Source organism: Fringilla coelebs (assembly GCF_963513975.1).
Source record: "Fringilla coelebs genome assembly, chromosome: Z".
NCBI classification, from domain to species: Eukaryota; Metazoa; Chordata; class Aves; order Passeriformes; family Fringillidae; genus Fringilla; species Fringilla coelebs.
In genome coordinates, this window is record NC_140031.1 from 21,223,400 (window position 1) to 21,367,578 (window position 144,179).

General features: G+C 37.0%; 4 protein-coding genes across 13 annotated transcripts; 2 read left to right on the top strand and 2 right to left on the bottom strand.

Moving 5' to 3' along the window:
• Positions 1–2,309: 2,309 nt before the first annotated feature.
• On the bottom strand, positions 2,310–24,989 carry TRIM23 (tripartite motif containing 23). Of its 3 annotated transcripts, none has more exons than XM_084225484.1 (11): positions 24,779–24,988; positions 23,953–24,115; positions 16,260–16,381; positions 15,196–15,417; positions 14,357–14,539; positions 13,609–13,824; positions 12,391–12,525; positions 7,485–7,614; positions 7,259–7,369; positions 5,720–5,844; positions 2,310–5,375 (listed from the first exon to the last, which is right to left on the bottom strand). In XM_084225484.1, exons 1-11 carry the CDS (start codon positions 24,866–24,868, stop codon positions 5,196–5,198), a joined length of 1,677 nt encoding a protein of 558 aa, XP_084081610.1. In that variant the 5' UTR covers positions 24,869–24,988; the 3' UTR covers positions 2,310–5,195. The 3 variants fall into 3 exon arrangements, with proteins under 3 accessions (XP_084081610.1, XP_084081609.1, XP_084081611.1); XM_084225483.1 differs by having other exon boundaries at positions 15,139–15,417; positions 24,779–24,986; XM_084225485.1 differs by lacking the exon at positions 15,196–15,417 and having other exon boundaries at positions 24,779–24,989.
• Positions 24,990–25,104: 115 nt separating this feature from the next.
• Positions 25,105–49,541, top strand: TRAPPC13 (trafficking protein particle complex subunit 13). Of its 4 annotated transcripts, none has more exons than XM_084225926.1 (13): positions 25,105–25,227; positions 31,548–31,616; positions 32,435–32,534; positions 33,200–33,284; positions 34,622–34,749; positions 34,876–34,948; positions 38,230–38,274; positions 40,662–40,679; positions 42,806–42,939; positions 44,094–44,292; positions 47,195–47,295; positions 47,941–48,091; positions 48,187–49,541. In XM_084225926.1, exons 1-13 carry the CDS (start codon positions 25,182–25,184, stop codon positions 48,289–48,291), a joined length of 1,254 nt encoding a protein of 417 aa, XP_084082052.1. In that variant the 5' UTR covers positions 25,105–25,181; the 3' UTR covers positions 48,292–49,541. The 4 variants fall into 4 exon arrangements, with proteins under 4 accessions (XP_084082052.1, XP_084082053.1, XP_084082054.1 ...); XM_084225927.1 differs by having other exon boundaries at positions 47,944–48,091; XM_084225928.1 differs by lacking the exon at positions 40,662–40,679.
• Positions 49,542–49,693: 152 nt separating this feature from the next.
• On the bottom strand, positions 49,694–73,738 carry SGTB (small glutamine rich tetratricopeptide repeat co-chaperone beta). 2 transcript variants are annotated; one of them, XM_084225930.1, is made up of 11 exons: positions 73,605–73,738; positions 71,939–72,061; positions 66,796–66,899; positions 66,301–66,370; positions 62,554–62,653; positions 60,115–60,219; positions 56,952–57,074; positions 56,787–56,832; positions 54,782–54,819; positions 54,446–54,529; positions 49,694–53,018 (listed from the first exon to the last, which is right to left on the bottom strand). In XM_084225930.1, exons 2-11 carry the CDS (start codon positions 72,036–72,038, stop codon positions 52,907–52,909), a joined length of 882 nt encoding a protein of 293 aa, XP_084082056.1. In that variant the 5' UTR covers positions 72,039–72,061; positions 73,605–73,738; the 3' UTR covers positions 49,694–52,906. The 2 variants fall into 2 exon arrangements, with proteins under 2 accessions (XP_084082056.1, XP_084082057.1); XM_084225931.1 differs by having other exon boundaries at positions 56,787–56,849; positions 56,936–57,074.
• A 57-nt stretch (positions 73,739–73,795) lies between these two features.
• Positions 73,796–111,271, top strand: NLN (neurolysin). 4 transcript variants are annotated; one of them, XR_014616955.1, is made up of 15 exons: positions 73,796–73,925; positions 85,700–85,956; positions 88,226–88,374; positions 91,476–91,583; positions 93,815–93,917; positions 94,619–94,779; positions 96,034–96,169; positions 96,833–97,199; positions 98,566–98,767; positions 102,465–102,651; positions 103,680–103,808; positions 104,296–104,432; positions 108,568–108,679; positions 110,629–110,702; positions 111,053–111,271. XR_014616955.1 is itself a non-coding variant. In XM_084225925.1 (14 exons), exons 1-14 carry the CDS (start codon positions 73,894–73,896, stop codon positions 110,649–110,651), a joined length of 2,103 nt encoding a protein of 700 aa, XP_084082051.1. In that variant the 5' UTR covers positions 73,796–73,893; the 3' UTR covers positions 110,652–111,271. The 4 variants fall into 4 exon arrangements, 3 of the variants coding, with proteins under 3 accessions (XP_084082051.1, XP_084082049.1, XP_084082050.1); XM_084225925.1 differs by having other exon boundaries at positions 110,629–111,271; XM_084225923.1 differs by lacking the exon at positions 110,629–110,702.
• Positions 111,272–144,179: the final 32,908 nt, after the last annotated feature.

Sequence of the window (144,179 nt, forward strand, 5' to 3'; positions counted from 1 at the left end):
CCTAATGTCCAGTGGTAATTTGAGACCACTTGTTTCCTCTTGTCCTGTCATTAGTTAGCTGGGAGAAGAGGCCAACACCCACCTGGCTACATCTTCCTTTTAAGCAGTTGTAGAGCTTGATAAGGTCTCCCCGAGCCTCCTTTTCTTCTCAGCTGCTCTTCACAGGACATGTCCTCCAGCCCCTTCAGGAGCACCTCAGTGTCCCTTCTGAATTGAGAGGCCCAAAACTTGGCACAGGATTTGAGGTGTGGCCTCACCAGAGCCAAGTGCAGGGGGACAATCCCTGCCCTGGCCCTGCTGGCCACACCATTGCTGATCCAGGCCAGGATGCCATTGCCCTTCTTGCCCACCTGGGCACAGCCTGGCTCATGTTCAGCTGCTGTCACCAGCACCCCCAGGTCCTTTCCAGCCACTCTGCCCCAGCCTGTGGAGCTGCCTGGGGCTGTTGCGATTCAAGGGCAGGACCCAGCACTGGGCCTTGTTGAACCTCACCCCAGTGGCCTCAGCCATGATCCAGCCTGCCCAGATCCCTCTGCAGAGCCTTCCTGCCCCCAGCAGATCAGCACTCCCACCCAGCTTGGTGTCATACAGGCAGCAATCACCCAGTGGTATTACACAGTGCTGGTTCCAGTACTGAGCTCTGGGTACCACCACCTGTGACCGGCCACCAGCTGGAGGTGACTCCATTCACCACCACTCCGGGGCCCAGCCCTCCAGGCAGTTTCCAACTGTGCACCTGTCCCAGCCACGAGCAGCCGCTTCTCCAGGGGAATGCGGTGCGAGACGGGGTCTAAGGCTTTAGTAGAGTCCAAGCAGGCAACATCCACAGGCTTCTTTCATCCACTGAGTGTGTCACACTGCCATAGAAAGGGATCAGGTTTGTCAAGCAGGATCTGCATTTCACAAATCTGTGCTGGCTGGGCCCCAAAACCCTGACTGTTTTACACATGATAGCACTCAGGATGAGCTCCTCCATGATCTTCTCTGGCATTAAGGTTAGGCTGACCTGTAGTTCCCTAGATCCATCTTCTGAACCCTCGTGCAGATAGGTATTACAGTTGCCAATTTGTAGTCACCTCCCCCATCAGCCAGGACTGTTGGTAAATGATTTGAAGTGTCTTCTTGGTGCCTTAAAATTATTTAAAGCTCTTCCAACCAGTTTCATCAGTAATCTTGGCGGATTCCATCTGGTCCCATTAAACTGGCAGCTAAGTGGTCTAGCAACTAGCAATTTCTTCCTGAATTACGAGCACTTTGTTTTGCTCCTCATCTCTGCCTTCCACTTCAGGGGATTCGATACTCTGAGGATAACTGGTCTTACTGTTAAAAACTGAGACAAAGAAAGCATTAAGCTTTTTCTTTATCTTTTGTCACTGTTTCCCTCTGCATGCAATAAAGGATGGAGATTCTCACTGGCCACTTTTTTGCTGATGTATTTGCAAAAACCTTTTTTGTGGTCTTTTTCACCAGTATTCAAGTTCTAGCTGGGCTTTGGCCCTTCTGATTTTCTCCTTGCATAACCTCATAGCACCCTTGTAGTCCTGATGAGTTGCCTATCCTTTATTCCAGAGGTTATAAAATTTCTCTCTGCATGTTCCAATCAGAGCTCTCTGTTGATCCAGGCTGACCTCCTTTCCCACTGACTCATCTTTCAGCACCTGGGTAGACCCCGCTCCTGCACCTCTAGCTAGGATTTCCTTCTGCCTTCCTGGACCTTCCATTGCCCTTAAGGACAATCTGCTACAGGACTCTCTCAACTAGTTTCCTAAACAGGCCCTAGTATGCCTTCTGAAATTCCAAGGTGGCAGAGCTGCTGACCCCTATCCTTACTTCTCCAAGAATCGAAACCACCTTTTGTGATCACTCTGCCCACGACAGCCTCCAAACATCACATCACTCATGCATTTTTCTCTGTTCACCAACAGTAGGCTCACACTAAAAGCTCAGACAACTTCTCAAGCTGCTGTGAATGTGGTTCAACAGGGCCTTGTTACCATGCTGCTTAGTTAAATGTACTCTATAAACAGTAACATCGATCATGGATGTTTATGTTCACCTAACACCACTGCACTCATAAAAGACTTGGGAGTTTTACAGTTCTGGTAACTTAACTTATGAATCAAGATATGATGCATGATAACCAAATATATTTCCTCAAAATTTGCTGCTACCATCAGGAAGTTTATCTTTAGTGAGATACAGGATCAGTAAGAAAAATTCCACAGGAAGTTAAATGTAGCAAACCTCTATTCCCAGCGGACCTTAAAAAACAAAACAAAAAGGCAAGTTTATTAAAATTAGTTCTCAAGGTTTTACATATTTTATTGAAAAGAAATTATTTTCTGAGCAATGCAAATTGCAGCAGCTCACAAATTTCTTCTACTAAAAGAACTCTTTCTTTAAAGAAATCTTTACCTAAGATCCACATCTACTCAACACTCTCAGAACCAGACCCTCAGAGTCCACAGTAATTCTGAAGATAGAATACAGAAACAGTGATAAAACATGACTGTTCAGTTAGCACAGACATAGTATTTTTAGATGAGGTTCTTTAAAGAAAGCTACAACACAGCCACTGGATGTTGCATTTACTCAATTTCAAAATTACATCAAGATCCTTTGAAAAGTTAATTCAGTTAATTTCTAAACAGTTAGCAATGCTTTAGTGAGTTCTAGTTCAAGAAATACTCCAATTACATATTCCATAAGTCAGTACGCTAAAAACTAAAGTTCAGTAAAACTGATGAAACAAGCTTAAATTTATAACTAAAGCCATTTATATGTTGTATTAATGTATAATACGAATAAACCTCTTAGTGTACTCTACACTGAAGAGTTCACATACAAATGCAACACTTTCACATTTACTTCAAGTCATCTTAAATAAATTCAATTTAAAAACACTTTCATGGTAGCATTCCATGTGTCACAAGCAATCACTTGTACTTGAAAATATGCATGAGTGAGAATTTTTCCTCTCCACTCAAATTTAATGTTACATAAAATACCAACTAGTCATCTTTAACATTTTGAATTAGAACAATACTGAGCAGCATGTGTAACTAAAGCCTAAGCTGAATGAAACTAAAATGAAACTAAGTCAGGATTCTTTTAAAGAATGCATGTCTTCTGTTAAAAATATTACAGGAAAAGATATCTACCATACTTCGCAGAACTTGTTCATATTTTAAAAAGAGCTTTGAAGGGACAGTCAGCCCTAACTAGGTCAGGGGTTGCTCTGCAGCACAGGCTAAGCAGATGCTCAAATCACAGCCACCAACTGTGTACTGTGCAAGAAGTCACAGGCTGGGAAGGAAGAGCAATTTTATGTATGTGCAAAAACCCCACTTTTCACTCCATTATAAACTATTTCCAAATTTATCAGTTTGTCTAAAGAAAGACTACATACTCTGTCTCAGTACCTATACATGTGTAGGCATTGAAGAACACTTCACAAACATTAAACTACTTTAAAATTTAGTGTTCCTTCAGATATAATTCAGATCATTAGACTCGCTGAATCTGAAGCTGCATTTAACATAATTTACCTGAAATTTAAGTAAGAAGAATACTACAAGCGTCGTAATAAAGAAGTAGTTACATTAACTCCTTCCTCTAGAAGAAAAGTGCAAATGTATTAAATTATTCATTTATACATTCTTGGCTTTACCTAAGGTATGTAGCAGGAAAACAACATAAAATTCCTAGTCATACAATGAAAGCAAAGCCACAGATAATGGATACACTTTCTTTACTAGGTAAGGTTCAGAGCTCTCACAGGTAAACACTTTTCAGCGTGGCAAAAATATCTGTCTGTGAAGCAACACTGTTCACTTGCACTATCTAGTTCTCCTGATTCACCTCTACTCCAGTAAGAAAAATTATGATACAGAGTTTTGATCTACTGCTCAGAGTTGTTGTAGCTTCTTTTACCAACAAGGGAGCCCATGGCATAGCTTCTTTAGCTGGCAGTGGCCATGGACTTAGAGAAAAGGGAAGAAGATCCTGGTGTGCATACCAGACAGATAAAATTGTTCACAAAGTTGCATGTCCAGCAGAAAAAAAGGTATCACTAGGTCACTGCAACCTTCTCTAAATTTAAACAGCACTACACCCATAGTCTTCAAAAATAGAGGCATTGGTGACAATTTCATGTAGAAGATACAGTAAAAAGTGAAAATCTAATTATGGAAGGTTTATATCACATTTTACCATCTACCCTTTTAAAGACTTATAATTAGTGTTCACTGGTTTTACATTGTGTTATTGGATATTTTAACGCCGTTACCTTATTCTGGAATTATGACTTCTACATAAAAGCACATAGCTGGACTGACATTACACCACACTACTTCTTTAAGAAGTTGATTTTCTAAAATTTAATTTGACTTCTTCAGGAATAAACTTAATCTCTAAAGGCAGATTACATCCCCCAAGTATACACAAAACACTTTCACCTCAGTATCACCATAGTATGTCCATAAATATTTCAGTGTGAAAAACCCAACTAACCCCTGCCCCCAAGATATCAAACAAGTGGCTAAGTAATGCCGAAGCCCCTTTGTCTGTAATACTTTTCTCCAATTCTGAATTTTCTTTGTGCAGTTATGCTGCCTTCCCGTAACAAACAGGAGGTTAAGGAATAATAAGGGAAGCATTTTCTTTACATGGTGTAGCTGCATGTAAGTTTCAATGCCATCTTTATATTTATGGATTCTTTTGATATTAAAGAGTAGCACCATTTTAACTAATAGAGCTGGCTATTCTAATAAACTTGAGATGGATGTTGGAACAGCTTCATGGGAAAGTATTTCTAAACTACTCAGAATTTTTATAATACCAATTAACTACTGTAACTGCATTATACCTATTACACGAAATCCAATGCATATTTTATCAGGGAAAAAAATTTAAATTTTAACAATATCTCGAAAAGAAATTTCAAGGCATCCTTGCAAGACTCTTCCATTCCCACAAAATGTAGATGTATCAACTTTCAAAATCACTATAATGACACATGTTTACTGAACCAATTATCCAGTCTAGGATGAAGGTTTATATTTTTTTGTAACCACCAACTTAAATCAAGTCCCCTCTTCAGAGAGCAGACCTGGTGCCAACACCCTAAAGCGTGCAAAGAAAACAAAACCAAACCAAACCACAAACTACAACATTAAATTGCAGCTGATGTAAAGTTAAGCCACATCCAGGACACCAGCAGCCACTAGCTGCCTTGAAAGCCAGTCTAATCCTTCATAAAGTCCTGTACCACTTCGGGCATCACAACCCTGAATATACCAGCTACGGCCACAGCAGAGTTTGTGGAGACTCAACAGTTCTGTGATTTCTTCCACTGGAAGAGCACCTGCTACATCCTGCAAGAGAATCAGATACAAAGACCCAATTATTCTCCTGTATTATATTTGATGCCATTTCATCGGCTTAGACTGAAGCTACAGATCACATAACAGGTCTTCAAACACAAAAGACAAATCAAACAGTTAAGCATTTACTACTTGCTACCATAAAAAACTCCCTGGTTGATCAATCTACTAAGCACACTTAGGAGCAACATTTACTTGACCAGCATCACATATAAGGAAAATATCTGCATTTTATGCTTTCCACATTAGCACTCCCTACCCACAGCAGAGGGTTCAGAAGGTTGGAATTTGATAGACAAGCTGAGGAAAAGAGAGTAAAACCAAATCACAAATACCTGTTTATTAGCAAAGATCAAGAGCAAGGCATCCCGCAATTCCTTCTCTGTTAATAATTTTGCAAGTTCACTGTATGCTTCACTGACCCTGTCTCTGTGACTGCTATCAACAACAAACACCACCGCTATGAAAGAAGAAGAGAAATGTTTTACACACATTCACATATAAACTGCAAAATTAACTCTCACCTTACACCATTCCTTTTTCTAGAAGCTTTCTATGTGAAGTTTCTCAGTACACAACTTCAATTTTAAATCCAGGACAACTGAGAAATCCCTTAAATATTTCTGTATTTTAAACAGAAGTCTAGAATTCATCCTAAAACAGTGAAAAAATCTATATTTTTCTTTTCCTAGTCTAGTATAAAGGCTATGATATTTTAACTACTTAGGTCTAAAACCAGATTTACTATGCATGGATTAAGTATCTCAATTTAAACCATTTCTTGATCCATTTATACTCCATTAACTCCCATATGCTGTCTCCGTTTCCCTTAATGGGCTGTAATATTCACAGGTTCAGCCAAATCAGCACAGCTTGCTTCAACTATAGACTACACAATCCAAAAAAGATGGCCAAGGACCCAACATAGCAGCATTAGATTTTACTATCCACTAGAGAGTAACTAAAATGCCAAAAAGACTGGAGAGTCAAGGGGGCAGAGCTAGAGGACAGAATTTTAAATCAATAGGTCTGTGATGAAAAAAAACCCAACACCAAAACTAAAAATAGTCTACTGAAGATATGTACCAGGGTAACTGCTTTGCTTTCTCTCCAACATGCAGTTCCAAGGCAGGCATGATTCCATGCTACTTCACACAGTATGTTTTAAGAGGACAGCAGAAATCCCAAAAAACAACTTTTAAAAGTTTGAAAATATGAGCAATTTAAAATGTTAAAGTTTGCATTTAAGGCTGAAATAAGGCACAAAGCAGAGCACATGAGCTGGTGTCTGTTATTCCTAAGTATTTTAGATAATTGTGAATGAATCAATCAAGAGGAACTTCTTTCTGAACTGGGAAAAACCTACGGAGGATTTACAAAACAACAACACAAATTTTTAAGTCATCAATGCTTTCAGACTCAATAATCTAGTCTATAATCAGATACTATACTGCAATAGCAAGTCAGAAGTTACAGAACTTGGTAGAATTTTTTAAGCTGCTATCTAAAGGCTCCTAAAAGCTGAGCATTTTCAAGTGCTATTTATATGTCATACCTGGCAAGTACTGCTTCTCACTATGTAGACTTTGGGACGCTGTACCTTGTCTGTTGTCAGCTAGAACCAATTTAACAGAGGTTCTAATTTTGTATGGCTCCATGAACTGTCTGATGGATTTACGGAGCATGTACCTTTATCATGCAGTAGACGTTCTGACCAACTGGATTAAAATTTATTAGCTCATGAATCTAACAGCTGTACTTTGCATTAGATGAACAACTTTCTACTGTCATAAATTATTTCTATTAATAATCTGTCTGGCTTTGAAACACAAGCTAGAAGACAAAATACAGTTTAAGAGCGGTATCAGTATTACCTTGCGTATTGAGATAATAATGTTTCCATAAAGGCCTCAATTTGTGCTTTCCTCCTACATCCCAAATAGTAAACTTTAAATTCTTGTATTCTACTGTTTCAACGTTAAAACCTGGAAAAAAAAATTAAGTTTTACAGTCCTGCTCTGTATGAACATAAAATAAACAAAATTAGCAGATAAATCAAACATTCAGAAAAGTCATTACATTTAAATTGTAGCTACTAACCTATTGTTGGAATTGGCTGCATGAATTCATCTTGCTTTAACTTAAACAAAATAGTTGTTTTGCCAGCTCCATCTAATCCTAAAGTAACAACCCGAATTTCCATTTTTGGTCCAATATGTACCCTGTTGTCCTGGAAGAAACAGAATATCATGTATTAATAACAACAGCAAATTTTTGAAATTCAATCTAGAAAGCCCTTATGTTTAAAACATGCATTTTGTACCCATTTGTAAAATGACTAAATGGATGGTCTCCAAAAGCACAAGGCCCAATCATCAATCACTTCCCGCAGTAACAGAAACAAAAGTATCTAATAATGTCTGTAGTGAACCTGTAACTTTTACCTGACCTGAGTTACTACGTGTCTTTTAGAAAGCCAGTTTTTGTGACAGTATGTCTGTATTTGATAAAATTTCAAATTCTTTCATCATTCTTGGCTGAGACGATGTGAGGAATTTTTTAGAGTTCAATTGTGGCAATTAATTAGAGTTCTCTGACCAGAAAACTCTTTTTTTCCCCCACTTTATTAATGCCTCCACCTAGAGAACCTTGCTGGAGGTTCCACAGCTTTACCTCTTCACGCTAAACCTCTTCCAATCCCTTGCAACAGCAACATTACTAGCACTAAGCAGTAATCTAAAATAGCAGAGAAAAGCAAACAAAATCCTCCAAGTCTGGCTTGGAATCAAGAAATGAGAATCAACTTCCCTATTTGTAGTTTACACCAAGCTGTTGTTGAGTATTGAAGGAGACTACCCTGGCAATGTGATCAAATGGCAAAGCATAAATTCTAAAATAAACACATAGGCTGAGATTAGTATGTATTTCTGAAACACATTTTAAAGCACTTAGAACTGCTATACTGATGAAACACCAGGGTTTCAATCTCCAGAACTATGTGGCAGTATATTTGTTTTCTTGCAAAATCCAGACAGCACTGTGCCTACTCTACATAGCCTCTTATTTCTTCTTACAGAAGAAATACTACTGAGTGCAAAAATGCTACAACATCTCTTGGTAAAAGACCAACAGGTTGCCAGTGTTACAGGACATTTAAACATCTATATCCCATGATGTGAGATATCTAACTATTTATCTTTCCATATACACACACAGAATCCATTATGTATCTGGATATATTGTCATCATGACAAGCAACTGGATTCTCCTTTCTGTCATCAGAGAAGTAGCGTTAGTTTCAGAATAATTAATACAATTCAATGACCTTATGCTATCACAAATCTGGAAGAGAATAAAAACACCTTGAGAAACTGCTTCCTAAAAAAAAAAATTAAAATATAATTATGCAACTACCACAATGCAAAAGTCAGCAACATCATGATTATAAGTGCAAAAGCCAGATCAAAGGTTCATCTCATTATATAAATAAGAAAATAAGAAATAAGGAAAGTACATAGTGATGATACTGTCCTAAATAACTTCCCTGTGCTTAAGAGCCTGCAGGTCATGAATTTCCTAAGCCAACTGTGAAGTTTCTTCAACCACCAGATCTTGATGCATTATTCATCTGCAAAATTGTCTGCTTGCTGCTTGAAACCTAAATGGGCCCGGATGGTCCTTATCATAGAACTCTACAGACTACCTATTCAGCATGAAATAAATTACTTTATTTGAATCTGTGAAATGAACTTGTATAAGCTCAACAGGTTCAGTACTAGTATTATACAAGGCAGATGCTCCACAACCAAAAGACTATTTGAGATTTGGAAAATAAAACATTGAGACTTAACTGTTTTTAACAGATTTTGTCTAAGTTCTAGATATTTGGAGTCAGAGCTGAAATTCAGTGACAACACTGCAACACAACATGATTATGAGAATGGGTTCTCATTCTGGAAAAGAAGAACTTGTGGGCAGATTTTTGACAAGGTGCAGAGAAAGAAAAAAACAAAAAGAAATATGCAGAACGCTCTGAAGAGTCTAAAAAATGCCATGTCTTCAGCACTCTTTTCACACTCAAACTTCAGTTCTGATTTTATCCAAAATTTCTGGCAATGAACCTCCCCAATTCTTCTCTGCACCTGAAAGGAAGAAGGAAAAGCAGCATCTCTGGATAGAGCTGCTCAGTTTTCAGGTTTCTTGCAGGAGGCAGTACCCTGGCTATGGGCAAAGCTTGCTGACAGTGAGCCAGTGTGACAATCCTCTCACAGCTCCACCAGATGTACTAGTCATCTAGACAGCTCCTACGGCTGGAGGGCAGAGGCAGTACAACTGAAATCATCAGGGAAATGAAGGAGATGAGTGATGCTGTCAACTTTAGCCATCCTGTTTGCCTTCTTTAAGGTTTAGAATGAAAACAGGCTGTTCTCAGCATGTTTGTATTCTCTCAGAAGGAATCAAAATGTGATGGATACCAAATTTTGATGCATACCATCATATCAAAATGTGATGGATACCAAGCAAAGTTCCTATTCAGAAAACTGCATGTAGCATCTGAAATATGAGTAATAATGGACTATTCACGACCACAGCTAGAAACTGACATGAAAAAAGTCTCTCCTTGTCAGTTGTATAATCACATTTAACTAAAATGTTGCTTAAAAAAATGAAAAATAAAATCCTTTTGTGTCTGTATTTCTGGCACGTGCACAACTTCAGGGCATACTTAAAAACAGGTAACCATAGACTTCTGTTTAAGTAAAACTTGTTTTCTTAAATCTCAGTGCAGAAAGTGCAGAAAGTGCAGAAGAAAAACCCACAACTATGATCTCTTCACTTTTTTATCCTTGACCTCTTTCAAGAAATTTGGTGAGACAAAAGCCCTCTGTACAGTTTACTTAACGGTACCTTAAAGTGCCTTCCCTCTGAGAGAACACTACCTTCTCAGATAGTCTTGATGTTGGTAAGGGTTAGTTGCCCATAGTTAGTTTAACATCATAATGAGAATTTATCTGTCAGTCTCAAGCACTGCTTCCTTAATAGTTTTCTCTCTGCGCAGCATGCACATACACATATTCACGATGACATTTCTTGTATACATGAATACATTTCTTGTATATGCCACTGCACTCATTTAACAGAAAACTATCTTTAAGTAAGGATTATGCTCCTGGGCAAGGAGAATTCTCCAAATCCTCCCTTCAGAGTTTTGTATGTGGCATTTTCCTAGCTGGTTTATAAAGAGGAAATGGCACTATGCCTGTTTTCTCGCGTCATCAGTGAAACAAACAAAAAAAAATAGGTAAAATTTACTCACTTTCAAGAATGAAAAGGACTTCTCCCTCCCCTCCTTAAACCTCCACAACTTTCATTTGGTATTAAATGTTCCTCTGATCTGGTACTGTCTGAAACACTTTTTTAAGCTGTATAACGGATGCAGCCTTCAGTGTATGCCAGCTCATGAGGGAGACCTTTCCAGTAATATAATAACAGTTTACAGTTTTTTATCTGAAGATTTTTTTCTGCCTGATATCTGTTGCCAGGTCCAGATATGTACAACAAGCCCCACTGCAAGTCACAATAGTGGCCATCAGCATAACAGTAATCTAAACACACGTTGTCAAGAAAGAGAACATTAAGCTTTATCAGATGTGAGGAAACAAAAAGTAAGAGGCTGAAGGAATTACTTTCACCATATTTTTTCATGGCTGCTGCTGTTTTTGTGAAAAATTACACTTGCTTTAGCACCTTTGAAATTCAGAAATTAACCTTCAGAAGTCTTCATAAAAATACTAATTGTTACAAGACAAAGCCAAGTCTTCTGGGTCCCCCAAGCCTATTTTAGGCCTCCTGTAATACCTTAGCTAGCTCCTATCATTCTCTTGCCAAATGCTCAGAAATTCACACCCAAAATTTTCCAAGCCTGATAAACAGCTCTGAAAGCGAAAGTCATTCAAAATGCCCTCTGACTCACAATTCTTCATCTGTGAAATATGATTACTGCTTCATTCATGGAAAAATGAGGGTTTGCAAAAGAGGTTTCCTTGGCCCTACCAGTTCTGGTCTCTGCTGAATAGGAAAGAGACAGGCAGAAGTGAAAATGCTGCATTAACATGGAAATTCAAATATACTGAGGTTACAAAACCAATTATTTTGAAGAAATTTAATTTCTCAAGTCAGCAAGAACTGACATTGAATCTCTATGGAAGCATTCATTTCCTTAGAGTAAATGCTTTAACACCTACAGTTAAATTCTCATTTTTGTCTCATCCACAATAGATCCTCTTCCTTTTTTACCCATTGAGAACCAAAAAAACCCCATACATCAAAGTACTTCTTGTTCCTTGAGTTTCAAACTTATTTACTTTCCTAGAGGAAAGCATCACAAATAATAAATACCATATAAATACACCAAATAGAAGTACCATTATCAAATTTTTAATAATTTCATGCCCTTCAATGAAAGTGGTACTGAAATTATATTGAAGCAATAAAACCTGAACCTACTTAGAAGATTAATCATGTATAAGCTAAGCTATGAATGAATACCAAGCAACTGTAAAACAAATGACGATTAAATAAACTGAAAGAAATACATTTTTTAAAATATTATAAACTGCAAGTTATAATAGTGGTATTCCAGTTAAAATAGGTGAGTAATCTCCAGGAAATAATCAGATAGGTTTCCAAAGAAAGGTGTTTCTAGTACTCACAAATGCCATCCAACTTATTTAAAAGAAAACAGCTAATGTTTGAACAAAGTTACTGATGCAGTCAAAAGAACATTTCCCACCCTTATTACAGCAGCACAATGGTTTGTTGCTCAAATACCAGATTGCAAGCATCATGTGATAAGACAATGTGGCTCTAACTGATACTGAATTGCCTCAACTTGTGGCAACAAATTCAGCATAACATAATGTACGTCTATTATTCCTGCTTTATTTTACATTAGATTTGAGACTTCATAAAGTGGATAACTGTACTTCCATGAGATTAAGAATACCTTTGTAAAAGTGACAGGTATGCTAGCATCCAGCTGTACATGATCTGCAAGTTCTGTAAACTGCTGCTGCTGCTTCTGTAATGTCTCTAGTAATCTTGTAATCTCCTGTTTGGCCAACACTACTCTGCAGTCATCCTAAACAGACAAAGAAAGCAAAAAAAAAAGCATGCCTTTCCTTTAGTAATTTACTTAAAAATACCCCAAAGACAATATAAATATGATTGCTAGAAAAAAGGCATTTTAAATAGAAATATACTACTTCAAGAAATTAACATTTACAAAATAGATTTATTTAAAATTGCAACACAAATACGAACATCTTAGCAGTTTTCCTTAACACTACTAGATATTAAGTAGTTCTGCATGTTTATTAAAAAACAACAAACTTTATGAGCTACCTAGTAGCAATATAAATTATAAGAAACAATAATAACAATGTAACATATAAAGAACATTTATCATTTTCATATATCATTTAAGATGGATCATTTTAGATGGAACAGAGCAACTATTTTGCAGCATATAGGAACACACTTAATAGGAAAATTTTAGTATTCCCCCATTTATGATTCAGAATATTTGCACAGTTAAACTTGACTACACAACCAAACAAAATCTCTAAACAAATCTGGAAAAAAGAAGTACATTCATGAAGTACCTTCTCACACTCAGTTTACTATTTGCTACACATACTATTTACTTTTTCCTATCATTAAACTCAATGAATAAGAGACCAATGAGAAATTCACACACAGCCACTTTCTTCATACATTTAAGATGTTGAATTACCAATCTTACAAGTGCTACTGAAACCAATTTAATCATAAAACATATCTTCCTACCAGCCATCTATGACAACTAGCTTCAAACATTTATACAGTAATTGTAACTGTAAAATCTTTCCAATACATACTGTAGGGTTTTGCTTCAGTCTTCTCTTGCCTTCCCACTAGCCTCACAAATATCAGAAAGTACTCCAGAAAAATCATGCCACAGGGTTTTCAGTAACTGGAGGACTCTGTGCTTTTGTACTGATTGTCGTTGCCTAACACTCCCTTGTAATGAATACTTAAATCTCATTTTAGACCAGGACTGATTTAACCTTATATTCTGCATTTAAATAATGCAGAATACCATCTCATCTCCTTTTTTATAGTCTAAAATTAAATTGTACGTCCATGTATTTTGCCATATGCTACAGCTCACTTGCCAACCTACCTGTTGCAAAGTCTTTTCACAGTGAAGGCAAGCTGTTGAAACCTGTGACAGGAGAATGGTCATATCTTCTTGCTGTTGCCTAAGCCAAATCAACTTCTCTCTCACATGAGCATCAACAACACTAAGAGCCATTTCTTCCTGACGACAAAGGGTTTCATGAAGATCAGAAAAATAGGCTCTGACACATGAGCGAGCATTCTCTGCAGTTCCTGGTACCTAGAGTGTTGCAGCAAGGAGATCCAAGAATTTAAGGACACCAGTTGATTTCAGGAGCAAATTTTAAATTTTATTCCAGTTTCTAATTTGTTTTCACATCTGCTTGGCTACATCACAGTTCATGTCCCAGTTAGGGCTGATAAGACTTCCTGAATAATTTCAAAACACTTCTAGAAGTTATTCCTATAATCACATAGCTCATTTGCATGTATAGACACCTCACTAAAAATGACCAGGGAAAAAAGCCTCAATAGTATTATACCACCTGAGAACATACAGAGTCTGTACACCAGGAGTCAAACAACTTTTGCCATTGCCTCCATATTTTCATATAGCCTAAAAACATTCTAACACACAAGTTACTATCTATCTACTGACCTAAGCCTCAATACTGACTTGCTAGATAGAAGACCTTAAAGTCTTGTCCTATAAAACCTACGCATAATTTTCAAATGAAGTCCTTATCCCAGGTATTACAGAAAAACCAATAATCTGTGCATGTGAGGGAAATAAAAAAATTTTAAAAGCATACATGTTCAGTATGGGCCATTCCAACTCCATCTTCAACTATTTGTTCTCCTCCTTCTATATGCTGAACAATTCCGACTAATTTTCTGGAATAATCAGAGATTTCTTCTGTGAAAGTTCTTATACAGTGAGCCATGTCTAAAATGGATGCACGAATCTGGTTTGCTTCTGGCTCCAAGACAGAATGCTATTAATTAAAAGCAACATATTAAACATCCATCATAATGATCTTCCTTAATAATCTTTTCTATTTTACTACATATTTAATATACATGTGCAAGTATATGGGCATATATTTACACATATATATAGTAAAGTCAAGTAAGAACTTAAAACCATTTTGCAATTAAAAAAACAGCCAGGACTTACAGATTATGCTGAAACTAGCTCAGACATATAGCAATTACACAAGTAAACAAAAACTTGCCTGTTTGTCATAATTTATTATAAAAAAAGAAGGGTAATTAGATTGCACCAGTGATGTGATATGTATGTAATGTCTGCATTATGAAAACAGCTTTTAAAATGGTGGCCCAACTTCAGAAAAGCAGCAGATAAAGATACTGTCCTTCTTCATATACATATATTCACATTGGTAACTCATTGAGTTCTCAGAATTCTTTTTCTGTATTTTACCATGGCAACTGTCTGACACAAAGGGAAAATTAAAGAATGGGATGAACAGATCAAGAGTCTATCCTCCTTTCTTGACAACCTTTTGTACTTTATTTGGATAAATATACAAGCCACCCCATAGCATGACGAGAAGTTAACTAGTAGCAGTACCTTATGACCTTGATGCTTCCCATATTCTTTGCAGACACAACACATGAGAGGACTTGCCTGACAGCCCTCTTCTAAACAAACAAACTCAATGGCATGCACTTGGTGTTGGGAGCACATCGTCTTCTCATGAGGCTTATCAGCAAGAGGTACACGCCTGTGCTTCGCCAGAGTCTTAGTAGAATGAGTAAGCTGGGAGCAGTCTGCACACAAGTGAGTGGCACAAACAGTGCAATAAACAGATGCAACATGGGCTTCATCTTCATCACAACGAATGATACTCTAACAACGAAAACCAGGCAAAACTTAAGTGGTTAACATTTAATCCCAATAATGGAGGAAAAATCAGAAGACTTGTCAACAATAAAGGCTTTCTTTAAAAGTTATACACTAATAAATACTCAAACTACTTTGAAACTTGATTGTAAGTTTTCAATAAACTTTTTGAAAACACAAGTTTTAGGTGTTCAGTGATTTTATAAATCCAAGCTTCAGTGCAAGTTGTAAAGGTTTGGAGGACAAAATAAATCTGGGTCTTGGAACTTCCTCCAAAGCAGTTATTATAGAGCAGAGAATTAGTTACAGAAAAAACAAAACACCAACAGTCAAATAAGCACTTAGGAAAGTTATCTACATCTAGAATGGTACTGCAAGATATGTTACACACTATTTGTTAATACTGAAATGATAAAAGCAGCTACTTTTGGCAATGAAGTACTGCATGATATAATAAAATGACCATAAAAGGCAACTACTGACAACAGCTGGAGTCTTTAGGAAGAATTCCTATGGAGTTACAGAAAACTGCTTATATGACTAAAATGAAAATATCAAAATGAGTAACCTTTTCTAAAAATCCTAAAGGCATAAAAAGGAGGTGAAATAGTGTGCATGTTCATTTATACCAGTTTATTTTCTGCTTTAGTCAAGTACAAATCAGCATTTAATTATGAACAATTAATTGAAGCCTTAATACTAGATACTGAAGAAAAGAACAGTATTATTGGTGAAATTACATTTGGCACAGAACTGATTTTCAATCTTTTTCCTATTAAGAGATAAGTTCTAGCAAATTAAAATTTTTTTTCTTTTTTTCTTTTTTTTTTTGGTTTAAAACTCAGTACCTCTCCAGACAGACCAATGCCTTCTTCAGCTGACCCATACTGCCCAGAAGGTCCATTCTGCAACCGTTCCAAGAGTTCCAATAAAGCAAAGTTCTTTTTCAATCCCCAGACACCAGAATCTCCTATTTTTGATAAAGAGTTAAACAAAGGGGAAGAGAGGAAGAAAAATCTCAAGCACATCTTATTTTGAGAAATTCCACAAACCACAGTTGAGATTCGGACAAATATTAAGAGCACATCAACTACATTAATAATAACAAAGTGAGATACAGCTAGCAGTTTTTCTGCAAGCTCACTCCATCTTCTTCCTTCCTTTGATCATTGAGCTATTTAATATTTATGCAGATCTTCCCTATCAAAAGATGCCAAGATTATTAAAACTTTAGAGAAACTTAGCAAAAATACTTGTAAAATAATCTGCAATACCTAACAACTAAAGAATACAAGGAACACACAAACACTGTGTATTATAAAAATAATTATTTTCAGAGGTATAGTGAACATTTATACCCTACTAATGGAAGCCATGAAGAATTCCTACTGAGAAACCTTATTCCCTTTATCACAAGATGCAACACCAATTGCAGATCTCATGCCAGCAAAATCTAAGTAAGAGTTAAAACAATATTCAGAAACAAAACCCAAGGTACTACACTATTTGATAAAATGGGGGATCACTCATAATCGCTAGAGCAAAGCAGAAATCCATGTCTACTCCTGCATGATCCTTATTTTGCAGAAGTTAACATAAAGCCATGAGATAAGAAGCAAAATCAGAACTGTATCCCAGTAACTGCTGCTAAATGGTAACCATATAGGCCACATAGCATATGAGAATCCTAGCAGCTGCTTCTTCAAGGAATTGCCATCCCTTGACTTTTAATGTGTAGCTGTCATAAATTTAATTACATTTTCTCTGTTGCAAGGAAAGGTGGCTCATGAGATCAAGCATCATCTTTGAGCATTGGATCATTACTTTTTAACCATAACAAAACCACAAAATGGTTAACATTGGGAGGGTCCTCTTCATCAATTTGCCTAGGTCATCTAGAGCTGGTTGCCCAGGACCACAATCAGGCATCTCCAGATCTCCAAGGAGGGAGATGCTATCACCTCTCTGAGCAAAGTGTGGCAGAGCCTGGTTACTCTTACAGTCAAAATTGTTTCCTTATATGCAGACAAAACTTCTGCATTTCAGTTTGTGCACATCAGCTATCACATGAACTCAAGGAAACAATATTCTCATGGGTTTTCCCAGAGAGCCCAGACTACTTGAATTGTCCAGTTGCCCCATGTTGTTTCCTAACTCCTAAAGTATGCTGCCCTGTGGCAGTATCGTAGGAGTATGTGCCCTTCATCCTTCTGGAATTCAGTGTCACATCACTGATTTTTTACAGACATGAAGTTTTACTTCTTCAATATGGACATTTATTAAACACTCCATAGATTGCAATTTATCACTGGAATGAAAGTGCAGTTCTAAATGACCAGACAGACAACAACTACACAGTTATGAGAAATAATACCCAGTTGGTAACCACACTGCTTTATGTAGCTTCCACTTTAACTTCATGAAACTTCTTTCCCTAGTCCATGTTCCTCACAGTTTACACTATAGACTAATACTTTATTTCAAATTTGGTCACTGAGAATTTATGTGCCTCACAGATTAAAGACAATAAATGGATTATACTGTTTTCCTATAGCTATAAATGGGAGCATTTTAAACTATTTTATGCTCCAACACTCTCAATGGGTATAAACAACACTGATTTAGTGCACTCCAGAAAATAAGCTGTAAACAAACAAACAATATATTTTGACTTTTATTTATCACAGATCTTGAAGGAGTTTACAGAAGGTATGTTCTGTCCCTCCAAAATTACACTAAGCACCAGCAAAGTCATCTGCTTTGACATATTCTGACCTCAGAGTTTAGTAATTTTTTAGGTTGAGAACTCCTAGCAAGATCACTGTTTTTTCCATAACACAGAACGAGTCAGCTCATATTACCAGCTGAAGAAATACAGAGCACAAGATACACTTTTATAATTTAATTTACATCAAAACAGTTTCTAAACAGTCTGGATTTGCTAAATAGGTATCTAGACAGAATAACTCAGAAAACAAAGCACTGGAAAGTGGCCACGTGGCTCCTTTCTAGAGTGTTTAGCACTTTCCCACAGCAAACTAACCGTGCACAACCTTCAGCTTCTACAGCATACAAAATAGTTATAATAATGACACAGCAATATAATGACTGCTGATACTAACACGCACCTTCCATTTTCAGATTTGCCACTAATCCAGATAGCCATTAATAGCCCAGTATAAATGGATGTACATGTACCAAAAGGATAAACCTACTTAAGTAAGAGATTATAGTTCCTGGTCTTTAAGCAAACATTGTCTTAGCCTTTAGGCAAACACAGGGTAAGGCTGCAAGAGGAACAAACTATTCCAATATTACAGAGCTTCTTACAAAAGTCTTTTCTTTCACAGGTTTTAGTGTTTATTACAAAACACTGAGGAACTGAGAAGTACTCTTCTCAGTTTACAACACTGTATGTGATTTTAATCATGTTAGTTCTGTTCCATGTCCAGCAGTGAAGAGAAAGTCAAAACAAAACTAATTTACTGAATTGTAACCAAGAAGATGAGAAAAGATAAGTGAGTAGCAATTACGTAGTTATTTTTTGTCCATAACTCTAAGATGTCATGAGAAATAAAGATACATCGCTCTTACATTCTTTCTATTATGTGTCATGAGACTTGATAATACAAGTACAAGTAATTGCATAACACCTTGGTCACAGCTAAAAAACAAGTGAAGCTTACATGCTAATTTTTAATTTACTGAAACAGAATTTATAACCAGCAAACATCCTATAAAACATAGAATCACAGTATAATCTTGAGTTGGAAGAGACCCACTAAGATCACTGAGTCCAACTCCCGGCCCTGCACAGGCCATTCCCAATCACCACACTGTTTGCCCGAGAGCATCCTCCAAACACTTCCTGAACCCTGGCAGACTTGGTGCTGTGACCACTTTCCTGGGGAGCCTATTCCAGTGCCCAGCCACCCTCTGGGTGAAGAACCTTTTTTTAATATCCAACCTAACCCCCCTGACACAACTTGAGGCCATTCCCTCAGTCCTGTCTCTGCTCACCACACAGCAGAGATCAGTGCCCATGCCTCCTCTTCCCCTCAGAGGAAGTTGTGACTGCAGTGAGGTCTCCCCTCAGTCTCCTCCAGGCTGAACAGACCAAGTGACCTCAGCCGCTCCTCACACGGCTTCCCCTCAAGGCCCTTCACGCCCTCCATGCCCTCACTGGACACTCTCCAGTTCTGTCCTTCTGACCCTGTGGCACCCAGAGCTGCCCCCAGCGCTCGAGGTGAGGCCGCCCCAGTGCAGAGCAGAGCAGGACAATCCCCTCCCTTGCCCGGCTGCTGATGCTGTCCCTGATGCCCGCAGGACATGGGGGGCCCTCCTGGCTGCCAGGGCCCTGCTGGCTCATGTTCAGCTTGCCATGAGCAGAGCCCCAGAGCCCTTTCCATGGCCCTGCTCTGCAGCCTCTCATTCCCCAGTCTGTCTGCACAGCCAGGGCTGCCCCACGCCAGGGGCCGAACCCGGCACCTTCCCTTACTCCTGAACTTCACACGGCCGGTGAGTGCCCAGCCCTCCCTGCAGGGCCTCCTGGCCAGAACCAACAGCTCCTCCCGGTTTTGTATCGTCTGTGAGCTTCGTATCCCTCCCAGTCCTGCACCCAATCATTTCTGAAGATGTTGAAGAGCTCAGAGCTAAAGGTGGAACCCCCCTAGTGACAGGTCACCACTCTGATGTCACCCCATTCACTGCCTGCCCCATTCCCCTTGTGCCTGACCCATGAACCAGCTGCTCTCCCATCACATGATGTGGTTGTTTATCCAGCTGTGTGCCAGACATTTTGTCCAGCAGGACACTGTGAGATACACTACCAAAACTTTGCTGAAATACAAAAAGACCTCATCAACTGGCTTCCCCTGATCAGCTAGGCGCATTGCATGCTTATGACAAAGTATTCTCATTAAATTAAAAGTCATGCCTCATTTCACTGGTATCTCTCATAAAGTTTACATATTTGCACAAATGGGACTTTGCTCCTTTTTACTTTAAATCTACCTATAAAATTTTTAGGTACCTGACCTACACATTTTCAACACAACTGACCAAGGGTTTATTTTATATTTGAAATCATTAAACAATGAGTTCTGTAAATACATCGATTTACTCTCTTAGACTTCACATCAAATTGTGCTTTGATCACAAATGTGAGAGTCTAGTGATCTCATCCTTGTGCCTACAAACAATGTTTGTGCCCATTAGAAAAATCATTACACATTCTGACTGTCATCTCAAAAGAAGAATAAGATATGAATAGCAGGAAACGTGTGAGCCAGGAATGAGAAAGTGACAAACCGAAGATATTAAGACTGACTCCAGCTAACAATACGAACGTCAATTTCAGAAGCATGAAGCTTGACTGCGAAAGTATTATAAGTAACGAAAAGGATAAAGGAACAACTTTTGCCTAAATGTTTAAATGCATTTTCTTGCACAGCATTTTTAAGCTTCAGCTTGGCACTCAAACTAGCAAAGGGACGTGTAAATGTAAGCAACGCCAATCAGCTGGATTCCACGAAGGATGCCATCACCTGCATATCTCTGTGAAAAAGTTTTAAGGATAGAAAATAATTTCAGCTCTGCAGTAATGGTAGATAGAGGGAAACTCCAAAGCTGTAACATCAGTGCATTTTTCCTAAAAATACCCTAGTCCACATATTAATTTAAAAAAACCCCAGAACCCAGCAGAAACAAACAAACAAACAAAAAAATCCCCCAACAAACAAAAATAACCCCCCACCAGCCAAAAATAACCAATGAGAGACAGGAAGAGAGAAAACAATTTGCAAGAAAGTATTTGCTTTTTCTCCCAAATCAACATACTTTGGAAAATCTTTGAGAGAAGCCTCTTTTTCCACGGACACCATTTTTTGGATTTTCCCTCATATAAACTGTCTGAATCAACACTCTCCAGAATATATGATTTCAAAAGTTTGAAAATCAAAAAAACTTTTCCATTGCACCTTTTTGGTTAAAAAAAATGTTAAACCAATTGAAGACAACAGCTCACACACCTTCAGCATGCAGATACTAATTTAAATTTTTTCATTAGAAGATTAAGTCACAGGCAACTTCATTAAAGAATTATTTAAAAACCCAACAAAAATCAATGTTTTGTCTATTCTGCAATGCAGAATGGTTTGGGCAAGATTTAGTCCTATTTGTTCATAACAAAATGTTTTCTCTTCTAACAGGATTCTGTGAACTATTAGAAAATTTTGCTAAGCATGTAAACAATGTTTCAGTTTTCAGTTGGAGAACACAGAATTCCAAAAATCCTGATTTGCAAAGTATTTCTAACCCCACCTTCACATACAGTTATATATAGAAAGAAGAGACAGCCCTGTATATTTAAACCAAGTCCACTACAAAAAAAACCAGCTACATCTACTCATACACAGATCCCCCGGTATTTATTTCAAAAAGCTCCCAAGATTACTTAGGAAAACTTGGATGAATATAGTCTTAAGTGCTTTAGTAATAAGAGCAATGGAAAAAAAGTACCATAGGTTACTGTAGACCAACTAGAAGTCTCCATAAAATCCATAGTTACTGATTAAGAAACTGTGTTCAGCACAGGCAGCTTTACGTCCTAATTTTACAGCTTTTCTTTCAACAGCATTTTCTCTTGGCAGTGGTCCTATAATCAAGATTTAGACACGAAACAGCTCTCTGAGAGGAGAGAACATTATTTCATTAAATTAATTAAATTGTAGAACTGCTATAGGGTGAACATAGAGCTTGCTTTCTCATATCCTCAAACGGAAGGAAATATGAAAAGTTGTCCTGGGCCCTCAGTTGTCTCTCCCGGCTCCTAAGCTCTTGAACAAAACAGAACTACAAGTGCAGAAGATTAAACAAATCCTGGCAACTACTAGGTGATTAGAGAAAGGTAGCAAATGTATAGATATCTCAAAGAGGGGCCATGAGCTGCCCTCCACAAAACTTCCTAGTTTTATATCCTAGAACCAGTACTATGTCTCAAGGGTGTTGGATATGGAAAGACTAAAGTGCTATGACCACCCTCTCACTCAGATCACTAAGTAAAACTTTTATTCACAGAAGTATTTTTATTTTCAAGCTCTTCGGCTAAGATTTTCTACCCATTACTTTTGTGAGCAACTGTTGAGCACAGAGCATCCTTCTTCCTTCTTGCGTTAGACAGCAGGACGCAACTCTATTTACCAACTCCTCAATATATAAAGATCCTGAAGCTTTTCATCCTTCTTCCTAACTGTAGGGGACTTGGAGATTTAATAACATTTCATGCCATTTCATTAAAAAACTCATCAGAAAGATTAAAAAAAATCTACAAATGCTTTTATAAAGCTTTATTTTCATCAAATATGAAACACAATGAAAAAATATGAACCTTTCAGATGCCTGGGAAAAATTGCATAATAAAAACTAAGAAGCAGTAAGTTCCCCATCACAAGAGAAAAAGCAGTCGTCTTGGACAAAAATGTTTCATAACAACAGGACCAAATGCTGTGGTCTAAAATTCTCCCTCTAAAAGCATACTTTAAGAAAACTTGTGCAGCTGTACAGTCATAGATAAGAAGCCAAAAAAAACATTACTCTTAACCACTCTACTAGACTAGCAATCATTAGTTATTCTCACCCTTCACCATCTCCCTTGCCCAAAAAACAAACCCCTCTTTCATACAAGACTGATATTTCTTTTCCTGATTTCTATCTTCACAAAAACATCCTGCAGAGTTCCTTAATATCCCTAGCAGATTCTTGTACTTCAAAGTCAAGTGAATTCGATACTTAAACATTTCTTTCATGGTTTATGAGATTAGAGATGTCCTTTTCTAAAGATTCTCCTTTAAACAGGCTCCTCTTTCCTCCAGTGCTATTTAAAACTGATGGAGCCAGTTCTATCAACAAGTTCTTTTGTTACATCTTCCCCTGATAACTTGTCTTCTCTATAACTCCAAGTGGACTAGGTAATTCTTATTCTGAAGAAATTATATGCATGTGTCATCTTTTGCCTAAAATAAACTTTCATTGTAAGAAAAGAATCTTTATCTTATCCTTTCAAATACCATGTGCAGACATTCTTAGAGCAGGGGAATTCCTGTTGCTAGCCTGCCACTACCAATAGTGCATGTACAGAAGTCACTAACATTGTAAAAACCAGGTTTGTTATCACTTATCCTTCCTTCTGTATCACTTCATCATGAATTCAGGCAAATGTTTGTCAAAAATTTACCTATTCAATTACATGGATTTAGTATTTAGGACAATCAGAAACTAATACTTCAGGAACCCTTACACAGAACAATTAATCAGAGTAGTCTCTTTGTAAATATAGGTGTACAAGAAGGTATGTCCAAGTATAAAGCATGCAAGCCCAGGTTCAATAACTAAAGGCAAAATATTTTCTTTCTTTTCCTTACTGCACATGCATTACTTGGAAATAACGTCACTAAGTGGAGCACTAAGAATCTATGTCAAGCATTATCTTCTAGATATCCTTGACTGTAAGGTTTCAAGAATGTCAAACTTCTCTTTTCTTACCGAGTTCAGTAACTTGTCGATCAAAAGGACAACGAACTGCTCTGCCATGAAGGGGAAGCCGGGTAAGACAGTCATGGCAGACAGTATGGCCACACAAAAGCAGCCGGGGAACTTTGTCCCCTTGCAGAGAAAATACATCTTCACAGACCCCACACTCAAGAACCTGTAAGTTAAAAAAGACCATTTATGGTTTTAAGCTAATTAAAACCGAAAACTCCACGCAGGAAGCTATACCACTATTTTACAGACGTTCATGCAATCACAGTACATAAGCTAAGTCTGTAATTTTTCTTCATATGCACACATAACGACCATACGATCGATTTTTAAAAAGGAAATAAATAATTAGACACAAACAGAACATTTTAACTCCTCAGCATCCTACCTGACCACCACTAGTTCCTACCCGCTTCATTTAATACACTGCCACAAGACAAGCCTACTGATCAAGAGGCACAACCAGAAGAAATACCCTCGCAGGAAAAGGAAGCGGCCAGCAAGACCGTGCCAGAGCAGAGTGTTGGCCGTGGAGCTTCCCGTCGCAGCTGATGCTCATAAAGAGGTCAGTCATACCAAGTGAGCCAACTAGCAAGCTATTAACGCAGCACCGAGCTACTGCGAGCAAACAGCTGCTGGCCAGAACATCTCAAGCTATAAACAAAAAGCAAAACTAATGGCCATACAGAAAAAAGAAAAAAAACACCAAAACCAATCCATAAGCTCGGCATCTCAGGGGGCACATCCTGTAACACAGGCCTCCCGCGCCGTGTCCTGGGCGGGCACAGCGCGCCCCGCCACAAGGAGCTCGGCCGAGCCGCCGCCTCACCTTCACCGCCGCGCCCGCCGGGCCCCGACCGCCACCGCCAAGCCCGCGGCCACTCTCCGGCCCGGCCTTGTTTACAGCCAGGGCCGCCATCTCGGGAAGGGCGGAGCGGAGCGGCCCCGCAGGAAGGAGCGGAGAGCTGCCGCCGCCTCAGGCACCACCCCGGCGGGCGCAGGCGCCGCCCTGCAGAACTCCAAACTGCAGAAATACAAAACTACGACTCCCAGCGTGCCCCACAGGAGGACCGGCCGGCGGAGGAGGCGGCAGTGCTGCTCACGGGTCACCCGGGGAACCCTGGGGGCTGTAGTCCCTCCCGCCGCGCTGCAGCCTGGGACAGCCGTGCCTGCTGCCGCCGCAGTCTGCGTGTCTCCTCCCGCTCCGCCGGCCATCCCGCGGGGTGAAGGCCATGGACGTCAACCAGCCCAAGCAGGAGCATTTGCTGGCTCTGAAAGGTACCAACAGCGCGGCTCCACCGGTTCCCGCCCCGATTCGGTGGTGAAACAGCGTGTCTGATCTGCAGCCGAGGGTGGCTCTCCCCCCGGTTTAGAAGGAGGTGGAGCAGGGAGCGGCCCGGCGCTCGGGGCCCGCGGCGCTCGGTGCCCGAGGGCATAAGGGAGCGGTGAGGGCTGTTCCGCCGCGCCGTGCTCACCACAGGGTGTGCACGTAGCGTGAGGGGCTCAGCGCGGCTGTGTCAGTGCTTTGCAGAAGGCTTCAAAGAAAATGCTCAACTATAATTTCCTTTGGAGTTCTCCTGCTGCCTCTTGTTTGTTTGTTTTTCAGGCGAGAGGACATAGTCTTAAACTGCGTCAGGGGAGGTTTAGATGGTGCGTTAGGAGGTATTCCTTCGCAGGAAAGGTGATTAGACACTGGCGTGGGCTGCCCAGGGAGGTAGTGGAGTCACCGTCCCGGAAGGTATTTAAGGAAAGACTGGACGTGGCACTTGATGCCAGGGTCTATTTAACAAGGCGTTGTTCGGTTTTACGTTGGATTCCATGATCTCAGTCGTCTTTTCCAACGCAGTTGATTCCCCTTAGGATCGCTTTTGCCCTTTTCACCTCATGCTCAATGTGCAATTACGAGGCTTACCTCCTTAATTCGGGGATCACAGAGTGAAAATTCAGTTGTGTGGGTCACTTGCATGCCTCCAAAATTAATGTAAAAATCAAGAGAGCCCTGTGAAGAATTTGATCATTACTGGATCATAAGTGCTGCTAGTTATGTACATGTATTGAAGAGCTGGTTAGAATCTCACCTCTGCAAACATTCTAGATCAGGGAGGCTGCCCAGGTGGATAAGGTAGTGCAGGTATGAGTAATTTCAGAGACCATCTTCTCGTTTTAAAATTCTCCTGGACAAAGTTTCCAATGATGTCTCCATATGCTGATAAAATCTGTTAACCATAGTTCAAAGCTCAGCAAGCTCTTTTCAAATGCATATGCACATGTGCAATAAGGGCAAAAAACATACGAACATGAAATATCAGCAGCTCTCAAATGCATTTTGGTAATAGTTAATTCAAAGTAAAAAGCTTTATGGTGGATCATTTTGCTTTTATAAGAAATCAGTGTCATCCTTCGTTTTGTATTGAATTTAATTCAGTTTGTAGTTTTTGTAGAAGTGGGGAAGGTGTGGGGATTTGTTGCATTGTGACTACTGTATTAAACAAAATCTTGACAGTGGCAATCCTACATTTTTTTTTTTAATATCATGTATGTTACTGCTCTCCATTAGGGAGTGTGAAATGATTGCAATTTTTTTGTGTGTGCAGGGGGAAAGGGGGAGAAGGTAGGAAATAGGAGAACAACACTGTGCATGTTTTACTTATGTTTCATAATAGTGTAGTTCTCCCTTCACCATGCTTCTAAATTTAATATAATCTTTGTATGGAAGTATAAAGCCTTTGAAAACTTAATAAGTTGCTTATTAAGCAAAAGTCTAATAAATTAATAAATAATCAGCTCCTTAAGGATTAAAGCATAGTTGCATGTAATGCTTGGAAGCTTTGAGGCTAAAAATGTGTAGTTCTGATACAAAATGGAAGCAGGCAGGTTTAATTTGCCTAGAGCACTTCCCTTTCAACTTTTCACTTTAAAAATTACTGTAACAGTTGGTACTATTTTGGGACATATGTGTTTTCTAGTTACTTTATGTGCCACTGCTAAAAGTGATGATATATTGGACAAAAAGTCTGCTAAATTTGAGAAAATAGGCAGAAGTAATTGTGTGTCTTTTAATATGCATCATCACAATATAACCAGAATAGTGACGGATGGCAAGTGTGAGATGGTGACAGTAAAAGAGTTCTCTTGGAAAAGGACTGTTTTGTGTAAGCAGTCTGCATGTGGATAATGTTCAGTGTACTGAAGTTGCACTGGTAATGATGGAATACAGCCATTAATGTTCAGCCTAAATAAAATAGAATGTTCTGATATATATCTCACATATTTTTACTACCTATTTCTTTCTTGAATAATATCCTAGCAAAGTTTGTCTTAATATGGTAGTATCTCATTGTTTTATAATACTTCCGCTTTAGGTCCTGTTTTCCACTGATCTATGCATCATGGGGCAAGGAAATTCTTGTAAATAAGATGTTTCAGTCTAGATACAAGAATCATTGTCAAGAGACTGTTTTCCTAAGAATCACTGGATTCCTACTGTTCAAGCATGGAAGTGGTCTTGCACTATCGACCACATCAGAGAGATCTAATAAAACTGCAGAAATTTGCAGAAGCAGCAGTGAAGGATTTTCCCATTCGCCAATTACCAAGATTTGCACCCTGGTTTCCAAATGATATACACAGACTTCCACTCAAACCAAAAAAGCAGGCACCTGTTATTTCTTGTGAGGAAGTGGAAGAATTGGAACAACTTTCTCCACCTTCAGAATATGTTACAGGATCTCCTGATTATGACTGCACAAAAAGTCTCCTTGAGTTTCACTCTAGCATGAAACATGGCCCGACTTTAATCCAAGCACAGGCTGCTCACAGATCAATTAACTTGGACTGTCAAGGAGAACCACCGCCTAATGGAAAACAAAAATTGAAAAGATCTTGGAGTGTCTCTCTCCCTAGAGCTAAACTCAGAGAAAAGATTCATCCTTTATCTCAAGAACTGCAGAATAGTTTGGAAAGACTAAAGCTGCATGCATTTTGTAGAGCCAAGTGGACAATTGAACAGTCTCTTTGTAAAAACCAGAATTTGGAGGACATATGGATAAAATTAAATAGACTCATTAAACAGAATGAATTGCCATCTTGCAATGCTACTATCCAAAGATCTGTGGGACAGATATGGATTTTCTGTGATATATTATACTGTGAATATGTTAGAAGTATTCTCAGGGAAAAGCTAAGCCTTACAGATAAAATGAATTTGCTTGTACATAAATATGGAATTATATTTAGTTTATAACTTCAAATATAGGTTAATAATAACTTTACTGTCAGAAATACTAAAGGTTGTAAGGACTTTAGAATATATAGACCTTAGAACAACAGCGAAATTAACAGTAAGAAAACTACTTATGTTACTTTGCTATGGTTTTCTAACTATAATGATATATTTCTTTAACTTTGTTTTGCCTCAAGACTTATGGTTCTGTTAAGATTAGTAAGTTTCTGTTTGGCTTAGTACTGTGTTTTATAGCTTTTCTCTACCTTGGTGGTCTAAAGGAAAAAATTAAAGTAAAAATTCCAGACTATTGTGTCAAGCTATGTCAGATAATAAAATTAATACTTTCAATTAAGCAAAGTATGTCCTCTCTGCTTCATTGGAATTAGGAGAAGGAAAGGTATTTTTAAGTGTGTTGTAATAATTGCTATAATAGCTGTAACTGACATTAAGATTTTCAAGATCTGATTATCTCTTGAAAGTAGTCTGTGAGTTTTTTTTAATGATGGCATATCACTGCCATGAAATAAAAACTTACTTTATGTGGGATATATGCGCTGTCTTAGTAATGGTAGCTGTATTTTCACAGAAGTATTAATGATAACTTCAGTGGAAGCTGTGGACTGAAAAATAATGAACAACTTGGTGATTGCTGTTTTATGCCTTTGATAATTTCTTTTCCTGATGTTTCTGTTCTTTTGTCTCTAATTATATTTGGGGACAAGAAAACACTAGCTTCCAGGTAAAAGTGAGGAAATTAAGAAATGAGACATCTATCTGAAACCTCTTGTCTTTGAGAATTTGAATACCTTTTATGGTCATAAAAGGCAGAGTTCAGGATGACTTTTGGTCTCCTAAAAGAATGAAGTGTTCCAAGGTCGTGCTGTCCCTGCTGAGTTGAAACTTTGGAGGGTCAGTAGAGAAGTTAAACTGGATCAATATGACTGCAAGGTTATGCATTTGCACTCCTGCTAATTCTTGATAGTTTTGATGTAGCTGGAGGTCAAGGTCTGTAGCATCTGGAAAAGAGGGAAAACCGTATTTGTAGATTATTAGATTGTCATTATTGCCACTCACACCAAAGTGTACCTAAACATAACAGAGATCCCTCTGTAAAAAAACAAGTGAATTCCCCTCAGACTTAACATTCTAATAACATCCTTGTGTTGAATAATTATATTTTATTATATGCATTACAATTTTTCTAGATAAAAATTTCTCCATTTGAGTCATTGACATGTATTTTTAAACTTTGAATTTTAAGACATTTGTAGGTGTCTTATATTTATGTTTAAGGTTTTGGTGACATTTAATATGACCACTTAGCAAAATTGATGCAAAATGCTGTCTAGACTGCATTATAACTGCAGTATAAGTGAGGGTTGTTATTAGTTTTAAAGCCTATATAGATGATTTTTTCACTGACATTACATTTCTGAGCTCAACATTAATAGTAACAAAATTTTTTTGTGCGTCAGCATTTTTGAAGATAAAATGAAATAAAATGCAGTGTGATTTGAGTTCTATTTTATGTATTTTGTATCTAGGATCTTAGAAGATATGATACATTTTCTAACAATAATTTAGTACTTCTAATAAATGTGATAATATACCTATCATCATTTGTTTTGACTTCATTCTGTAATGTATTTATTTATTATGTATACATTTATTTATAAAATTTATTTTCTTTAGAAACAGCAAATACTAGTTATATAGGCATAGTGTGAATTTGAATAAAATTGGATAATGCCAATAATACAGTCCCACTAGATTAATTTGATATACTGACAAAAGAGCTAAACAAACATTTTACTAAACAGATGGAGAGATTGTTGTCACTGTAGCTGCCAGCTTTGTGCTGCTTTGGGTTGGCTTGTATGGAAATAATAGTAGATGCACTGCTAGCTGTGAGCACTTCAGCTGGTAACTGAGGTCTTACAAGAGTGAACACCACGTTTGATTGCTCTGCAGAATTACTACAGTCTTGGTTAGCACTGGTAATCCAGGATTTCATTTTCTCTTTGAGGAATTCTTAATTCATAAGTATGTATAATTCAGTATCTTTTCTTTTTCATTTTCAATGTTGAATGTGGTTCACTGTTTATTTTATATATCTTGGGATTCATTTAATATACCTCATGGTTCTTACTCTTCGAAGTTCACCATAACCAAGAGAATATATTCTCTGGTTTTTTTCATATGGAAGGTGGGAATTGTTTTTGTCAGTGTTAATTTGTATAGGTCTGCTCTGTGGTAGCTTAGGTTTTTGTGAACCAATACATCCCACTGTACCCAAGTGTCTATCAAAGTGATTGAATACACCACTGGGAACAGCAAATGCTGTCTGGACACAATAGCTGTTCAAAAAATAAACTCACCATACCTGTGTCAGTGCAAAAGTATTGATTAACTTGTTGCAATCAAGAGAAATCCTTTTGGTTTATTTTTTAGTTTTAGTTGGTGTTATGTTTGTTAAGTTTCAAAGAAAAAAGCCCTAACGGTTTTTACATATTCAGATGAACACCTAAGATTACAAATGCTCAATTTTGTTTCATATGAATGCCTTCCTATATAATAAGCTATATATAAGTTTAGGGCCTTCGGTTAATTTGAAGAGGGAGACATTCTTTTAAGTAATAACACCTTAAATCCATTATTTAAGTGAAAATAATGTAATTTTGAGTGTGAGTTAAAATAGCCTTTGAAAATACCACTTTCTTGAAGTAGTGGTTTTTTAATAGGAAAATCTTAATGATTTTGATTTTGTCAGTATCAATAAAATAGCTTTGTTGTGTTTCCATGAAGTTTTTGTGCTGGTTTTACTGGTTTGAGTTTAAAGTTTGAGACTTAGAGAAAAAGCATTGGTATAAATAATGTAGGTTTTTAGTATTGTAACTCTACCTTGTGTAAGTGTTATAGGTTAAGATGTTAATGCAATTTCTAATAGACTGGTGTTTGACTGAAAGGGTCCGTACGAGTCGTCATGTCTCATTCTAGGGCAACAAGGATCACAGGCACTTAAGCTGGAAAAGTCTGCAAACAAATGAAACGGATACACTTCTAGAGACCACAAAGCACTTAATGCTGTAGCAGGTGTAAGACCTTTAGCATATCAAATTGAAAGCAGTAGATGAGTAGGTTAGTTCACCAGGATAGAAAGGAAGAGAAAGCAATGGCATTCTTGGATCTTAGAATAGCAGGGAGGTTTTTTTCATATTGCGAAAAGCCATGTGATCCTTTTTCAGGCTGAGACTTACTTGGTGGTTGTGATTTGTCAGGTGGTTTTGGTTTTTCTTGTGGAAGTTGAAAAACAAAATTAAAAATAGTTGTTTGATTGTGTTTGATTGACCAATTTTTTTTTTTTTTTTTGCAGTGATGAGACTAACCAAACCTACCTTGTTCACTAATATTCCAGTGACTTGTGAAGAAAGAGATTTGCCAGGTAAGTCTTTTCTGCTGATTGATTATTATGTATGTTTTACCAAGTTTAAGCAGTGTGAACATCTAACACTTAGAGGAGCCATGACCTCGCATAGACTCTTACCTGAAACAGCAGTATACTTAAGATTTGGTAATAGCTAAAGGAAAGTACCAAGATGCACTCTATATCTCTTGACCTGTATCTCTGAAAGATTAGTGATGATACCCAAACAAACTCATGAACTCAAAGTTTGAGCAATTGATATACACAGTGAGATGAATTTCTGTGAGGGAATGTGTAAGTGGAGAAAGATTGGCATTACTATATTTTTTTTTAATTTGGAGAAAAGGCCCTGGTAGTTAGAACCAACACATGAAAGTTTTGTGGCAAAACAATCTTGCAAGAATCACTGGTTTTGACTTGCATTATGCTTGGTGTGCCATCATGAATTGGAAATCCCTGGGTTGTCTCCCAGAAATAGTTGAAGTCTTGAAGTCAAGTATAAGAGAGTCAAAGGAAAGATTCAAGAAGGAAGATTGTGTGGAAATACAAAGCAAGCAGGGGAAGGAAGTGAGGTTGATTACTTCTGTTATGTAATGTGGTTTAGATAGATAGAATTTCTCTCAAAATTCAGTGTTAATTTGAGCGATGCCTTTCGGATTGTGCACTTCAGTATGTATATACTGAGTAAATTATTGGACACAAGTGGCTTGAAGTTAAGTTATAACTTATAAACTTATAAACTACATCTGAGTAAGTGATTACATGGCTAACTTAAATGTAGACGAAACTTTGGACCTAGCAAATATTTAATTAATAGGAACTTGATATTTTTACAGGTAATCTATTCAACCAGCTCATGAAAGATGATCCTTCTACTGTAAAGGGGGCTGAAACTTTGATGTTAGGAGAGATGCTGACTTTGCCTCAAAATTTTGGGTAAGAATAAATGATTGTAACTGTAATATGCAATTTAGGATTCATTTGGTTTAGGATTCGTACTTCTCTTTCTGTTTGAATACCATTGTTTTGGAACGAGATGTGCAGTCATTTAAAAATAATATGTGGCTTGATTTATAAATATATATGTGTGTGCTGCCTGATGTTTTATGTCTGTAGCCTGACTGAACCTAATAAGCACTGAAAGTTGAAAGAGATTTTCAGCTGTGGGTGAATTTCTAAGGTAATGCACTACTATAAATCACGTGTTATACTAACAGAGTTTACTGCTGTGATTTTTGTAGGTAGTGAAAGCCATCTTCTTATTCCTGTCAGACTTTTAGCTAGAAACAATTCTGATTTGTTTGTTCTCTTTTAAAACTGTTTGTCTGAGAAGATGATTTCGGAAGTATGGGTGCGCAAATGCCAGTTTTCTTCTATGGTTTGATCTGGCAAATGTGTATGTGTGTGAACTTAAAAATGTTTCAGTGAAATGTTCTGGTTTTTAATAACTGTTACTAAAAATATTTTCTTTATTTTATTTTATTTTATTTTATTTTATTTTATTTTATTTTATTTTATTTTATTTTATTTTATTTTATTTTATTTTATTTTATTTTATTTTATTTTATTTTATTTTATTTTATTTTATTCCTGAAATACAGAAATATATTTCTGGGAGAGACATTTTCCAGTTATATTAGTGTGCACAATGATAGCAATCAAGTTGTCAAGGACATACTGGTGAAGGTATGTGAAGAAAACCTACTTATAAAAGACTTCTAAAAAATAAAACACAATTATTATATTTTCTGAGAATATATTGTATGTTTAACGCTAATACAGAGTCTTTAGGAAATATATGTCCCCTTTTCCAATCCAGAATATGTACCTGGAAATTGGAAGGAGTAAGAATAGAATTATTATAATAGAATGGAATTATAATTCTATAATAATTGCATAAAATAGCAATTATTATAGAAATCTTCAAAGATTAAAATGAAAAACTAGGATTGTGTAAAAAACTGGATTTATTGCAGCGTTATATATTATCATAGTGTATTGTTATATATTTATATATATTACCATAGTGTTTAGGTTGGAAAAGACCTCTGAGGTCACCAAATGGAACTGTAAACCCAGCCTTGCCAAGTCCATTGTTAAACTGTGTCCATAAGTTCCACATCTGCACAGTCCCCTGCAGGGATGGTGGCTCAATCACTTCCCTGGGCAGCCTGTTCAATGCTTGACAACCCTTTTCATGAAGAAATTGTTCCTGCTATCCAATCTAAACCTCTCCTGGTGCAACTTGAGGCCATTTCCTCTTCCTCCAATTGTTTGTTATTTCTTGGAAGAGATCAGCTCACACCTGGCTACAGTCTTCTTTCACGTAGTTGCAGAGAGCAGTAAAGTTCCTCTCTTGAGCCTTTTTCTCCAGGCTAAACACCCCTACCTCCACTGACCTTCTTTAGACATGCACCCTTCTATTTAAAACTTCTCTGAACAATTGGTGTAGCAAAACTTCCACAGCTAAAAAATGGGGTTACATTCACTTATGTTCATTTTCAATGAGATCTTCAGTTCCCTGTGAAGCATACACTGATCTGTATATTGTATTAATTATTTTCTAGACAATTGGGGTTTTGTGTTTACTGAACAAATAAAACAGAGTAAAAATTTCAGAAGTCATTGTGGAATTCAATGTAAAAAATAAATAGAGATTTTGTAAGCTGTGTGGTAAAGGACTGGACTATTTATATGTTTTACAACTTGTCTTTAGCTTTGTAAGTGTCTCATCACCTTAATATATATCACAGAAGGTGTCTGAGTCAAGAATAACACAGAATATTCTGAGCTGGAAGGGACCCACAAGGATGAGTAACTCCACCTCTTAAGTCAGTAGCCCGCACAAGGATCAAGCCCACAGCCTTGGTGTTGCTCTGACCAACTGAGCTCTTAGAATATGTGAAAGCGTGTAGGATAGAAAATGCTCAGTGAAACCTAGTACTTTATAACATAAGTTACTTTTCTTTAACACAGGTTAAACGACTGTAGTTCTAACTGATGCCGTGTTTTTCCATCCCCAGGCTGATCTTCAGACAAGTTCTCAGCGTTTGAACCTTTCAGCTTCTAGCGCTGCAGTGGCAGAACTTAAACCTGACTGTTGCATTGATGATGTGATCCATCATGAAGTAAAGGAGATAGGAACACACATGTAAAATTTTAACTTTTTCTATTATTAAATGAGTTTAAATGAAACTGAAGTACATGCATGCTATTCTGCTTTTGATATAGCACAAGATTTAAAGTAACACAGCTTTTTTTAATTTGTTTTTTTCAGCTTAGTTTGTGCAGTAAGTTATACTACGCAGACTGGAGAGAAGATGTACTTCAGAAAGTTCTTCAAATTTCAGGTATTTTGTGAAGTATTTTACTCTACTTTTAGTAAGTGTGTGAGTCTGGAAAACGTATTTTAAAACATTTGATACTTCATAAGCACTTTTATGTACCAAAAATCCATTCCCTTTTAAAAGTGAACCATTCAGTATCACTGCTTCAAACTTCACACAAACTGATGTTTTCCAATTACCACACAGTTAAACATCTCAGAACTAATAAATATTACATCTAATAATTTTTACTAATTTATTGAGAAAAATATGTACTCTTAAAAAGTCCCTTTTTATAGCAGACAGTTGTATGACTATTTTTAAATAGAACAAGTGTTGGTCATTCTGGCTTTGATACATCCAACTAAGCTTGTATTGTAAAATTCTGATTTTTCTTTTGGTGTGTGTAACCTTATTAAACTGGAATTAAATAGTTTGGTTTTTAGAGGAATTAAAGTAAAGAAATCTATTGTGTTATATCTAATACTGAGAGAAGTAATTGACAGAATTTAAACCTTTTCATCCATCACACAAATTTCAAGACTTGCGGTAAGAGTGACTGAGGAAAGCAAGAAACTAATCTGTGGGCTGGTTCTGGCAAGAAAGAGTCTGTTTAATGTGTATTTCATGGATGTTTAATTTTTTAGAGAAATATGTTGAGACTTGGATATTGCTGGACTGATCTTCATGGAATAGAGGATGCTTGACATGCTTTACTGAATACATTTTTAGCTACTCTGACAGAGTGTCCGGTAATACAGGAGCATTATATAGTTTTGTCCTAAAGTTGTTTCAGGGGAGGTTTGGGTTTGATACTAGGGAAGGTTCTTCACCCAGAGGGTTGTTGGACACCAGAACAGTCTCCCTAGGGAAGTGGTCACAGTGAAAAGCCTGACAAAGTTTTCATGAAGCATTTGGACAGTGCTGTCAGGCACATATTGCCAGAGGTTGGACTTGATGTCTTTGTAGTTATCTTCCTACTCAGGATATTCTATGGTACTATGGGGTGATTGCATTTTGCTATTTTCTAGTATTCTATCTAGATACTTCAGAAAAAAATAATTTCAGTCTTTAGAAGGGGAAATTGCCATTCTTTAGAAAGAACACTTGAGTGCTGTTAGTAGTCCTGGGCCTTGAAATGCCAGGTATAATCAAAGGTGTTTTCTGACAATCCTAGGGAAAATGGTTCCATATCAATTTTTGTGTTTCTCTCGCTCTGAAACTAGCATCTCTGTAGAGTTTCTTCATCTTTATTGAAGTTAATTTTCGTCTTTGTGTGCTTTGTTGTGCTTTCCTTATGACACTGCTTCCCCTTCCATTTCTCCATGATTTTCCTCTGTTCAATGTTCTGTTTCTCTGTCCCCTCTAGGCTTTCTATGATTGCATAACACATGCATGTGCAAGCTTCAGATCTCATCTTTTCTTGTTCCCTAATGTTCTTCTTGTCAGAGCTTTGTACAAGATTTGTCTCCTTTAGATTTTGTATGCAAACTTATTTGTGCAGATTTTTGGGGGTTCTGCATGCATATATAATTGCCATGGTTTTTAACTGAGCCCAGCACAGGCAACTGAATTGTCAAAACATTGGAAGCCAGCTGTCAAATATGAAGCCCTTCATTCAAAGAATGAAGCATAAGTATACATACACTTCCTTGTAGTTCTATAAATACCCTCTGATTCATTATAAGAAAGGCATTGCACTGAGAATTTTGGCTGTTAGTTTTTAAATTTGACATAGAGCACCAGTAGCATATCTGAGAATGAACAAAAAGGAGTGGTACAGAAAACTGAACTATGTCTTTACAGTGAAAATTCATGGCTGCTAGTGATTGAGATGTCACTAGCTATTTTATAATTAAAAAATACTCTTTTACAGATTCTCAGATTTTTCAGTTACATTTTCTAGCATCTTTTAAGTTGAACTGGTGTTAGTTGGTTTGAATCAGCTTCTTTTTTGAACCAATATATGTAGTTTTATACTGATTGATAGTGCTGTTCTGTTCCAAAGCTTTCTCTAAGTAATTAACAGCATTATGCTTTCATAGAGAAGGAATGATTCCTTCTAGGATTGGGTGGTTTTGAACCTCACAATAATTTTTTGTATTTTACTGGAATCCCAATTGAAATTTACTGCAATAAATGGAAAGACTCTTTATCAGAAGAGAGAGAAAAAATTCAGCAAGTTGGAAAATTTATAAGCTCACTGAAGAAAAATACGTGACAGAAAAAATCTTCTTTCAACAAACAAAGACCTAAATTAAAATTTTTTATCCTTTTTTTTTTTACTAGGGAAAGATAGCAATGAATACTTGAAAGATTTGAACTTCATGCATTTTAAAATGATGGAATATCTGTGAAGACAACTTTTTGATCTTGAATTCTTCAGTGCTAAAAAATTTGTTGACAACTTGGAACATAAGAGGTCTCTCAGAATGCAGTGATATGCAAACAAAAAAAGTTTCCCTTTGTAATGGGAAACAAGTGTCTTCAGAAACAGAATTTAAATTTGGTTTCTTATAAGTATGATAGAAGATAATTTCTTTCAGTTACATCGCTTTCTATATGCTTCATATTTGAATGTGTGAACTGCAGTAGCTTTATGCACAAAATTCAAGCATTAAGAACCAGCACTTTATAATCATATTTTATATCATTGAGTTTTCTTCTTTTGCCAATTGAATCTCAGAGATGAATATGATTTATTATTTTATATATTATGATTTTCTTTAATTTCTTGAAACAGTTGCATTTTCAAGAAGGAAGTGAAGGCTATGAAAGCTAAATAAATGGATCGTTCTCTGCTTTGTTTATGTTTAGAGAAGCCCTCAGTAACTTTTGTTTTCTGACATTTACAAGTCTGAAGGAGTTCTTGCTCACAGTTGAAAGCAAATGCAGGACCCAGGATGGATATAGTGTTATTTTAAACGCACAGATCTACTTAGAGCACTGGATTTGGGCAGTTTTGAAAGAGGCCAGTGCTTGGGTGGAGAATTACTTGTTTTCAGTATGAGGAGACTCCTTTGTAGGAAAGCAGTAAAGTGTGTATAAGTAATAAGCAGCTAGGATATACTCTTGAGTTGATTCTGTCATATATTCTGTCATGCACGTGCTATGTGTAAGATAAAAAAGAAAAATAACACTAATAAAATAAAAGAATAATAAATAAATAAAAAGAATAAATAAATAAATAAAAAATGAAAAGAAAAATAACACTTTTTAGTAAGAGTCCCTGGTACTTCAAAAGAGTCTGCCAAAGTTGTCTGAAAAACCAATTGTCAATCTGTCTTTTTTTCCATTTCATTCAGGTTCTTAAACCACTAGATGTGAAAACCAAATTCTACAATGCAGAGGTGAGAACTGTGTGTATTCAGATTTGTTTAGGCATGCTGGGTTTGTTACTTAGATTAAATTCAAATAGCTTTGTAAGTACACCTTTCTGAGAAAATTGATTAGTTTTAATGGAAAAACGGTGGTAGATAGATATTGTATAGCTTAAAAATCTATAGGCTTTTGATGAAGGGCAAAAGAGATGTCAGGACCTTAATGTAATTGACTAACAATTTTGCATATATTTCAGTTTCTCATGGACTGAAATACTTTCAGTTATTGCTTGTATGTTTAGGCTAATAGAGTACTTATTGTAAGGGAGATTAATTGTTCGTAAAGGAGATGACAATTTATCAGAGTGGGGAAAATTTAAATTTAAACTACTTAAATTTAGATTTTCCCTATGTAACTATGACCCTTCAGTTCAGTAATTTAAGTTTTAGGCTTGTGACAGTTGCACACAATGCTTCTAAACTACATGACCTTATATATGTCTTGCATATTTATTTGGACATATGTACATGTCTGCCTTTGTCTCTTTATGGGAAGAACTTGGTACGTGTCTTTAACCCATAGGCTTCAAACCATACATTGACCAGGTGTGAGGCACCTGAGCAGGATTGGAGCATAGACACATAGCACTGGCTGAGCCCTTTATAGAATTGCTATTATCTGTAAGTGAGAATGTCTGGAAATTTCTTCTGCTGTGATTTAAGAACAAAAACAGTTCTAAGAAATGAAGTAATTTCTCTGGGAGCAAAACAGATCTCTTATTTTGTATGTGGATTATATTATTGTTTCAGCTGTAAAGTATGTGATAGGGAAAAGAGGGACAGATATCTTATAAATGGTGCTGTCTTGCTGTCTCTTCATACTTCATGTGTAAAGTTTGTGATGAAGCACCTCTCTAAAGTAATTCTGGGCAAAATTTTTACATAGATTTTTTTTTTTTTAATTTTCATAGTTGTTATACTGACTGGTCTTGATAAGGGTCTTACTTAACTCTCAATTAGCTACCAATTCTTGATGGTAAAAATCTATGAGAAGCTTTGGTGTTTGAACTGGTACATGTGGGTTTGGGTTTTGGAGGGTTTTTTTTGCTTTTTCTTTTCCACTCTACAGTTTTTAGGAGGTGCTTTGATATCTTTTGTTCTTCTTGTTCGTGAATTTATGCAACTCCCATTACCATCTTACCTATTCAATTTATTGAAAAAAAGTTTTAAAAATTATTTTGGATTATATTAAATAAGCAATTTCCATTTGTCTAGCAAACTGGTATAGCAGCACGGCTGTCTAATTTCAGAAAGTATATAAAGTGTTGCTATATCTTGTGACCATAGAATTCAATTAACTTCTAAAAACCTAGAAATAAGTCTATGGTTAGCTATTGTGTGTGATACTACATTGCTGTGAATGCACCAAGAAATTCATCCTGACTATTATCCTTGAGAGCAGGGGAGAAAAAAATGGTACGTGTCAGTTATTAGTTAACTAAAGATCTCTAAAGGTTGACTAACCAGTTAAACTGTTAGCATTAAGATTATGGATGTGATGCTATTCATAATGTCTGTTACTAAAATTAATTTCTATTAATAGTCTAATGATAATCCATAATTTAATTTCTTCTAAGACAAGGAATGATGCTGAACCTTAATCTTCTTGCTTATTGCTTATATTGCAGTAGCACCCAAATGGAGTTGATCACTGAAATTTATGCTTAGAACACATGCCCTGTTGCCCTAACCTGCTGCAATCCTGGGATTGAATTACTCTCTCTGACTTTAATGTGCCTTGAAAAAAGGCTCTGTAAAAGGTTCTGTTCCTGCAAGCATGCACAGGGAGGTAGACAACAAAGTTTGCAATTGAAGTTGGGTTTTTGGATTCATGAATATTCTAAAAGGAGTTTTTCTTTATATTATGCCGAATTTATTTATAACTTGCAACATAGTAGCTTTGCTAGGACACATTACCCCATTATTTTTGAGACATTATATCTGAGGATACTAAAATTATCTATAAGGTGACAAGGACTGTTTTTCCATTTCATGTACAACCCATTGCATGGATTGAAATTCGGGACAAACTTTAAACTTACTCAAAAACTAACTTTTTTTTGAGTCAGTTTATTCTACCATATCTTGTCTGTGACTTGTGTGCCTTAAGCTCTACTTTGGATTGATTCTGAAGCAAAGCTAGTAAATCATGTAACCATACTAGCTATAAGTTATTAGAAATGTAGTTGTCATCTTTGTTTGCATCCATTTTTATTTGTTTCTGTCTTACTAATGCTATCTTGTTTAAATGGTGCAAAAAAATGCAGAAATGCATTTTGTTTGGAAGTTAGCCTCCTTTTTCTTTAACATTTAACCCTAATTTCTCTAATGTGTTCTTTTTTTTATTTTCCCATTAGAGTGACCTCAGTTCTGTGGTAATTTTTATTTATTTTTTTATAAATATGTATGCTTTTTTGATTGCTTAACTGTCTCTGTGCTTGTTATTGACATTCTTTACAAACATAATGGAAAAGCAATGTTTGTTCTGCATATCATAAAGGGATGTGTTCTCATCTTTAGATGTGCAGCTAATCACTTAAATGGTTAGCTCTTTCTTTAATACCCATTGTTGAAACTAGAACTTGATATCTACAGATTCTTGTGGGGATTCTCCAATAAAATACCTCAACAAAATTTTATTATTTCTATTATTTGAAAAGAGAATATATTTACTTCTAAAATTTTTCTGGTTTTGACCCATGGAAATGTAGGTTTCACTACAGCACTGCTTGTGTAAGCTGTGATGGAATTTTTCACATCTGGTTGGTGGAGACAGTGGGTTTGAGGAGAGAGCAGCAGTTGGATGTTCTTCCTTCCTTTGGCTAGCTGGAACTGCACTTCACAATTTTAACTGCATGTAACAGTTGATTGAGTTACTTCTGCAGTCTGATTTCACTTGACATGCCTTGTACTAAAATAAACTGCATATTTTGAAAAGTATTAAAAAAAAATATGAAATACTAAACCAAATTAGGAATAACACTAAACTAACTTGCTTTTTCATTATGCTGCTTGTTTTTTCTTTTCCCTTTCAAATTAGCTTTTCTAAACTTCTGCCTATGGTTGCTGTTTCAAAAACTACTAAAATTTGGGTAAACGGGAACTTTGAGCAATGGATTTATGGGATATAAGTGATATCAATTCAAGTGGCAGTCAGGCAGTAGTAGTAATGATTACTGAGAGCCATGTTTTAGTTTGGTTTATTTCCAGTTCCTACAAGCATGAAGTGTCTCTGTAACCTGTTGAGGTTGCAGAGTTTTCATTACTATATAGATGCTGCTTTGTATTTAATGTGTTTATAAAGCAATATAAAAAGTTACACAACCATTCTGTATTTCTCCTTCTAACACAATTTTTTGAGGCAAAACATATTTTGGCAATTTTGTCCCACTTTTATTTTGTAATTTACAAGCAGGACTCCATTTATATAAAGAATAATTTATTTACACTAATCAAAAAGAAACTCTAAGTTTTGTTCCACCTTTCCCACAAAGTACTTTCTTAAAATTTATCATAACAAAATACTCAAATGGCTTCAATCTTAATCTGTTGAATAAACTATTTCAGTTGGAAGAGACCTACAAGAATCACTTAATCCAATGGCCTGAATCAGTGACTGTTGTAAATGCAAATTTGGTATCCCTCTTTTTTTAACTGGCACTTCTTTAATTGTGGTTTTCACTTTTCTGGGGACTCATATCTCTAATAGATTGAGTCTTCCATAATTATTCTATCCTGGGATTTTTAGACATGGAAAGTGACTTCACTGGTCTGCAATTCCACAAAAGAAGTGAGGCAAAAACTTCTCTAGTCCCATGGTTTTTCATCATCTGAAGTTTAACAGTCTATAGCTTTCATTTTTGTACTAGAATTTGTCCTTCGATACCACCTTGAGGCATTAGCTTCAGATGTTCTGAAGGTAGAGCACCAGTTAAATTGTTGGATGCATACAAATATTGGTAACCTTTGGCATGATGCAGCTGAGTGAGAGACCGGGCTGGAATTTGCATTTTAGCTAGAATGCTAGTATTTAATAATAAAAGCTCAGAGCATGTACCTGAACTATTTTACTTCAGTTAAAGAAAAACACACACATTTACTTGATTTTCTTTATACAGCTTGATGGTACTAGTGATCTGGCTTGGCATGTTCTTGTGCACTGCAATTCCTTACTATTTATTCCATTTTTTTAATAATTTGGACAAAAGCTTGAGTTGCTATTAAGTTGATGAAAGTCTTGGGAAGTGGTGATTTAATGCATTACAAATAAGCAATAGCTAGGACACAGCAAAATTATCCCACATCCATTGTTTGGCAAGATATCTGTTGACTAACACTTTTGCTCCTATTGTTACTGGGATTAAGGTTTTTTCTTGCATTAATTGATTTGATTTGCAGGCATGAACTAAACATGTGTGACTTTTTTTAACAATAGGACTGCCTACTCTTTTTAATAACACTAATCATATTTTCATGAACTTGAACTTTTGATTTTTTTCAGACAGATGAAGTGTTTCTGGAAGCTCAAATTCAGAATATCACTACCTCTCCAATGTTTATGGAGAAGGTTTCTTTAGAGCCATCTATGATGTACAATGTTGCAGAACTGAACACAGTTGACACAGCAGGGGAAAGGTATGTTTTCATTCAAGACATTTGACTTTGAAAGGCTTTGTATTAATATTTCAGGAGATACAAGTGTCAATTAGTCATTTGTCTATAATAGGAGGATTGTATGTCTTTGCTTGCGTAAAAAAGATCAAAGTCCTGTTCTGTGTTCAACTGGAAAATTTGTTACAGTTTTCTTTGCATAGAAACTATTCTTAAAAATCTGAAATTCTACCTAATAGAGAAATATCCAGCCTAATCCTAAAATAATTTGTAACAATGATGACATGATAACATGAAAACATACTATTATTTCAGTATCTCCTATATAAAATTTAACCCTGATCTGGTTCTGACCTGACCTTTGTGTACATACTTAGCCTTACAGGACTCATCTGACTAATCCTTTCTTCCTATCAGTAAACTGCTTACTGTTTTCAGTTGTTCTAATAATGATAAATCAAGACAGCACTCAAGGTGGATCAGTGGTACACCCTCATGGAGTCATAGAGTATAAAAATTTTCCATACTGAAATAAAATAAATTTAATTTACTTAAAACGTAATACCGTAATAACTGAATACAGTGGATACAAGATCTTGTGAATTTAACTTTGGCTGTTTGTGCTTTGCTGTTGCTTGGGTTTTTGGAGGTGATGGTTGAGTGCTTCAGCAGTAGGGGCTGAAGTGAAAATTCTGTCTTCTCCTTGCCTGTTGAAGGATTCACCTGCAGCATAACAAAACTTTGTTTTCCAAGTTCCAAGCATCCACTGTAATGGTTTTTCTCCTGAGCAGGAATCTTAGTTTCATGACATTGAGATTTAACCCATGACATTGAGATTTACTGTGAGAGAAAGCAAATAGCAGAACAAAAATTACCAGTATTTTTGTTTAAATGTTAAGATGCCAGATAATTAATTATAATGTAGCAGAGAGAATTTCTATGTTATTTCTCTCTTGCTGAGAAGAACAGGTTATTTTATTTCTCCATGGTCCTTGGTGCCACATAAATTCTACAGATCTTCTCTGTTGTGAAAACAAAAAATATTCTAAGTGTTTTACCATTCTCAAACTATGCATACACATACAGTAAGACTTGTGGGAGATAGGGGAAAAAAACTTGGGTTCTTAATCATCAAAATAGCTGTTTAAATTAAGACCTAGTGTTTTTTTTCCTTTCAGTGAGTCTACTTTTGGCGCAAGGACTTATTTACAACCTATGGATACACGTCAGTACTTATACTGTCTAAAACCAAAGCAAGAATTTGCAGAGAAAGCTGGAGTAATAAAAGGTGTAACAGTTATTGGCAAATTAGACATTGTATGGAAAACTAATCTAGGTGAACGAGGAAGGCTGCAAACTAGCCAGCTTCAAAGAATGGTAAGTTTAACTTAGGTATTAATTTAACTTGGCATTCATTTTTAAGGAAACTCAGTGAACAATTTTAATAATGACTTGGAAAAGTGCAAGCTGCTTACTTTCTGAGCCTCATGTTTTATTCATACTTTTCTATATGTATTAGAGAGTTATTTCATATATTTCTTCAGTGAAGTGTGGATAAGTTAATGGAGTGAGCACATTAATTGTCAGAATCCAGTAATCAGTGTTGCAAAATACATTTGTTAGAGTAAAATGAACTGCTTGGATACCATTTGGCAACAAACTGACAAAAGAACCTCTTTAAATGTGCCAGGTCTTGATATGGAAGTTGCTCCCAAGTTCATACAGGCATTTTAGCTTGGAGTAACATTTTTTTATGCATAATGTTATTTATCTTTCATGTCCACAGTTTTTATTGAGTCTGTCCTATTCTAGTTTATTTATAAATTGTTCTTGAATTTTGAGTTGTAATTACTATCTTGCTTAAGTCAGCTCCACAGCCATCTAATGCCTAAACCTAGTTTGCATCTTCTCTCTTAAGGATGGTGAGAGAGATACAGAAGGGTAGTTAAAAAAAACTTTTGACAGTTGAATCTCAGTCTAAGTTTACAGAGCTTATAACTGGGTCTCTGCCTCTGTCTTTGCCCCAGTCCCCAGCTGCTAGTACATTGAGCAATTCTGTAGGCAAGTTACACTGACTTGGAACTACGCAAGCAAACTTGCCAATTTTCCAATCCTGGAAATTCACAAGAAAGTCACTGAAAAGTCACTAAGTCACTGAAATGAGTCTTGATTTTTAATTGAGGTCTTGAGTGTGTGCATAAACCCATGAAATTAGAAACTGCCCTTTTCCTAAACTTAGTTCCTCCTGTTACTTTGAAACTTGTTGCTTATTTTTAACAATAAACAGTTTCATTTTCAACTGACCTTTTCTCTCATTTCTTTTCCCTCCCTAAATCAATATTGTTTCACTCTGCATCTCTTTTATTTGAGCCCTTGAGCATTGCATGTGAAGCATGCACTTGAACACTCCAGTTTTGGTCATGCATTGTGTTGTGCCTTGTGATTAACAGAAAAACACTAACTATTTTGTGTACTTTGAGCAACATCTGTCTTTAGAAAAGCAGCAGGTGGGTTTTTTTTCCCTTCTGCATTGCAGTGTAACTCCCTCTTTTCTCCCCTCATTTTTTAAGTGCTATCAGATTATTTAATTTCTAGACCTCACCCTTAATAATTTTCCTCTTAATCCATTTGCCAGTACTATAACCATTGTTTCCCACCCAAGCTGAGAACTTTACCCCTACTATTACCTAAGTGTCACAGTTTGGAATGGGAAGAAATTTAGGGAAGTGACCTAATTACAGGTCAGATCAGAAATGCACCTTTGAAACAAGTATCCACACACCATAATTTGTAGGTTTGGTTGTTTTTGGGAGTTTTTTTTTGTTTGTTTGTTTAATGTGGCTTGATCTTGAAATTCACAGCTACAGTCTCTTTGGGAGACAATGAACCAGGCAGGTGTCCACAATATGCCAAAAGGTGCTTCACATGCTGTGGTACAGGACCACACTAGAACCAGTCTGAAGTTAAAGAACATCATTCTTGAGTAGCACAAGCAGGAAATTGTCTAGTTGATTCCATAATATGAGCAATTACCTTAGTTCTGGATAAAACCTATGTTACTCCTCTCATTGTTACTTCAAGGCCTCTAACTATCAGTTCTTGGAGGTATCTCAGTTTTGAGTTCAACAGATATGGTGTGGTATAGGTCTCATCTACTCTGATCCTGTTTTGATTTGGTCAGTTGATGCTAAATTTATTCTCTAAAATACTGCTCTTATTGTAGGTTTGTGTTTGTTGGTTTTTTTCTTAATGTATCTCTGGTAAAAGAAGAGCCTAATGTTAATGGAAAACTACATGTTGTATAATGCATATAATTGTTCCAGTCAATTACTCCATGTCACCTGATACAGCTGAATGTATCTGCATTTTTCCAGTGCCGAATAATTACCTCTCTTTTATGCAAAGTTCCAAATGCATATTGCTTGGCTAATCTAAGTCCCCATTGGTTTGACATGCCTTTGCTTACTCTAATGTCCAGTTTAATATGCTTTCTAAAATGTCATTTGTCATTAGTCTGTAGCAAACTTCATGTGACTAAAACCTGTTCCCAGCCTGTCAATCACTGACTTTCTGGACTGCTTTGGAAATATCTTTCTATCACACTGTAAATATAACTTTCACTACATCCTTTTATTAGCAGAATTGAAACATGTACAATAACTAAGCCTTGGAAGGCAGGACAAATTTTCCCCCTATTTTTCCCTCATGATCTGTCATTTGTGAGGATTGAAAATCTAAACATGCTTTGTGATCTGCAGGTGGCTATTTTGAATCATCCCTGGCTGGTACTAAGTTATTTACTATAGGTTTATTAGTAGACCATATGAGATGTGTTTGACTCATGGATAATTGACAGTTGTTCATATTGCGTGACTTCCTAACTGATTACAATTAACTATTTTGGCAGAGACAGAGAGGACCAAAATGGCACTTTCTCTTGTTTCTTAGGATGTAGAATAGTGGTGGGTTTGTGCAGGGAAGTTTTACTGGTGGCTGATATTCTCAGGAACTGTATATGGCTATTCAAACTTTAAGGATTTAAACTCTCCTGAAAATGTAATAATAAAGATCATCCTTATCTGATGAATTGTTAAACCTGTGAAGAAGGTGTTTTATCAGTTGGAGAGCTGCTGTGATTTCCATACTAATCAAAAGTACAGTCAGTCTTCTTTCTTCAGATTTCTCTTATTCCACACTTCTTCCAGGAAATTAAAACTTCAGTAAAAACTTCAGTTTCCCTATCCAACATCTGAGAATATACATTCTTCTTCCTTCCCAGGCTCCTGGTTACGGTGATGTAAGGCTTTCTTTGGAGACAATACCAGATACTGTAAATTTGGAAGAACCTTTTGACATTACATGTAAAATAACAAATTGCAGGTAACAATGTCACGTGATTCTCTTACTTTTCCTGAGCGGGTGAGTTGTGGCTCATTTTATGTTTCCATACTTTCTCCTGAAGCTACTTAAACCTGGTCTATAATTTGTGGCAACACAAAAATACTTGAAACACATATACTAAAAAAAACTTCAAGGAAAGAGCTACAACTAAAAAACTTGTATCACGATCTGTTAATAAGTTACTAAACTAGGAGGTAGCCAGAATTCTGCAGAGAAATTCCATGCATCTGTTTGCAATATTATTTATGATTGTACCTCATACTTAAATCACAAGTCATTTTAGGGTTGCAAGAAAAACATTTAAATGAAGTAATTCTAAATAGAAGTTTAGCCCAGAGACTAAAGCATCTATCTGGTCTGCAGCTACTTCTCATGAAAAACTTGTAGTCCATCCAAGTATTATGTTATCCAGTATTGCTAAACCCATGACAGGATGCTTGTGTCAAAGAGAGCTGTCTGCAGCTGAATAACTGTGCATTACAATAAATACTGCTTGCCACCTTATAATTATTTATGAATCTTGATTAGTAGGAACCTGAATAATAATCAAGCTTTTAGATGTCTGCAGTCTTTGAATGCTTAAAAAAGCGCATAGATTTATTCTTGTTTTTTGATTTCCTCTAGCAGTGAAAGAACTATGGATCTGGTTTTAGAAATGTGCAATACTAATTCCATCCACTGGTGTGGAGTTTCAGGAAGGCAACTTGGAAAGCTGCACCCAAGTTCATCCCTCCATCTTGCACTTACATTGTTGTCTTCAGTGCAGGGATTGCAGGTAAGTTATTAGCACAGTTTTGTTGTAAAATAGCTGTTTTATAATATTAAAAGTTCTTTCTAATAACAACTCTTATAATATTTTCCCCTTTCTAGAGTGTCTCTGGCCTAAGACTTACAGACACATTTTTGAAGAGAACATATGAGTATGATGATATTGCACAAGTCTGTGTAGTTTCTTCAGAAATCAAGCAAAGCTGAGGAAAAAAAATTTGTAGTTTTACTGGAGTTTTTTTTGACCAACTTCTTGATGTTTTTACAGTCAACTGTTCTAAAATGTGTACAGAAAAAATCAAATCCCTACATAGCTGCAAATGTGATAATGATTATTTAAATTCTCTGAGCATTTCTTGAATGTTGTCAAATCTTCTAAAACATGCATATGCATTTTATCAACTAAAAATAAAACCTTTGAAAAAAAGTGTAGTTTTAGCAAATCGTATTGCATTTACATCATCTCAGGACAGGGGGATGAGACTGATAAAAAAGGCTAGCATTTTGTGCTTATTTTTCTTATTTTAATTTTTTTAAAAGTATTTAAACCCTTTTAAAATCATGGTTCTAACAAGACTACTTCAGTTCAAAAAGAACTGACCTTTTAGAGACAAGTTCCTGGAATCCAAATTCAAAAAAATATAATAAGGGGTACCTGGCATGGCAGTGTGTTTGCATGGTACATATATAGACAGCCATAGGAAATAAAACCTGATAAAGGCATGAGATGAGAGAGTGCACTGGTACTGCTAGAGGCACTTGGAGTTAGGAATTGGAGTATAAGCTCCAATTTATACTTTGTTATAAGTATAACAAAGACTGTGTTGGTTGCGGCTCACTTTTTGAAGAGGAAGCAATACAGCAAATCTGTCCCAATTATCTGCTGTCACGAGCAGAGTTGTGCATCCCTGCAATACAGGACATGCTGTTAATAGGCATGTTATTTTCCAATTAGTAGGGAACTGAAAACTAAAATAGTAGAACTCAGGTAGTTTTTTTATTCTTAAAATAAGGTGGTGACAATTATTCTTTCCATCCCAGAGGCAATTAAATAGATTTTTAAGGGGAAAAAAATGGAAAAAAACACCCTGCATTGCTGCCTTAGATCAAGTTCTCTAAAGCAAATACAGGAAAAAGTTTTGGGCCTTGTCAAGCACTACAGTGTGCTTTTCCCTAGCTTTGTTTTGACAAAAACTGGAAATGTTTTTGGCTGAAATACATGGTTACCCAGAGGTAGCCATTTAGTAGATAAAATGGCAACTGTCTTTCCTAGTTTAACACTAGGTGAACTAGTTTTAAAGACTCTAATCAGCAGCTTGTATTTCTCAGCTACCATGTTGGCACTTAGCAACTTTATACTTAGTTTTGACACTATTTTACTTAAGGCTTCCCATGTATAAAATCTTAAGAGTAGTATTCAGTGTTAAAATATTGGATATATTGAGGACCAGCTTTGTATATTGAAGGACTAAGTCCATACAGGAAAGGATAAATTAGAAATGTATCCTGCCTCTGTGATAAAATCCAACCAACATGAACAGGTATATGAAGAATGCAATTTACCTGTTACTTGAGATACATAAAGAATTAAACCAGAAAACCACAACTATACAGACAAAAATAGTATATAACTTTATTTATAATATATCTTTGAGTTAAACTACACAAATTGAAGGAGATGTAACCACATGGCAGTAAGAGGTAGGAGAGATACAGAAATAGTAGACAAGTTGCATTATGCCAGTATGACTTTCTGTTGCCATAAAACAATCTACTCACAGTTACAGAGCTAGTTCTATCTCAGTATGCATGAGTGATTTTACTTTGCACTTGTTACAAAATCAAGAGTGCAACTGAAACAATTTCTAAGCTGAATATTTTATTAAGTGTCTTTATGATCATAGTTAGAAGAATATACTCCCATGCAAGCAGTTTACAGGAGTTCACAATTGATTGCAAAATACTTTCTTCTCTAACAAATTATTGTACTTACACACTGATGGAACAGTAATGATACAAAACCAATTAGGTAAATGCAGATTTGCTCAGTTGAATGATAAACTGCAATTGATCTTAAATTAAAGCAATATTTACAGGGACTGTGGTTTACCACTTTATCTAGCAGGATGAAAAATTTTAGCGCAAGATACAGTGCAGTTACTACACGGGAAAAGATGCTTTCCACACCCTGTGATTAAGACATGTTGCATGACTGAAACAATCTAGGCAATTCAAAGAAAAGCAGACTTTAGCATAAATGATCTCTCTGTTCATGGTTTCAGTGGAAAGGCATGTAATGACAGCCCCTGTTACTGGTTTCACTGTTTTTTGTTTAGGCTATAAAGCCCTTTCTGTTAATACATAAGAAACAGAGAATGTTTACTAGTAAAGTATTGTGCCAGTCAGTTGTAGCACATTCCTGAAGGCTTAGCTAATGCTGTTAACATTTTAATATGTACTCTGTATTATCTGAAGTAAAACCTAAACACAACAATATTGTAGCATGTCAAGTGAAAGTTACAACTCCATGAAGATGACTTCAAGCGTAGTTTTCAGGTAACTAACCAATGCTTCATTCCATTTAACCTTGGGGATTGTTCGTTCTCCCATAAATCCAGTAAGCTGTGGAGCTTGTACTTAACAGTACAAGTACACAACTTCTTCTGCCCTCTTTGGATCTTAACATAATTTGTACTTCTTAAGGAACTCTCATGAACTTCCTGACACTTAGTCTCAAAGCAGAAAAAAACCGCATGAGGATTGCTCTTGCAAAGTGAGAATAATTTGAATTTCTACAGAGATATTGGCAGAGCTGCCCACTCCAGCATGGAGTTTTTGGTGCCCCCTATCAAAATTAGTGAAACACACTTTGGGCAGTTGAAGATATGAAAGAAAATTAAAAGGAACTGGGAAGTTTAACATACTAGGTACAACGTTTCTCTCCTGACACAACACACTGTTCCAAGTAATACCTGTACACTTTTTGTAGCCCACCGAGAGCCTCCATAAAGCTTCCTTCTAAACAGTATGCCTGTCCTACTCAGTGTAATTGAACTTAAGTAAGTTTCCTTGAATTAATAATATTCTGGATCTGAGCTACCTCTGACAAAAGATCCCTTTAGGGATTCTCTTTCTTGTCATCAGATGTTGAGTCAGAAGCTGTTACTTGAAAATGTATTTAATGCATTTTAATGCTGTACATAGGCAAGTTATTCAATAAAGTATGAAATCTCTTAAAATTTTTTATGTATTAAGTTTTACCTCTTTATTCAATAGATGATAATATGGATTTCCTAGATTTGTGTTTTCTCCAATTCCTTTCATTTCTCCTTGGACCAGCATTTTTCTCTTTGGTTTAGTAGGGTAAGATTCATATACTGTAGATGTACAATGATAATTTGCTAGAATCAAGTTTATTACTTAGCCCCAAATTTTGCATTTGCTTCTGCTCGAGGAGCTCTTTTATGAGCACAAGATCAATTGGATAGAAAGTCTAAGGTTGAGGACTTTCTGTGTATTTCTCCATCTGGGAGTCTATTGTTACTCCTCCAGACTAATTGGCCATGAGAGATCACTTCAAGGCAGGCTCCTCAAATTAGTTTAGATACAGGAAGAGGAAAGTGTGTTGAGAAGGTCCCTGGGCTAAGAACAAGTGTACTTTGTATCACAAAGCAGTGTGAACAGTAAACAGAGTTAAAAAATGTTAACATACTAGACATACAGAAGAGCAGCAGTCTTGCAAGAGTAATATTAACTGAGCAAGAAACAAATACTATAGAGTCAAAAAATCTTTAACTTGACTATATAACCATCATTTTAGATAGATATGTGTAATTAAAAAAAATCCCCAATTGTTTAAGCCAGTGATTTATCACACAAGAATAGAAAAAGAATCCTTCTAAGGCAGTTCTTTTTTAAAATTTTCAGTACTAGTTATTTATACAGTCACAGGCTCAGTTTTAGCTTATTACAGGTAAGAATTTTAAGTTTATATTAAATACTGCATACATATGGAATGTAATACAGCTTGCCATGCCTAGGAACATAGTGCCATAATTGTGACCTCCAGGGCTATCATCATGATGTGAGGGTATACATGGCAGTAGAAAATGCTACAACTTTCTTTTCCCAAGCCAAGTTCCATTTTGATTTCTGTGCATTATCCTCCACAGAATTATTGTCTTCTCTTTCTCTACAGTGTGTGCTACTCCTTCATATGCAGTCATCTCCCTCTCTTCTGCCCAATGAAAAGTTGAAAAGTATTTCCTGTTACTCATGAAAGCCCCTCGACAGAATTAAGGAAACAGACTTCTCAAGCATGAGTTTTAAGTACTCTCTATACCAACACTACTTAATGCTCATTATAAAAGGGCACATCAGATGGGCCTATTCTTTCAAATTTCAGTATTTCAATACTGTTTAAAGGAGTACAGCTATCATGATTCTCACCATATGAGTAACACGTCTTTTACATTATCATTTTAGAAGTAGCTATTAGGCAAGATCAGCACACTACAAAACTCCTTCCCACTCAGTAGCCCCAGAGGTCAATCTGATGCACATACTGAAATGACTTGGACTTGGGGGTTTTGACAAATCACCTATTCAGTGTATTGATTTTCAGAGGAGTAACTATACATAAACGCTATGTTCCAAGTTATGTGCAAGAGATCTGTTTACCAGATTTATTCTTATTTGCAAACACACACAAAGAATTTTCTGTCTTCTATTCAAGCAGAAGAGTTACAATGGTGCTTTTGCTACTAACTATGGTATGCATTTTGGGGTTATACATCATTCCAATTCATATGACTTGCTGAAGTCAGGAATGTTCTTCAGTGCTGCCACTCAAATATCGGCTCCGGATATGATTTCTCAGTTGCTCTATGAGCTCAGGATTCTGCTGCTGTATCTGCTGTGCAAACTGCTGCCCCCTGTGTTGAACAGTTTTAAGTGAGCTCAGCAAGTGAAAGCAGCATTTGCAAGAAAACAGGATATCGCAATACAGCTGAAAGATGCATTACATTAAAATTAAGATTAAAGATAGCTTGATTTACAGTTTTAAGGTATTTGTAGTATTATAAATTTATCTGGTTGAAGTGTCTCTAAATAGGATATTGTCATAAATTTATTTTTATTCTTTAGTACTATTACTTCTACTTGATAACATGGAGGAGAAAAGTATCACCTTACAACATATATTACCTTTTATGGTAAAATAACACATCTGCTCCAGTGATTTATTCCCTTCTTTTTGACAGGATCTAACTGTTTAAAGTAACTACTCTTAGAGTTGGTGTGCAACCTTATGTTAACAGTTCCAGAAATACAGTAAGCAGCTGCTGACTTGTACTTGTGAACAAGATGTCATTAATTGAAAGCAAGCATACTATCAAATTTTTGTATCTTGCATGACTGAAGTAATAACAGATCTATCTATAACAGTTGTAGCTTGAGAACTAAATTCTTAAATAGCAGAGACTAACTCCATATATAAGAGAAATGTAACACTTGTTTACTAATCAAAAAAGAAAAGTAAAAAATATGATTTCATGAAAAGCCTAGCTTGTCCTCTCGGTTACTTCTGCATTTTGTGCAAGTAGCAAACTATCAAGACTCCTTCAAACTACAATGCAGGTTGAGGAAAAGCCACATTTTTATAGATGTCTGCATAGTACACAATTTTTATGAAAATAGCCCTAAATTTTTGCAGTGAGACATTTCTGCTGTGATGTAAACCGTAAATTACTTTTGCCCTGAAGAGATGAAACTTAAAAATAGTGTGGAATTGGCTAGAATGCTGAAATAAAATTGTATGCCCTATTAGAGATCTTGGGATATAAGCAAATAGCATGTTTTTTTTCAGACCCTTCCAGATGGATATCATCATTATAGTATAAGAACCTTGAGTGCTGGGTTTTGTAAAGGTATTCTTCATTATCCTGAGTTCCCTAAAACATTCCTCATCTAAATGGAGGGATGCCAGAACAGAAATTGGTTTGACTTGTGCTAAGTAAATCTGTAGCTTTCTTAACTAGTATCTGAGATATTAGGTAGTTATCCACACAATTTGAAAGCACATGTAGGACTACTTTAAATATTTAAAAGAATTTAGTAAGTGGCATTAGAAGATAACATATGAGAACCAGAAAGTGAAGCTGAGCTTACAGCAGTTCAGTCATTCCAATTGATGGCAATGTATGGAGCAAACAAATGCAGTCCTGGAAGATAAGTCTTCTTAACAACAAACATTGGGAACAGACCACAGTGTAATTCCCTTGACACTGCACCGTTTTAAATGGATGTTGCACAGTTACCCTTCTACAAACGTGACAGTTAAAACCATGCAGTTCTTACTTACGCGTGGATCAGGCTGGACAAATCCGAAAGGCCACCAACCCCAGCAGCAGGGCCACCAATGGCATTTGACATCATCCCTGACATCCTGCAACAGTTAGCAGTGTTTGTGTTAGGGGTGTGCAAGGATCTTTACTGTAAGCAATAAGCCCCACTTCTTTTTTGAATTGCTAAGAGGAACTAAGTTGCAAGGAGAAGCAGCTACACTTTCACAGTAAGCAAAATAAAATTACATTTTCAGTAATATATCTACATTTGAAAAATATAGCTGTAAGTACTATACATTTTTTATTAATGTCTTAAGACATTTGTTTTAATGATACCCCATTTTAATACTTACAGTTGTTGAATTTGAGGATTTTGCATTAAACTTGCTGCCTAGAATAGACAACATACAGCTGAAATTATAAAACATTTACTACTTGGCTATCACTGAGAAAATCATGCAGAAGAAACCCACATGCTCTGTTCTGTTGTATTACAAAATTAAGTTTACATGCAGAGCAAAAAGAATCACTACAGCAACATATTTCATGTAAATGAAGCTGATACAATTTGTTATGTGCTAAAGAAGAAATAGTGGATATAGATTCAGACATGAAAAATATGACAAGCCATTTAACATAAAAAATTCAGCACAGAAAACTAAACAAACAAATGAAACATTGAAGAATTGCAAGGACAAATGTTTTCTGGACTTTTTGGACAAAAGTCTGTATTTTGTTGCTTCTCAGCCTGGATAAATTAATTTTGTAACTATTATTAGTACCAGGCATTAACAGTTAAGGTTATGGCCACAAAATATTTCAGACCAAATTGGAGTGTGGACTTACTTTGTAGTATGGTTTTGTGGTAACATATATCTTCTCTGGTAACTGTATATCTTCTTATTTTGTAGTAAGCATGAGGCTATTTAAAATTTCTCATTCATTAGATACCTCTAAAATTATATTGCTTTTACCATAGTGTAAGGGTGTCTGTGGACTGATACTATAGAAAAAAACCATGATTTTTCAATGTTAGTAATGTAATTCCTACAGAAATCAGTGTCTGTATGAATGCACCACCAGTAGACAAAACACAGTATGTGCTTCTTAATTGTCTTATTAAAGATATTACAAAAATCAGATATATCCAATATTAATTTTATTGATCAATATATCAACATATATGCATAACTCAAAAGTAAATAAACTTTTTTCTCTAGTTAATAGCTAGATATAAAATGTATAAAATGTCACATGCAGGTCAATTCTGTGCTCAATATAGGGTTAGTTTCTTCCATCAGTAATAAGCCTTATCTAGTTTAGGGGCCAAAAACTGAGGCTACAACCAATTTTCTCAAGGACAGACAGTGAGGCAATTTTTTCACCTTCACAAAAAAACCAAGTAACCACACCTTGGGAAAACAACTCATTTATTCTTAAGTAAATGCTCTGTGTCCTATCTAGTTCACCAGGCATCTTCTGGAAACAATGTAAAAGATCCTTTCACCAAAGCCAGCTCCATACATCATTGATTCTAAACAGACAGAGGTTGTTCTAAGTACATCATGTGGCTAGTGAAGTAGTACACAGATGCAGTGCTATTTAATCATGAATGCCATCTGAGAACTTGCTCCCTCTTTCTTTACCTACTGTCTCTTTTATTCGGACCGTGTTACCAAACCAGATATATGGATCTCTTTTGAATGCAGTGCATTTCCACACAAAAGCACTAGCTGAAATGTGCTGTTCCATTGAAGCTACCAGAGGGCTTGTAAAGTTTTAACTGCTTTCTTAAAGCAAGTAAGTTTGGGGGTTGTTTTTTGTGGGGTTTTTTCAGTTTATTTTTCTCCAAATTGCATTCTACAAAGTTAATTAATTCTGTCTAGCTTCTAAGAAAGCTATGTGGGGGAAAAAAGACAATACTGAGGGAGAAGTACACAATTTGTTATTGTACTGAACATAAGAAGAATGCAGTGTATATACTATTTATAGTTCTCCTAAAGGAGAGTTACTTTAGTCCTTGTATCATTGTTAACTGTTCTGTGGAGAATTGAAGAAATTTTCATCATACTGTTGACAAGAGCTTTCTGTCATAGCATACATAAAAACAGCATAGCTAAACTATGTGTGTCTTTTTCTATAATTAATAAAATCAGCTGGAAATAAGACAGGCTTTATTGGAGATACTTGCTTCACTTCTTGTTTCGAGAGCAAAATGATGTAGAAAAGTTTAAATTCAGTGTAATAAAACCATTGCTATAAAAATACTCATTGAAATTGCTTGTATTATTGAACAACAGTTGTTCTTAGAAGTTCAGTTTTTAAAATGGGATAATGCAAACCTTGAGATATACTCACCATACTAATGAAGGCAGGATTGTTTATCAAGCTTGCCATGTCAAAACTCAGTCCAGTTCCAGTCTACAAACAAATTGCAATTGAAGCTAAGTTTCCTACAAAATCCCAGTTTAAACTATCATAAGTAAATAAATACAGAGCAAACTTACAGGACTGGACACGTCTCTCAGTTTCTGTTCTGCTATTTTCAAATTTGACTTGTAAGAGTCATTCTCTGGATCAAGATCCAGTGCTTTTTGATAACTGGTAACTGCTTCTTCATATTTATTCACTGAGGTCAGAGCCAACCTTATAAGAAATAGAGAAATCCTAGTTAGAACATAAATTATCATCAAAAGCTAATGATATATTTTCTGTTATAAGTAAAGTAGTATGTCACAACTGATTTTTAGCGTGACCATTTAATTAAAACAGGTACTACTGCTTAGTGTAAGCACTTGGCTTTGTAGAGAAGGGGATCCCTCAAGAACACATCTTGCATTATCTGTTTCATGTATATGCAAGTTTCATTCAAAACTCCTTGGTATCATCAAGTGACTTAGTCAATTTAAGACCACAAGCTAGATCTGGCATCTGTGCCTTTTTGCATAAACTCTAAGTGTTTTTTCCAGTTCTTCTGACCTAAGAGATTATTTAGAAACTTACATGGGTAGGTAGGGCAAAGATACTCTTAATATGACTTAGGCAATGTTAAGAAACTAATACATTGTTTATTTTTATATATACAAATACATTGTTTATTTTTATATTTATAAAAACCATAATTTTAATAAAACAATTACTGTATTGAATATTTGAATAGAGAAGATATTTTATTATTATATTGTTGTCATTATACATTTATATAAAATAATTTTTATTATTAACATTTTCATTATTTTAAAATATTGTACCTACAAGTTTCAGCATTTTTGTCTCAGGGTCAATGTGAAGGTTCTCCTTTTGGATCTTGTACTTCAACATCTTGACAAATGGGTTATACAGCATAGTAGTAGTATCTGTAAAATGCTCTAAGAAACCCTTGTATCAAGGAAGCCTACTTAATGTTTTGAAAAAGACTCTGCTCCAGCAGCTCATGAGAGTACAAAACAGACCTACTACTTTTAAGCAGTATTTCATTTCAAATTTGGTTAGCTACTATGTTTAAAATATCATCTTTCTTTGAACTATTCCAGAAGTCCATCTGGCTGCAGTTTCAATTCTATCTGCCACTGAATTTTCAATTTATACTGACCAAAAAACTAATCTGATCTTTTCCACATTTTGTGGAAGATTTGTGTAACCCACATTCAGATATTTAGTACTTCAGTTCACCTTCTGATGCTGAGCTACACAGCCTGGGCTGATATGCCTGCGCTTATGCCCACTAACAGACCTTGGTCTTTCATCTCATGCAAAGAAGTTCAGCGTTTTAGATACATCCATGATTGTAACTGCTCTCAGTAAGAGTATAAAACTCCAGTAACTTCCCATATAGCAAATGGAGGAATCCACACAATATTAGTGTTTTCTCTCTTAACTCATTTACCCCCATAAAACAGTCTCTCTTTGGGCCCACTAACTTGCCAAAATAGTTTCTGCCCAGACAAGAAATGCAATCCATTATTTCTGTGGTGCAATAGTGATTTTTACAGAAAAAGTACTTTACAGAGAAAGTTTCTTGGAGCACAGTACAAGCCAGAACAGCAGACAATTTCTTTCCTCACACCTCCTACCCAGACAAGTGGTCTTTCAGGATCATGCTGAATACCACCTTTAACTGACATTCCCACTTTAAAATGTCTCCCACTTTAAAATGTCTCCCATCTCTGAATATCTGTGGCACTTCTGCATCTTTCTGTGATATACAAAGAATTTCTGTCAGATTCTGAGAAAAACTGATATGTCTCCATAATGCTGTCAGAGAACATATCTTTTTCAAAAGGACTTTTTGTTGAAAAGGTGTTTTCTAAACTGGGGGCATGGGGGTGGGATTTTCATTTATTACTAAACAAGTATGGTTTTCTCATTCAGCCTATGCCAAATTTTTACTCATTTGCTGGGTTAAGCAATGGCTTGTAGCTCAAAATATGTCCTCTATTAAAACAACCAGACAATAAAATAAAGAGAAGCCTGATTGTTCGAGAATGATACACACTGAAAGTGGGACCAAAGAAACATTAGTCTTACACCCAAAACTCTAAAATAATTTCCAGTTAAATCAGCCTGTAGCATCTCTCCGTATCAGTGAAATCAAGGGAGCTTCTATTGTGCTATATGAAGAAACAATCTAAGGAGAGTTAAATGAACCAGAACCAATTCAACAACCAATTCAATCTAAAATTTTGAAATAAACTAATCATTTCAAAAGCTCCTTAGTCTAGGTTGGTATTAGTAAAATGAACTGTATAATGGAAAGTTTTTTAAGTGATAGAGTTCCACCACATTTTATCTTAAAATAAATGTTCCCTGCATGGTTTTGTGCCAAGCCGACAAGAATTATCACGGACAATTTCAGGGCATGGTTCAGAATTTAATGAAGACCAATGCAGTTTAGCAATAGGCTGGTTGAATGTGGCCACTCCACACTGCAAAGTAAATTTTAATAACATGGACAAAAGCCATTTTGGGCCAACTGACTCAACAAACAATCCCAAGCATTTTTTAATTTACTGGTATAAATATAACCTCAAAAGACATATGCAGCATTAAGTCCACTACTACAATGTGCTTGATTATTGAAAATGCAAAGCTAGACATCTTGGAAGAACGGCTCTTCACTCAGACCAACAGCCTGTTAGAGCATTCCTGACATTGTTTTCAGTTAACACTTAAAACCACCCTCAAGAGGCTATACACGTAATCTCTCAGACATTGCTGAGAAAACCTGCCAAAGAGACATAGCTTATTCTTGCTAAAATATCTGCTTCCAAAGAGCTATTGAAAAGAAAACCTGAGGCTTTATTCCTGCTAGTGTAAAGCCCCAATGCTGTTCTCTAACAGCATCATTAACAGATTCAGTGTACCAACAGCAGAGTTTTGATTTCTTTTAACTAGTTAGGAGGTAGGAAAAAACCATAATTACTTCCTAAACTAAATCCAGCAAGTTGATAAATCAAAAGACAAAAACAGCAAACTAATAAAATCTGATGAAAATGTTGGTATCAACCGCATAGAAAAAGAGCTGACAGTCTGATAGGGTCACCGTCAGAGAATTGTTGTACTTACACAACAACAATGTTCTGTAAGTGAATTACAGTGAATTCTCTAAGTGGCTCCACATATTTCAGAAATCTATGGTAATGTACACGTGGGTCTTCAGTGTTTACTCAGATTTCTATTAGCTTACCCCATTCTTCCGTATGCTTTGCTGTACTTTGGATCTATTGCTATGGCACTCTCACAGTCCTTTATTGCTTCCCTGAAGTTGTTGAGCTTACTTTGAGCAGCAGCCCTAAGAGAAAGATGGTAAGGAAATGAAGCTTTGACAAAAAAAACCCCAAAAAACCAACCACCCAAAAAACGCACAAAAAACCAAAACAAAACAACCAAACCCCAAGCCTAGATATTCACACATTTCTGACTTATTTAATCTTACTGACTTTTAATTCTCTATTTTGGCTATGCTTACCTTTCTTTAATGAAGTAGGACAAGCAAATGTTATGAGTTAAGTGTGTGCCTAAGTGCATTGCTGGACTATGGTTTTGGAGAACATGCACTTCCCTCTGAGGACACAAAGGACAAATAATTCCAAGGAACTGTCTAAGATCTAGCATCTGAATAAATCATAAAACCTATTACAAGAAGTGAAACTGTCAAGTAGTAGTTTATATAAAATCACTGTTAGGGAGAAATACATACATTTATGTAAATGGTGTTTTCCAGAAGTATCATTATACAACCATTCAAAGGAATGCTGTGATTTTTTTCCCTGCTCAGGATTTTAGAATTCATCTCAAGCTTGTAGGTAAACCACAATAACATTTCTCAATAACCTTTGCATTACTAAATTACAGTTACATCTCTATATTGGAGAAATACTGAATGTTGCAGATATTAATACAATAAGATTAAAGACTTGACCAAATTAAAAAGGACACATTAAATGAAATTAGTGTGACACAATTAAAATGAAACACACTAATAATCAACACTTCACCAGTTTGAAAGGTTACAAGCCACTCTAATTTATTTTTCCTTGGTTAAAAAAATATAGTAGAAATTAAAATATTTTCATTGCATTAAAAATATCTCTTTCTTATTAAGAATCCTTTGTCCTGTGATTAGCTCCAAATTGCATGGGTTTTTCTGACTTTGATTAAAAGGTCTTCTGAATGGACTACTTATCTGTTTTGGGCTGTTAAGCAGTTGTCCAACTCCACAGATGCTAGTGAAGATTTATAAATAGAAGCTAGGAGCTATGCTTGTTCTCACATATGTTTGAACAGAAAACATTTTTCCATGTTCACAAGAAATTTACATGGCCAGTTAAAATTTTGAGGGCATATCAGCCCACTTTTTTTTTCACTGCTGTGGATAAAAAGCAATCCTACTGAATGCAGCATATCCCCATGACTTCCTAATAAGCTTAAGATAATAACAAGGTATATACTTATTGAAGTACTCTATCATCCACAAAACTCTATAAACAACTCCTGTTTTCTTTTAAATAATTACATACAATACTGTAGTGACTGACATTGAGATTTGTTTAGGTTCTTCCAAAGATGGTATGTGATGATGCAACACAAAAATTATTTCTGCTCTTGCTAATTAAAATTTGGACATTTAAGCCCGTACTGAGGAAACTTCCAGTGATTTTAGGAAGCTTTTAATCTGGTCTGATATTTCTATTTTATACATAAAGTGACTCATGTGATCAGCTTTCACAAGGAATAAAGATGATTTTCACTTCTGAACTGCCATCCTAAATATGTAAAATGTTAGCAAACTGCATAATTTCCTTTCTCTGTAAACTTGCCTTTAAACACTGAATTTTTCATTTGTATTTTTCACAAACTAAACTCTGGAGCAAAGGATGCAGAGCTTCAAAAACAGCATAATCCAGTGGGTACAGTGTCACAAGGCCAGATTGACAGCACTTAAGTTAAAATCTCCTATATCCTTAAATTAGTAATGGAGACACTCTAGAGGTGGGCTCATTCCAGCAGGGCCTAAAGCTGGGACTGCCTTTGCTCTTTGGCTGCTCTTCCAAGCAGTGTTCCACAAGAGCAGAGAGCTGTGACTAGGTTAACATGCCCTTCCAAGCTTACCTGCTGCCAAATCACTGTCTTCTTCATTCAAGACGGTAAAGAACAGATTAGATAAGAAAACTTTAACAGCAGCATTGTTATTTTTCAACAGGTCACACATGAAAATACTGACTATTTACAAAATGCTTGAAATCTCCAAAATGGTATTCCAGCATTGATGAATTTTTTTGCCAGAGGCAGCTAGTACTTGAGGAGATAGAGCAGCTGAGTCACTAGAACACCAGAGAAAAAGGCTTTTACTACTCTTGAGCAGGCTAGAAATCACGGCCTACGTTATGATTTAATATAGACAACTTGACACACACAATACCTTATCTGAAGAGTTGTAAGTAATTATAAAGCCCATTTTAACTGATAAAGATAGGCTGAATGAGCTCACTTTCATTCTAATTTTACAAATCTAACAATAGGTTTCTAAATAGGGGTTTCTAGCCTTTGACCTCCTTCACAATTTATTTTTAAAATCATGTTAACAAAGTCCAGGAATGAAAGATGTGTATCATTTTGGGTTTACCTGTTGCAGTAATAGACTGCATTGTTTGGATCCAGTTCTATAGCCCTAGTGTAACAATCCACTGCAGCACCATAATTTTCTTCCTTCATATGATTATTACCTGAAATGAATTATAAAAAGCTCTTAAGTAATTAGATGAGACAGTATGTAGTTAGATGAGACAGTTCTGTATGAAAGAAACAGAGCAGCTACCTTTTAGCATCTACAGAAGTGAGTTAGGACTGCACTTTTTTGAGATACATTCTTTTAAACAGAAAAGTCATGGAAAAATACAAATAAAAATATCTGCTATGTCTGTGAAGTTTATTATGTGCATTGCACTACAACACAGAAACCTTCCTTTTTTTATTTTGGGATTTCAGACTTTCCAGCTAGTTTCTGCTGTTGAGGAAAGATAACTTTACTGAGAAGTGTAATTGTAACTGCAGTTCCACTCCAGTAAACTATCTTCGCAAGCCAAATATGCTATGTTAATTTTTTAATCTCATTTTCTTATATGTCCCAACAACTTGCTAGTAACTAAGTAACATCAAAAAATCAAACAAAATTAAAACTAAGCACGTAAGCCCCATTTTTGTGACGCCAAATAATTAAGTCATTAAGATAATGAAAAGTATGTATAGCTTAAGCAATCTAAAAGGATTCAGAAGTAAAATTTCTCACCAAGGAAGCCTATAACTTCTACTTTGTAGCAAAGTTTCACATTTCCTATATTTTAAGTCCAGTGGAAGAAAAACCCTGAAAAGTTTATGTAACTTCTTTATGGACAGAAAATTCTGGACTAAGGTCTTTCAAAGCAAAAGACACCTTACACCTTCTTTTGTCCCCAACACAAGGCAATCCTGGTAGTTTCTTTCCTGATGACACAGTAGTAAAAAACCCTAGTTCAGTGCCCAAACTTGTCTGTGGTTCTGCTACAATCAATTTTTGGCTAGCTAGATCCTGCGGAAGCCTTGATTTCCTAGAAATGTCAAGAAATGGTCAGGAAAAATAGAGACTTCACTGACTTCTTGTGTTTCAGCCAAATATTTAAACCTTCTCCTAAAATAAACAAGTCAAGGGATAGGTCAATAAGTTACTACTGATGTAGGTAACTGCGTAAGCAAAGGCTAGAGAAGTTCAGTCAGTGCAACAGTTTATCTCTGAAAGAAAGAAATACTGTGGAGCAAGTCCTCAGTGCTTGCACTAACTGAAGCAACTGTACTTGCATTGTTATTCATGAACACAAAGAGTTTAGTGAACAAAACCAGATTTAAGTAACAAAGTATCCTCAAAGTAGTAGAAAATCACATCCTCAAATATTGCTATACTAGACTGTAATTACAGTAAGCAGTCCCTTCCAGTGAGAACTCAAACAAACTGTACTTGCATACCTTCAAAATACAAGCAGAATGTAACAGTATCTTGTTTCTAGAGGCCCACTGTTTATGCAGCTTTCCTTTGTTCTAAGGTAAAGATCTGTACACTAAATGATGTTGTCAGACAAAAAAGCCTTGCAAGTCAGCTGCACTCAGCAAGATTGTAGCAGTTAGGGTTCCTTTAAAACAAAAATGCCATCAATGTCTATCAACATTAGAATGTCTGATACTGGTCTGAATATGACCCAGCATACAAGGCTAAATTGGAGATAGTATCAGTGCATACCCTTCTTGTTATCTCTCTCTCCAGCTGCAACCTTGATACAGGAAAACAGAAAAGTAGCCAGATCTACTAATTCTGCTGAGATAAGGACAAGCAACTGCATTATTCTATTTTAATGTCATACAAAATCCTTAGGACAAAAAAAATAACAAATGGTTATACTTCTGAACATGTGTCCTCTATACTGTAAATACTACCTATTGTTATAATTATACTGTGGTAATAAAACACAGATCTTCCTACAATCAGGCCACCATTACACTATACAAACCTGCACCTAATTGTGCTCTTACACATCTGACACTAAACTGAAGTGTCAAATGATATACAAGGTTAGACATCTAAATTCAAGTAATGAGTAGTCTGAAGTGTATATTACTTCCTGGTTACCAAGAAAGAAAATTCAGCTCTCTGATTTTATTTTGTCATTCATTAGTGAAAATCTACAAAGATTTGGGCTGGTTTGAAACCAGAGGAGCAGGCTGGTGGTCACAAATGTGAGGGAAGTTGTTCCATTGGTGAGGGCATACAGATAGAAATGAGAAAATCACAGTTATAGCATTATAATATTACAGAAGATACACATCAAGTAGACTTCCCCAAGTTATCTAATTTATTCCCTACCCCAGGCTAGAAAATACTCATAACTGAAAAGCATGATAGCAGTGATAGATAATATGTGTGTGAACATGTGTAGGATCAAAACAACAGAGAAAGCAGGACACTAAGTTTTAATTTTATTATGGGGAATTACCAGAGGCATTTCAAGCAGTTCAAAACTGCTTACTAATGCCCCTCATAGATGACACTCTAACTGGCCCTTTGTTACCAAGTTTAGATCCTTCCAGTTTTTTTCAGCAGAGCTCTGGAATTACTTTGGTAAAACCACACAAAGACTAACACATAGCACACAGTAATTTAATTTCCTCAGTCTATTTCACAGATCCTTGTAGACTGAACAATAGCAAGACTGAAATCACAGATTTAAAAGAGCTGTAACACCCACACCTGCAAAGTGCTGACTATTCCTACAGTTCAATAACCATACTGAGACCAAGAGGTAGTCTTCACTTTCCATGAGTTGGTAGTAACAGCAAAACAAAAAACTAGCATGCACAGCAGGTAGGTTACAACTTAGTAACTCATTTTCACTTGGACTTAACCATGTTTGAGCTCTCATTCTCAGAATTAAAAAGCTAATGAGCAACTCCAACAATTAGGAAAACTTATTTCAGAGCCAGTAGTACACTGCATTTATGATTACAGATGGCCAGTTTTAAGGTAAGAGATACATGAAATTAATTTTGAAAAACAGTAAGGCTTCTTCCACATTATTACAGAAATTTTGAGAGGATTATATCTGCCTTGCAATTAGAAGTTTACTTGTTTTTCCTATAAAATTCAGCTACCTGAAAATCTAACAGGTTATAAACAATGTGATTCATAAAGCATCAATCCATAACAATTCATAACAGTTATCAGTGCTACATGCTTTTTATAATTTCCCTCCCCTTCTTTTTGAGGGGAAATATGGATTCCTTCTTAGGCCACATTAGTGACTTCTATGGTACAGCTGCTTTTCCTCACAGAACAGCAGTAACAGCTGCCAGAGGGAAAATAAACAACTGACTTGTCTGCAATTTTTATAAAGCACACAAATAATTTCACATATGTGAAATATTAACCCTAGTAAGTTCACAAGAATTTTTCCATTGCCTTCTGTTGGGTCAGTTTTTTACCAATGTTTGACATCACATACCCATTTCAATAAGAGTAGAAACTTGTATAACAACTCCATGCACAAACAGCCAAACAATAGCTGTTCATTCTTTAAAGCTTCTGCTACCTAGGAATATTTCCAACTTTATGTTATCCCTTAGACTTAAAGCAACCTCCAGAACCAGGAAGAGAATAAACATTATTTCCTTTGTTCCCGGATGGATCAAATCACCTATCCCCCTTAGGACATAGCAGTCACTAGAGAATATACAAGCTGAAGTTTTTTTGTGGGGTTGGTGGTGCCCAGCTGCTATACTGTCACTACCCACAATAATGCAAAAATATAATAAGAGCATAAGGCAATTTATTTCTGTTTTTATTACAAACCTTCATCCTTCAGTTGGTCAGCCTTTACAACGCCTTCTGGCAAAGAACGCGAGAGAGGCAGCATGTCATTCTGTATGGGAAAAAACCCAAGATTTTTTCCTTTAATATTTAAGCCCTGATTTTATCAAAAACTTTCAGAAAGAAGTGAGAAACATCAGCAAACTACAAATGACCTTAGGCACATCAGGCATTTATCTCTGGGAATTGCAAAATGCTTTAATGACGAATTGAAAACTTCAAATGAAAATGAGGCATCCACTCTTTAGTAATTTTCTATATGGAATTTTCCTTGTCTAGCTGAAATTAATTCCTCCCACTGCCCCCAAAGATTCACATTATCCTAGCTTTTATGGAAATGTAGGTTTTTTCATATTTTCCTTAAGTTTTCATATCCTTTTGACCTATACAGAACTTTAATATTGTTGTATTCATATACAATATGAAACCTTAGCACATACTAGAAGAGTAACTCCAGAATCTAAATTAAATTCTTACCTTTTGAATAGAATTTGTGAACATTTCTATCAAATGCTGTGAGGATGCAAGATGAGTATCTTCTAGGGTAATCTTAAACACAGTCTCCAAACACTGAATTGCAACTTACAGGGAAAAAAAATTAATAACATAGGTCACCAGTTTCTCAATATAAGTATAATTTCACTAATTTATTTATAAAGCTGTGACTCACTTCCTTATTCAACTAGTAAAAGCAGCTCCTTGGAACATAAAAAAAATAAAGAGAGGCAACCTGATCCCCACAGAACGAGCTTGCTGAAAAAGATCTAAGATATACACAATCAACATATAGTTTGGCCATTATATTTAAACCAATTTAAAATTTAATTTTAATTATTTCAGTCTTTTAAAGTTTTTTTTTAATGTAAAAATATAATGATTTAAGAAGAGCACCACAATTCATAACACAACTAGAAATGTCCATGTGTCACACACCCCACCTCGAAGTACACAACTGGCATTTACTTGTGTGCCATAACAGCTGGAAGAAAATGGCTCATCTGTACTGTACAGAATAAATGGAAGATACTTATTAGTCTTACCTTTTTTTTGAAAAAAAGTATATTTCTTTGAAGATACTTTATTAATCAAATGTTGCATTAATCACAAAACTTTGTCCTATAAAAAAATATATCTGCAATATCCTTTCATGTGTTCTGTGTGTAAGGATTAGTCTCAATAATTGTAAATACACTCACAGAAAGCCTAAAAACGTAGAGCCATATCCCTAGGTGAAGTTTTAAATATGCTCATAGTTTTATACAAAAGAAAATCAGTGGCAATTACTATATATAATTCTGTCTATATACATACATACATATATATAGATATGTACACACACAGAGTTAAACTATTTCAAATGATATAATTATTTTCCCAATAATCTTAAGAATCTAGTATGATGTTTTTATTAACATGTATCATCTAAATGTTTTAGACTAAAAACTGAGAAGGAACAAAGAAGGGTCTTTGTAAAGCCTAGCTTGAACAGAAAAATGGGTGCTTTAACACATATTATGGACAACCAGGAGTATCTGAATTCAATTAAGTATCACTAAAAGCAGATTCTTAGTATTTAAACTTACCCTCAATCCAAGGTAACATACGAAATATATTTTGAATTATTTTTTGCATTACAATGAAACTGAACTCGGATCCAAAATTAGAAAAGTAAAATTACTGAACATTAACTATAAGGCCAGTTTTTATCTTCTACATAATAGCTGGCAGGAAGGGGTCGGAGGGGAGGGGTAAGAGATTTGTAAAACAGGTAGTAAAACCTAGAAGATGTAATTTTTTTAGAAAATTGTACAATAGAAATTTCTTACAAACAGTATGGCATGACACAAAGTTAAAGTTGATAGCATGTAACTATTGAATCCATTGCATTATACAAGTTCCTCCTGTAGTCTACAAATCAAATGACCAGGTCGTAAATCACCCAGTAAGAGCACTGAGGGATTTGGGTTAAGCTCATTTGTCTCCTGCTATGTGAAAAACTTAATTCTTGTAAATACAGATTATGATGAATTTTGAAATATATATAAACCTTTAATAGTACTTTTTATTAGCAGGTTGATTATAAAATGGTGAAAACACATATAATTTTTCCTTATATGACTTGATAGGAAGCCACTTGCAATAGTTTCTTACTGAATTTCCCAGCCAGTTTATTTTTACTGAAAGGCACTCCCTTTTCTGAATGCCTCTCCTCATTTGTAATTTTGCATAAATTTAAAATACAACTCCATCCCTTATCTTTTTCTGGGCATCAAATCTATGACACCAAATTTCTATGATATAGAAGAGTTTCACAAAATGCAGCAGTGCACATTATGTGTAAACAAAATTACTCTGACTACAGTCTTACTACTACTTGGCATTTTCATCAAATAATTACTTGGTGCTGTGAATACCCTTATTTCTCCTTTAGGTGGAAAATGGAATTTATATATATTCTTCTATCTATCACATATAGTATATGTGATATATATAGATATAATAAAATTAGGACCTCTTATAGGATGAGTCAAGAGGTTAGAATAACCACTGGCTAAATGCAAGCCAACAACAGAAACCCACATAGAAAGAAACATTGTTAAACAGAAACATTTTCAAATCAGAAAATACAGTAAGTTGTGACAAGGTCTGTAACTACCCTGTTTTAACACTACACAAAAACAAAACTCCAGTAAAGTCAAAGGAGTGGAAACTTGGTTTTTGCCTGAAAAGTTTCTCAGGAGGCCAGACTGCCAGCACCTTGCTATCCCATTTATCCAAGTGAGGCACTGTAGAATTCTGCAAGCTCAATATTATCAGGGAAAGACATGACACACCATGTGAGCTATTCACCTGAGATTTTTCCTGTGTCTGATATCAAAGGCCAAAGCTATCTGTTCTCCCAGTTAGCTCTACCATCATCCATCTAGGCGGTGGCTGAAGCTTGAAGTGACCACCTTGCAAACCACTTCCCTGCTGAACAGCTGGGGCTCACACAAACACCCACCATCTGACAATACCAGCACTGGGCTATGCTGGAAGCCAGTGCCACAAAGCTCCAGGACTTCTGCTGTCCAAACACAAGTCTGCATCACCAAGCAACACGAAGGCCAACACAGCCTGCATCACAGCCAACATGCAGGCTGAATAATGAGCAATAATTGGGCTGCTGAGGCCCCCTTAGTACTTGCTGTCACCTTGCTTCATCTTACCCAGAACCTTACCCATGTCAAGTATTACATGCATCCACTGCCTTCCTGTTTTGGAAACACTGCCCTACAGAAAATAATTGTGGTATATCAATCATAGAAGTAAGAAGAAAATCACAGCCTTGAGGATGTTGTAGAGAGTTTTTGCTTTAATCCCATAGAAATAGGTGCTATAGAGAAGAAAAAAGAATGGGAGAGTGAGAAAAAAAACCCCACCCTGTAAACAGGAAAGAGAGATAACTGCAATTTAAACGTCTAAAATACAACTTGGAGGAAGGGAAGTTTCTAGTTCATACAAAAGAGTTGAGCACTAAGCAATGGGGATCTGTATCACTGCTCTAGATGCTAGGGGAATATATTTCTCTGGTCTACCTTCAAATTACTCTGCTTTCTCAAAATAAGGCATTTTAATTATTCATCAAGCAAGTACAAAATTCCTAAAGGAAATTCACACTCTTGTTGACATTTCTATAGAATTCAAACACGCAGTATGCAGGTTATCATTGAGTATGAATACATCCTAGACATGTACTTTATAAAGGATCAATTTTTTTGGTGATGTTCTACATAATTTTTGTTGTTTTATGGAAAGTAGGAACTGTTTGAATTACTTCTTGGCACAGTCACTTAATCATACAGTGTTTTGTCTTTTACAGATACCAAGTAGGTACATAAGGTGCCAACAAGAATTATCAGTCAATTCTTTTCATCCTTTATGTCTCCACCTAACATTAAATACTTCAGTGAGTAAGACTTGGCTATTGCTACTGTACATGCACTAAAGATATTTTGCACAACTAAAATGAGTCTATTTTTCAGAATGCCTGCCTCTTATCCTCTAACACATAGCATATGGTACCATGCTTGTGGCAGAGCACAAATCTAAAAATAGGATTTCAGATCTATATTAAAATGGTAAATTTTGCCTTGGTTTTTAAGCACAACTGAGGTTTTGTAATATCGTTTATTTAGAAAAGTGAACCTTGAAACTGATTCTTTCATAAACACATTGGCTAAGGCTGTTCTAAGACATGTTATAATCCAAATTTTCAACCATAACCCAATTTTTACCAGTTTCATTATAAAAGCACAAGTAAATCTCTTCATCTCTATTATATATGACTTCCAAAAACATTTTTTTCTTTCATGAGATAAACATCATCATAATATGATACAGGTTAAATTTGTGATGGCTGCTGCTTTTCAAATGTACAAAATGCTCCAGATTCTAATGTAAAACCAAATCTTTTGGCTTTTATTCCTTTGGGACTATCCTTGGAATATAATGACACAAACCTTTCTTTCTTGTTTACTTTGGTGAACAACTACACTGGACTACCAACAGATAATAGAAAGAAGCACACTCCAGGTTTATCTTTTAATTTATGCCTCTGAGAAGCAGGACTTGCTTTGCATCTCAGCAAAGTCTCTCTATGCCTAAGATTTCACAGAACTCAGTGATCAACTGCACTGCTGGTCCTAGATTTCTCCTCCAAATTCCACAATGGAAGACTACTTGAAACAGTAGAGAGATCTTTTTAAAAGATGGTATGAAAAACTTACTGCAGTGTTAAGACTTAAATCTTCTCTCAATTCCACATTCTAATACCACCTGATATGAAGTCTCCAGTAATTAGGGAAAAGGAATAAGAGCAGTATGAAGGAGAACATCAAATACTACAAGGTTACAAAGACCTAATGAGCATCTGTCAATAGAGAAATACAGAGAGAATATGTCTACAGATACATGAATTTGGGTATATAGTAGAAGCTACCTCATACTGAAAATATCCACTACTACATACTCTTTGGAGCCAGTACTCAAGTGAAAAAGAAAAGCAGAGCATTTATCTTATTTTCTTAGGATGTCTTTTCCTCACAAATAACATAGAATCCTTGAAAGTAGGAAACAGTTCTTCTCATAGACCAAAACCAATCTAGTAATTGTTTTACTTCCTCTGTAACCAGCAGAGCTACTAACAGAAATGAAATTAAGAAAGAAAGCAAACATAAAAGAGAGAAAGAAACAGCAGAAATTTGTGGTACACATACACAAGTCATGACCATAAGCACTGCTTAACTTAGAATCATATAATTGTTCAGATTGGGAAAGACCTCTGCAACTGATGTAATTTAAAGTACCTGTTGCTCAGATTAAGGCACTACACATTTGCAGCTTTATAATAATTTATAAATGAGAGATGTCTTACAATTAATAACCTCAGAAACATTAGGATCACAATCTTATTTGCATATATTTGGTGGCAGTTTCATTTACATCATTCCAGTTACTTTCTGTGATATTATACATAAAGGAATTTAACATCTGTGCAGGCATTATATACATACACACACACATATATATGTATGTATACATAGAAATAAAAATACACAAAAGCACATTTGTTACTTACCTTCCAAGCTTTCTTGTTCATCTGGAGTGAAAGTATCCATCTGACTCTGTTCTCTCAAGAAATGGATGACTGCATAAACCAAGCGCTTGACTGATGACATGTTGGAATTGTTTTCTGTTATGTCTTAAAAACAACAGAATCTCTTATTTTAGAAAATTAATCCCTACAGTATTCCAACCTCCTAGTAACCTCAGTAAGAAGTACACACAATACATAAAACCTAATCCTTCACCAGAAAGCCCAATAACACGATGTGTTGAAAATTGTGATTAATTTGCATGGATGAGGGAAAACTGCTACAATCATGTCGTCTAACTATCAGCTGAAAAACATATATTTCCTCCATTTCATTCCTGGAAGAAAAGTTCACCAAGGCTAAAATAACGTAGCAACTTATTTTTCATTTATAGGTTTCTTTAATGGTTTGCATTTTATTTACATATACACCTACAAGCAGGAGCACATGCTGAAGTCAAAACCAACAAAAAGCCACTGTGATAAATGTAATGATATAAAGAAACACAGTCCAGTAGAAGTTGTTTTATGATATGACTTGTGTTACCCTTTGATAAAAGACGTTCTGTGGTCTGATATAGTGTTACCCTTTCATAAAAGATGTTCTACTGTGTGACATACACAGTGTTATCCTTCAATGTAAGATGTTCCGTGGTGTGACACAGTGTTATCCTTTCATAAAAGGTGTTCCCTGATGTGACATGCTATTATCCTTTAATAAAAGGTGTTCTATGGTGTGACATGGTGTTATCCTTTCATAAAAGGTGTTCTCCAGTGTGACACACTATTATCCTTTCATAAAAGGTGTTCGATGGTGTGGCATTATATTATCCTTTCATAAAAGGTGTTCTATTGTGTGACACGCTATTATCCTTTCATAAGAGGTGTTCTATGGTGTGACATGGTGTTATCCTTTCATAAAAAGTGTTCTATGGTGTGACATGGTGCTCTGAGCAGTTTATTGTCACTTTGGACAAAGAAATGGAACACCGTGACCTCAGTGCATACTTGTGATTAGTGACACTACTGGCTCAGTCTGATTTCCATTCAGCATCATCTGGGAGTTATATAACTTGGAGGACAATTTTAGTCACAACTTTTCAAGTTATTTTTCCTTAAACCATTTTGATTTAAAAGGACACAATCTTATCCCGTTCCCCAAGCAAAGCAGGTTTAAAATATAGCATTAAATGAATGGCAAGATCAGGACCTGCTCTTGCTACCTTATTTTCTCTTTACAACCTGCGACCAAACCGGGGTGCGGCCAAACCCGCTCCAGGCAAATCCCGTCGTGGAGACGGGGAAAGCCGGGAAGACCACCGACTGAGGATGCACAGACACGGGCGCTGGGGTCCTCTCTCCGCCCCCCAGGAGGGACAGCGCGGGTCCCACCGGCCGGGCCGCGCTCCATCCCACGCCCACCTCCCCGTCCCTCCCAGGTTCGGGTCCTCTCCCTCGGGCCCCAAGGACAGCTCTGCACCACCCGCGGCGCGGGCCCCTCCAGACACCGCACGGACCGCGGCCGCACCGCCCGGGGCCCGACCCGCCCGACCGGCCCCACCTCCATGGACCGGGGGCTGCGCAGGAGCGGGTCCCAGCCCTCCCACCGCCTAGGAGCTGCGCTGGCCGAAGGGACGGGCATCGCCCTTACCGTGCGAGATGCGGCGAGTCCGCGCTGCCTCCGGCTGCGAGACACCAGGGACGCGGGGGCGTGAGGAGGCGGCGGAAGCGGATGCGCAGGACCGCGGCGGAGCGGGGCTGAGCACTGCGCCCGCGGGCGGCGGCAGGGCGGTGAGAGGGCGGCGCGGGAGCAAAGCCGCTGCTTCTTCGTCCTGTCCTGCCTCCTCCTCTTCTCTGCAGCCTGTCCTTCCTCCTCCGGCCTTTTCTCCTCCTTCTTTTCTCCTCCTCCCGCTCCGCCACCGCCCCCCGCGCCGCCCCCCATGCTGTCGCTGTGCGCGGGCGCGGCTCGCAGGTAGGCGCGCAGGGCAGGTGGCGGTGCCGCGGGAGCCGGGACGGGAGCTGTGTCCGGTGCGGGGGTGGGTGGGGGAGGGCCCGGCGTGTGGGGGAGGGCGGGGGGCGGGGGGGGCCTGGAGCCGCCCGCGCCTGGCAGGAGGTTCTCGGTCCTCGCTGGAGGAGCCGGGCCTGAGCCCCGGGCCGAGGGGGAGCTGCCGCGGGCGTGCGGGGCGCGCTCCGAGGGGCCAGGCAGACAGTGGGGCAGGAAACCTGACTGCCTGTGGGGTTCATTGCCTCAGCTCCTGGAACGATTCCCGCAGCCTGCCCTCCCTGCCGTGGGCTCCGTTATGACGGCTTCCAGGTGGGCAGGATGGGCGAGGCGAGGCGAGGTCTCCTCTTGGTACTCTTTGCACTGAGTCAGAATCGCTGCAAGAGAAATTGCCCAGAACACAATGGATTGAGGGACACGGCTGTAGCAGCGGGGCTCTGCAGCAGCGTGTACGTGAATCAAGGCCGGCAGTGTGCTCATAGTAGCTTTATAAAAAGGTGTGTCACTACTACACGTTGTAGGACAGGTGAAACAGGTACTAATGTACCGCCAAAAGGTTTTAAAATAGGGGATTACTTATTTTCTCCATAATGAACACTAGCTCTAAACGGATCCCAGAAAACCGGTGTGTAAGAAGGCTTGTAGTAAATTCTAGGCAGACTAGACAAATAAACATAATTGCATTTATTTTGGCGTTTCAGTTTTTCTAAAGGGCTGCCTTTGATAGGAAGCACTGAAATAGTAGGAGGGTACATTGTCTTAAGGAGAATGGAGCTGAATTTCAGCATGAAATGGAAAAGATGGTTGCCTCACATGGTCTTTTGAGAAATGGTAGTCATGTGCTTACTGCACAAAGTGTACAGTTTTTGTCCTATTTCACACCCTTTGTTCATTTCAAATTAGGATTGAGGGGTATTAGCAGATAGAAAATAAGAATCAGAATATTTTCTTTTCATAAGGCTCCTGCTGCTGTTGAAAATCAAGTGATTTATTTTCTGTTGCTAAATAAAGTTCACATGTATTTTCTTTTCCTAATCTACATTCCTTTTTTTTCTACAGTCATTTTCACTCTTCTCGTTGACTGTCTTTGTCTTACAGATTTTTCAATCAAAAAGAATGCAAGCAGGGTTTTTTATTTTCTTTATGTAAAAGGTTTATCTTTGGTTGCAGTTCACATTTGGGCAATGAAGATACCTCCTTCTTAAGTAAAAGTCAGTAAAATGGGGAATGGTTGCTGCACTTCATTAATTGTGATTTTTTTTTCTGAAGTCATCATTTCAGTGTGCCCAAATAATTGTTTCATGAAAGACAGTATTCTTGAGTGTGTCATAGTGACCTCTTAACTTTCAAAAGTTAAGGAGCTGGTCACAGAAATCTTGAATAGGTTCTGTCCCAGCTTCTATTTTTCCTGAGGGCATCTTAACATGAGATTAAAATGACCATTCTTAGCAGGTGTCAAGTATTATGCCTTACATCAAATAAAATGATGTCAGGGTTTGATTCTTTTCGTTAAAATAGGGAGCTTTGCAGAAGGAGGCTTTTTCCAATTAATTTTTTCCCATTCAGATTCAAAAGATTTAAAGATGTAGATTTAATGCAATGAAATACATGGGGGAAAAAAACTAGCTAGATAATTAAGCATAGAAGTCTGTTTACTTTATGAGGATATTCTTAAATATGAAAAAAAATAAAAGAAGACACACTGATTTAAACAATTTTAGTGTTCTAAAAAAAAATTCTTGGATTAATGAATTCTGGGGTGTTTCTTTGAAAATCTTCAAAATCAGGTTTTGAGTATGAAAATCCATGTACATGAGTGAGACAGGTACCAACATACTGTACTATATACAGGTATCAATATAATGAAAGGAAGTGGAAAGAAACTGTGAACACTGTCATTTCTCTTGCTGAGGAAGAAAACCAGCAAGAAACTGAGGATGGGAAAAGGCAGAAGAAGGAGTGACACTGGAGGACAAAGAGATGGGAAGAACTTCCATAGCAATTTTCCTATTTCATACTTACAATAATAATATATGCGTTTCTTTCATTGAAGTATCAGGTCCAACACCTCAGAAATTACAAAGGCCAAACAAGACATTTGGGACATTTTTGCCTTTCCCTATGATCTGTGGACTGCATAAACTCTCATGTGTATTGCAGCAGCAACTTTTCTTGTGGTCAAAAGCAACAGCTACCACCTTTCTAACCACAGCAGGCTCCTGGAGAGCAGCTTGTCAATTAGATGGAATTTCCAGAACAAAATTATTTCCTGGATTGGGTGAGACAAAGCTGTTGAGCTGGCAAGCATTTGTGGACTTCATTTGACCCATGGAGCACCAGTTAGACTATGCCAAACAATGTTGTTAATGTACTTTGAGGACATACCTGTCCCATCATTCTCGCTATAAAGCAAGAAATGCCTGGCTTGGAAAGATTTCTTTAGAATAGCTTAGGTTAGTTCAAAAGTCTAACCATTGTTCAGCAGGAGTCAGGATGAGGTAGTTTAGAAAATATGTAAGATAATATGTACATCAAGTATTATCTTTTCAGAACAGCCTAGAAATTAGGGACTTCTAGCAAAAAACTTGTTTTTTCATATGATCTTGTATAAAAATCTGTCCAGTGATACCTTTTTATACTGAAACTGTCTCCTAAAACTCTTGATGGTTATGTTGAAAGTTACAGGTTTAAAATTGATCCTTCTTCATTCTCTCCATCCTCTTTATGATCATTTAGATCTCTGGAGCATTTCCTGAGTTGTGCTTTATTCTGTGATTTATTTTTTTTCCACTCCAAACAATCCCTGTCTAATTAGTATTTGTACTTTGAGTGAAGTCCATTGCTCAATGCAGCTGATTGTTTCTATGTCATTATTTCTAAGTCATCCTGACTTGGTAGAAGAGAAAAAAGTTTTGGCAAGTGGGAGAACAGAAGACAAGAGAGTTTAACTGTTCAGATGATCAGAAATGCATGTAGAATGCACGTAGCCTGAATTTCTGTGCTTTGTTGTATTCCACCTCTACTAAATCCTGTAATTTCTTTCTTCGCAGCTGCTTCTGTGTTGTTGTTTCTGTTGAACTGTTTTGTCTCCAGAATGATTAGATGTCTCACAACTCCTCCTGTGTATCTGAAGTCAGAAGTGTGTGACATTTATTAAGACTAAAATTCACTTTGTTAGTGGTTTTAAACTTTTCTGTGTTGTGACATTCTTTTTCATCTCTTTGTGGCTGCCTTAAGTACACTGCATTGTCATGAGTAAATAATCATTAGTAAATTTTGTGACTTCATTAATCCCAGCTTTTTGTAGATAATGTATAAAGACATGAAAGAGTACAGAACCCTGCATGGAACCCTGCAGGATTCCACAAGTCACATAGTTCCATTCAGAAAAATAAGCAGCCATTTTTAACAGCTTAATTTTTATAACCATTTACCTGCAAGAGGATCTACCTTCTCATCCCAGTACAACATAGTTTCTTTAGGATCTTTTGGTCAACAATCTATGGAAATTAAATAGATTATATTAACTGAACTATAGATTTTTGAGTCTGAATTTTTCTCTGTAGAGGAGACCCTTTTTTGGTAAATGTTATCTGTGTTTAGATTAGAGAAGGTGAGGTGAGGATGGTGGTGTTTTTACTTGCTTCTGAGCAAAATATTACTGGCCACTTTTGTTTTTCATAGCATCTCTAATGGACACTTTTTATTTCTTCAGTGGAAAGTTAAATAAGCCAAGTTCTTTGCCATATTAATTGCAGTGGAGCAGTATTTCACATAACCTGTAACCAGCCTGTGAAGCACAGTGTTACTAAATCACTTTTCACTCAAAAGCCAGAGAAGAAAGCAGGCTTCATTTCCTTTCCTAATTTATGGTGTTGAGCAGGCTGTTTGGGATTTTGCAAGCATTGGAATGAACATGGCATGTTCATAATGCACTGTCTTCCCAAGGATATGGGAAGACTGATCTAAGGTGGTAAGCAGGTAGTGTAGAGTAGGTCATTATCTGCTGTGAAGACACAGAGTTTTCCAACTAACTAGTGATGGCAAAGGAACATTTCTCATTGCTTTGACTGTATGAGACAAGATTAGTGAGCAGTCAAAGCATATTTCCATGGAAGAGGCTGAACTGATTAGCACTGGCTATCAATCAGAGAAAGCTTTTACAGACTCCCAGTATTTTTCTCTGTCCTGCAGTACCAGCTCTTTTTCAGATAGAGTCAACAAGCTGTTTGTCATGTGCTAGCTGGTTGCATTCAGCTACTGAGCTATCCTGGGCGTGTGTTGTTTGCACTAAACAGCCTGCACTTGCTGTTTATGTCTGTCATGGTGGAAATATGATACATGCTTACACAGCAGCACCTGAGAGAGCTTTAGGATCTTAAAAGCAATTTTTTTTCCCACTTTGTTTCCACAATTCATCTGATAGTAGAACCAAGCTGTAAGATAACCTTGTGCCTTGTGCCTCAGTCTCAGTATAGCACAATTGCTGTGTGCAATGTTGGTAAGAATATTCTTTCCTGAGATCCTGCAAGCAAGTTACTTTGGTGGAGGTTTGCTGTGACACACAGTGGATACAGTTCACAGAATGCTGTGAAACCTAAATTAGTAGTACTAGTCATTTGTGGTTTGGGTTTTGGGGTATGTTGGGGTTTTTTTGTTTGGTTCATTGGTTGCTGGGTTTTGTTCTGTTTTTTTTTTCCTTAAAACCATGGGTACCATAATTTTAGAGATCAGACACTGCAGAAACCATACCTTAGCATTTCTGTGTGTTGCACTGCAGACTACTGTGTGGAAATCACCTCCTTTTATGAAGGCAAATCAGACCAGTTTCCAAATTCCTTTTGTTTAAAGACTGTTAAAGGAAAAGGGGAGAAGAAATAAGTTGTGTCATGCTTGAGTGAGTACACTGGTTTAGTTTCTACTTAAGGTCTGGGCTATTTGTTAGCTGTCATGGAGCACCTTTTCAGTTAGTTTTCTGATGTTAATTCTATTGGAAAACCAGTAAACATTTGTTGTCAGATAGTAAGGTCATGGGCACTGGGGGTAATGAATGCATCAATAAAGGTTTTTAAATGTTTGTATGACTTGTAGGTTTTTTTGACTTGCTTATTTAGACTGGAAGAGCTAAAAGTGTAGTTAATGTTGACTGTACAGTGAACTCTGTTGCAGAGAATTTCTTTTTTCTGAAAGGTGTGACAAAATTAAGGTTTAGTATCAAATCTGCTAGGTTTTCTATTTCTTCAAATGCAGCTTTACAAATCAGTTTCTAATGGCAGTTATGAACTTTAAATTGCTATCATTTTGCTACAGTAAGATATGTCTATGCCAAACAGTTACGACGCAGAGCCAAATATTTTTCCAAGGAAAATGGCCCAGGAATTCGAGGCATGCATTCAGTGTTCCATATACTCTTAAGAGCCAAACAGATGAGAGGACTGAGAAGTGAAATGGAAAAAATACCTCATATGTGTTTGTCTGGCAGGAAAAAGTTATGTTTTGAAGGGTTATAGTTACATTCCTTTGGCTTTGTCTCCCTGTGATTAACTTTGAGCCATATAACTCTCCTGGTTCTGTCTTGGATTGGATTTTTTTGAATTCCGTTCTTGTTTTACCTTGTACTACCCAGTTCTCTTGTTTTGGTTGATTTTTTTATTGCTTTACTGTTAAATACACAGTCAGTTCTTGTCTAAAGTTGTGCATCAAAACTGAAAGTAATATGAAAATATATTTTAAATTTAAGCAAAAACTAAGGATCTCTAAATAATATTAATATTTTAGCCTGTTAAATATTTTATCAAGCCCATCCTCTGAAACAGACCAATGGTAATGTACATTTTATTAGATGCTGCTGAATTGAGATTTAGTTTTGAAATCCTTTTCAACTTAATTTTTTTTAAACTCATTTCATGTGAGGTTTGACTGTTAAAAATTTTACTTAAACCTTGCCTGTCTGCTGTCATTTGTATATATTTGGTAGCACTTGACTCTGACTTCCAGAGAAATACTGATGTGTATGGCACGTTACTCAAGTACTAAATAGCTTGTCCTGAGGCAAACTGTCAGTTTTTATATTGCCTTTGTAGGTGTGTCTAGTTTTTTGTTTTGTTTTTTGTTTTGGTGAGGCCACTAGGTGGAGTCAGAACCTTGAGCCCCTGTGGGTATTGATTTGCAGGTATCTAGTGGGTACAGTCTTCAGACACACAGTGCTACTTTCCAGCATGCAGCACTGCTTCTCCTGCAGCCTGGAAGACCAGGAAGTGTTGTTTAGCTAAGATATGCTGTTTCAAAAAATAGAAAGACCAAAATGTTTCTCTTGAATTTGAACTCCAGCATTTTTCATACTGTATGTTACTGATTGAAATAGTTGTTCATGGTATTAGTTGTGATTTGCACATCTGCTCTTACTTATATCTGTAAGAATGTGCTCTGAAGGTCCTGCAAGAAACACTTAATTCTTTTTATTTCTATTAGAGTACTTAAGAACTTGATGACTAAATTACCTGAATTTGCTCGCTCACTCTTTCTCTCACGCTCTCTCTCTCTCTCTCTCACACGCACACACACACACACACACATACAGAGCCCTCTGTCTTTCTCTCTTTTTAAAATCTTGGCTCTCATTTCATTTTCTGAAGCTGTTACTTCTTCACTTTCTGAAGCTGTTATTCTCTTTTGTCAGGAGAGAATATAGTTTTCCATCCTGCGTGAATCCAATATACCCTGATTTTTGTGGCCACATGGAACTGTCAAATGTATTTGCAAGAACAATAAGTGTACAAGTACATATAAGTACAAATGTATATGCAAGTACTAGTCTGTATATATTTTTCCCAGAAATATATTAGTTCATTTACTTCACTCTGTAAAATTATACTTGCCATTGTAACTAATATAGTTTAGGTGAGGATTAATTTGAAAACTGAAAGTGCCATTAAAGAGTCTTTGATGAAATTAAAACTGTCAATTTTTAATCAGACTTAAAGGAGACAGCAGGCTTAAATTTTGACTGTATTATATAGTGATTCTCAGTAGTAGGAGCATCTTGGCTTTTGTCTGTATTTTCTAACGCTGGTGCTATGCCTCCCTGCTGCTTCTTCACAGATTGTGGCTTTCTTGTTTTATTTTAATAGTGTTAATGGAAAATGCCAACAAAAGGCTGCTTGACACACATTTCAGTCACAGAAAATGTTTTTAAGCAAAACCAGACTTACATAAATGTTTAATATGTTTAAGATATTGTACAAGTTAAAAATCAAGTCTGTAAATTCAATTGCATTGTTTGTCTTTGCAGCAGTTACATTGGCCACTGTATTGCTGTAATGGAGTATTATAAAGGTTCTCCTTTCTAAAATCAAATCAAATTTCTATTTTCCAGAAGCAGCAAGTAATCAAATTGTAGGGTTTTTGGTGAAAGAAATCACCTGGCATTCTGCAGTTGGTGTAGTCTGCAACTTATAAGCTTTGCTTTATTCTTTAAAATCCTTTTTTAGAAGTGGCTACTAAGTTTTTAAGTGTTATTCAACTTACTCTCTTTTGGTAGAAAATACCATTCTTTTGGGATTGGAAGATTAGCTAGTTTCACAAATTATGTTTCCGCCATGATTTGTGAAAACAGCTGTGGCTGTAATAATCTCTATTACAACTGAAAGTCCATATGAAGCCTTGTGTGCCTTTCCTCCTGATGTCCTCCTAAATGGATGAAGCACTGCACAAATGCATAAAATATTTGAATCAGACCTGTAGATGAGTCCATTGGCATTCTTAGATGCCGTAGGACTCACCCCAGAGAAAGGCCGGTGCAAGTTGCCAGTAGAGGCCGGTTAGATATTTACTATAAAAATGCAATATAAATAAAGTTGTGTTAATATTGAAGGACCACACAGAAATGCAGACACTGGAAGGGCATTTGGGGTGATCAAATCTAGTCCCATGCTACCTTAGGTAACCAAGTAACCTAATGCATTTTATAAGCCAGTGAAGCACCATGTTATAAAAAGAGATGTTTTTACTTGCTGGGACTTACTGGACATCTCCTTCAGAGTCTCACTGCCCTGATGCTTACATATGTCTTGCAATTCTAGCTTTCATGTATTCCTGAACAATTTATTCTAATTTGTTCTTATGCCTGTATTGCCTCTTAGCATCAATAGCTCTTTTAACTTTAGGACATCTAAATGGTACGCTTAATGACAGCAGTCCTCTTGAGACTCTCTTTGCAAGACTAAATTCATGATTTCATGTGTGTTTCTGGCAGTAGTGAAAGTTTAGGTTGCTACTGACACTTTTTACTTTACTGACACTTTGTTTAGGCCAGCACAGCTGTTTTGAAGTCACTCATCAAAAGGGTGATGGGACTGATTACCTGGTAAAAAGCTGTTACCCCTGGATGTTTTTGGTCCACTTTATTTTTCACCTATATGCTGTCCTGAATATTTTCTAAGGATGACTCTAGCAGCAGTTGTGCTGATGCCATTGATGGAGTGAAGTACAGGGGCAGAAATGAGCAACAGAGGAACACTGACAGAAATGTCTTAAGGCAATGCTGTTGCTGGACGTGAGCCTTATACTCAACCCAGGCTTGTTCATATGCCTCTAGTGTTCTGCACTACACCAGAGAAAACTGAGTGTCATAGGTGATACAGTTTGAATCAAACAGTTCAGGCATTAGCAACGGCCTGTGCAAGGCAACATCCTTCCATCTAATTTAAACTGAATCAACTTCTGATTGCTCAGTGCAAGCAGTAGTTGGCAGTTCTGTAATGCTGGTGCTGTTTACCAAGAGCAACTCTAAAATAATATTTGTACCTGCCTGATTCAGTGTTTGAAGAAAACTCTTCACTGTTTTATCTGGTTCTTAGAATTATTAGTAGAACTTATATATATCTGGGAAGTTAAAGAACCTCAGTGATACAATTTAATATTTTCTCTCTAATAGCATGTCAAATGTAACTGCAGAGTATTTTTGGGCTTCATATTATTTTAGTTATACCCTTCTTTCTTGTTTCTTTACAGTCTATTTACAATTTTTGGTCTTGGCATTGTTTCTTTGTTTTCTTTTTGAGCAAAGTTATTAAAATATTGCAGTCTGATACATGGAGTTTTAGGAATTTATTTATTTATAGTTTTATGTAGATAAATAATTCAAAACATTAAGCCATGAAAGAAATGGCCAAGATTTCACCAATATATTTACATGCACAGTTTTTTATTAAGCTGATGTCAGATTGTTTTTTAGTACAGTCTGAGTGACTGGTAGCAAGGTAGCAACATGTCTGTGAATGATTATTTGCAGAATTACGTGTAGCAACTGTTTTTACATGGAATGTTGTATTACAGTTTTTGAAGGCCCACCATCTCATTTCGTGAATTAGAAAAACTTTCTGATTTGTACTTCTTTTTTTGATCTACATAAATGACTGCATCTTCCTCTCAAGGACAAACAAAGTATCAGCATTTCGAAACTGGGCAGTTCTGTGTTTTCCTGTTTCTAACAGGTAGTCAACAACTTGCTGGTATTTATGCCAATAATTTATACAGCTCTCAAATTTATAGGTATATGTCTTAGTTAAGCTAGCCAATATACGAAGAAAATCAGGTGGCATCTTTTTTTAGTATTTAAAAATAGTGTTCTGGGGTAATCTGAGACCCTACATTCCAGTTCATGAACTCAGTCTAACTTTAATTATTAATAAGTCTTGTTGCACGGGCTGAAATTGATGTAATATGTTGGTGCTGTGACTGTTTTAGTGTTTGTCTTGGATGATATGCAGTTGGTCAGAGGCAGGGCTGTATTGTCTAAATTTCTAGGTGAATATACTGAATGACTGAAAGCAATAGGTTCTCTTTTAAAATAATATCTGCTTAGTATCCTTCACTTTAGCATACTTTTTGTTGCTCAGGCTGTTGTTTTCTTTCGTCTCCACTTTATTTTGACTTCAGTGTGAAACATTGTGTTTTTAATGTTCTTGGGTGTGGGTGGTGTGGGGTAGAGTTCAGAGACAGAAGCATATTTCTGAGGAGCTTCCCTTTACCTCCCAAGAGGTTTTACCAGACCTGTGCTAGCAATGTGTGAAAAACTAGATACAGAGCAGTCCACTGAGAATCTCTTTGTGACTTAGTGAAGTACTGTTCTTTAATAGATTTGTAGATTCAGGGTAGATTTCAGTAGATTTTGGGGATGGGAAACTAATGCATTCTGAGAATGTTGTTACTTAAGCTTTTGCTTTCATGACAGCAGCTTTATTTATGCTAAACTTTTATCTGAAATTCAAAGTTTCAGTAGTCCAGTGGAGAAGTTACTAAAGCCCTAGCACCAGAAGTCAGTTGGTGTCAAAGAAAAAGAACAGAAGTGGTTCTTTATTCACACTTCATTTTCAAAGGGAAATGGTCAGTATTCTGGACACAGATGTTCCTGTATGCCACTAAAGGGAAAAGTAAACTACTTACCTATATTAGAATGGAAAGATCTGAAGAATCTGTGGTAATAAGGAAAATAAAGTTTCAACAGAAAACATAGGTAGAAATGTTGTCTTTTGTTTTTGTTGTGCATCAAATAATTTTGGTTAGGTTATTTCTGGAGAAATTCTGTTATAGAATTGGAAGACTTTTGACAAAAAGTTTTGCCTTCCTTCAAACAGAAGACATGCATGCAGCCCTTCTCAGTGTGTTGGCATTTCACTCTTCTGCATTGTTTTACCTTTGTTATAACATTGGCTGTCTTTTATGCATGCTCCCTGCATTGTATGCCAAAACCTCTCTGGGCACTTTTGCATGTACCAGACAGATTTTACAATAAAATCAGTACAGGTACAATGGCTAGTGTTAAGAGAAAAGGTTACTTAATGTAAAACAGTGTGAAGAAAACATCCCTTTATTAGCAAGATCTCAGTGTATTTCTTTAGTTATTGTCAGAAATTTTAAGTTATCATTATTACCATAACAACATGTGATTTTTTAAAAAAACTATGTACCTGAAATAGGAAGACAGATAGTAAGTCTCTGACAGCCATGGATCCTCCTGATAGAATGATAGTAAAAGATGCAGCAAATTTGACTACTTGAATGCAAGCTTAATTTTAAAGAAGCTGAAATACAGTTGATTAGAACTATAGTTGATAGAGTATTAATAAATAAATCATAGTAAAAGAATATACCTCTTCTGGTAAAAGAGCTAAACTGCCTATTTAAAATCCAGCAGGAAGGAATAAATTTGCAGATGGGTACCAGCTAGGTACTCATCTGCGAATTGGGAGGAAACCTACCTACTAGGTTTCCTCCCATGATGATTGTGTCGCAGAAATCCTGTATAAATATAAAATTATTTGCTATTATGAATACAATCAAGTGATGTTTTTTATGTCTTATTTTGTGCAACTTTGCAGTTATTGTTCTTTGTCATCTACAAATCACTATGTGGGTTTTATTCCTTACTTCAAAAATGTTAGTACTGTCTAATTCTGTAGAGTTCCAGTAACTGCAGTGCTGTTTTCCTTAGAAGGTTGAGTCATAATTTAATCTGTATGGTTTTGTCAATACCAAATTTTTCATCCCTTAGTCATACTCTAAATTAAAAAAGTAGAAGGCAGATTTATTTAAAGATTAGACTTAATTGATAAAGATAACAGCTCTAAAAAGGATTTTGTTCCTCCTTCTAAAAATATTCTGATGCTGGTTTTTTAATATTTACTGTAAACTGTCTCTTGAACTGGAATCTTGCTATGCAAAGATCATTTTTATACTTTCAGGTCTATTGGGCCACGGCTTGTATTGAGAATGACATTAGGAGCAGAAATTACTAGCCAGGTCAAGGCTTCTTCATACATAGCAGCAGGACGAAACCTTTTGAGATGGGACCTGTCACCAGAGGAAATTAGAGCAAGAACAGAAGAACTTATCAGGAAGACAAAACATGTGTATGACAGCATCGGGATGCTTGAAATTGAAGAAGTAACACACGAAAATACCATACGGGCTTTGGCAGATATAGAAGTGGAATATGCAGGTTAGCATGTGTTTTCTGTATTTCTTTGCATAAGGCATTCCATCTGCACATAAGGAAGCATTGAAAAAAAATAGTTGTTGCTTCCAATTTTGATCCCTGCTGTTCTTGTGTGGACTGTATAGAGGCCTCTCAAGAGTCCATAATCTTTCAGGACCTCCCAGAGACCTGCATTAGTCACCTGTTTTGGTTTTGCATGTGAAGCTCCCTCCACACAGTTATATTTCCAGCCCTGTGCAGCTGCCAGGGGACACTGCAGCAGTGTAGGCTGCAGCGTCTGTGGTATGCATAGTGCATTACACGTGGTAAGCAGTGCTTTTTTCAGACACTGCGGAATCTGACACAAGCAAGTTGAATGGAGTAATGAAAACAGAGATAAACTGCTGAGGGAGAAAATGTGATTATGAGGAAATATTGAATGTCCTATTGAAAGAAGATTTCTTTACTTGCTCACATTTAAATTGTGGCCTGTGAGGTCTCAAAGAATCCAGGGAGATACTGTCATACAGTCACATCTAGATTGTTCTGAATGAATTATCAAGCCATACCAATATGTGGATGGGTTTTGGTGGTCAAACACAGGTCATTCTGTGAATCTATTAATAATTGTCAGAGGACATAAGTAAAATAAAAACTGCATATTTGGTGTCCTTGTTGAGAAAAACCTTTCAGATGGTGGCTACATTATTTATAAAACGGTGAGTGTAATAGATGTCAAATTCTTTTAAATACTCTAAAAAAATCTACAGTAGCTGCACAGGTGCTAGAAACGGCCACCTTGGCTGAGCAAAATCTTTGACTAGCAAAAAAGCACAGTTGGCATCTCAAATGATTATACTGTAATATTAGTCTGGATTTCACATTACTTTAAGTTGCGCATCCAGTGAATTGGCTGGAATTTATTCTGGCATACTCAGAAAGACAGTAATCTTAAAAAAAAAGTCTGCTGCCAGCTTCAGTTTTAGTTATACTAATATACTGATTTGGTATAATTATTGTAAATCTTTTCACCACAAAGATTTACAGAAGAAAAATCTGTGTTTGACTCAGAAAACATTGGTCATCAGCTTTTCAGCACAGCCACCAAGACTTGGTGGAAAATGTATGTTTTTCACTACATACTATTGCCATAGTAGGTCACATTTAGGCTTTTAATGCTAATCTTCAAAGCTGTATGTGAAATTATCATGACCTGGTGTGAAACAGCCCATGGTATATGAGAGGGATGTATTACCACTGCAAGACTTCCATAAGAAACTTGGAATTTAAAGCCTGTGTGTCCCTTTCACATAAAGACCTACCCCAGTAACTGCAGCTCATTATCCAAAAAGACAGAGATGACAATAGACTTTAAATTACACTTGGAAGCTGCCAAAGCTCAGTTTATAATTTTGAAACATCTTTGCATCAGGGCAGGAGGTGAAGGGGCAGGTTTCCTATGAACTTCAAGAAGAATCACATGCCCATGGTTGCATTTCTGAATCTGTCTCAGAGCTTGATAAAATGACTGCATATCACATAAATTTACAAAGCTTTAAATCAGCCTAATATGTTGTTACTCTAAAATCTACTTTTGGAAAGGTAGATGGTAGAGACATTGTAATTTGATTTTTAATTAAGCAAATTAATTTATTTTTTAGGAGTTCTATTCAATGTCATTGTAAGATGTAATTCCTTTAATAGTAAGGATTTACTTAATCTCAAAAGTATATCCTAAAAAAGTAGTATTACTCAGCTTCCAATCTCTAGAAGTTCAGAATGCACAGATAGGATCTTCCCTGTTTGCCATGTTGTTTCTTCTTAAACACAGAAGAGTGCAGTACATGGGGATTTGACACTGTGCTCATAACAATGTAAAAATAACTTCAGGACAGATGGGCATATTTGAAAGATTCAGAGCTTCTGACTTTAAATGCTAACATGGAAGCATCTGTTCCAGCTATGAAACGTCAGTCGTCACTTACATGGCTTTTGGAAGATGAAGCATTTCTAATGTATTTATATACCATTCAGCTGATTTTGTAGAAGATGATGAGATAATTAGGCTTGGGTTTTAGAATCTTCTGTAAAATATTTACGTGTTGAAATGGTGTGTGGTTTTGTCCTTACACCTATTCAATTTTATATTACCTGTAATCACTTCATTTGCTATATGTGTCATGTTGCTTTGAATACTTTTCTCTTATGTCTTTTATAAATGACAGAAGAGGGAAAGCTCCTTATCCTTAAATCATCTCTATCCTTCTGTGTTCATTGCCTCTTATTTAAACAGTGGAAAGAAGCATGTTGGATTTTCCCCAGCACGTCTCCCCTGACAAAGAGATACGCTTAGCAAGTACAGAAGCTGACAAAAAACTGTCAAATTTTGATGTGGAGATGAGCATGAGAGAAGATGTGTTTCAGAAGATTGTTTATTTACAGGTAAATAACAGTATGTCTGCATAAGTTGTGACATGTATCTAAATTTATCTAAAATTATTTGGCAAACATAATGCTTTTCAGAATAACTTTGTGTCTGCACCACTCAAATCTTTCCAGTGGGACACTGCTGTACAACAGAAAGCAATGTATCATGCTGTTCCTACTCTTTGCCTCTCTTGTCTAGGTCCGTGTATCCTTCTCTTTCCATTGCAATAGCTTTGACTTTTGTCCAGTCTTCCAAAGAACTAAAACAAGGAATGAGTTCTAAACTAAAAGAGGGAAACCTATTAGGAAAAAACTTTTTTGTTTTCTACTGGCTGAGCTTGTTCAAGAGGGAGGGAAGAAAAGAGGGAATACAGCACTTACATTATCTTATACTGCTTTTGAATTTGTGTCCAAAATTCTGCTTTATTGAAAAAGTTGAGAATTTTAAATATAAAAGTTGTTTTAAGTTGTGTAGGTTAATGAGAACATATAAATGGGATTGACCTCTGAAATTACCTCTTTTGATCAGCTAGTTATAGACAACTACATTTTACCCTCTTCTTCAACTGTTTTTTTAGCCTCAAAATAAAACTATGCTAAAAGATGCATTTAGTGTTGAACCAGTTTCTATCCTTTTTGCATTTCTCTTTAGCTTCTCTTTTAATTGAACACCTATAGGTTTCTCATATTCTTCGTTTGTACTGTTTATTTTGTAGCTCAAAGAAAGAATATTTGGTTATAGTATTTGGTTATATATATATTTGGGTAAGAATATTTGATTTTGTTCCAATATGTGGCGTTTAGTAATAATTTTCTTAAAAGTGCAATATACGGATAATGCAAGGACACTATCTAATGTGATAACAAAAAAATAGATGTTTTTCTGTGTTTTATATGTGATTTTTCCTCTCAACCCCACTGATTTTAGTCTTCTTATAATGTTCATAAGATACTGGAGCCCTGTTTCTTGGAGTCCCCATTTGTGAGTTTTGCAGGCTTGAGTGGGAATTAGACTAATACTTGCAGAACCGTACTAAATTGCCATCCAGTACCATTGTTTTCTTTTGCTGTGTTTTCCAGGGAAATTTTCAAGTGCTCTCTCCTCTAGCCTTGGTATTCTTGTTACATATTTGTGGAAGTATATAATAACCCCATTCTGAGTATGTTCTGTTGTGTGATGGCAGACAGTGCCTTGTGTTGATTTTTTCTTCTTCCCCTTGCTCTGTTGCTAGTAATTAAATGGCTTGATTTGTATACTGTGATTTTCCCCACCCTCCACTATAGAATGCACAGATACACAGATATGTTAGGTTAGTCCTCAATGTATCTAGTTTTCATTTTCCGGACTATCTGACAGTAGGTAGTGAAAGCTGATTGCCGTTATTCACTACTATTACTCTTAATTTTTTTTTCTCATTTGGTGTTTTCTTATTTCATTTTCCCTTACAGCAGTCTTTGACCTTTATAACAATTAGAAATTTTTTTCAAGTTTTTTAGAAGTTTTTCTAAACTATAGCATGCAAGCATGTTTTAGCATTAGTTTGCCAGTGATGCAATTTCTGACTATATATCCACTTCTAATAACTGTTAAACTAGTAAGAGTTTTGCTCTCAAACAAACATGAAATTTCCAGTAGTGCCAGACTGGTCAAATATTTGTATTTCCAAATCATAAAGTTCTTGTTAATTTTTGCTAAATTTCTAACACCTCCTCTTGTTAGAACCTCTCAGTTAAAAAGTCAAGTACCAGAACACATGAATAAAGAACTTCCACAAACAGAATTCAGATTTCAGCTGAAATTATTTCACCAATTCAAAAAAGCAGTAAACAGTTGGATTAAATCAGGCTTTTCATGGCCTCACTGGTGATTTAATAATTCAAGTAGATTAACTTATTTTCATGATCCTTCAGGGGGCCAGATTATATTGGGGTGAGGAGAATGAGGGCCCTCACACTTCCATGTTGTTTAAAACACAGCATACTAAGAGATGAGCAAATCTGCTTGACGTCAGTGACATGCAGAATGTTTTAGCTCCCCTTAACTAAAGTTGTCTAAGTTAACAATATTCCTTCTAAATTATGCTTAATTTAGGAGCTGTTGGTGGAGGAAAATGATTGAGTTCTTTATTTAATTCAAGAAAATATTAAAATAATACAGTCACTCTCTTTTCCCCACACATTAGGGGGCAAAATTTCTGCATAAAATTGTGTTGTTAAACAGGCTCCATATTTTATTCTTTGAAAAACTTGTATTTTGAAGTTTGAAACTTGGAATAAAGGTGAATTTGGTAGTGAAACTATAATTTTAAATTTTGTAACTCCTAACATGTGCACATGCTGACTAGTAGAGGCATGCTTAAGAATGTTGCCAGTCTGCTCCACCCACATGCCCTCGGGAGAGCCTAATGTAAGGAGCTGCTTCAGGTTTTCTTCCTGGAATTCTAAGTAGGTTTGTTTCTTACTCTGTCATGGAATAAATTAGCAAGGTTCTCCAAAACAACTATGAAATGGTATATAAAATCATCAACCATGACAATTCTAAAAGTTCTGAGAGTTCCAAAATTTTGTGTGTGTAATACATTCAAGATGATGGTCCTTGTGGATCCCTTCCAACTCAGAATTTTCTGTGATACTGTTTTATTTTTGTCGCTGATAGCTTGGTTTTGGAGAAGACAAATATGCTCAAATTTTATGCCATCTGGTATTCCGAAGTGACACTTTTAATCTTTTGGGGTTTTTCTTCAATCCCTCAAACTTTTAGGGTACAATGTTATAGCACTGATTTTCTTCAACTATGTAAAAGAAAGCTATCTCTACAGAAGAAGCTTAAGTGCACTGTACTGTAAACTGAAAAGGCTTAAGGGCTTGCCATTATGACAGCATGTAAATTTGCTGAGGCATTTGGTAAAATATTATTTTTAAAACTCTCTATATGACTATAAGAATATTTTTGTGCAAGGTTACTGTTTTGGGGAAGTTCTTCACATTAAAATCCAGGATGCTCCCTTTTTTAATATGACAGTGTTCTCAAGAAGAACTCTGTTGAAACCCTTCTAATGCTTGATATGATTCTTAAAATGTATTATAAATTCAATTATTCTGTACTGTCATTTCAGCAAACCTGTGATCTTGAAAATGTAAAGCCTGAAACAAAGCGATATCTAGAGAAATCTGTTCAAGTGGGGAGAAGAAACGGACTCCATCTTCCTAAAGAAGTGCAGAAAGTAAATATGGACTATTTTTTTATAAAGCAAACGTTACCAACTGTTGAAGGGATAAATTTATGGTTAGATAGGTGTACTAAGCATATATTTGAACTTCATGCTTTTGTATCTGCTGAATTACTGCTCTAATCTTAACTCTTCTTACTTCCAGATTCATCCTTTAAACTTCAATCACTTGAAGGTTTTTAAACTAATCTGATAGATATCCATGATACACAGTAGATAGAGGTGGTCTGCATCACTTTGTAGCCTTGAGACTAAAAGAAGCCTAGCTGAAAAAGTTGTATTATATACTATGATTGTAGAGAGTGCCTAAATTAGCTTCCTAGGGAAGAGACCTGTCAAAAATTTTACTAGTGACTCTGCACTTCTATTCAAAAGTATGTATAACTTTGCAAACACACAGCTACACTAGTTTCAGATTATTTTAAAATGTGTAAAATGTGTCTTAAGATTTTAGACCTGAAAAAGTTGTAAAATGTGTCTAAGATTTTAGACCTGAAAAAAAATCAAAGTAGTTTAGAGGGAAAAACAACCTGCTCTGTGAATTTTTTGTCATTAAGGGAGAGCTGACTTAGAAAGCAATTGTCAGACAATCAGGAAGTAAAATTTTCACTATCTGAGATGCTGTGGCATCCCACTCTTAATGGGAAGGGAGCACCCAAGATTCATACAGATGCTTGTGGTTAAAAGGAACAACAAAATCAGAGGGTCTGCAAAAGCTTAAAAACTTTCATTAGTAAATTGTATGGAAATTGGTACAGAAATTGGTACGTTAGTCCCTGACCTAGCATAAGCACATGGGAGTGTGTTTTGGATAAAAGGGATAGAGTGAAGAGAAAAAGACAGTGAGATAAATTAATTGAAGAGGGGAGGAGAGAAAGAAGAAAGGGAGCGAGATTCATTCCTCCAGCATCAATCCAGCTGCCTAGGTGTCCAAAGTCCTAGGGCTATCGCCTGGGCCTGGATGGGGGTACTGTTTTATAGACAAGCTTTCCTTGCCCTGGAGTAAAGTTTTGCACTTTCTATGTAAATTAGTTGTCATTCACAGTCTGTTCTTTACACTGTTCTGGAAATGGGTCAGAGGGCTTTGGGTCTTTGGTGGTCTTGTTCCCCTCATACGGTCTGTGCTTGCTTCTCCACCTCATTTTTCTGTTTGTGCTGTACTGAGCTGTGCTTATCTCCAGGAGGTAGATCAAAGACCTTTGTCCCAGAGAAGTGCTGTCCTACCTCTGTGTGGCCCCTTGTCCAGTCACATCTTGTTCTTTCTCACAGCATGTTATTGCCAACAGTCCTTGGCTTTTGTTACCTAAAGTCCTTGTTTGGTGCCACAGCCAGCCTGATACTGGTGTTTGAGACAAACACACTAGCTCTTATCTTGTGGGATTCTACAGATGCCAACATAGTTATCTTCAAATTCTGAGTGGTATTTCTGACTATATTATGACCTTTATTTCTGACTGTTGAATAAACTTAACCCTCTGTGGAAAATAATCAATCTTTATCCACATCCTTCTGCTAGTGAGAGCAGTTTGATGTGTATTTTCATAAAGTGATGCCTCTAAACGTATTTTGAAATTCCTTTGGGAACAATAGTTGAATTACATTTAGTTTTTTATTTGGTGGGTGTTCTCTTACTGGTAATTACTATGTTATTTGAATTTGACAATAACATGTAGAAACTTGATATGAGATATATTAGAAAATGTTTCAGAAATATGACTATCAGGGTTTTACAATATATTTTAGAATGTTTTTGTCTTGTGAGAACAGCCTCTTCTTTCTGTCATACTATACCTGGACAATTCCAAAACAGTGTTTTTTGAGTAGGTCGCATGCTTTTTAACTCCCTTTGTTCTCATTGGTCTCAGTGGATATTTTTACACGTAAAATTTTAATTTAGCAAATAAAAGGAAATATTTTAATTTTAGCTCATGAAACTGTTTAATGAATCTCTTCTATCTCTTTAGTCCTCTCTAAGGTGAGTTTAAAATGTTGGAGGGCTAGCCCTTGGTCACAATATTGCTCAGGACTGAAAGAAACACAAAAGGAAGACTGACAGGGTATGAAGCATGATGATACCTGCAATGTGTTATTTGCTCAATCCTGGTATTTATTGTTGGGTAGTAGAAAGCCTATCTGAAAAAAATGAAATGTTATTCATGTGGAAGATAAAAATTTCCAGCTTTGATTTTTGTTTATCCACTAAGTTCAGTTTATACCAAATACAGGAAATAAAGACAATGAAAAAAAAATTGAATGAGCTGTGTATCGACTTCAACAAAAACCTGAATGAGGAAAACACATTTCTTGTATTTTCTAAGGAAGAACTTGGTGAGTAGGGTCCTTGCTGTTTCTGTTTTTTCAACCTTCCAGTTTTATTAGATTAACTGATCTTTGTCCCATGCACAATGGTTAGATCAAGTGATATTCTGACTGTTTCTCAGTCTTTTCTGTTTCCTTTTTAGTCCTTCTCCAGAATCAGTTCAGAGTTATCTTTTGCAGGTGTTCATGATGTCTTCATACATTTGTGCTTCCTGAGGTTTTTGTCTTACATCAAGTTAGAATGTTGGTCCTACTTCCTTTAGCATAACTTTACTCTGTTCCTTTTCTCAATTATCATCAAGCAATCTCCTGTGTAATTATTGGAAAATCTTTTTTAGTCCTGTAATAAACTTTAACTAATTCAGTAATTTAAACCAAGCTAGAGATTTCATGTGTCAGGGAATTTGGGGATTTATTATCTGAAGACATCACATAAAATGTGCTCTAAAAACAGAGATTTTTTTTTTATGGTATTCAGTTTTTATCTGATGGCCTTACATGTATTTCTCTTTTGCTCTCAGGTGTTTCCAAATTTTGCTTTGCTTGGTGGAATTTGAAAAAGTTTTAGCAAATTGTAAAAAATGAGGTATATTTCTGTGGAGGTTTCTGATCTCAAAGTGGATTGCAGCAAAACAAATGCAACAGTCTCACAAAAACAGAGGGGAGTAGATAATTTTGGTAAACGTTGTTTATTAAATTGTGTTCTATAGATGGCCTTCCTGATGACTTTATTAACAGTTTAGAGAAGACTGAGAAAGACAAATATAAAGTTACATTAAAGTATCCCCACTATTTCCCTGTTATGAAGAAGTGCTGCATTTCAGAAACCAGGAGAAAAATGGAATCTGCATTTAACTCAAGATGCAAAGAGGTATGTTGTGTACTGGCTGTTCTACAGTGCAGTGATAGAGTTGAAAAATTGAGCTGGACATTCAAATGTTAGGTTTGAGCTTTGCACATTGTAGAGCATTTGGGAATCAAAACTTACCGGCGTGATCTTTAACAGTGCCTTGCTCTAATTTATTCTGATATCCTTCTGAGACCTTAGAAGTTGACAATCTGCCTCTGTGTGCATATTTGTACATATCTTAATGTTCAAGTGGTTCTGTTAAAAGAAGTGGAATTTTGATCTTCTGTGAAATTTCCCTACAGTGTTCTGCAGATGCTTATGGACACTTTCCTCGCAGAAAAGGATGTCTGATTGTGGCTTCTGTAATCCTTTTAAGATTTTTCAGAATAGAGGGGGATTATTTAAGGACTGGCTTTAATTATAAATACAGATGATTGAATGTGAAATCAACAGATTGCATGTGTGCACAACTAGACAGGTACAAAATAAAAAAAGCATTGTAAGATAGAGCATATGTCATTCAGGCAATTGTACCAACCATGCATTAGAGAACAATAGCAGAGTTGAGATTTTGCGCTTGAAATGCTTGGAAATGTGATGAGTACAAGATAAAATGGCATCAGGAACTGAACGCTTTGCAAGTCAACACGCATAAAGAGATTTCTTGATAAAACTGTGTGACAGTCTTTGAATATAGAGTTAATTTTTTTTTCCCCACAAATTGCACTTTTCCAGAACTAGAGGTATAAACAGTTATGTTTTCAGGTTCTTGAGGGTTCTTTAAAACATTTAAGTCAAGTTCTAGGGTTTCTGTTTCAGATCTTTCTCTGACTGCAATTGTTAGAGTGGCAAAAAAAGCAAATTTGCAAACCAGCTTTGAATGTTGGCACAATAATGAGCAATCTCTCTTCATCACTAACAAGCAATTAAGCCTGCTACCAGCAATTTCCTTATTGTCTTTCACATGTAAATGGTTGATAAAGGAAATAAACTCTTCACAACCTGAAAGAAAATTGTGTATATTTTGATTGAATAAAAAAGATAAGTTGTAATAATAAGGACTGTAATGAATCAGGTCAACTAGAAAATGAGCTACCTGCAAACATTGAGACATAATCCAACTTGCTAAACTTAGGTTATGTTATATTTTAATCTGAAAGTGTTTCATTTGAAATATTTTCTATTTCTTAGGATTACAGATATTATTGAGATAATTGTTTTCTTAACATGTGTTTTCTGGTTTCATTTTACAAATTTGTCTACTTTCTTTTTTAGGAGAACACAAAAATTCTGCAGCAGTTGCTCCCACTAAGGGCAAAAGTAGCAGAGCTTCTTGGCTATAACACACATGCCAACTTTGTCCTGGAGGTAAACACTGCCAAGAGCACAGATAATGTAGCAGCCTTCTTAGGTTCGTTCACATTTATAAGCAATATTTGTATATTTAATGTAGTAACATGTCCTCTTAGCCAAGCTGAATTTAAATACATAACTGGGTCACAGCACCCATGACATTTAGCCAAGAAAGGAACTCTGCTGCCTCTGTTCTGGCATTTATATTTTTTAGGTTATAACTATACAAATGAAGTTGTTTCAAATCAGGAAGCACAAGGCAAATTGTGAGAATATTAATATCCTATAGGCAAGAATTTCTGGATTTTTAATAGGATTTTAGCTAGAACTATTTAGTATATAGCTAGAATTTTGCATTGCACTTTCTTCCAGTAACTAACAATAGTTCTAGTCTTTGCCTGTTGCTGAAGAAGTGTATGAGGAATACTGAGATTACATGATGTAAAATCAAAGGATTCAAGCATAAATATCTAGTGTTACTTTTAGTTTGTGATGTTTTGGAAGAAGTCTAAATTCACCTGAACCCTTCACACCACTCTTTGGCCTACATGAAATCTACTGTATCATTTATAGAATTTAGGTCAAGAAAGCAGAAGTTGCTTGTTGTTGGTGAATGAATGGGAAACACCCACTTCTGGAGTATATGCTTGAAGTGTTGAGTGCATTTTATAGGACTAGATAAGGAACATGGAAGTTGACCCTAAGCCAATCTTTCTTTCAGATGATTTGAGTAAAAAGCTAAAGCCTTTGGTTGAGGAAGAAAGACAATTCATTCTAGAACTGAAGAAAAAGGAATGTAAAGAAAGAAACTTTGATTATGATGGAAGAATCAATGCATGGGATCTTCATTATTATATGAGCAAAACTGAAGAGCTGAAGTACTCCATAGATCAGGAAAAACTGAAGGAATACTTCCCAATTGAGGCTGTTACAGAAGGCTTACTGAGTATTTACCAGAAGCTGCTGGGACTTGAATTTGAGCAAATAGAAAGTGCTCATGTTTGGCACGACAGTGTTACTCTTTATACAGTAAAGGATAAATCAACAGGAGAAATGCTAGGGCAGTTCTATTTGGATCTTTACCCCAGGTAATGACTTAGTGTTTTGCTTACATGTTTAAAATGGAATTTGTCTTAATGCTTGTTTAATTAAAATTAAATGCGTTTGGAAGTAAATATTTGTTCCACTGACAAGATTAATACTGTGTTCATTAAGTTGTCCTCTGGACTGTATTCAGATTTTTTTACACTTTTTTTTAAAGTACTTCCATATTTCTTCCTTATATTAGTTTTTATGAACCATTGCTGCTTCATTCATACTTTTGGTAGTTCTGCTCTCTAGTCAGTTGTCCATAATTTTTTGAATCTATGAACTTTTCTCCTTCCTAGCTTACTACTGGGTTTTAGTTTTCATTTCTGTTGAAGTGTTACTGCAGTTTGTTGCTCAGATCAATTGTATTTCTGTCTGCTAAGAGTTCCTAGTTTCTCCTAGTTCTTCTTTACACTTCATGTGTATTTTCTACCCTCTTGTCAAGACTGCTGAATCAAATAGATCAATATCAAGAATAGATTGGTGTTGAGCACACATTCAGATTTACTTCCATGTTGATCTCTGTAGCTCTCCAGCTGTCTTTTTAGCTATTTACGGTATCATCTGTGTTTTGTCAAAGGTTAGGAGACTAGACTGCTTTGACAGGATTTATTCTGGGCTAGTCCTTTTTGGCTACTTGTAACTAGGTTGGGTTTTTTTTTCCTTGTGTAGGGTTTTTTAGATTAGTATTTATCATGTGATAAATTTGCTGACATTCATTTTAATGTAAATTGATTTAAGGTTTTCTGATCTAAGAAAATTAGGTTACTCAATATATATAGTAGTACATAAATTTTTCTTTTTAGAGTAACATACCTATCTCCTTCACCTATTTACCTGCTTCCACCTTTATGTATATCATGAAAATTGCTGAGGGAATGTGTCAATAAGACTCCTGTGACTTAATCTGAGTAGTTAACTGGATAGTTTAGGGAAAATTTTCAAAATAGTTTTTCTTTAAACTTACATCACAGTCAAAATGCTGTTTACTGTATTCTTTTATCTCCTGTAATTAAAAAAAATTGCATCAGTGAACAGAACCTAGTTCCTCCTGTTGCAGTAGCAGTTTAAAACACAATTGGCATCTCAGGTATATATACTTTCAGCTTTTCAGAGAAAACCAGAGTCTTTTAAATGCTGCTGGAAATCTTGAAATGTTGTGATTTCAGTATGAGAGTAGAAGGGGCTTTTTTCCCCTTGTGTTCTTAACCTATTGAGTCTTAGAAGTCATGAAAATATGTACATTTTTTGTGTAAAACTTTATGCAGAGACACTGACGGATTGTCCCTGTTCTTGAACAGGCTTCACCATTCTGGTGAGCAGGCTTGTGTTTGAAGATAGTATCTGATGTATTTTCTTACACAGAGAGGGAAAGTATGGGCATGCAGCCTGCTTTGGTCTACAACCCGGCTGTCTTCTCTCTGATGGCAGCAGATTGATGTCTGTAGCTGCTCTGGTAACCAACTTCACAAAGCCAGCATCGGATCGACCATCATTGCTGCGACATGATGAAGTAAAGACTTACTTCCATGAATTTGGTCACGTAATGCATCAGATATGTGCACAGGTTAGTGATGTTTCTACTCCAGTGTAAGACTTATTTCTTTCTTGTCTGTCTCAAAGCAAGGTATGGTTCTGTTTTGGTGGTTTCTCGTTCTAGTAGAGCACGTATGCAGAGTTCTGGGGTTTTTTTTGAAGTGTCAGGTTGGTTTTAGTTTTAATATTTATTTAAGACTGAAGCAATAAATACGCCTTTTTATGAAAACCAGTTTTGTGGGAACATGGACTTTTGCATTTGCATCATACAGGAATCTATTCACTCATCACAGGTACAGGTAATGTGAAGAAGATGCTCAGTCATGGCTTTGTTCAGACAGCTTTTTATTACTTCTAGTTTTGTAGATATATGGCATTAGAAACAAAACAAGGCTGCATACCTAGGAATAAAAATAATTTCTGAAGCTAGTTGATCTGCAGCATTTTGGCATTCGGTACTGTTGAGTCCTATCACTCTTGACATCACAAGCATAAAACAGGTCTTGCCTAAGCTATTTTATTTTTCCTGACAGGTTAGGTTTATTGCAGTGACCAGAAAAAACTGAAGGTAGTTTCAGATTTTCCATCAAGGGACCAATAAAGTTGTAAAATTTCTGTTTTCATTTTTACTTACATGTAAAATTGATACTGCTGGATGATAAATTTGTTATTCCCCTAATGAAAATTTTATATTGCAGAAAGAGATGAGTGTCAGTATTCACACACCAAAAAATTCACAGTTAATTACAAATTCAGATTTTCTGCAGCACTTCATTCATTTTCTGTATAAACAAATACAAAATAATAAAGTCAAGAAAAAATTACCTACATTAGATTTTAATTCTTGACCATGATCATAGAGACTGGGACTGCAGAATAAAGAAACAATGTCATCAAAGAAATCCATATATTAAATCCAGAGTTAATAATTGCTTAGATATTTTTAAATCGTCTTAAAGATAGAAATATAATTATTATTTTATCAACCCTGTGGTAGGTGTTTCTGTTATCAAAAACTGTCGAATAAAACCTTCTAGGCAATATAGAGGGTGCTTGTAAGTGTAACTTATTTGGCATTGGTATAAAACAGCACAAAACTGTCTGCAGCATTTTGACAGCCAGTGAGGATGTGCCTCAGTGTTTTGGAGTCCTTTCAGGGCAGCCAAAGCCAACAATTCCAATGCATATGTACTTGAGTTGCTCTGGAATTGCACACGGATCAGAGGCCTGCTTTCCAGTTGTCTGTCTGGCACTGCTCTGGTGTTTTCTGTGTGCCCAGCTGCCCTGCTCACTTCTCCTGTATTGTATGTAAATAACTATTTGCATGTGTGCAAACTTGCTAGTCCCGCACAAAAGCATCCTGTCCTCTGGAATTTGTGTGTACAAAGCACTGTCTTGTTTCATATGATGATTTGTTTAAGCATGTTAAAACTTTACAGTTAAATGCTACGCAGGGATGAGACCAGTAGGGATTTGTGAGCTGCTGGTAAAGGTCTGATTATGTAACATACTGGAAAAGTGAGATATACTGTTGAAGAGTGAGATCAGGGCAGGGAGGGAATTTGTTGGTGTTGTTCCGGGAGCGCTCTTGAAGTAACTTGTACCAAATGTCTTGATGTTTTTTGCTAGTGTAGTGCACTTGGGAATGGGTAAATGAAGGTATCTGAAGGCCACTTGCTTTTTGCTCTAGCCACTTCTATCATTATTTATTCCCTAAAGCTGGTGCTTCCTAGCTTTTCTTCAGAGCTGCTCTTCAGCAAGGACAGTAAGAAGGGCCAGCCTAGAACTATGGATTTGAGCAGCCTGCAAGAGTAGAGGACTGTTTTACTCCTTCTGTGTTGTTCTTCTGAAGACATGAGAGGAAGACACATACATGTGACACAGATGTCACTTCAAGATTATGTTCTGTATAATACGTGCTTTTTTTTGTAACTCTGCAAGAAACTAAGTTCAAAAGCCTATAATCTTGTAAGGATCTACTTCCCAGCAGAAGATGGACTGTAAGAATATCAACAGTTCTTAGAGAGGACAACAGAGAATTCTTTTTATTTTTGCACTTAAAATGTTTTGATAGTATGATGTTGATGAGAAGGAAAAAAAATAAAATTGGGCTGGCAAGAGGAGGTAGATTTATTACAAGACAAGGGTGGAGTGATGGTAGGAAGGCTCTGCAGAGGGATCTGGACAGGCTGGATCATGGCTGAGGCCACTGGGGTGAGGTTCAACAAGGCCCAGTGCTGGGTCTGCCCTTGGGTCACAACAACCCCAGGCAGCTCCACAGGCTGGGACAGAGTGGCTGGAAAGGAGCTGGAGGTGCTGGTGACAGCAGCTGAACATGAGCCAGGCTGTGCCCAGGTGGGCAAGAAGGGCAATGGCATCCTGGCCTGGATCAGCAATGGTGTGGGCAGCAGGAGCAGGGCAGGGATTGTCCCCCTGTGCTGGGCACTGCTGAGGCCACACCTCAAATCCTGTGCCAGGTTCTGGGCCCCCAGATGAGGAAGGACACTGAGGTGCTGGAGTGAGTCCAGAGAAGGGCAGTGAGCTGGGGCAGGGTCTGGAGCACAAGTCCTCTGAAGAGTGGGTGAAGGATCTGGGGATGTTTACCTGGAGAAAAGGAGCCTCAGGGGGTGCCTTATTGCTCTTTACAACTGCCTGAAAAGAGGCTGTAGGCAGGTGGGGGCCAGCTTCTTTGCTCAGGCAGCCAAAGATAGGACAAGAGGAAATGTCTCAAGTTGCACCTGGAGAGGTTTAGATTGGTTATTAGTAAATTTTCTTTTTCTCTGAAATAGTTGTAAATCTTTAAAATAGTTTGCCTAGGGAAATAGTGGAGTCAACATCCCTGGAAGGATTAAAAAAATGTGTGGATAATGGTACTTGAGGACATAGATTAACAGTTTAATGCTGAACAGGTGGTGATGCTGGGTTGATGGTTGTACTTGATAATCTTAAAACTATTTTCCAACCTTTATGATTCTATGAAATGAAATAATTTCTGTGTATTTGAACAACTGTCATTCAGAGGTGACTTCTTAGAAATATTTGGATTTAGAATATATTTTAGTGGAGATTCTTAACTGTACAAATTTTTCTTTCAAAATTGGTATTGGACGTGCTTCTTGAATAAACATGAATTTATTGCAGATACTATAATTTTTAAAAATTCTAGTGTGTTTGGCTTTCAGAAGATTCTTTTATCTAAGTGTCAGATTTGAAAACTTTTCATGGATAAGATTGCTAGAAATAGGGCAAAGCTTAATAGAATAAGTTGGTTAAGCAAAGTGTCTGTGAGTCAATGTTGTAGATTGCAATACAATAAATTTTGAGGGTGCATAATTGGAGTTTATTATTTTACTTTGGGGTAATACAACAAAAGTCGGTAATAATGTACAATTATATTGTTGTCACAGGACAGCATGAAAACATTTGTATTGCTATCATACCTATAAAGGTTAAAATCAATGATACTAAAAAAATGGAAGTACTGTTCTGTACCACTAGATAATGCAGTATATAACTACTGAGTACTCTACTCCTTGATAATAGTCTTATGTCTGAATTTTTCCTCCTTTCTTTAAATTTCATTTTTAAATTACTACTATTATTATTGGTCTGTTCAAATTATTCCCTTTCGTGTGATTTAAACTGAAAATTTGACATCTGAAATATTATGTTCTGCTAAAAATCTTGGCTTCTATTTTAATTTAATTAAATGGTGTTTTTTTTCCTAGACTGATTTTGCAAGGTTTAGTGGAACTAATGTGGAAACAGACTTTGTAGAGGTACCTTCACAAATGTTTGAGAACTGGGTATGGGAAAAAGAGCCACTACAACAGATGTCAAGACATTATAAAGATGCAACCCATGTTGGAGACACTCTCCTGGAGAAACTTGCTGCCTCTAGACTTGCTAATACAGGTATCTCTCTGCGTTTTCTTTCCACAGTATATTTATAAAAGTGTGTAATTTAAAAAGCTGGCAAACATAAGAAGTCTATTAAATTTCTTCTGTGTGTACACTTACCGCTGTCTTTTTTGGGTTTATTTGTGTGGAAACCCCACTAAAAAAGGCTATAATGACAGATAGAATTCCTTACAGGAACAGTAGCACCTCTGACTTTCCAGGCTACCTCCAGGACTAAAATACCTTTCCTATCCATGTAAATTTTTACTGTAAGTTTTTCCTGTTTAAAATTGGTGGTGTGTGTGGTAGGTGGAGGAGGGTAGTCTGGTGTACTCAGGTGTGGCTTTTGTGTTTTTTTTAATCTTAAATGTACTCCAGAACAGGCACTGTGCAAGACACAACATACTTACATATGTCCTCTACATTTGACTTGCATGCGACACTTAACAGATATGAAAGTTACTTGCAAATTTACTGAACAGACATAACATATCCCAGACAGCATTGTTGTAGACCTTATACATATCTCCAAACTAAGACTAATCACACATCATTACCTATCGTGTCATTATTATTCTATCACTCCCACCTCTTTATTCTTGTAATCAGAGCTTCCCATTTATGCAACCAATTCATCCTTAAGCTATTCCTGTTTATTTTGTACTGCTTTCCTATCCCGAGCAAGAAGTCTGTGTCCCTGTGGCTTGCACAGACTCTAGCTGCATAAGCATTTTGTCTGAGTAAAGGTTCATATCTTGTAGCTTCTTAAAAACAGCTTAAATTAAAATTTGCCTTTAAAATATCTGCTTTATTTTAGTTTTGATCTATAAGGAAAGTAATATTCAAAGGAGGGGGCTTAGGATGATAATTCCTTTATTAAAACTATGCTTCTCAACTCTTTGTAAGTGGAGTAATTCAGATGGAAATTAGATAACTCCAAAATTCTAATAATTTAGTACGCATGTTGAGATCTTTGAAGGAAAGATGCTAATGAAACTCTAGCTATTTTGATGCTGGTTAATTAAATGTTTTTACCCAATTAGGCCTTCTAACCCTCCGTCAGATTGTTTTGAGCAAAGTTGACCAGGCACTGCATACAAAGCTGTCTGTTGACCCAGCAGATGAATATGCTAAATACTGTATGGAGATTCTAGGAATTCCTGCCACCCCAGGTATGTCAGTATCAAGCTTTTATACAGTATGCCCAAATGGTTCAATTTAACATGCCTTTCTTTCTCAGTAATGCCTGGCATACAAAAATCAGGGCTTTTTATGGAATAATCTACTTTATGAAGCTGAAATAATTACTTTTAAATTTAGGATGATCTTAATTATCTCTTCTGAAGGAAGATTGTGAAGGTAAATTTTTTAAAACTTAGCCTTTTGCAGGATATATTTTGGAGTGACATGATGTGAATTCCACTTTAGACGTTCTGTCACATCTGTGTTGGATGTACAAGTAGCCTAAAATGGGAAATTGAGTTTCCTTTGTTATCAACAGACTATATTCAATAATTTGAGGCATACTCAGACCCTTTATGCTAAAAGTTTCAAAGTAGTTGATATAAATTCCTTATTAAATTATTGTTGAAGTACTGTATGCATCAAAGAAATAACTGAATTTGATTTCAATAACTTGATGTTAATCTACTTTTCAAGGAACAAACATGCCAGCTACTTTTGGACATTTGGCAGGTGGTTATGATGGTCAATACTATGGATACCTGTGGAGTGAAGTGTTTTCCATGGATATCTTTTATAGCTGCTTTAAGCAAGAAGGAATAATGAATCCAAAGGTAGGTGATGAATACTTTTTGATAAACTCTTCTGTTGCACTTTGTCTCTCAAACCACATTTATTGCCATCATGAACCCTATAATGTCTCAAGTATACTTCTATACTTGTCAAGTTCAGATCAGCAACAAAAAAGGTGTAAAAGTAACTTTAAGAAAACCATCTTAAAATTTCCAAGAACACTTGAATTTTAATGCAGTTCTTACATCACCATATATTTAATACTGTAGTACTTTTGAGAAATTGTGTTGCCTTGTCTAATGCCTTCCTCTGAATGAAAAATCATTCCTCCATTGCAAGAGCAGGTGCATATTTGTCTGCTGTGAAACTTTTTAGAAAACTGAATTTATTTTGAGCTTTCTCTGTCACAACACAGAGTAATGTGAAGGTTGTTTCATCTTCACTTTAAATCCCAGGTCCATTTTGAAGTCCAAATCATTAGAAGGTTCTAGATTTACTGGGGTTTTTTTCCCCTAGAGTAGTTCTCCAGCCTCTTCCGCCTCCAGCAGAGAAGAGGGATAGTTAGTGATGGGATTAGTAGTCCTGCCAATTCTAGTGATGTTTTTCAGAGATTATAGTATTAGACTTGAGGTGCTGCAGATGAGATAGGTGAGTTCTGTCGTGGGAAAGACCTTTTAGGTTTCCTGATCTTCCTAACTGTGTTCTTGATTCAGCTGCCAGCACTAGTAGAAGTACACAAGAGAGAAATAAAGGAAAGAGTAGAAAATGCATGGCTGTCCTTTTCCTCTCCTGGAATTTGCCTTCTTTCCTCCCTGTACTTATCACAGCAACCAGAACTTCTAGAGCTGTCCAACCCTCTAGAGGATGGAGACAGTAAACAAGATTAGATTATGATCTGGACAAAAGGGAAAAAGAGAATCAAGATGGGGTAGGACTGTGAAACTGAGGCAGTGGTTAGGCCAGCAAAAACCAAAAGAGGTTTTGTGAAGAAAAGCAGCCAACTTCACAGTTTGAGAGAAGAAATGACGTAGGATTTGGAGGTTAAGATTGACCTTGAAGGGATAGGGATTCATGATAGGAATATATGAGAATAAGCATACCTGTTTATTCATTGGGAATATCATCACTCATAAATAAGAGCGGTAGAGAAGAAGTGTCAAGTTAAATGAGTAAATGAAATAAATTTTAATGGAATGTTGTTTGTATGGATATTAAAAATGGTATTTCAGGAGAGGTCAGACTTGCTGGCTTTCATAACTGCTAGCATTTGGGAAAGATGGTTCTGACATTCCCATATCCCTCCAGTGCCATCACACTTTTATTCCATCAGTTTTACTCTCTAGTCTCAAAAGTCTGATTTAAGTGACTGTATAGTCAAAATCCTAAGCTATAGTTTGGCAAAATGGCTCTGTTGCCTTTACATAACTGAGGGATATCTTTTATTCTGATTTTTTGGTGAGATTTTTTGTTTTCTTTGCCTGTGTCTGGGAGACTTTGAGAATAAATTAATTATGCTAAAACTGAATATTTTTGTGGAACAGTTGAAAGACAGCGATTGCCTCTTTTATTGTGAAGCCTCTTTTCCAGGCTAAAAAGTGTGGCAGAAAGCTGATTGTTTATGTGTGTCACTCACTGTCTGGCATATGAGCACACAAACACTTTGTGTGAATGTTGATATAACCTCAGGGATAGCTGTGGAGATTTTTTCTCTCCCTCTTCAATGCTATCTTTTAAAATTAGTTATCTTTTAACCCAAATAAGTGTGATAGCATCCCACAGGATGGGACAATTTCTTATAAACAAATGCTAGATACCAGCATGTTTTTTGTAGTTATTTGTACTTCATTATATCTAGATTTAGACTAGTCTTCTGAACAGCAGAAAAGGAAAATGGTTAAGGTATTATGACTAGGCCTTATAGAAATTTGGCTTACTTCTTCCTTTTTTAATTAAACCTCTCCTGTTTTGAGCAACAGTGATACAACCTAATTTCAGAGTTTGAATGTATTAAAATACTTCCACAAACAATTAACTCTAACTTTATTGGTAGCCAACCTCCTCAATTCTTGCACATTATCTGAAATAACCTCTGGTCTCCCTAGAACTGAGCAGTATTCTGGCTCTGAAGGGACAACAGCAAAGACTCAAGTCTACTCAAAAATAGTTGTAAACTATAAGGAACAATATATTCATTTTTTGCTGATATTCAGCAAACTGACCAAAATAGTGAAGTGTGAACAACACTTCAGTGATTTTTTTTTAACTTACTTTTATTTTATTTTAGATTTTTCCAGCTGTAATTCAGACAATGCAAATGGTACCTCAATTAAGTCATGGTAGCCCATCACTTAAAAACACCTCTACTTGTTTTTACAGTACAGTCGTGTCTTGGTTTGAAAGACAGGTGTCCACCAAGGAAGGCAGGAACCTCCCTTGGAATGGAGACTATGACCCCCATCTCTCCAAATTATTGTAAATTTGAAATTAGGGGCTCTCAGGCAAATATATGGAAAAGGAATAACGGTTCTTTGCTGGTATGTATGTGTATAACAAGACAAACAACCACCAACAAACCAACCAGAAAACCCGATGCAGCCCGCTCCCTGCGGTTGAACCCATTTCCCCCTCGGTGCAGTTCCGGTGACAGCCAGCAGGGGCGCTGCTGGCTCCCGGCGGGGCAGGGCGTGCGGTGATTCCCCCGCGGCTGCAGGGGGCGCTGTGCCGCGCGCTCAGGGACCGCCCGCTCGTGGGGCTTGGCCGAGACGGAGAGTCACGAGCAGCAGCTGGTCACCATTACTGGGCTCCCATGCAGAGGTGGCCCATATGGGGACACCCCGCACGTTGGATCCGGACTGCCCACCAGACAGCTAAGAAACAAAAAAAAATAATTGAACAGACTTGCAGTGCAGGAAGACTGCAGCAGACAGGGATCTCGGAGTTCACCACGCGGGAGTGGCTGTGTCAGCGCGAGGTGGGCGGAGGGTCTGGCGGGAGCCAGTCCTAATGTTTCATCTCGAAATGGTCAGGCAGCAGGGAAAACAGCAAACAGCTCCCTTCTCCCACGAAGCTGGAAACCAGACTGACCAAAAGCCCAGCCCCAAACCTGCAGGGCCCCCTCACCTTTTCTCTGTGTTGACAGATCTAACCCGCCCCCAGCCAGGGCCATTTCAATAGATTGTTGTGACACACAGCTACATCTTTTGTTTTCTTAAGTGTTGGTAGTTACTGTTTCCTACCAACATATGGGGCAAAACTCCATGAGAGGAAGAAATAAAAGGAAAAGCCCTAACCCCCAATAAGTCATGAGGAAGCAATGTATTGTTGTTGAGTTGTGGGAGAAGTGTATATGTATATATACCCTGCTTAAAAGGAAGAACATTGTCTTCTTCAATATCAGAAACATTTGGGAAATGCGCATGCAAAATAACATTTTCTCATTGGTAGTCATGTCTCAGAAGCCCAGAATTCTCCAGATTTATACGTTCCTTAAAATACAACTTCTTGTTAAGAAACTCCTCATTACTTGTTTTCTCAGAAATGTCATTAATTTTTTTAAAGGAATTTATTCTTTCTGGAGCAATAATGTTTCTTCCTTAAATTAAAATCTGAGTTAAGCCTCATTTTCTCTTGAGATACTATAACAGGTGTATTAGATGTGTTTGTATGTATGTATGTACAAATGCGTATATTATATGGGTGTGAGTGCCATGCCATTCCATGATGCTGTTGCCTATCTTACCTCTGAAGTATCATCTGTATTGTCCAAATAGAGATTAAAGAAAGAGAAATCATCAGTTAGAGGAAGGCAGGAAGAGGCAACCCAACATCCTGTCAGTCACAGGGGTAATCCTTCACTGAAGATTTTGAGGAGGTTGTGTGTTTGTTATGCTTTATAGAATGTCTTCAGACAAGTTGTGACTATAGCTTCAAAACCAGTGTAAAGCCACAATAAAAATAATTTTTTAGAACTGGTCAAATTTCTGCTCTCTTGAGTTCTTCCAGCAGATTTAAATTATACTTATCACATATCCTGGTATATCCTAATTTGGTATTAGGAAAATCTGTAAGGAGGAAAGTTGTTTTATCATGGATAGATTTTTAAATATTCAACAAATACAGAAAAGGGGGCAGTGGGCAAGATAAGAAGTACTAACATTCTGCTTTACCTTCTGTCAGGCTGGGATGAAGTACAGAAACCTCATTTTGAAACCTGGAGGATCTTTGGATGGAATGGATATGCTACAAAATTTCTTGGAGCGTAAACCAAGCCAGAGAGCTTTCCTATTGAGTAAGGGGTTACGTGTTCAGTGAAGCTATGATTCTTTGGTAATGGCATATAAATATGGAATCAGCTGGAAATGTCAGTGTATTTCACATTTTAACCATGTATCACTCTAGGGAAACTAGATCATTTTTTGATGATTTTTTAAATTGTATAAATAAAAATATGACTTTTAAAACAAAACTTCATAGGACTACAAAATTCAACATCAGGGATAAAAAAATTCTGAGATGTGCAGAAGCTGGGGAAATTGGATGATAATTTTTTAAAATTTTTATGAAATAATACTAATTAATACTAATCAACATGAGGAGTTAATGCCATGTTTTTATTTTAAGAGATGCACTTAAATTATGTCTTGTGAGTTAATTTTAAAACTGAAGGGGATAAAAATAATACAACCAGCAATAAAGGAAACAGATTCATTCTTATTCTCTATTGTATTGATGGTTCACCAGTGTCTCTGATGGATAGGAAGTGTGTTTGATTTTGTCATTGTTTGAATTCAGTCCGGCTGCCTGACAAATTTCAAGACTGAGAACCTGCCCCAGATACCTTTACAGCAGAGATGTTTGTGTGATACTTTTACACCTAATTCTGATGCATGTTAAATTTTTGTACCATTTATATACTACGAAGTATAACTAAAAAGGGAAAAAAAATCAGCCAAAGTCAGTGACTTTTTCAGTTATTCCACCAGTCTTTCTGTTGATTACCGCAAATCAGGTCTTTGTTTTCTAAATTATATCAACATGGGCATTGAAATATAGTGCTTGAGCAAATATAATGGCTTCAGTTGGCTTCTTAAGTATTTTGAGATACAAATAAGAAAGGAAGAAAATAAGATATCCCTGACTGGAATGATAAAAGCCAGTTCAAAGTTTTCCTGTTCCTTTCCAGTGTGGCATGCAAGAGATGCTACAAAGAAGTTCAATAGATTTAATTATTTCAGCTGTGAGAGTGTGAAAGTAATCAAGGAATTATTCTGCAGTTTTTCTGCAAAATCAGGAAAAAGTAGTCTTACAAGCCAACTCTACACCATCCAAATAAAGCTGTTAATCCAAGTGCACTTTTCTTGTCTTAAGTATCATATCTTACTGTGGCTTTACTATTACGGCATGATATAAACAGCTTCTAAATTTTATTTACTAGCCAATATATTTTAGACATTTAAACCACAGTTATAAACATGGTAGGGGTCTATAATTTATTGTTCAACAATGAGACCAGAAAATGTGCCTGGTCAACTCAAAAGACTTTTTTCAGCAAAAGAAAACTGATACAGTTCGCTTTGGGTAACAGCTGTCCTTTTGTTTTAGGGGCAGAAACCTAAAATTGGGATTGTGAGTGTTTGTCAAAGTGAGAAACTTTATTTTTTGCCCTTTTTTTCTTTTAAAGCATTGAAACTAGGGAGTTAAAAATGAGCTTAGTTAGTTTCTTGAATAGAAAATCTGAATGGATTTAGCTTCGAACTGCACCCGTTAGATGTGAGGAATCATAACTATTTGTAGCCAAAACAGATGAACTCTGTAGTCTGACCAGACCACACAATTAAGTCAAATCTAACTCTTATAGTCAGTTACAATTGTAGGTCACTGTTCTGCTGGCCCATGAAAAGGCAATACGTGGAAATCACATGCATGAGAACATCTTGAACAGTATTCAGTATGGCCAGAATGGAAAGTTGAGAAAACTGAGGGATACAAGAGTATCCCAAAACCTATGAATTTTGCCTAGATTGATTTTCCTTACATTCTTTTGCTTACATCTTGTTATACATGTTTAAAATTCTTGTGATCCTGTCTTATTAATCTGTTTTTTTCTTTCATGCTGTAATGATAGCTCCAAAGAATGAAAACATAAAAAATATACTAATTGATACTTTCCCCAAATGAATCTGCAAATCTGAGCAATAGAACCTTTATTAAGAAAAAGACACAGTTTTTATTTTACAGTTGGTAGACAGATTTCCACATGAGGGAGACCTTTCTCTGCATAAATCAGCAGTCTTGGATCAAGGCAGATAATTGTAAGTACAGGCAAAAGTACGAGGTGATAAAAAGTCGTGTGATTTGAAAGTGAGATTTAGAACTATACTTATGGCAATTATGACAATTTGAATGACTTTTTCATTTTCTTATTCTTTAGTGTGTGTGCTTGTATGTTGTACAGTGTTGAATAGCCAAGATACTGAAATTCAGGAGAATGTTCTGTTACTCATTTGGAAATGCCTGTATGATTGCACAGTTTTGTTAGCAGCAGATGGATATCCATGTGTGTAGGGAGGAAAAAACTAAACCATATTGTAACCACAAATGAAAGTGTTATGTTCTATATCTGTTCCCAAAGAATAGGATTTACTCTAATTTGTTTTTGTAGAAGCCAGTTTCTTCATCAGGCAGTAATTAAGTCAGATCAAGCTATGGCTAACACTACACTCAACACAGAAGACTAATGGGTATGTTCTGAAGTGCTTATGAAAATCTTAATGTGGTAACATATCAAACTTGTCTGCTAAGTTTTATATTGGTTTCCTGGGCCTTCTGAATTAAATTGGAATTGGATTAAATGCCTTTTTTTCTTCCAACTAAAACTTATTCTGATTCTATGGAATTGATGTTCATGTTTTCATTCTAAGTACCTGATCTTGCAATGGGAAAGTAAACTGGTTTCTGTTTCTGCACCTGTCTATAACAGGTAGAAAACTTTATATAGGAAAAACTTTCTCTGACACTATTCTAAGGCTGTGACATGGAGTCCCCCAATAAAACAGGGAACACTTTGTAAACATGAGTTTATGACCTTGACAGTGCCAAAAACAATCATGTATATGAAATCATGCCAAAACATAGGTATCTGACAAAGCCTAGCCTATTCCAGAGCTGCTAGACCTAGGCTTCTCTGAATTAAATTTCCAAACTATGAAAGCCTGAGTTTATTCCAACCCAACTCTTAAGTATTCACTATAATAAATGAGGAGGTAATTTTTAGTTTTTGTCTGTAACAAACAGTTGGCTTTTAAAGTTAGTATCGTATCTTCTTAAGATTTCACTGAGTTTAGGATTATTATTTTCTTGTATTAGAAATTCAAATTGGACTTTGGCTTCACAGGAAAGGGTAATATCAGAGACTCAGGAGAGAGTGTCTATTATCCACTGAGCAAGTGGATAACAGGCAATGGCTTTCTTTCTGTTGCTTCATTGTAAAAGAATGGTTTGAGCATGTGGCTGGGTTACAAGATGTCTAAGTGACGGCCTCAGCAGCTGCTACTGCCTACTTGTCTGACAGAGGTCCAGCATGTAGGCTCTTTCTGGATTGCCTTCAAGTCACATTGAAATTTTTACATAAATGGCAAAAACAGTCTGAGTAAGAGGTTTAAACTTTGCTCTGTGAGATGTGGTGGCTATTAGTTATTACGCTTCTCTCTGAAAAAAGGAAACAATATCCAAATACTTATAGAGGTAGTGCAAGGTAGTTGAGTTAAATGGAGACTCCTGGAGAGGTTTTCTGGAAGCATAGAAGCTGTTTGCATGGTAAGTGATTCACTGATAGGGGTTAGAAAGGCTAAACATCAGCTGGTTATGTGGTACCCAAGTCAGGGAAAAAGGAAGGAAAGCAGTTAGGTGGGAGGATGAGGTTGGAGAATGGTGTTTTGACCATAGTTGTAGAAGGGTTGAAGTGGATGTCAGTCAGATAACAGGAAGAAGACTAACGTGATGTTCAGTGATTTGTGAAAGACTGTCTAAATGTTTTTCATTGTTTTATGAATTAGAAACAAGACATGCTTTTCTAGGAATAAATTTCTGTTCTTATCTGCAAGCCAGAGAACATGAGACTATGCATTGTCTTGTTACTTAAGAACTTGACTTCTTCCTGATATCTGGATGTTGTCTTAGCACAAATTCTAGCATCATTATAGTGCAAGGGATTTTACATCTCCAGGGCCTCATACCTCCTTGAAGTTTCTTCACAACACAGCTCCTCTATGCGCTGCCTGTCCCTGGTCCTTGCAGCAGTCATCTGACTCCTCTTCCTCGCAGCCAACAAACACCATCTCGCTTCACAGTGCAGCCAACAAATGCCATCTCTCTTCTCAGCACAGCCAACAAACACCATCTCTCTTCACAGCTAGCTAGCAAACTGCAGCTCTCTCCTCACAGCTAGCCAACCTGCTCTTTTGTGGCACTTGCTCTTATTGGATACAGGTATGGCTTGTTAAGAGCTGGGCCTGTTTCTAATCTTTAGTAATTGGCTCTGCAGCAACTCCTCAGGTGTGAGATTACCTGCTGCACTATTTTCTTACATTTCATCTCCCCACATCTGGAGATTGATTCCCGCCCCCCCCCCCCCCCCCCCCCCCCATTTTCTTCATTAATATATTTTAAATAATAGCTTTTCATGGTGGAAGAAGAGAAGTTTTTGGGGCAGTTCAGTTTGTTAGGCATGTGCCAGAAATCCTGTATAGCTAATCATCACTGGCCTGTGTAAAAAGTGTAGATGATATTAAAGATGCAGTCCCAAACAGCAGTCAATCTATTTTAGACCTCATTAGAATAGATACAGACAAATTAAGTAAATGAATTGGAAGTAAGTGGTTGCCTAGAAACGAAGAATCGTGACCTAATTTTGTTCAGTATTGATTAACAGAGAATGGACTCAACCAATGCTTGCTTGCTTTATACTACTGATGAATTGAAAAGGTTAAAAATCTGTGTTAAGAGAACCAAGGAGTAAAATTATTGGGGAAAAAAATGTGAATGAAACGTTGTATGTCTTAGAGATTCAATTGGCCAAAATCCCACAATTTCACAACTTAAAAATTTTTGTGAAAAATTTTAAGAACCAATCTGCTCACCAGTAAAAACAGCATTTAAAAATAAACGAAACAGAAGTGTGTGGTCAGAAGAAGGAAATAGTTATAAAATGAGGAATTGTAAAGTGTTAAAAATTATAAAGAAAGCTAAGACTGTCAAGGCAAAGAAAAATGGATGAAAGCATTTATAGTAAATGATATGTATAACTTAATGGGATAAGAATAAATAAATACCACTTATGTTACAGACCCTTCAGTGGATGGACATGCTAATATGGCAAATGATAACCGAGACAGTTTTAAATTCAGTTCCTCTTCTGCATTTACAAAGAAGCAAGTGATGTAATCGTGTCATGTGAGAACAGTGGGGTACTTTCCAGTCTATTAAGTGAGGAGCATATTAAGCAACATCTTCTAAGAATAATCATTGGGGCATGAGTAGAGTTGGATAACTAGTACCCTACAAACAAATAAGAATTAGTGGTGAGGAAGGTTTTTCCAGTGCTGTGAATTTTGGGATAACTGGGCATATGTCATTGTACTAAAACACTAATGAGTTCTAGTCTTAAAAGGTGACTATTGGTCATATAGCTTGAAACCCAACTTCAGTGAAGCAACAGGAAGCATAAATATTGTTCTGTCATTGAAGAGCTAACAGTGAATGTAATTTATAGAGTGTAAATGATTATATGGAAAACAAAATTTTTCCAATAAGCCTGATGTAATCATTCATGGCCATTACAAGCCTGTTAAGGGTGATTGTAGAGATTTATGTATTTGATTTAGTGCTGCATAGTTTCATTTAAAATAACATTATATGATATGAATAGAGGATTTATAAAATGGATTAGGAACAGCTAACTGTTGGGAGTATTTGTTGGCATAGAATTACCACTGAACAGGATACAGTGATCTATGTGCTTCAGGCATTATACAGGAATATAAAAATATAAAACAATAATATAAAATCACTGGTGATAAAATTTGTAAGAAACTGACCAAAAAAAATCAGTCACAATGAATTGTTTAGGTTGTTTGAAAACTTTTGGCATTCTGATGTGCCATAGCAAAAGGAAGGTGTAGCATGCCTGTAGCAACTAAAATGTAGGTTAAAACTAAAGTTTAGGGGACTGTATTCTGTAAATTCCTTACTTCTGAAAATATCTAGAGGCTAGTTACAGTAGCCAGTTCAATCAGAATTGTTAGGAGACTTTAGCAAGAAATGGTTAGGCAACCTCATGATGGATGAGCACAAAAATATTGTGTAGAAGCAAGTTACTTCTGTGTACCATAGCAGTAAAATGGGCATGGCAATTGCACAAAATTTTGGTGGCTTGATTTTTAACTGGGGCTAGTAATCCTTGTTATTCCAAATAAACACAGATGGTTCTAGATGTAGAATAAAGTTAAGCTGTGAAACTCCTTGCCAAGGATATTGTAGAGGTGGCAATTTTATATGAGTTCAAAATAAAAGTCAACACAATCCAGTCTTAGAAGAGAAACCCAGTGGAGAGTCTTTAAAAAAATAAAACCTTTTTCATCTTAGGAAAGACCTTGCAAAGTAGGGAGTGGAAATAAAAAGAATATCCAAGATTTTAACATGTATTGCAGTCCTATTCACATTTCTTTTAGGCATCTGCTTTTAGCCGCTGCTGGAAATAGGGTACTATATCAAAGCAACCTGCTGCTTGATCTAGTATGAAGGCTAGAGAAAGAGCAAAAGATGGCTTTTAGTATCTTAAGTATCACTATCACATATTAAAGATTCCTTAGTAGGAGAATGTCAGCCAGAAGCTGAGGCCAGTCATTTCAAAGACAAAGCAACTACATTTTTTACAGTGAAAACAAGTCCCAACTTTCTGAGTAGTTTGTCCCAATAGTTAGTCTGTTCTTAATGTCTTCAAATCAAGGCAAGTGAAACCTCTTCCAGGAGGTACATGTTCACCAAACACAATTATTTAGATTTCATTCACTATAACTAGGTGAAGCAGTATGGCTTGTAATATACAAAGATTGATTTCATTTTTCCTTTTAAAATGTTACAATTCCATAAACTATATCTTAGCAAAAATATTTGTTGCATGTTTATGCAGGGAAGAAGTGTAAAACTACCCAAGGTAATTAAATGTCAAAGACTTATTTCCTTCTAAACCACTATTGGAAGGTAAAAGCAAGTGGAAAAAGTACTTTGAAATAAGGCAAATATTTTAACCTGAAATAGTTTTCTTTAACTTCATGATTATGGGATATCCAAACTTTTACAAGAAAAATTAGCAGACAGATGCTTTTCTACATGACAGAAGATAAACTCATCCTTTGATTTCATGTTGAAGAAGGCCATATTTTTCTCTGTAGAAGGCAGAAACTGAATAGCACTCCAAAGTTGTTGTTAAAAGTAGGATTTTTGAGTAGCCAAAATTGTGTTATCCCCTTGAATTTCCAGATTTCAGTTAGGTTGACTTCTTTAGATGACTTCTTTTTTGCAGAGCTAATATTGTCTGATTGGTCTCACTGTCAGGCCCTGAACATATCCTCTCCCTTACCTCTCCACTGAAGGGTTTGTGTCCTCAGGAATTTAGTCAACACATTATCTGAGATGTATACTTTAAACTTGGGAGAAGCACTTACAAATACAAAGAAATACAAAAACCTGAGCAATTTGTATTTCTCCTTTTATTCAATTCTTCATTTGTTAAGAACTACTCATAGTCCAATATTCAAAATAAGTTACTACCAAAATCTGACAAAATATGAGAAATCTAGTCAGAATTTTGCAGCCACATAATGTATAACAGGTTACAAATATTGTTAGTCACAGAAGGTTTTTGCAAGTACTTGATTATATAAACATGAAAGAGATTTGGCCTAAAGCATTAATGAGAAATGTCTCAAAGCACATATTGTGTTTTAAGAGCATGCACTGAGAGGAATACATTTTATTCACCTTGGTAAATTTTTTAAAGTGTGTGTTTGTATTTTAAGCTTAGTCAAGAAGTAAGACTTTTATCTTATTGAAAATTCAAAATTAAGACTCATAGAGATAGGGCTTAAATCATCTATCTGTAAAATATTAAGTAATATAGTGCAATTAAATTTAATAGCATTAATAAAATCTTACATTTAAATGTTATTTTTATACAAAAATGTTCACATTCTCTACAGATAAGAAAAATCATCAGAAGTTGAGAGGTGTTACAGATAAGCTGTATACATGCTCACATTATGAATGTGTTTTTGCCAAAGTGTGTTTATGCCTTATCTATTTCTACAGCAAGCATGGTAAATCCTGGATAAGCCCAGCCATAGGCCCCTTCACCATTTCTAATGGAACTTAATGCAAAAGGGAAAGATTCAAGAGGTGTGAATCTGCACAGAAAAAAACCCACCTCTGAAGATAATCACACTTACTAGCAAATCAGCTTCTTTTTTTCTTCCTTTTGTTTTCTCCATGGACTTTGCTCTGCTGGAGACATGCAGCAGTACCCCTTAACCTGAAGAAGGACCTTCTGGTCCAGGATGGCCTTTTAGAACATACCCACTTTAGTCCTTGGTAAAAGTGTGGATTAAGTTTGATATGGCTGGCTTTCCTTTCTCTCTTATTCCTTAGGAATTACATTGGTTTTGCTTGACTTCTTACAGAAATTTCTTAAATCACAGTTAGCCCTTCTCTCATGCCATCAGGGATCCAGTGTGATCAGTTCTCAGTAGAGCTGTACCCAGAAACCTGTATGCCTTGAAGACAAGAAAAGTTAGATAGAAATAGATAGATTCAGTTTAGTCTGAATAGAAAGATAACATGATATCTGTGTTGGAATGCAGTTAATTAGGTCTTTTCGAAGAAAACTTAAGGTGGGGGATGTGACGCTTACGTAACATAAATTTAGTGTACAATGGTAAGCTTGATGTGGTAAAAAAAATTATATGTTAGAAAAGTGGTTGTTACCCAAAAGATGTGTGAAAAGGAAATTCAGGACCCCTTATGGGAGATATGATCTGTAAAGAAAAAAATAACCAAACAACCAAATCCCACCTTAATTTTTTACAGAAAACTAATGGTGATCACTGAGAAAACACAGAGAACTGGCTTATGCGTTTCAAGACTTATCTAGGTTTGCAGAAAAAGAGGTTTTCATTACAGGGAAAAAGCTAGTTAATTCAATCATATAACTGTCTCTCAAGGACTTTGTGCTGGACAGAAGGAGATATACTGTGAAACCATTCATAGATTTCACGGCAGAAAAGTCAGTCTCAAGTGGAAGATCCTACCTGAGTTCTTCAGAAGCATGTCTAAAGCCTGAGCATTGTAAATTCCCAAATTGTAACAAGTGCCCCGGCTGGAATGGCAGAAGTTATGTTTGCTAATCATGTGTTATCTTCTTAATGGGTAAACACCCACTGAAAACTACAAGGGCATTGTCAGGGTGTGCAGTGGTTTGTTTTAAATGGCAGAAGCTCAGCTTTAATTGAAATTGGCCAGAGATGTCAAAAACCAGAAGCAAGCATTCTTCAGGTACATAAACAGCAAGCAGAAACAGAAAAAAAATACTGGTCTGCTATTAAACAGAAAAGGTGAATCAGTCACCAACAGCTCAGAAAAGGTAGAAGTTCTCAACAGTTTCTTCGCCCCTGTGCTTACCAGCACTGCTGGGCCCCGGGTGTCGGGAACACAAACCCAGGCTGATGCAAACACAGATCTGCTGTCAGTGAAGGCAGAGTTGATGTGTGAGCTGTTGCTGGAGCTTGACCCATTTGACTCGAGGGGCTCTGATGATGTCCCCCCAAGGGGTCAAGACAGCTGGATCATGTCATTGTGAGGCCACTCTCTGTAGTCTTTGGGAAATCGTGTAGATCAAGGAATGCTGCAGGAGATGGGACGAAGGCTCATGTCACCCCCACCTACAAGAAGAGCTTAAAGGAGGATCCAGGAAAATATGGAGACATCTATTTTACTTCAGCCCCTGGGAAGGTTAAGGAGTGAATCATCCTGGGGGCAATCGCATGTCAGGTGAAGCACATGACTGGGAGGAGCCAGCATGGATTCCCCAAGTGCAAATTGTGCTTGACAAACCTGACTGCCTTTTATGGCACAGTAAGCTTAGTTGCTGTTGGGTGAGTGACGGACACTGCTTGCCTGGATTGCTCCAAGGCTCTCAGCATTCTGCAGAAGCTGTTGTGTTATGGCCCAGACAAGGGGTCCGTAGGGTGGGTGGGGACCTGGCTGACCCGGGGCAGTGGTCAATCACTTCTCTTCAAACTGACAGCCTGGCACGTGTGCCCAGGGATTGATACTGGGCCCAGCACTGTCTGTTTTTCAGAGTGATCTAGAAGATGGGAACAAGTGTATCCTGGTGCAGTTTTCCAGTAATAATATACTGGTCGGGGAAGTGGATGCTTGTGAAGGGAGAGCCACCTGCACAAAGACCTGGATGAGCTGGAATGGTGGGCTGATGAGAACACTGTGACGTTCAGTGAGGACAAGGCTAAGGTTTTGCACCTGGAAAAGCAAAACCCTAGTCCAGGGGTGCAGCACAGGCTGGGATCTACCCAGCTTGGGAGCAGCTCTGTGGGAAGGGGCCCGGCGCTCCCGGTGGGCTCGGCTCCGTCCGAGCGCCCGGCGCGTTCCTGCAGCGCAGAAAGGGAGCAGATCCCGGGGGGCTCCAACAAGGGCCTCACCAGCAGAGATAAAATCCTGATCCCTTAGCTTCAAGTCTTACCCACCCCACACAGAGCTTGTCAGGCCACAGCTGTGGCCCCGGCGCACAGCACGGGTGTGGCAGGCTGGAGAGCCCAGAGGAGAGCCACAAAGGCAATGACAGGGCTGGGAGGCTGGCACGGGCGGAATGGCCGAGGGAGCCGGGTTGGTTCAGCCTTGAGGGCCTTGAAGGATCCTGTGTTCCAGTGTTTAAAGGGGGGCTACAGGGAAGATGGAGGTTTACAAGGAATCACATGGGAAGGAGGAGGGGTAATGGCTGGAAGTTACTCCTGGAGACATTCCAATTGGACACAACTGGAAAATTTTTCTCAATTATAACAATTGGCAGTTGGAATATCTCCTCAGGGAAGTGTGAATTCTGCAACTTTGGACACTTTTAAGATCCAGCTGGACACAGTGCTGGGTCGTCTTGTCTAGATCACGCTTTTGCAAAAAATGTTGGACCAGGTGATCCTTGGTGTCCCCCTCCCAGTCTGGTATTCTATGATTCTTAAATATCTTGAAATAAGAAGATAACTGGCAAGGATGCGAGACACAGATTGTTTCTGTAGCAGGAGGGGTGCCATTTCTTCTTGATTTGGAATAGGTGACAGGGTAGCTTTGTGTTTTCAGGTTTTTTTGCTTTTGACATTCCAAACCTTAAGCAGAGACTGTAACTAACTATCTCAAAACAAAAAGAGGAAAAGAAACAATTCAAGCTGCTTTGACTGCTTTCTGGGCTGGAGAAATCTCAGAGAGTAGAAATTCTGCTTCTCTGATATATATATATTTCATTAATTTGAGCTCAGTTCTCAAACTCTGCACATTGCTTTGGAAGTTGCACAGGTGTGATTCCTTAGACCAGTGTAGAATGCTTTTCCAAATAAATCCCCGATATGTATGTTAGAGTAGCATGTGTTTAGTTATCAACAAAATTCCTAAAATAATAAAATTATTTGTAAAAAAATTTTATTACTGTTGCTATACTAGTTTTGCTAGTACAGTTGTTACTACTGCAACAAAAATGATGCTTCTCTAGATTACTTACTCATGATAAGAAAGATGTTTCAGTTGCTGATATAATTTTCCTGTGCAACTTTAATTAAAATAGAAAGTGGCATCGGAAGTATAAAAATACAGCTGACTTCATTAAAAAGATCTTTCAGTTTGTGCAGAAGGGCTATATTAGGAACATAGAATTCAACATAAAAATAAAAGATTAATTCAGGCATCAGCAGAATTGGAAATTTCAGAAGCAAAACTTCAGATGCAAGAGAATAAATCTCTCGATCATTCCCACTGCTGAATCTCACTAAGAATTTTATCCCAGAGCTCAGCAGCTAACTTGTATGATGTTACCTAACTTTGAGGTATTACTTATTTTATATTGGCTTTTTTTTCTCTGATTTGTGCTAGCTATCCTCAGAGGAGAGATTTTGGCTAAGGAAGTAATTCCATTTGTTTCATAAAACAAAAAAATTATTTATTAAATGTTGCACATTTTCTTAGAAAATAAGATACTTAACTTTCTTTCACAGGCTTAATGAAGAAGAATGACCTTAGTTTTAAAGAAAGAACAAGAGAATATAATTTTCTTTTTGATATTTAATTAGATTTGTCTGTTACAGGGTTTAATCAATAATTGGATGGTACCATATGTTCAGGCTAGTGATTTCTGAAACAGGTCTGAAAGTGCTTGAAAACTTTCTTTACGTCACTTGGAAACTGATAACTTGGTGTAAGGAATAGCACACCTTGGAATAATACATACTTTTGGATATATCTTCAATGCATTATAACATTTCTGTGCTGACTTTTAATCACATTGTCATTAGAGAAACTTAGCCACCCTATATTGCAAATATGGATTGAGCATGAAGGTTACAAGTCCCCTCCCCTCTTCTCCTGTGTCCTGGCTATGCCTTGTGCAGTTTCACCTCTGTGAGCCCTCTGTGCTTTCTTGCAGCTAGTTTCCCCTTGAAGTGTTTTATGTTTATTAGTGCTTCTTTTATTCTGCTGACAGAAAAGGAAGGAGTGAATCTAAACTTCATCTTTTCCCAAGGACGAAGTATAATTCCTATATGTGTAATCTGTGTTTATTAACAGCAATAATTTTACATATTAAAATACAGAGCTCAGGGTTAGTTATTTTTAATTCTTTAGTTATTTAAGTTAATTTTTCAAAGAATGAGGAACTATTGAGCTCAATGAGAGCCATTGTTGAAGGAGCTGAAAACTCTATGGCACTATGGTAACCTGCCTAACAGCTTAAAAACTTTTGTCCTCTCACTGATCATTTTTTGTCTAAAGCATTTTACAGAATAACAGATATAAAATTTAAGGATAAAAGGATAAGAATATCCCCCTTTACATATAAAAAAGTGAGACCTAGAGAACATAAGTATTTTGGCAACTATTAGGCAGTCTTAGAGATTTGAAAATGTAAACATGGATTGCTATCTCCCTATGCTGTAGTTATTGCAGATTATATCATCTCCTCTTGGTTTAGAGAACCAATATTTAAGTGTCATAAATAATTTCATTTTGGGGGAAAAAAGGAAAAATGTTCACCCAGAAAAGCAGAGGATTCTTGGAATGATTACAGAAGATTTGAATATGAATAGGGAGAGATCAGTAAGATGATGATGAAATTTTTGTTCACTGGAGCTATAACTCTTCACCAGAAAACCCTAATATGAATGCATTTTTTAATTATATGTACAAAAATGTAAAATTAAGGGTCAGTATCTCATATCTATCATACAAAGAGGCATATAAAATACCAGAACAGTTTTCATATGGCAAAAGCAACAATATTCAAGGGGGTTTTTGCTGACCCATGCAATTTCAATGACCAAAATGCACAAAAGGAATTTTTATGAAAATTATTTTGCATGCTTTTTCAACACACACACACCAATGTGTTCAAGTCCATCCCTTCTTGAGCAAATGGTCTGATGGTTAAAGATTAAAATTAAAATAAATTATAACTCTTTTCTAAATCATTACTTTTGGCACTGAATTCTCTTATAACAAAGAAGGTTATAATAAAATTCTCTTATAACAAAGTTTGGGTGAAGACAGTTGTGGCCCTCTGTGCTGAGCATTTCAGTCAGTAATGCCATTAGTTTCACTGATCTTAGGTGCTCATGCTGTTGTAGTTGCCAGTGAGGGACTAGATTGTCAGTCTTGGGGGAAAAAGGAAAAAAGTCCCTGACATGAAGAGAAATATTATCTGTTTTAAATATATTTCACAAGGACACAATTATTAACCTACACTAGGAGACAAAGGGTGCAAAGTATATTTCAGCTTTAATTATACATGCACAGTCCACTGGGACTTTATTTCCACTAAAGGAAATAATGGGACACTATCTAGATAATCTTTTCTACAGCACAGATTTCTGTGCATCAGCTTGCTGTAGCTCACGATCTACAGTTTGTGGTTTAGGTTTAAGATCTAGAAGAATTATTCTGTTGGTTCCCTTGCAGATTGTTCCTTCTGCAGTAAAAACAGAGAGCTCCCTCCTTATTTGCTGCCAGGAAATTCACCACTCAAGGCACAAGAGGGACAAGCTGCACTTCCACAGTTCTGGTTTATCTTGCTGTAGCCCGAGCAGGTTAGCCACTGTTATTACAGGCTGCCCAATTTCAGCTCTGTGGTTGTGGCCTGAAAGGAACTCTTGCTTGGGATAAAATGGCTCATTTGCAATTGAGCCTACCCTAAGCTGTGGGAGGTTCAAGCATTTCAGGGGGATTTCAGAGATTTTCAGCTATATAGCTGCAACAAGTTTTTATCAAACTGCACGTTCTTAGAGCTCCATGATCAGGGTAAATGTATCTTCATGAGAACAGCTGAAAGGACATTTGAAAACAAAATTTTTCTCTTCTATGTTTCAGTCTTACTCTAATGCATGCATATCAGAATTCTTTATTAATTGAAATAATAAGTATAATACTTAGCTTTGTTTTCAGAGCCAGCCAAAATAATTCAGCTGAAATTTTCCACACCAGAATCAGCCTGGGGAATATATACAGCATGGAGAGCTTCGGCTTAAACTGTTACAGTTTGGCAAAATTAAAAAGAAATCACAACAGGTTATTATAATAGGCAATATTATATATATATATATACACACATATATACATATATATACACATATATATATATATATACACACTCACACATACACACACACACACACGCACACACACACACACACATATATATATATATCTCAATCATATATAACAGGTTAATATAATAGGTTGTTGGACAACCTAAATTGCAGACAGCTCTACAAGCCCAAACTGTAGTTTACATGTAGAAAGTAACATCTAGGTATAAGATGAGAGTTCATAAAAGTAGAAAAGAATTCCTTGGAATCATTTAACAAACCTGGTATGGGTTAAAATATTTTAATATTTTTAATTAGAGCTTTGGGCTTCAATAGCATGATTTTTTTTCTTCAACATTTATTTCATCAGATGTCTTTATGTAATTTAGATTGTGGTCTCTCCTTAAGACTTGACTGAAATATTAATGAATTTTTTTTAAAAATTGCGATTCTCACAAACATATTCCTTTACATAAAAGTAACATGTTTTCTTACAGAATTGTCAGATTTAGAGTTCAGTTTTACTCTAACATGTATAAGATGTGTTTTTAGATGGCTTTTAGATGGAAATTAATTTTTAGCAGGTCTACTAAAAACCAGTGGAGCTTTGTTAAGTGAGCTGTCTGGTCAGCTTGCATTAACAGAATAAGTCAACTCTGACATTCACCAAATATTTTAAATGTCTCCTACAGTAACTTTTTGTATAACTTTAAAAAGAGAAAATATTCACATGTAAGGGATAGATTTATTTCAGCCATCCTATTATTTAATCAATATGTGTTGTACCCCCTCTGTGTTCTCATTTAGACCTGAAATCTCATACTGTGAGAAGAGTTGTAAGAGAAAAGCAAGGTGGTTATTTCAAACAATGGGGTATTCAGAGATTGGCATCAAAGCCAGAATTGTCAGTTACTGGTGAGAACTACTGACCAGGCTGCTGATGCAAGTGGCATGGGCTAGATATCCACGTGGCTGCTTCTCTGTGCCTAACACTTGGAGATGTGGATAAAAGGATGTCAGGCTGACATGCAAATGTAGATGTCACAGACTAAGAAAGGAGCAAAGGGCAGGAGAGTAACTTGCCAAATGACAACATGTATATGCTTCATTGGTAGATGTGTTGAAACTTAAAGCAAGATAACACTCGTGTGGGTAGTAATTGTAGGTGTAAATACAGTGACTGTAATCTTTAGCATTATTTCTTCCTTGATAATGAAATCTGGCATCATGATATTTTAACTTTTGAAAGGGGAAACATGAAAAAATATCACCAAGAGAATGAACTATTGTAAATGAGATACTGGTAAGAGAACTGTGTGTTTATAAACAGGATGTAACTAACAGATTGAAGTTAAAAATATTTATTGCTGTGGGATGATGGGGGAAAGGAATATAACTTGATTGAAATACTTGTTTTGTTTCCAGATATATAATAAGACCTTTAATCTTATTTATCCTAATGTAATGTAATATATCAAAAAAACTTCTCCAGTTTTTCCAGGGACACTGAAACATAACAGCTCTGGGTTGTCCAGTGTGATAAAAGAAAGGTAGAAATAGTTCTGTTCCTGCTGCCAAAAATCTTACTGAGATTTATTGATGGAATTTGTGGTGCCAAGAATGCCATGCCAAGTGCTCAGCTGGAGGAAAGCAAGTAGCTTCACATGAGTTGTTTTGTAGAATGGTTTCCCAGGTTGGTCACACCAAATAGAAATAAATTAATTCTGAAATATGGGGTGTTTTTTTTCCTTTTTTGGATTCCCATTAGTAAGTTTGTCCCTCTTTCAGGTATTTGTTTGATAGATGCATATTTTTAATTTCTTCTTCAGTTCTTCCTATTTCATAGGATAAATAGTTACACTGTTAATTAAAGCCAAGTAAGGTCTTTGTATGCTTTACTTGATGCATGTAATCATGAATTTTCAAGCACACTTTTATTCTAGAGCAAGCTCCATGACTTAGTTGCCTAGTTTTATGTTATAAGGAGATCTATAGTTTAGTAGTGTCTTTTCAAAAATCAGATTTTGGTTAGCCTGTCATTTGGGACTGTGTTTTAGTACCACCACTATTGTTGCTATATAGATTATCTATTTCAGACAGAGATGCTAAAATTATAAATAGTTACACTTATGTTTTGCCATTGCATTATGGAGTATTGCTGAAACTATGATTCTACCATGCTTCAGAAATATGGAGATGTTAATAAGCAATTGTGAAAGATTGCTGTTAGCTGCTCACAGTATAAATATTTCTTCATGATACTGACATGTGAGTGCCTGTAAAAGATGAGTGCTGTGCTCTGCTTTTCAGAATGAGCGCACAAAGATGTCCCAGATATATCTGAAGAGCCAGCTCACTTTTTCAGTGTAAGCAATAGTAATAGCCTTCCAGTCTGTCGCCCTGGGTGCATGTATTGGTGCTTGAGAAATTACCCTTGCAGTTTTTCCTGTTGGTGTGGCTGAACTGAACAAGGCTTTGTTTGGAGTGAGGCAAGATAACAGGTGCCAGAGGCATGATCCCACTCTCATTTTAGTCAGTAATAATTTTACTACAGAAACTGAGGCTGGATAAGGCATTTTGTGTGAAAAAATTCAGTCCTGGTAAGTAGCTTCTTATCCTATAGTTAAGAAAACTGCTCATAAAGATGCTGCGTATCAGAAGTTATATATAAATACAGGCTTTAATAATATGCAAGCCAGACATGCAAATCTGGATTTTTTTCAAATCTGCATGAGAACATTTTAATGTGAGCTCAGACTTCCTATGCCTCAAACATCTCTATCACAAAAGAAGGTAGTGTGTCCTGAACAGAATGCAATGCAAATACTACTGCACTTCCCAGTGTGTTAAATGGAATGTTTAATGGCAATTTGTGCAATCCTGCAGCTCTGTGCCATGTTGACAGTCCTGACACAGGCACAGATCCAATAGGGAAAAGAAAGGAGGTGGTCATGTAATTGAAGACTATATCATAAAGCACAGTCACCAATGGGTGTAATTATGGTTGAACATAATTATGCACCTCCTAACCTTATATACCTTAATTATAGCACCTCCTAACTCTGCATACTTGTCTTGAAACTCAGTCTGGTGTAACTGTGCTGGCCCACAAAATGCACCATGGTTGTATCAGCTGTGACCCTCTTACAGCTAAAGACAGTTACTTGTTAAATGCAAGCATCAGTGGGTTTTCTCTATCTAACTTTTTAAGGCTAGTTAGTGAAGAAATTTGGCAGTAGACTGTGAAGAAAGTAAAGCTGTTACTGAGGCCTTTGGCTGCTTTGTTTTTCTGGGGAATGAGAGCTATTTGGGAGGGCTCTGGGTAGCAGCTGGGGAGCCTAGGAATTTGGAAGCATCTTGGAGCATCTGGAGCAGACAGCATGGTTTTGGAAAATCTCCAAACTGTGTGTTGGAGCAAAACACAGTGCCTAGAAGCCACAGTACCTCCTGACACACCGAGTCACATGGCATGGCAGTTCTCTCCACACAGGTGATCTTCACCACTTTTGCCTCTACCTACCAGTCTTCTGTGAAATGAGCCATGATAAAATGTGTGTCTTTCACATACACAAATGTCTCAAGGGTGCTCTATTGTAAGGAAGCTGTCCAGCCAGTTAAGTCTATGTAGTCATGGGGAAAGCAGAGAAGGGTTCCACCCACAGCAATGTTTTGCCCTTAGTGGAAGAATTTGGCCTAACTTCACACTCATTTGAAAGCGTTTAACAGCAGTAGGCAGGGAGATGGACTATGACAAATGCATCTGGATGATAGAATCTTTTGTCTCAATGGTATTTGTTGAAGAATAACAGCAACTTTGGATCTTGGTGTCTTTACAAAAAACTCCTGCGCTGAGTAAGTAGGAGAAAATTACTTGACATCTTAAAAGGTTCTGAAAATCCAAATGCATGAGAAACAGCTGTACAACACAAAGCTTAAAGCAATGCACTTCCCCCCCACCCTGTACTCCCCTATATTTAGCCAAAAAAGTGAAAGTTCTTTGTGCTACTTTACATCACTGGCGGGGATAGGAGGGACAAAGACACTTTATTTGCTGTGCTGTGTAGTGACCAGACCGTGTGATGCCTGAGTAACAAGAAACTCAGAGGGAACAGACTGGGGGGTATGAACGCACTAACAAGTAGGACTTGCACAAAAGACATCCCCAGGGACACAGCTTCATTTCACAGGTTCTGCCTGAAGCTTGGCTCTGCTGCCCAGCCCTACCCAAAGGTAGCCTGAAAGAACAGTATGGGATGAATGAGGTAATTAGTACCTTTTTTTTTTTTAATAACATATATGTGTCTAGAGATTTTCAATATCCACTAGTAAGCCAGTAAATCTACAAAACTGTTCTTACTAGCTAGCCCTAGCTTTCTTCACTGTGTTCATCGGTTCCTTCTAACAGTGTGTCTTTTTCTGCTAAATAGCCACAGCCAAAACTTTTCAGGCTGTACCCAGCCAAATGTTAATGTTTTTAGAAGCAGTGATAATTATGCAAGGAGTCACTTCACTGGTCATTGAAGGTGAGTTCTGTGTTTAACCTGAATACAAGCAGGCTGTTGTGAAAGAAGTGAAGAAGCATAAAAATGTACTAAATTCCAAAATGCCCCTCTGACCCTCCATAGTTAAAAATGTTGCTGGAAACACTGAGGGACCTTTGAAGGCTTTTGCCATGTTGTAGAAACTGGTGCAGATCACAGTGTACTAACTGATGCACTCACAGAATAAAAGATTTGTGCATAGGGACGGGGTAGCACTGCTCTGACCAGCATTTCTTTGTCTAAGTATTTCATTCAACAGTTGCAGTGTAATAAGAAACCCTGTACTTAGATTTCTGCAGAAGTTTTCTTCCTCTCTGTGATCTTAAATTTTGTTTCTATAAGGAATTCTTTCCCTCCCCCTCTTCTGCAAATTTCATTGAGCCATCTCTGGGAGCTTCTCTTCACTTTAGTACCCTTTCTCTTGACGCTGAATTAATTAAGGATGAAACTGGAACAGTGACTCATAGCAAAGAAGCCGAGTTCCTTATTAGTAATAAGCAAAGAAGGCCACAGGAACCCATTGCTTCCCTGCTCCAACAATGCCTTCCTTTTGTGTGTCATTCCCACATTGATCGCGTTAACTGATGCCTCTTTAGACACTAATTGTTATATTGATGAGCCTGAATTGCATGGTTTCACTATTTGGGAGCTTTTGGGGATGCAATCTCCAGAAAGGTGAAAGTGCTAATTATATTGGTAATTACTTTAAAGGTCTAGTCCTACTTTGCCAGTGTCCATTCCCATGGTAACAGTAGCAGGTACAGCAGCATTCAGCCAAGCAGCGCTCAGAGCTCTTGGCTATGTCAGCAGCGGCTGAGGTTGGAAAGACTATACAAATTGTGCATACAGATGTTCTAAGATTCCATAGATTTCTTTGCCATAGACCTAAATTAAAATACCAAAAAAAGCTATGCCAAAATTTTGTTTCTTGCTTTATGTGCTATATTGGCTTTTTAATATCTTTGCTTTTACCCTTAGGTGAGCTGGCAGGTCTTCCGGAGGCTGGTCTGCAGCCAGAGTCCTCAGGGGAAATTCTGTCTGAGTCAGCAATTGTCTTTTTTCCTGCAGCCTCCTGGGCTGAGAACAACAGCTTTGCCACTTCCTGACTCTTGGGTCTTGTCTACTAGGCAAATTTTGAGAACGAAATTCCCACCAGTGCTTTGAGCATGTCTGAAATTGTAAATGGACTGTATTTAGAATAGTTTATGTCACTGTCTTAACATTCAGTATTAAACTTACTTAGGCTGCCATGTCCTACAGGAACTTCCTAAATACTTAAGCTTTTACTGTGTAATTGTGATGTTTCTCTGAATGTTGTAAATGCAAATTATTAAAATTTTCTTTATGAAATAGCATAGATTCCAGGCTGTGGTAGCTGGCAATTCACTGTGCTCAGCAAAGCTAAGCATGACATTTCTGTGCCCTGGAGTGAAAATTCTGAAGTGATCTGAGTGGAGTGGTGAGCAAGAGAAAATCAGAAGGTATATTAGTTTTTGCCTCAGTGAGCTTCAGAGCTCAAAATCAGCTCCAACAAAAGAACGTCAACAGTGCACTTCAACAACTCACTTCAAGAGAAAGTGTTTGGCTTTACAGACAGGTTCCTCCACAGGGTGTTTTAAATTACATTGTAATTCAATAAGGATCGTAAAGATTCTGAAGTACAAATTCCTTTTCAGTGATCCTGGAAGTATTAACAGCCAGAATTTTTTTTCTCTGTCATTGGTACATTTTAAAATAAATGTCACCTAATAAATTTCTTTTTATTTTCGCTAAATAAATTTCATAATTCTGCAATTCATACTACATTTCACTTTTGAGCAAATCTGCTATTTACAGTGAGATTATACCTATTCTGTTTACTTAAAAAAGAACAATAGGGAAATTACAGATACTAATATATGGTGCCTAAGATCTAAGGAAGAACTGGATGATCATACATTTTGAAGATCAGGACACTTTATTTATTTCTATCCAAATATAGACCTTAAATACTTGCATTTGTTTTAGTTACTTCCTTTTATCCTTGGCATAGCTTTTATGACACAGGATCAGTTTTCTAGTTTTACATACCTGAAGCAAATGAGAGTTAATATTTGGGCATGTTTTATCTTCCCTGATTTCAAGCAAGAAAAGACTAATTTAAGTTCATAGACATATATACTTGTAAGTTACACTGTTCTCTACTTGGCAAGGGCATTAATGTGCTAGCAAAAGAAAAAATTCCAAGTGATGGGTCTACCTGAAGAAGGGAAAGGGAATAGAAAAAGAAAAGGAAAGGAAAAGTTGGTTTTGAGGAAAAGGGTTTTTTGTGGCTAACAAACTTGAGAGTGGGGAAGGAAAAAGAATTGTTGACAGTGACATTCTAGTGCTGCTGTTATTTTACTGACAAGTGTCATGGTTAGTAAATCACAACTTGTCCCTGTATTGGTGTGGTGGACATAGTGGGGCTGGGTTCACAGTTGGACTCTTATGTTTCTATGTTTTTCTTCAATCCTTCTACTTACCCAAGCAGACCACGTTATTGAGTATCAGAGTCTGATAGAGTGTTTACACAAAGGCAACAGTGTGAGACATCTTGTGCCATCCTCTAGTCCTCATTTAGCTTATGATTATTTTAGATGTCCTCATACCTGGGGTTAAAGGCCCATCAAGTTTCTCTTGTGTTTTCTGTGTGGTTGCACATTAGCTACAAATTGCCTTGTCATATGCAACATGTCTGTCTGACAAATATTCCAGCTCCGTAGGAGTTGGAATAAAGCTGAGGAGGTATCTCATTCGCTTGTCTCTGTCATCGTGCTTTAAAGACAATTTCTAGGAAGAGGAACCTGGGAAAACTGATTCTTTATAATCTCCTCTGCCTCTGAGCTATGGAGCCTGATGTCCCATCTCCCAGAAAACTCGAGTCCTCTGCAGCTGTAAAACAAGCAGGCTAAATGAGAGCATCCGTTGTTGTTTTTCATCCTGGCAGAGAGACGGCTATCATCTTGATTTACTCGAAGAGAAATTTAGTAGGTGAACTGGGGATAGAATACTTACAAATGTCTACAAATGAAATAGCAGAATAAAGGATGTTGACTCTAATCAGTTTTTACAGAAGTAACAATGATCTGAAACTGCAAAACTGAAAGAAAAGCTTTTCTGAATATCCAACAGCATATTCTGCTCATTTTCAATTGTGTTCTGCAGAGCAGGCAAACAACTGGCATCAGAGGATGGAGAATAACACAGCAGATGAAAGAGAAAAGGACAGTTGATCTGGTTTGTTGGACACATAAAATTTACATTCCAAGTGCCATTTATATTTGACAGTAAAACTCTTATGAAGCAGAACTAGAAAAGGCAGAAGGGAAAAAGGAAGGAGAGGAGACAGAATTGTGTGAACAGCAAATATGGATGTGCTTTAGTGGAGAGGAAAACCTGGAAAGGGTGGGAGGAGGTAAACCTGTGCCATTTGCAAATGACTCAGACTGGTACTTTGGAGAACCATTTCTATAGATTGGCACTCACGTTTAAGTCCACTTTGCAGAAACAAAATTATAAATTCTATTTGAGAGAATCCTGCTCCAGTCATGCTGCAGGCTGTTTCCCATTGAAAAGTGCTTTCCATGTTTGAATTTGTCTTCATTTGTACCTTCAGTAATGAGGCCTTAGGCTGTGCTGTGCTGGCAACAAAGCCATTCACCTGGGCTGCTCCTGACACTGAAATTGTCCCCTTATACTTTTATTTATTCCCTTCACCTGTCCTTGGCTATGTGGCTTTTTGCACTTTTTGGAGGAAGCTGTGTAACCACCTGTTCCTATTGGCAGACTAAATTGGCAAAATGTTTCTCAAAGGCCTGAGGCTGATTTACAGGGAAGAAAACAACCAAACACAAAGCATATTGTGCCCTTCACCACCCCTGAGCAATGAAGCACAGCACTGGAAGCTTTTGTAAGGCAGGTGGCATGCCAAAGTCCACGCCGCAGCTGTGCCGACCCTGGGTGTTTTGAATGGCTAAAGAAAACACGTATGCTGGTAAGCTGTTACCATAGTGCTTAGATGCCACGAGTCTGCAAGAGTAGAAACTTATCCGGTTTATCAAGCTGAACTGCCTTTTAAATTGATTTATCTCTTCTTGTTCCCCTGCCAGGTCTAAGCAGTTTGTGGTTTGCCTGGGGCCTTCAGCAGCAAGGAGAGGAGCAGCATGGCAGCTCTGCTGCTGGCCAGCAGTTGTGGGGGATTTGCTGCTCAAGGCTGAAGCAGAAGGTTCAGCTGTTTCGGTCCCTGTGCTGCCAGTCATGCTCCGCTGGTCACTGCCACCAGAGAGCCCTGCGGACCGAGCACCGCTGCAGCCTTGCGCTGGGTGACCGAGCTGCATCTGTCAGCCACATTTCCTGTGGCAGCTTAGCAGATATTGACACACCAACAACAGTTCAGTGATTTTGACAGGTTCCTCCCACACTGCAGCACCTATGATTTGTATTAAAATGGCATACCAAGTGCTGCAAATGCTAAATAAGGGAGGTTCCCTCTCCTAGGTTATGTACCAACCAAGGCTGGAGGGATTGCTGCACTCCTGCTATCCATGGTCCGTGGCAGACTGGGATAGAATTCAGAGCTTCTAAATCCTAGATTAGCGAATTAACAAGATTATCCTTTCACTCTGAAAACAAGATTGAGAGAGAGATTTTGGTAACACCCAAAACTAGTTACATTAAATTGCCTGGAACTGTAAAACATTTTGATTTTACACTTAAGAAAAAAACCAACCTACCCACAACTCTGTTGGTAGAGTGTCAAAGTCCCACCTTGATTGCACAGATACAGGCACATGTCAGTTACAAGGCTGTTTGAAAGTTATACTACTGACATGTCTTTTATTTTTAATAGCTCCCATGACATTATGAATGCCTTCATAATGAAAATAAATTGTTCCATGAAAGAGCAGATGTCCTGGTACTTAAATACAAGCTGCTGCCATGCCAAAGTCTTCTGCTTAATGGCATTAGAAGCAGCAGTTTGTCCTGATCAACAGTTCTGCTAGCCTTCTAGATGCCACAGAGAGCCAGAACAGGTGGATCTCCCATAAAAAAGAGTTTTTATGAGCCAGGTTTTGTACAAAGTTCTGGGTGTATACAGTTCCGCAGAGCAACTTCCGGCATTGGGTACTTAGGCTCCTCTCCACATTTCTAGTATAAATTCTTTATGACATTTAAGATATGTTTATATGAAGAATTGTGCTGTCTGGCTACAGCAATATAGCTGTAGCCAGACCAAAGCAATTAATTGTCTAAGGGAAAAAAAAAGTCACAGACAAATCTTACATTTAAAATAGATCTTTGGTACAGAAATCTGTAAATCCAAAGGTGCCTTTAGCTGATCTCTCATAAAAATCCAACCACACACTTTCCCTTACTTCTCTTGCAGCAGAGGTGGACCTCTTCTATTCCATTCTCTTCACATATTTTCCAATAGACAAATTCCCTTCTTTACAATATTGCCACCTGCAGCCTCTGTTTTTTTTTTGAGGTCTGCTGAGAGTGAAGAAACATTGTGCCTCTCTGTCACCAGTTTCTTGCAGGTGTAGGAACATTGCAGATACAGCCTGTGCATGTCTGTGAGTGGTATGAGGATGCCCACAGGCCAGGCTGGATGGGGCCTTGAGCAACATGATCCAGTGGGTAACATCTCTACCCACAGCAGGAGAGTTGGAGCTAGATCATCTTTAAGATCCCTCCCTACACAAGCCATTTGATTGTACTATATTAGGGCCTGGCCTCCATGGGGCTCCTTCCCACACACTTTGGACAAACCATGGCAGCACTTCAGTGCAATGACAGAGGTATCAGGACATCCAGACTGCTCCTCCTCATGGCAGAACATGGTGGATAGTCACTGTTAGCATTACACAGCAGCGTGTCCTCCTGATTGCCTGCTGTGCCTGTGAGGGATGCATTTACCCACCAAGAGACTACATATGTACCCTATATGGAGTCAAAAGGTATGTGCAGCCATGTTCCTTGTCACATGGCTGGATGGGCACTCAGCATTTGGTGGGAGTTAGGAAGAGTTTCATTATGTCAGCTTTATATTCAGTACATACCATGGAAGGAACTTAATCCATGTCTCCTTTCACTGTTCCCCTTAAAAGGCTCCATTGTCCTGAGCGGTGTCGGAGTGCTTCATTTCAGCTCCAAACGCCAATTTTTGAGAACAATGAGGGCTGTGCCCAGGAGTGCCTAGCAGGGCCTTGAGGAGAGAGAGGAGAAAGATCATGTAATTGTAGATGTGTTTGCTTGAAACTTGTGTGTTAGGAATATAAGCAGTGGAGAGATTGCCATTAACATGCTTGCAGAACTGGATCTGTTCTCCCATCAGTATTTATAACAGCGAGAAAGGGCTATCCAGTAAAATAATAATAAGAAGAAGAATAACAAAAACAATAACAACAACCAGTAAAATAATAACAGCAACCAGTAAAATAATATTAAAAACAATAACAACAAAAATAACAATAACAATAACAACAATAACAGTAAAAATAACAATAATATATCTTAGCCCAATTCCATGACACTTTATTGTTTTATCATTTAGTTTGTTAGTATTATCTGCATTTCCAGCACAACTAAGGCAGGCCATGATAATGAGGGAAAGCAGAGCTGTACCAATGGCAAAAGGCCAACTCCCATATTACCATACTCCCAAAGCAAGGAATTTCCACTTTTCCACTGAAATCTATTTTTAGTTGTTTAAGTACACATTTTTATTGTATTATTCCATTATTGTTTTCTGAGTTTTATGATTTGTATGAAATCCACCTTAAATCGGAAATATGCAATATCTAGACCCTGTTAGGAATGTCCATGCTCCAGGAAGGGATTTTATAGATTTAGACATCACCAATTTAGAAACTGCATGGTCTGGCTGCAGCAGAGAAGCTGTGGGACATCAGCCTTCCCCTTGAGCTGTTTCATGCCTCTGACACTGCCACTGCCTCTTGGCCAACAACAAGAGTAAATGTCACTTGTGTGCTGTGCTGCAGTCCACGCCTTCGTCAGGGCCAAAGTGCAAGCCTCACAGCCTGGGTCAGGAGCAGGCAGTATGTGCCTGTTGCTTTCCTTACCCTGCAAGGCTGGAGGCCCTGACTGCGGCAGCACTGGATCTGTCCTGCTGGGACCCTGCTCCCACTCTGTCGCAGGAGCACTGTTTACCCAGGGTACCCACAGCTGTCTTCCTCCAGCTCCAGGGTCAAGAGGCTCCTCCTGCCATCACAGTGCTCTGTGTCTGAGGTGTGTCTACGCTTGAGGATTGGCAAAGTTTATCTTCTTTTTCCTACGGGGTGTTTCTGTTTTGAAAACTAAATCTGCAGAGAAAAGAGTACATAGATTCTGCTACTGGAGCCAAGTCTTCATGGCAAATTTTGTGATATAGCATATACACCTACAAAGTCTCACCTTATTTTGCTCATTAAAGAATTATTTGCATGGGGAGGCTTTGATTCTGCATGAGTGGATAAACTGTTGGCATGAAATTTCTTTCCTGCTTTAACAAACTACTGTTCTATGTGGAGTTGACACGGAATCTTAAATTACCCTACATACTCATCTGACAATTCTGTATTGTGTTTTGGTCTAAACATGCCTTAATGTCACTTTCTTTTTTTACTTTCATTTCACTTGTTAAATTCTTTGCCTGGAAAATGCCACATGAACACTGGGGAGAAACACCTCAGTTATTTGAAAGATAAAAGTAATTTGAAGTGGAAGATATTTAGAGCTGAATGCCAAGACCAAATTTCAGTAGGAATTCAATAAGATACTATTTTTAACTATCAAACTGAAATTAGTTAATATACATTTCTGAAACTACTAGCACATGGATATACCAGCAGTTTTTCCAATAAAGATTGTTTAGCAACTGAGGTTAACAAGCAACAGGGTAAGATTATTACAAATAAGGAGAACCCTAAAAATAAATATTTATCATGTGAACTTCGAAAGATTTGCATCCTCCTGATATAATAAACTAATATAATAAAAAATTTGTTTTATAAAAATAAAAATATACTCCTCCTGAGTATAATAAAACTTCAGTGGACCTCAGGGTTCCATAAATTCAACAAAATCTTACAGCCACTTCAGACCATTTTAATTGAATATTTAGACTGCTCTGTTTATTTGATTTGCTGTTTGCTTATTGAATGCTTTTAGTGCACCCTTTCCATAAGGTCTTTTTCTCCTCAAAAGTAACAAAATACGCTAGTGACATGCGTAATAAGGTTACAACAGGTGATCCTGAGTGTTCATCACTGTCCTTTTCTGGGTCTTTATGTCCTCTGCAATTTTTTTCTGTATGGCTCAGTGTAGTATCATTGGTGGAGGCAGTGGTGAAACAATATAATCCCACTTTGCAGTTGATCAAGCAGAAGAATGCTTTAGAAAGAAAAACTATTATCAGTGTTGAAAGACAGTAAAAAAAGTAATGGTGATCTGTCTACCTTAGTGCTGCAGTCCTTCTTGAACTGAAGCTAGGAGAAGTAGTAAACCATTGAAACATATTTTCCCAGCAAATAAATATTAGAAATTATTTCTAATGAAATAACAAGCTTTCACTCTTTTTAATGAAGCTGAAGGACCAAGAAAAAGACTCTTGTATCTCTTTAAAATCTGCAATAATGTCACAGCATAAGAGTGCTATTTCACAAAGCATTTTCTAAAAGTGATGCATGAATGAATACTGTATAGGCATCAGATTTGGAACAGAATTAGGGCTGTTTATTGTAATCATAAAACCTGCTTTCCTGTGTCCTAAAGTTTTTTTTAAATCAGCCAAGATATCAGATTACTTATAATTACAAAAAATCCCAACCAAACAAAAAACCCTAAGTCCCAACTAAACAAAAAAACTCCTTGCTTGTTCTGCTTGCTTTCTTCAGCCGACCAAAAAATGCATTTTTGTTCTTATATTACCTAAGTTGTATTAGCATAGATGCTGTAGAACTGTATTTTAGCCAATGGGAAAGAGTTGACTTTGAATTTGTTCAAGTAAGATATTGCTTAAATGGTAGATGCATTCAGAAAAAATATTTTAGTGGACAAAATAGTACTGGATCTTGGGTAAAAAAATTGAAAACAAATTGAATGGAATTAAGTAATGTCATGGTTTGACAGTGGCCAAAGATCAGGCATCATGAAGTTGTTTATTTACTTTCTCTTGCTACAGATGGGCAGAAGTGAGGGAAAAAAAATAAACAAAGGGCTCATGAGTTGAGATAAGGATTGGGAGAAAAACACTCTAAGGGCAAAACAGGTTCAAATTTAAAGGTATAAAGTAAATTTATTATTAACAGAGTAAGAGGAAGATAATGAGAAGTAAAACAAGCCTTTTAAATTTTTCCCCCCAGCCTCTCCCTCCTTCCCACCAACAGTGCAGAGAGGCAGGGCTTGGGGATTTGTTCAGTTCATCACAGGAGATCATCCTCTGTTCACTCAGGAAGAGGAGTCTTTTCTTTGCCATGCTGTAAGGTCCCTCCCACGGGCAAACAGTCTTCCCAAAAACTGGTCTGGTGTGGGTCACTCGTCCATGGGGTGCAGTCCTGTAAGGATAGGCTGCTCTGCTTTGGAAGCAGGGCCCCCTTCTTTCTACCTCTGGAAGCAGGGGCCCTCTCCCTCCATTCAGGTCTCCAATTGGATCACAGCCCCCTCCAGCATTCACCTGCTTCAGCGTGAGCACTTTTCCCCCATGCACTTCATGCATTACAGGGCGACAGCCTGTTTCAGCATGGTCCTTACCACAGCTTGCAGAGGATTCTTGGCTCTGACATTTGGAGCACCTCCTCCCCCTCCTTCTGGACTGACTTAGGTGTCACCATGTTCTTTTCCCTCAAATATCCCCACCTCCTTCTCTTCTCTATCTAGAAGAAAAAATGCTGCTTGTAGGTAGCACTGCCAACAAGTTCCACTAAGTCAAAGATTCCTGCAGATCCCGCAGTGCTGAGAAGCTGATCTCATCTAGGTTCTGTGCTGGGGAGCTGTTCACCGTGGTTTTGCCACCAGCCATGTGAACAGTGGTGGCTGCCGCAGCGCTAGCACTGTTCAACATCTCACCTCCTGCGGGGTGCCAGGAAGGGGAAGCCACTGCTGCCTCCGCCCTCTTTGCCCACAGCACGGCTGGCTAGGGGCAGGGCCAGGCAAGGGGAAGCCATGGGTCACACCGAGATTGCAGTAGCTGCAGCAGCGCGTTGCCATGTGCTGCACTGGGAATGGTCCCCAGCAGAGGTGCCTCGCCACACCTGGACAAAAACTGCACCTGAACTGTTCTGATTTTCTTCTTAAATATGTCATCACTGAGGTGTTACCAACCTCTCTAACTGGGCCAGCAGCATGTCTATCTTCAGAGCCATCAGAGATTGGCTCTATTGGACATGGTGGGACCTTCTGGCAGCTTCTCACAGAAGCCACCCCTGTAGCCTCACTTTGCTGCTACCAAAAAAATGAGGCCATGCCAAATCAACGCAATTAATTAATTGCCTCTACTTCTTTTAGTATATCAATTAGCAGCCCTAACATCTGAATGATTAGCCTGTATTTTACAGTCAAAATGCATGGCATGGAAGATCTCTAAGCAAATGTAATTATACTTTCACCATATTGTGCTTAGCTTTAATACACTGAAAAAGCACATTCCTTCTCCTTTGCAATCTAAACAAAATCAGTGTCTTGTGATCTAAATCAGTGCCTTGTGATCTGATCAATTTTCAGTAAGAGATCTAAGCAAGACTCTCTTGTTTCAGCTGGTAATAGAATTTAGAGATTCTTATTCTTTATTGCATAGACACCTATTACAGTAATTCTTAATTTAGTTTGAGGTGTAAGTCAGCAGAAAATTCCCAGCACTAACAGGTGCTGCTCAGAGTCTCAGGATTCTCAGAAGCACTGTTTAAATGCCTTTTCTGAAAAAAAATCTTAATTCTGGAAAATACAAGATAAAATAATTTAAATTTCATGCTGCATATATAAAATTTAAGTTAATGTTAGTTTAAGGCATGTTGATTTTGAGTTTTCTGGTTGAAGACTAATGTGATGTAACTAATGTGTAACAGGGCTTTTATTTTGCAACTGAAAACATTTTTGATTGAGATTTTGGAAAATATTAGCATCTTCTTATGATTTTACATTGGCCAGAGAATGAGCTAGTCTATCACTCTCCAGTGAAGCTATCTACATTGGAGAGTTAGTTATTTCTTAATGAATCTGCTATTTTTAGAACTTTTTTCATGAACATTTTTAAGAGAAAGAAATATAGACTTATAAGATTGAAAGTCTGTCTTCAATCTTTGTTCTGTTGTATTTGCTGCATGGGTAGCTTTTAAACTTCTGCCCTTGCCTCTCTTCCCCTATGTTGTCAAACTGCTGCAGGGCACTAACAATTTTCTATGATGACGTGTAAAACTGTCTTTCACTTTTTGTAAAGTAACATCTAGTACTGTAGATGAACAGAACATTGACCTTGCACAACAGTCATAAGAAATGCTGTATTTGTACTCAAACTAGTTTTCATTCTGTATCTAGATAGGAGGTCTCTCTTGTGTTCTTTACTATGGGATATCCCATCTGGAAAATAATAGTATGTATTGCAGAAAATAAAAGGATGGGGACAGATTATATGTAAGTGGGGTTAAATCAAGCTCATCACTGCTGTGGTTATGTTATGTTATGTTATGTTATGTTATGTTATGTTATGTTATGTTATGTTATGTTATGTTATGTTGTGTTGTGTTGTGTTGTGTTGTGTTGTGTTATGTTATGTTATGTTATGTTACGTTACGTTTTGTAACTGAAATATGAAATCTACACAAAAATATCTGTGTGTGGGAGAGAGAAACAGCAAAGAATTTCTGTGAGTTATTAGTCCCCAAACAGCATAAGGAATTAATTTTAACCTAGGTTTCTGTTATGTAAATTGCCATCAAAGGGAATTGGGAAGCTTAACATGGGAAGCTTAGAAGACAACTGTAAACTGTTCCAGGTAATTTTTAACTGCAGTGTGACTTGTCTACTCTTTTAATATTTTTGTCAGCAAAGTTTAACAAGTGGTGGTGAATGTCAAAGCAGAGAACTCATAAAAGATGGATTTTACAATGATGTTGACTATATAGCAGCCTTCTTCAAAAAGATATTGTTCTTTAAAAATGGTCAGCTTCAATATATATGAAAATGTTTCCTAAAAAACAAAACAGACAAAAGAAACCACAAAAAAAAAAACAACAAGAAAGAGTACTTGCACAGTATTTTTTTCTTAAAACACCTAGTGAATAGATGCATCTCTCTCTATATATAAAATACTTTCTCTCTTTAAAATTTTTGTGATTTAGACAGCAAAGATCACATGAACCAAAACTTTTATGATTCAGAATTCAGTAAAGGAAAATGAAAGAAGTGTACAAAACATTCAGAATTACAAACATATACATATACTTACAAAATATCTAATACTTCAGTTATATAAAAGGCTGCCAGTTACATAAAAAAAATTTGTGCGCAATATGATTCATTTTGATGCCTCAACATATTTAACACCTGACTAATTAATTTCAAGCATTAGAAAACAACTAAAATATATCCCAGTTTAATTTTTTAACTGGAGCATTGGGTGAATAGTATATCTGAGTATATCTCATTAAGTACAAGCAAAATATCCTTTATTTAGATGAGCCACATTTACTGCCCTGTCGTACTGCCACAGTGGATTTTTCCTACATCTGTGATGAGAATTGTCAAGTGGCATTAATTAGCAGAGTCTTTGGGCCTCCATTGTAACTGTACTTTCTGTGAGTAACACATCCAGCTCACACCAGAGGAAGCATTTAGGAATCTTACTTCCCCTAAAATAAATGGAATTAAATGCCAAAATACATTTACTGGCTCTACGTTCTAGCCTTTTGTTCAACAGTCTGTAATTCAGTTCAGTCTTTAATCCTCAAGTGGCTGTAAACAACCACAAGGCTCTGGTAGAGCATTTTAAGGCCAAACCCAGAAAAGTACGGAAATAAAATTTAAATCCTTTGCCAGAAGTTCCAGAGACCTGATGTTATATATTTATTGATTTCATTAAGTGGAGTATGATATTTGTGTAGATCTGTACTTTTCTTTTTGGAATGGTGTGCTGGGCCATAATTGGTTATTTTGTTACCTATCTCTTCTGTCCTCTCCTTACCCTTCCCTCTCTCTGTCCTTCCACTTACTAGTCTCCCTCTCCTTCATAGTCATCTTCACCACAGCCTTAATGACTTTTCCCACTCCTTTGGTTGTCCTTACCTCACTTTCCATCAGACTGATGGACTTATTTTCCATCACTTCTGCACTTCAATAAAGCCCTAGGAGTAAAAAGCAAGTTACTGTGAAGAGAGAGACAGGTGATGAAACAGTTGTGGAAGGGGTGGTGTGACTATTGCACTGTGGTAAGAAAGCATGGACATGGCAGCCTTATGTCTAACATGGTGCTCACCCCAATTGCACATTCCGGATTACTGTGCAGAATGAGAATGCCCATGTTTTCCCAGACATATATGACTACACGTAGTTTTGAAAATTAGTTCATGTAGTTTCATTTCCTTTTTCAGCTTACCTGTTTTCCCAAGACTAAGGCCACTGAATATCCTTCTGTTCCACTTGATAATATTTATTTTCTTTTATATCCCTAATTTCTTCATAGTAGTACATTAACTTGAGAGTACATACTAACTGGTCACATCCATTTCTTCTGTAGTGACCAACAGGTATTACTTTCTAAGTATTATTCCTTATGTTTCTCAATGTCAGCAGCTTATCCCTACACTGTAGCCTTCTTAGTAATCTGTACTTACATTTCTTTCCTAAAGGATCACTCCTAGAGTTTTCAGAGTGCTGATTCTTACATTACAAAAAACTCTTAACATCTGCATCTCCAGAAGCCTATATGCACAGGCAGCATAACTGAAATTTGCCAGGACTTGGACCTACTTCACACACAAGAAAATAAAACAACTATTGGGACACCTGGATTATATTTGGATGTGGTAAAACTGGCTTCTTCTCCAGTCATTCCACAGTGATCTGCTGGGACTGACTGACCTATTCCCAAGGCAGCACTCTTCTTCACTGGGAGAGCAAAACACCTCTGTTTATCACTCTGCTTTTCACTGCTCAAAGGTTGGTTCCCTGAATGACAGCTGAACTACTTCATTCAGCTCCAGGAAGGTCTTCAGTATTCATTAGCAGCTAATCAATCTCCTTTTTATTGCAGTCTCCTAAATGGGAGAGAGAATGCAGCACTGATGCAGCACTGGCTGGATGATTTCCCTCTTCATGCAATCATTATGTAAAGAAAGTATTCATAGGACATTTTCTATATGTAGTTGAACAGAAGCAGTCTAATCTTTGGAAGCACAGTCACTGCTTTCAATGTTGGAATACGGGACAAGACAGCTATACAATAATAATTTTGGCATCTTAAATTCAGTTTTTATTCCCCTAAGAAATGCTCTTTTTGCAGTGGAGCTTGGTTATTTAAAATTTCAGTAGCTAACAGTGAAGAAGAGGCTCATTCCTCTTACTGGTGAGGGACGATGGTGGAGAACTTAGAGATGTTTGCTGCATTACTGAGATTTTCCGGACTTTTCCCTTCTAAGATCAAGCAGTTGGAAGGGAGGGGAGGGAGGAGAAAATGTGTATTGTGGGGGAGGAGAGCAAGGGAAAGAAAGGACTTTTCCACTGAACATCTGAGAGCGACTACTGCATTTGCTAAGATATTATTATTAACTAGCTCTTGAAACTTCGGGTATGGTCACTGTTTGGAATGTACAAATGAAGGCAACTGAGCAGTTAGGGAAAGGAGATCTGCAGACTGAAGTGGGTTGTTAGGAGCAGAGGAGTTTTAAATGCCTACAAGTAACACTGCAAGTCATACTCCCTCAGCTGCTACCTCTTCCATAGCTTTTCACATTAATGGCATATTAACCAGGCAAAACAAGGAGATGCACTGGCTGATGTTCCCTTCTCAGGATTGCCACCACAAGTAGTCCATAAGATGGGCAAATTGAACACTTGCTCTGCTCTCCTTGCATGTATCCAGCCAAGACACTTAGGCACTCAGACAAAATGGTTCTGGATTTTATCTGAGCCTTGTTGACGTGTCACATCACGTATCAGCCTTGGAGTCCTCACTGTGTACACTGGCATCAGCACTGCCTACAGCAAACTGACTTTGGTACGTCTTTCCATGACAAAATCCAGCCAGGCTTCTCCTAATATATGCAGCTAAATGCAGGATTGCTGGTAATCTTTTTGTTCTTGGAAGTAGATTATGATATTTTGTTTGGCATGGCAATAGAACAGCAGAATAAGTGCTGAGAGCTGCCTATGGCAGCCAGACATTGTGGTCTTCAAGGTCTAAGGTCCTTCCACTGCATGAATAGGTTGTTTGTTGTGAGGGTCTGTAAGGGCCCTCTGAAGCTCTCTGTTTGATTTCTGCTGAACAAGGAGATGAAAATGGCTTGCTGTGCTGTGTTATGAGCCTAAATGTCGTAATGAGGAAGTGAAGTTCAGGGGCAAGTAGGGCCTTTCTTAGTTTCCTGATAATTCCAGCATATTCTCAGCTTTAGAAAGGCAGGAAGGCAGTAGCTCAGAAAAACATTATGTGTGCCTCATTTAATAAGTGCCGGATGGGTATGTGGACTTTACCTTATCTCAACAGTGAATACATATGTAAAATGTATCACATGGAATTAAGGTGTTTCAATGTACACAGGGTTAGTGTACTTTTCTGATTCAGTGTAAACAAGCCCTTAGGTAATGGATCTAGAGACAGGCGTAGCATCTTATTTCGATTAGCAATATCAGTGAAGGCAATAAGCTTGCTTCTATGAAAAATATCTCTGCATTTGAAAAAGCAGATCCTTATATTTTAAATCTCTGTTACAGTAGCATGCCTGTTAAATTACCTGACTTTCTGGCACATTACTTACTTTTCCTACATATATGTGTGATTCACATAGCTTTTGTGTCTATATATTTTTATTGACATTTATCATCTTAAAATGAAAGAGGAATTAAATCAATGCCATAAGCACTTCACACTGTGAGGATGAATGCTTTCACTTTGATATTTATGCCCATACGTATGCATATACATATGTGTAAATATGTACATGAGATATTGATTTATATACATATACGTCTCATATAATATTTTAGATTTAGGTTTTAGGGGATCAATTTTGTGTGTGGGGGTGTGTGTGTGTGTATACACAAAAACTCTTTCTTGTTTTTTGATTGTATTAATACATAAAGACATGGCTGAATTAGAAGCAAAATAGCTTAT

Excerpts from the sequence above, each read along its gene's own strand:
- TRIM23 (XM_084225483.1), bottom strand. The coding sequence starts at position 24,868 with ATGGCGGCCCTGGCTGTAAACAAGGCCGGGCCGGAGAGTGGCCGCGGG. Across the intron at positions 24,116-24,778 it reads CGGCGGGCGCGGCGGTGAAG|GTTCTTGAGTGTGGGGTCTG; the intron begins GTGAGGCGGCGG and ends TTTAACTTACAG. Across the intron at positions 7,370-7,484 it reads GCAGCCAATTCCAACAATAG|GTTTTAACGTTGAAACAGTA; the intron begins GTTAGTAGCTAC and ends TTTTTTTTCCAG.
- TRAPPC13 (XM_084225926.1), top strand. The coding sequence starts at position 25,182 with ATGGACGTCAACCAGCCCAAGCAGGAGCATTTGCTGGCTCTGAAAG. Across the intron at positions 33,285-34,621 it reads TCAAGGACATACTGGTGAAG|GCTGATCTTCAGACAAGTTC; the intron begins GTATGTGAAGAA and ends TTCCATCCCCAG. Across the intron at positions 34,949-38,229 it reads GAAAGTTCTTCAAATTTCAG|GTTCTTAAACCACTAGATGT; the intron begins GTATTTTGTGAA and ends CATTTCATTCAG.
- SGTB (XM_084225931.1), bottom strand. The coding sequence starts at position 72,038 with ATGTCATCAGTCAAGCGCTTGGTTTATGCAGTCATCCATTTCTTGAGA. Across the intron at positions 66,371-66,795 it reads TCACAAATTCTATTCAAAAG|AATGACATGCTGCCTCTCTC; the intron begins GTAAGAATTTAA and ends TTTCCCATACAG. Across the intron at positions 53,019-54,445 it reads TTGTCCAGCCTGATCCACGC|GGGGCAGCAGTTTGCACAGC; the intron begins GTAAGTAAGAAC and ends TGTTCAACACAG.
- NLN (XM_084225923.1), top strand. The coding sequence starts at position 73,894 with ATGCTGTCGCTGTGCGCGGGCGCGGCTCGCAG. Across the intron at positions 88,375-91,475 it reads AGAAGATTGTTTATTTACAG|CAAACCTGTGATCTTGAAAA; the intron begins GTAAATAACAGT and ends CTGTCATTTCAG. Across the intron at positions 104,433-108,567 it reads AAGGAATAATGAATCCAAAG|GCTGGGATGAAGTACAGAAA; the intron begins GTAGGTGATGAA and ends ACCTTCTGTCAG.